We start from the raw sequence: 119134 nt of genomic DNA, 5'->3' as shown, positions 1-119134 counted from the left end.
CCCTGAAAGAGGAACTGAGATACTGACACATGAGGGCATCCCTAAATGTATCTGTGTGGATTTGATGACTAGCTAAAGGGAGGCACATTCTCCATGTGCCATTTATCTGGATAATGTATCTGACTTTCCAAAATAAGTTGCTCCTACCCTTGTACACTCCTCTCTGAGTGCCTAGGATAGTGCTAGTACACACAGGGCAGGGCCCAGTGCTACCAAGGGAAGATATTAATAGGGATTTAGTACCTACAACACTTTGATTGTGCTTCTATGGCTCTGTACACTAAAGTGGAAATCACCAGTTAATTCTTTGTTCACCTGTTAATATCTGTATTGCCAGGATCCATGATGGAGGAGAGCTGGAATGAACATCTTCTATGTGGCCTCACCTACTGAGAATGTGGAGGCACTTTCTATCACTAATCAGCTTATGCATCAAGTGACAGCAGGTACAGAGAATATTATTTGTGCATTGAGAACTCCTTTCTCTGCTCTGTCCTCTGACTTCAGCCTTTCAATATTGAACAATAATACATCTTTCCTTCTTATTAGCAACTCAGTTTTCAGACTACTAACTTGGATTCTCAGTGTATTAAACACTTTAAGAAAAAAACCATGAGGGCTCAGGATGTTTATGAAAAGCAATTTCCTCAATGCCAGGCAGTTTAATAACCTCATGGCCATGGCATTCATTTATTTTAAACTATGTTTCCAAACTGTGACGAGTCAATAATAAATAAGGCAGGGTGGCAGATTTTGCGTACAAAGGAGCTCATCTCAAAGGAAAGGACACAGGCGCGTTCAGTCGGGAGCACAGGGAATAGAGTAGCTCCTAGAGCCACTAAATTAAAGGCTCATTTGAAAAATGAATCTTCAGTAGTCAATGTTTCCCTGCTGAACTATTGGCAGCAAATAAAAATTTGGAGATATGTATGGGAAAAGGTTGAAATTTCTGCTCCTCTCTCATCCAAATAGTTTTCTTGTAACAGTAAATTTTTTCTTCTACATCTCAGTCTGGATTTCTCCTTTAATCGAGTTCATGGTGGAAAGAGACATGTAGCCCTAGGCAGGCTTTTGCACCTGAGACCTCAGATCTACTGAAGCAGTAAATATAAACATTATAGAGTGTTTCAAAGGACTTGTTAAAAATATTGGAAATCAGTACCTTGTAGGAAACAAAGTAAGTTAATAGTATTTGTTGAAAACACCTTTTACAAACCACGTGGGACATTGAGCAGGTCAACTGGAATGTGTAACAACATTCACTCATCTCCTGTTTCCCTCTGTGGATATTCAGGCAGAGATTTTGGTGCATTTCAGTTTCATTATCTCCATTTGAAACATGGAAAATGCTGAAGAACCAAGCTGAGTTGCTCTCTTTGCTCAGGAAGGGCTTCTCTTCTGCATTCCCCATGTTCAGGGCAGCAGATTTAAAATGTAAATAAGCTTCAAAAAAGTGGAATAGCCAGTTTGTTGTTAATATACAGGGACTGGGACATTGGCTTCTGTTGGTCAAAGTTCCTCTCAAATTACTCCTAGTAGAAAGACATCCCCTTCTCTCTGTGGAGTGTGATGGATTTTCCCTTGATAATCAACATACTGAGCTTGATTAAAGTGTTATCTAACTCAACAGACATATCTGTTGAATAACTTCTGTGAGTAATTGAGCAGGAAGGTTGTCCCTGCCATTCCCACCCAGCTGGAGGTTGGGCTCTGGCTAGTCAGGGAGCTGAGCTGCCTCTGCTTTTATTTTGATTAAACAGCACATTTATAAATCAGGTGCCCAGCATGAATGTTTATGTAAGTGTCCTAACTTTTTCCATAGTATTCCTGAGTGCACACTTATTAGAAGTTCACACTGTGAACCCCCAGGAATTAATGAAATGTTTTATGTATCTGGGTACTTTAAATAAATCTCACAAGTGCAGGCTGCAGGACCTGGGTAGATTAGCTGTTTCTGAACAGGCTTCCCATACTGACCTTCCCCTTCTCCAGCTTGTCAGGAAGAGCTGACCAAAATCTTGGGTCTTTTGACTGTTGGTGAACTTACCTGCAGAGTTTATTTGAGACAGGGGCTTCGATGGTGGTTGGGGTGACACTGGAGCTGTGGGTGACATTGTCTCCAGAGGTTTGTGGATAAGCTGTAGTGGGCTAATTTTGGCTGGATGCCAGGTGCCCACCAAAGCCACTCCATCACTCCCCTCCTCAACTGGACAGGGGAGAAAAAACATGGTGAAAGGCTCAGGAATTGAGATAAGAGCAGGGAGACATCACTCGCCAGTTACAGTTGAGGGCAAAACAGGCTTGACTCAGGGGAATTAGTTTAATTTATTACCAATGAAGTTACAGTAGGGTAATGAGAGATACAAACAAATCCTAAAAATACCTTCCGCTAACCTCTCCCTTCTTCCCAGGCTCAACTCTACTCCCAAATTCTCTCCCTCCTCCCCCGAGTGGTACAGGAAATGTGGTCAGTTGAAAACACACTGTCTCTGCTGCTCCTTCCTCTTCAGGGGTACAACTCCTCACACTCCTCCCCTGCTCCAGTACAGCATTCCTCCCACGAGGGACAGTCCTCCACAAATTTCTCCAAGATGGGCCCTTCCCCTGGGCTGCAGTTCTTCATGAACTGCTCCAGTGTGGGGCCCTTCCACGGGGTGCAGTCCTTCAGGTACAGGCTGCTCCAGTATGGGTCCCCTGTGGGGTCACGAGTCCTGCCAGTAAACCTGCTCCTGCATGGGCTCTTCTCTCCATGGGGCCACAGATCTTGCCAGGAGCCTGTTCCAGCATGGAGCTCTCTCTCAGTGCTGCAGCATTGTGGTAAGGCTGCTTCTGAGACCAAGATGTGGATCTTTAAAGAAACAAACCCCGACTCCTGACCTTCTAGGAAAGGTCAGGCATAAAAATATCTTCACCCTTGCCTTTTTCCTCCCCCATGTCCTGAAGCCCACGCTCTCTCTGACCCAATGAATCAGGACTCTGGGCAAGTATCCCTACCGCGAGAGTGCTGCAGCTGGCAGGGTAATGAGACAGAAATGTAATAGATCCTGAGCTCACATCCTCTCCACTGCTCCTGCTCATTGCCCACACACCACTTTGGCCATGGGCATAAGCAAGTGTGAACACCTGCAGCAGGATGCAGATGCAACACATGGGAACACAGATCCCTTCTCTGGTGGTTAAAGGATTTTATTTTTTAAAGTTATCATAATAAATGTGCTTACACTGGCAAGGATTAAGTGGGTAGAATTCCGCAAGGGATATCTCTGCTCTCAAAGCCATTTCCGAGTCATCCCTTGGTGGATTTGGCTGCAGGAGCACTGACTGAGTCCCCAGGACTTCCCAGAGTGCATCACAGTGCGGAGGAGGGATGCCCACTGCTACATCAGGTGACTGGAGTGTGCATTGCTGCCTGCTGCTTGGCTTCTGTTTTTATTCCTTTGATTTAAAGCCATTCTGCCAGAGTGTGGGATTCATTTTGCTTAGATATGCTACTTGCAGCATTGTAGAGAGCAAGAATTATCACCTAAATTGTTAGTAGTATTTCCAGGCAAAGCCTTTGATTGTGGTTGCTTATATCTGTCTTGTCTGTTCATGTTTTGGCTCACAGAGGCTTTGCTTTCTGTCTAGATTTGGAAGTATATGATTTCTTTGATTTTTTTTCCCTCTCAAATATCCTGACTGCTGCATGCTGAAGGCTGAGGAAAACTTCTGACTGAAAAGTAGAGTCCTACCTTATTCAAGGCTTCCCTGCCTTAATCTCTGGTCAGTGTATGTAAAATCATAGAGAAAGGAGATAATCTGCCAGTTTTAACAGTGTTCAGCTCTGGTGGTGGTGTCCCAGCTGTTTCCAATCTTCACCTTGCTAGATAACCCATTTCCATTATGATAATCTTTTGACAGCTTTTAATCTCCCAGTGCAGATGGGACAAAATAGTTTCATAATCCACTTGCGTGCATCAGGCTGCTCACTTCTATTTTGGGAGATCCGGGGCTGACTAATGCACAGCTCTGGCCCATGATATGTGACACCACCATGCCAAAGGCTGACACGTTACAGAAAATGCTTCCAGAAAGGGGGTAAGTGTGGTGATTTTCCAGTATAAGTTGGAAACTTGAGCAAAAAAATCAAAAAACCCATGGAGAGAACCCTTGCAGGAGTAGAAGTAACTGAGTTTGTGTAGTACCAGGGGCAGAGCAGATGGTGACATTCCTTGTGCTGTCCATCTGCAGCCTGGCCCTTCTTCAGTAGTGTTAGAGGGATCTACAGGCTTCAAGCCAAAAGTAGGGTGACTCAGTCCTGCTCTAAAGGGGTGTAGAGCAGCAGGCAATAGTGTGTTTCCTCATCACAAGGGATGCCAGTTACTCCAGAAACCCCCAGAAACGTCTCTGTGAGTCATTAGTGGGAGGCAAAGGTAGAGGGATGATGGGGAACAATTTGAGCAAAACGTCATCTGAGGTGTGCTTTGCTTTGGAACTTTTGGAGAAGGGATAAAGCCTCAAAATTTAACATAGCTGCATCAAGAGGAATCGGGGAGAAAATTTAATTTCTGTGTTTGAATATTTCATCACAACTTGCACATGTGGTCACTTGACTGTGCACGTGTATCTATTTCCACCAACACCATGCCAATTTGATCTTGTAAAAGCTGAGTGAAAGGATGGTCAAACACTTGTTCCTGAATAACCAAGTGTGTTTAATTAAAAAATAATTAAAATTTCAATAAGGCTCAACATGTAGATATAATAAAGACAAAATGTAGTTGAAATATAATCAAATCTTGATCAAGCAAGGAATTTATTTTTGAGAGGCGGCAGTGAGCTCTATGGGTGAAAAATGGCAAAAGACCTTGTTCTCTTGAGATCATATTTGATTAAACCAGAAAGTTAGTAGAAAGAAAAAGCAATTTCCAAGTGTGCCTAATGTATCCACTAACAAGCTTGTGATATGTGTGCATGGAAGTTTCTGACAATGAATCCTGCAGTTGTTTTACTAAGAGTAATAATACTTAGATAGAGGTAAAGATGGGAACTAGTCCAAAGCAGAGTCTAGGCATAAATCCTACCATTTATCATCTGTGTTCTTCTAGAAACAAGAAGTGACTGACATATATGGTTAATTCAAACTAAATAGCCTATAAAACAAGTTCCCCAAGGCTAATAATAATAATATCAGTAGAAATGAGTATAAGGATGATTGAATACAGAATACGCTGAAGAGTGATTATGGAATATAGATACATATCATGTTGGCAAGGATGGGCTGGTGTTTATGGTATGCTAGAAAGTCCAATCCATCATCTGATCAGAGAATGTAATGCAGTTAGAATCAAAAAAGATGCCTCTGTCCGAAGCAATACATGGATGTTATAAACCAGCAAATGCAAATAATCAATCAAAAGCAGCAAGCAGACAAAAGTGGAATATCATTGAGCAATAATTCAGATCACAGCTGTGATTATGAGAAATAACCTTAAATCTGCTATTTAATTAATATTAAGCTCCTGACACCCTCTCGGATGGGGCACAGAAACCTTGTCAGGCTGATATGATAATAACCAAAGAAAATATTATGTTCCTTAGATATTTCAGAAAGTGTGTTAACCATTAACCACTGAAGGCTCTCAGATCTGTGTGTATAAACAGGATTCTCTGCAACCAAATGCTGCTCAGGCAATGTCTGGTTTCCTGGGATCAAGCAGTCCTTGTCAGAGACCCCAGTTCAGGCTGGGGCAGGCTCAGTACTTGGGTCACCTTCGGGGTCCTCTTTGGTGCTGATCCACAGCTGCTGTGCAGCCTCATCCTTTTTGCCTCTCAGGGAAGAAGAGAGATCCCCTGTGAGACTTTCCTGAGCAAGGCTGGCTCCGTGTCCAAGGCTGGTGACCAAAGGCTGGTTGACTTAGTGAAGGATGAGGGTGCCCAACTGAAGCATTGAGCTTCAGAAGGAATCACAGAATGGTTTGGGTTGGAAAGGACCTGAAAGATCTTGTTTCAACCTTCTGCCATGACCGGGGACACCTTCCACTAGACTAGGTTGCTCTAGGCCCTGATGATGGTCTGACATCTCTAGTAGCCCAAGGTACGTGTAGAGAGGAGTCTTGCACCTGCTCCCAGAGCCTGGGTGCTCATACACATGTGAATTCCTGGAATGGAGCTTTTTCTAGGTGAATGCACTGGCTGCAGGTAGAAACATCTTTGTAGTAAGACTGTAGATTTGCATCATTAATAGAGTGACTGATTCCTGTATCTAGGAATCAAGCAGCTTCCATCACCTTCCTCTGCTTTGTGAGAGTGTGTGTGTGTGGTAAATGACCTTTGGAATGAAAATATTAACAGAAAAGGAAAACATGATTGTAATTTATGAAATGTTAGCCCAGATGCCTCTAGGGGGGAATAGACCTTTCAGTCCTGCAAGCTGATACATTGCTGGGTGCCTGCATTGACACAGGTGCATTTAAAGATTCAATTAAGGGGAAACTGTGTATTTACACAGCCTAGATTAATTTCATGTTTTGGCAACTTTCTTTTTAAACAGTTCAGACTACTGGTATTGCTTAAAGAGGCTGCTTGTTCAGAAAGGACTAGAGGAGGTACCAGAGCAAAGAGGTGAAGTCCAGACCTCTGGTAATAAAGCATTTGGGTGGTCACTCCACTCTGAGAGCATCAGATTGAACAGACCCTGCCCACGCTGGAGCAACTCTCGATGGTGGGATTTGGGTTCTTGGATGAAAACAGTGCTGGCAAATGACTGCAAATAACTGCTAAATTTCTGAGGATGTTATCTGAAGGAGAACAAAGGAAGTGGATGCTTTCTAAACAGTTGCTTTGTGCAATTCAATTTTCTGGGTAAAACCCGTGAGTTTCTGTCTTCATTACTAGCCAGGAGCTTCCACACAGGGCTATCAAAACCTTAAAAGGCTGTCTTTGAGGCAGATAAATGCAAAATGAAATGGGGGGAAATTGTTTATTGCTGATGAAAATACAGCACTGTGAATAACAAGGAAGAAAATGCAGCTGAGGGCTCAAATTGAATCTCTATTATGCCTGTGATTAAAGATAATGTGCTAGGAAAGGGCATTACAGTAGGGTTTCTGCGCTAGGTTGGAGGGATAAAAATGTGGTGATTGTGGCTGCTGAGCCTTCATTGGCCTGGGCTTGATATCTAAATTATAGGGCTATTATCCAGAAATGAGCTTGATGTTCTGTCTGAAAGGCAGAGCCCTCCACTGACCAGCTGGCTGGGGAGACTGGTCCTGCTTGAGGCTTGGAAACTCTCTGTCTCTTTATTTTCCTTAACAACTGAGGGTTTCTAATCCTTTACAGAACTACAGAGCTGGTAGTGCCTGTTCCTTTTGGTGAACAGGAGATGAACTTGTTGGATGCAAGCGAGCAGTTACATCCCTGGTGTTGATCCAACCCCATCCTGAGTTCCCTGTCTCTCCTAGTCTGTGGTGCTGAGCTGGTGCCTCAGATTTAGTTAAATTTTATGAACCGTAATAAAATAACATGTACAGCATCCTTGAAATTGAACACAAGAAGTGATAGAGACCTTCACAGTCACCTGGAAACTATTAGCAGTACTCTGCACCCTGCACGGTGATATGAGGCTACAAATAAATTGCTTAATTTTATTTTTAAACTTCACGCTAAAGCTTTTTTTTTTTGTTTGTTTAAAGAGGCTTAAAAAACCAAAGATGTATAGGTCCTTACAGTCAGCCACACTCCCTTATAAGCATCTAAACAGTTCATGAGTGACTGCTTTGTTTCAAAACTCGGTTTTGTTTGTTTATTTTAATGAAACCTATGTCCCTTTATTGATAAAGGTGATGCATTGGTAGGCAGAGCAAGATTTAAGATGTTTTCAAGAAAAATTTGCATATTTGTAAGTAGTTGGGGTTCTAAGTGATGGCTGAGGAGTTATTTGGCAAACTTAATTACATTTGAAAAGTGTCTGGGCTTGAATTTGGGAGGTATTGCTTTCTGTTTAAAACAAAACTGTTCTCTAGGATGAGAAGAATATTTCAGTGACATGTTTGTATTTAATAGGCTCAAGGCACTTTTCACAAACTTCAGAACCATTCAACATCACAAGTTGTTTTCTCTGGGAAGTCTTTCCCGATCTGCATCCTCAGCCCCCCCTCAGCCTTGATCTGGGAATTGCTGTTATCAGCTGCCTGCAGTGTTCTGCTTCCTGCCTATCTACTCCTCTCACAGTAAGGACACTGACGACTGCTAATCAACCTCCAGCCCACAGATCTCCCCGAAACATCAGCATTATCTGCACTGCTTGGTCTTCTTTCTTCCCTTCTCATGTTATTGGACGGAGGGAGGAAACTTTACTGTCTGCAATCTCACTGAGCTTAAAAACTGGAGCACAGTTAATTATGCTTATTGAGTTGCTACATTTAGCTGAACCTTAATGCGAAGCACAGAGCTACTTGAATTTGGAGTTACGTGATTATCCACTTAGTTGTCAGCATTCAGGTCAGCTCTCCCCCTGGCACCAGTAACACCAGTGTTTGTACTGCAGGGCTGGGTGGTGTAGCTCTTCTATCCCCTTTGCTTTAGGGGACCTGCTGCAAATGCTGTTCCCCTGGAGCCGCAGGCTGGTCGTTGGCTGCTTGGTGTCACCCCTGGGTCACTCTCCCTGTTAGTGCCAAGTACTTTTTTAGTGACCTGGGATGCGGGTGCCCCGCAGAGCCCAGTCAGCACCTCTGCAGGTGCCAAGGGGCTGCTGTGACAAACTGCAGCTCCCCAGCAAAGGGCAAGAGGAAAGATGCTGTAGTGAGATCTACATCTTCTGCAGGAGGACAGGCCAAATTGTGATTTGGTCTATCACCCACACAGGTATCTTGAACTGGAGCTGACCTTGCAGTTTCTTGGATTATTTCATTAAAAAGGCACAAAAAATTCAGCTGTTCTTTCAGTATTCCTGTCGCCACTCCTATTTCTCTTGCTGCTGTGGCTGCTTTTGCCTGGGACATTAATATCACAGTTGTTACCACTGTGCCAAAACCTGGCAGTAATAGCAAGTGTTTCTGCAGGAGTGTAGAAACAGAAGAGGATTAGAGGTCCTGGGGACTTCAGGCATCTAGGGAGGATTTGGCTGATGAACCTAAGCCTGCGTTTGCTGTTTCTGTGATTTTACTGAAAAAAATCACATGATATATGCCAGGCAAACCTCCAGCTCAACATCGTGTGATTTTTACTGTCTTTAAAGGAGGAAAACCAATTTGAAATTGGAAGGTGCAGCCTATGGTGATGGGCTGTAAAAGCTCCGGTTACTGGTGAGCACTGGTCCAGCGTGGCTGGAGACCCGTGGCTGGAGACCCATGGCTGGAGTGATGTTCAGCTCCATACTGGACAAGGCAATGACACCTATCGTGTTTTATGGGTCTTGTACAACTGGTTCATGTGAATTTTCCAACATGCCTTTGTGGTTAATGAAGGCCAGCATGTGTCAATGGAGAGGTTCAGCCCGACTGTGTCAGACCCTCCCATGTTTTGTTATTTAATGTGAGTGAACAAGGTCAAAGATACAATAACTCCCCCCTCCCCCTTTCACAATTCTTCTGCTGTAATTTTTTAAGAGCCAGTCATGTGTGAGATCAGGCAAAGGTTAAATTGTCTGGCTGTCTTAGCCAAGGAGAGATTTGACTCCTAGCCTGAGGCAGGGGTATCTAACCTGAGCTGTTACATTGCTTGTTAGATCCTGGGTTTTGCATTGTCAAAACATATTGACAGCATATCCTTGCTATCCTTGTTGGCTATGAGGAGTGATGTGTTTTCATCAGTCTGTGTAAACTTGATCTAACACCTCCTGGTAACGTGTTATCCATAATTCATCCAACTCTGGGCTGCCAAAAAATGGCTGGCATTGCACTTTCGGCTTATACCAGGAAGAAGCATTTTGTTTCTCTGCATCCGGTATCTGATTCAGATTTATGCTGCTGCAGATAAACAAGGCTTGTGTTTCTTGTGTGTGTACACAGGGCACAAAGTCAACTCGTGACACGGCTGTGAGTGCTGGCTGATTGCCTCTGCTTCCTAAGGGAATTGAGAAAAATTAACTCCCATTACCTAAGTTCACCCTCATTTAAATTGAAATGTATATAAAAGTAACCTGAAGGTGTATTGCTGCAAGCACCTGAAGTGGCAGCTCTTCTGGGTGTGCTGCTGGACTGAGGGGGAACCTGTAACTGAATAAAAGCAGACTTTGCTGGTCCTGACAAGCCTTTATATGGCTCTTTTTATATATAAAGAAAATGAAGTTGCAGTGCAGCAAACTGCATTACAGCTGCAGTGTGGGCCCAACCGTATGGACCATCTGGCAGACTCAGCCGAGTCACTGAGCCTGCAGGCTCTGTGTCCTGTGACACACGGACGGAAGCCATGCATGAACAAAAGCATTGCTCATTTTATCAGCAGGAGCAGTGCTTGAATATAAAAGATTTTACAATGACGGTTATTTCTATGAAATCTGTTGTATTTAATTCTTCGTGGAGATGTAGGCAGAGCTCGCCTCTATCACATGCTGTAATTTTCTTGACTCAGCATAAGTGCTGCCACACTCTATTTTCTGGTCCCTGGTCTCATGATGAAGGTGGTGATGTCTCTACCCAATCCTTCCAGGTTTCCTGAATGTAGATTAGGTTTGTAACCAAGGAGGAAAATTGCAAGAAGTGCAGTAATATTGCAGTCTCAAATATTCTTCAGACACAAAGAATGTTCTCTATGAGAGTATTCTCTCAAATATTCAACAGACATGGGTCTGTTTTCTTCCTACCTATTTCTTCTAAGAATCTCTGCCTAACTAGTATACTAATAAAATAAATATTTTGGTTGTCAGTCCCCGCATACTGTCATGGAATAGCTCCAGGCTTCTCTGAAAAGCCATCAGATCCATTTGGGTGCTGAGTGCCTCAGTGGAGAGTGGAGTGGAGTTGAAAGCCCAGCCCTGTTTCAGCTAAGGCTGAAACATGGATAGTCACCCTCCAGATGCCTTACTACTTTCTGGTTGCTAAATTAAAATACCTTGGAGCCCCAAGGAGCCAGAATTTAAGGCATATTAAAGCTGTCAGTGTCTAAGGTGAATTCTGGAAGAAAGTGTACTTGACTTGTACTTGGTTCAAGGCCAGGTTGGATGGGACTTGGAGCAACCTGGTCTAGTGGAAGGTGTCCCTGCCCACAGCAGGGGGGTTGGAACTGGCTGGTCTTTAAAGGTCCCTTCCAACCCAAACCAATCCGTGATTATTTGACCTTTCTTTCCCCGACACTCACTGTTTATCTCTTCAGTGTCTCCACAACACATGCCCCTTCAGACAAAAAACAATCTTTGCTTTCACATCGGGACTCAGATAAACAAAGGCACCATCAGCTGCCCCCAGAGAGGCTGGGCTGTAATTGAGGTTATTAGCTCTGCTGTTTTTCAGAACACAGAGCAGGCTGGCAAGGAGCCAACCCCTCCCTGTGCCGGCAGCGTGTCCGCTGCTCGTGCAACTGCTGTGTTCAACACCTTCTGCATGCTCACTGGCCCCCGCTGCCTCTGCTCGCTCTTCCCCAGACTGGCAATCCCTTGCTCACCAGGGAGCTTTTCAAATGGCAGTGTATCTGGTTAAAAATAAAATGAAAATTTAATGACTGCAAAATAGGCCCCTTTCCACCCAATTGCTCTCTGGAGGAATGGGAGTGTTGGGAAGTCAGGGAATGTCCTAGAGCTGGTACAGGGGTTGATGCCTGCTTTACTGGGGTGTGTGATGGTAGGGAGGAGTAAAGAAATAGAACAGATTAATTAACCATTTTTAAAATTTATTTTATTACCTTTTAGTGTCAGGATTGGAGAAAAAGTGGCTGGGAATGATTTGTGTCTGGGTAATCATTTGTTTGACTCAGTAGTGACATGCACAGGCTCATGGCTTTGTTCATACGGTTGTGATGTAACTGATACCTGAACACAGAATGCATTTTGGGCTCTGACCAGCGCCATCAAATCTGCCCAAGCTTGGGCACTCTGGGAGAGCTAGGCTGTCAGAAACCCCTGAGCACAAAACACTGGCCATCAGACCCTCCTGGTGAAGTCCCATCAGGGCACTGGAGTGGAGCTGCTGCTCTGGCAGCAGAGTGAGCTGGTTGTGACTAGGTTTGTGACTGGTTTTTAGAGGGAACTTGATGCTGCAGTAGCCAGCAGAGTCTGATCAACCAGTCTGCTTGGTGTGATCAGTCTAGATTGAATTTGTCACTTTTCCCCAATTTTTCCCTTGAGAAAACACGGTGTTATAACACTTGGTGTTTGTGTTCGCTTAACCAAAGTGCTGAACCGCTGCATGACTTCCACCGCCCCTCTGAGACTGCTGTGCACTAATACCTCCCCGCTTCTCTTCTGATAGTATTTCACGACCTATTTAATCATTGCAAAAAGAAATTAGATGCAGACATTGGATTAAACTGTAAATCAATAGTAAGGCAACATGTCTTACCAAGATGTGAGTGGGAGGGAAAACAACCAGGGATGTTACTGTCCTCATAGGGTTTGTTGTGGGAAGAAGTGTTCCCTGTGGCAGAGCATTTAATGACCTTCCACATGTGAAATTCTCCTGGGGATTTGCAAACTCCAGCACTTTCTGCTCGGGGCTGATAAAAAGTCGTTCCATGCCAGTATATCCTCCTTTGGAAGGATGTGGAAAGACTTGAATCCGGAGCATTAGAGCTGCTGCAGTCCCACACTGGGACATGGCAGCCAGGGATGAACTGTGATGAGTCACCTCAGGAACTGAATCAGTCACAGGGCATCTCATTGTGATGGCTGCTGGGGAAGTCAGAGGGAATCCCGGAGGTAATCCAGCCTCTGAGGCTGCTACTCTGGCAGGTATGTGCTGGCACGTTTCCAAGGGTGCAGGTCAGCGCAAAGTGCAGCCCTGAGGGGGACAGCAATCACATCACCCTCTGGGATTCCCCTCCTTCCTCCACAAAACCTCCATCATCACAATCCCTTTTTCATCCTGTGTTTGCTCAGTCAGGAAAGATAAAGACACTATCATTATTTTTATGTGCTCTGTGACCTTATAGGTTGATGTGACATTTCTGACTGCTGTAACTTGATGAGGAAAACAAGGTATTGGCATCTAGAAATTAGTGATGGGTGCTTTACAAGTGTCTGGATACCCAAAAATAGCTGTGGAAGACAGTCCTGCTAGTACATTTTAAGACAAAGAACAAGCAATGAAAGCATTCCAAGAAATGCTCAAGGGAATAGCAGACTTTTCATTTAAGGCTGTATTATTTAATTGGATAATCTGATTAAATATATAGGTTATGTGAGGACCTGATGCAATCCCCTTTAGGAACTGCTGCATAGACATGGAAATGGCAGAACAACCAATTGCATGCAAAAGAGAGCTACAATAAATGCTATTTTTGATGAAATTGCTCTGGAAAAATTGGTGGCAGATGCATTATGCTGCTATTTGAATTAAAGGGCTGTTTTCTCCAAAATGAATCAGCTTATGAACTGTAGTGAATTGGCCTTTGCCAGAATAATTGGTTAAGTCCAAATCGTTGATGCTGGGCATTTTGTTTGAATTTCCATGTTTTATTTATCCTGTGCTTGATTTACATATATATATATATATATATATATATATATATATATGCCAAATGTATGTACTCTGTGCCGTGGCTCTGCTGTGTGAATGGATCTCAGTGAAAGCTGCTGGAGCTGCTATTAGATCCCCGTGGTTTTGGTAGCAGTCACATTGGTCCTTTGAGTTAGATAAGCTGAATATATTTACCTCAGTGCTTTTTCTATGCCTGAGCAAGGGATTTGCCATGCCCTGTGGCTGGCTGTTTATTAGCATAACTTAATGGCTGGCTATAAATAAAAATGAAGGGAGGTGCAGACACAGACCTGCCTTCCTAAGCTATCTCTTGGGTCTTTGCCTGTAATATTCCTTTTTTCTATTTTTTCCTCCTTTTCCACAGTGATAAATAGTTAAAAGGCAATTACAATGTTAATTTGTTGTGTTAATGTGCTACAGCAGGAAGCCGAAGGGAACTGCTCTGGCAAACTGGAGAGCCAGTCAGTTCCCATTAACCGTCCGGGCTGCCGGGGGAGTCCCTCTGCCACGGAAAACCGCGGAAACACAATCAGCGTCTTATCAAGTCTGACACTGCAAATGATGCAATCAGGTTCAAGTGTCCCAGAAGGACCACGGCACTGAATAAAGATAAAGCCACTCAGCCCTTCCTTACTTCACTGGGGTCATTGGGAAGAGAAGGATGTCATTAACCGAGCAATAAATCTCACTCCTGAGGCTTCTAGTCTTGGTTTGCTCCCCTGCAGCTCCTCGGTGATGCAAGGAAGGGGATGGCACTGGGCAGACCCCCTTGTCCCTGCACAAAGGGTCCTCACCAGGCAGCACCGTGGCCATGAGACACTGTTGTGTGATGAGCACCGGTGGGAGAGGTGTCACATCATCCCTCTGTGGTCGGGCTCTTCCAGCTTTGCTATTGTCTCTGCCTGTGCTCAGCTATTGCTGCAGCATTGCCCTTTGGGAACACAGAGACAAGAAAGCAAAACTTCTCTCATCCCATTCTTGCTGGCAGTGTACCTGGGAAGGAATGCAAAGCTCTGATGCTTTTCATGGACAGTATTTGTCAAGAGGGGGTTTTAGTGGGGGACAGCCTTGGGGTTTATGTGCTCCAGCATAGGTTGTTGTCCTTCCCTCAAGTCTATCCCTTTTTTTCTGCTTCTGCTGATGTGTTATCAAGCACTTCAGTCTCCCTCACAGTGCTCTTCATGCTCTCCTCTGCCCCAGTAGAAGCTGGAAGCTGTTCAAACCACCAAGCTACATCCCAGTGTCCCTTAACACATTGTTCCTTAAGAGGGACAGCAGGTTTTTCTTCTCTTCCTCATTTATTTGATATTCCAGGTTCTCTTCCAAGGAAAGTGGCAAGAGGCAGAAGTGTCGTCTTTTCTGTTCTTGAAACTGGGAAAATTTCTCATGCCATGGACAGAAATACAAACCTTCATGCAAAGAGCCCAAGTTGTGAATTGAGATCTAAAATTTTATTCTTGGCTTGAGAGTGACAGCAAGATCTAGCTGCTGCTGTTCTCCTTGTAGGTCCTAAAGCAGTCTGTGGATGTTTCAGTGCTCTAAGCATGTGAAAGTTGCTTTATACCGGGGTGCTTGTAGGAATGTTCGGATTTTGCCCTTCAGCTCATATATTTATTCCGTTCTGCCTCTCCTTCCTTATGAATGTTTACAAAGTACAACTTTCTGCAGCAACATTCCTTAGAATTTATTGAATGACAAAACACAGCCTTAATGAAATGTTTTTTGCTCAGGACATACATAAATAAGTAAACCAGTCTCCAAACCAGGCGACTTGCTAGTAATAGAAAAATATCTTTTTATTGCAGTAGCTGGCCTTCCAAGGAATTAAAACTCATTATCCTCTCCCATTTAGGAAAAAAAAAAGGCTTTTAAACATCAATTTAGATTCCATTTGCAAGCTCTCTTGAGGCTCTCTATTACCATTTGGATCCAGGGAGATGTTTCCCTAATAAGCTGATGGGAAGTGCAGAAAAGCAGTAGGGAACTGGAATTTCTAAAATATTTTTCCCTTTTATTGTACTAAAATATGTGTCTAATTACTAAACTAGCATATAAAACAAACAAATAAAATAACCACCCAAACAAAACCAAATCCCAAAACCAAACACCCCCACAAACTTCTAGGATTCTTGTAAAGAGGAGAGAATTAGAAATTCACTGCCAAAATATGCAAGTGATGTAAAGTTCAGAGAGGCCAAATGGCATGTTCCTGCTTATCACAGCCCTGGCCTGGCACAGTGCTGAGTGCTTGCACTGTCTGTTCCCCAGAGAGGATTAACGAAAGGTATTGGCATTAAGGTAATGTTATCAAGCCAAAGAATATTTACTTTTCAAAAACTACTCACTAAAGAATAGGTGCAGAGCTACATTAGTATTTCTCAGCTTGATATTCTGAGACCCGATTTTGGAGTAGTCCAAGTCCTCCAGGCTGCATTTAAAGCCAAGAGGGTCTGGATTTTGAAGATACCAGTTGCTGAAGAATTTCAAATTCCGTTGAAAAAACAGGAGATCCTGTGTATTTCAAGCTGACTGGACAGTCAAGCCCTGTACTTCAAAGATGAGATGGAAATGATGTGTCCTGCTGAATCATTGTGTAGATGTATTTATTAGTGCTTGAAAAATCTGGTTGCTCTATTGGCCATGAAAAATGGCCCGTGGGGAAACACGAGTTCATCCTTCACAACAGTGTCTACCTCTATGCAATGACTGAAACTTGTGGCCAGAGAGTGAACAGTGAAAATAGACGACACTGATCGTCTTTATTCCCTCTGGAGCATTACCTGTTCCATGTGAGATCTGAAGCAGGATCCACGTGTTGGTTGAAACGCTCAATTTTGGATCTGCCTAAAGATGCCAAATGAAGAATGTATGAATAAGTTCAGCTGTGGCACTTCTGATCTCCTGCATGCTCCATTTTGCAGTGGTCACCAGCTTCCGTGGATGTGGTCTGTGTGTCCTCCCTTGAGAGAGGGAATTGTACTGAACCTTCTTTGCCATCCCTTGTGAAAACCAATGGGCTTGTGTTCATGTGTTTATTCAGGAGGCAGCACAGCTACTACTTAATAATCCTAATACTGTATGAGATCTTGGCTGTGTATAACTTAGACATGGTGCAATTGCTTTAAAAGCATTTCTCTTTTTAAAAGTAACATGAATACTATAGGTCTTGGGAGTACATGGTTGCCCCCTAGGACAATTGATGACGATGCTGCAGAGAGGTGTTCAGCTTCCTCACCTACATCCTTCTGGATCCAACAGGAGTAGAGAGGGATGCTATCAGAACCCCAGTACCCCATGCTGGCTGTGTCACCTCTGCTTGTCACGTGCTGTGGGAGGGTGTTGCAGGTGGTGGATGAGGGTTAGCTCTGCTAAAGAAACCCTCACCATGGCTAATACAGGGCATGGGGCAGCTTTCCAGGAGAGATAAAATGAAGTAAAATCTAGACTGAATATTTAAAAGTGGCAGGTAGTGTTTAAAAAATATTACTAAGGACTATCTGTGTCCCACATGTGCAGAAGCAGGGTTTGCTCTGAAAAGCAGGGCAGTGTAAATGCATCAATATATTCCTGATTTACAAAGATGATGCCTTGAGATAGCTCTATGTGCCTACTCTTTCCCCTTTTTACACCTCATTTTGATGCCTTGGGTTCTGTTCGCTTTATTATCATAATCACATTAATAAGATTATGCTGCTCTTACTGGTTCTCTCACAGTGCTCAAAGGCACCTCGTATGCCAGAGTTGAAGACCAGGAGGTTAAAACAATCCATCCCATTAGTGAACTTAGTGAAACTAGTGAGGGCTAACACAGTGTTGGTGTTGTCCTACAAACTAAGGAGTTAACAGTCAGAGTTGTAGCTGAAGTGGTAGTGAAGAGAAGTGGTTGTTGCCTTTGTCTCTTCTTGTATCTGGCACGTGTAACTTAGTAGAACAAATGCAGCCCTAGGTTTGCTGAATTTTTTAGGGTGTATGATGATAAAGAGTTGGCTGAATCCAATATGACCTAACAAACACACCTAATAGATGTGACTTTGTAATTCTGATTCAGTTTGGGACAAAGTAGGGTGTATTTCATACATATCTTTGCCATAAAATGCTTTTTAATGGTAGTATATCAGTATTGGCAATTATTTTCAAAGGGCATTTTTCTTTTTGTGTAGATTTAAATACTTTGCTGTATTTGCCAAGAGAGACCGATTGTTAAAGGCCAGAGAAACCTTCTCCCTCTCTTGGCACTCCACAGGGCCACACAGCTAGTGTGAATATTATCATCTCCAATTTAAAAAAAAATTAAGCCAATTTTAGGAAAAAAATAAACAGTGAGGGTTTTCTGCTAACCCTTGTTCTTCCCTGCCCTTTAAAATGTTATAAATAGAAAAACATCATCAACAAACTCCTTCATTATGCAAGAGCCTAATTTCTTCCTCTCCACTGGAGTCTGGTGTGTTTTTCAGAGTCTGTCATTAATTGTGCTGTATTGTGAGCATTTTCTGCTTCACTAGTTAGTCAGATAGGCAGCAAATGGAGTCAGCTCTAGGTCAGAGAACACAAAAAGCCAACTCCTGCTGCCTCCCAGTCAGGTAGGGATATTGAATTGGGCACCACATAACTGAAAACATTAGCAGGCCGGACAATAAGCCAGTTCTTGAACACACAAGCCTGAAACAGAACAAAGAAACAAGCACTGAAAATTCCTGATGAGCCTGATCTGTCTCCCGATGAAAGCATAGAAATTCCCCCACCTCTTGCAATGGGATCAGAGTAGGAAAGAAATACTGAGAGCACTGTGATTTAAAGGTAGAGGTCAAAATATTTAACTTCCCCAAAAGCTGTAAATAAAATTAAGTTTAGCATTGCCATTTCTTGGACAGGCATACTGAGACATAGAAAAAGATATGGGGTGTTTTGCCATGTTTTTAAATGAGGATGAATAAAGACTTTTTCTATCTGTGAATCAACAAGCACATCTTATTTGCCCAGAGTGTCTCCTTTCCTAATTTCATGTCTAGAAGTTGCTTTTAGCCTATTTCCAACAAAGTAGAGTTTTGAAAGGTAGAAAATACCCTTCTGGTCAATGATGTGCATTTCCCCAGCCATCAGCTTATTTAAATGAGACCTAGACCTCTAGCTTTCCTGAATATTGTGACATTTTCACCCTGGCTAAGAGCACAAAAGCTGAGGGCTATCAGCTGGCACTGCAGACCTCGCCTTTGATACACACATTTGCTGACTGAGGCTTCAGTCCAAGAGGAGCCATGCTTGATAATCAAACATTGGCCATTAGATGAGTAATGGACACTTCTTAGATAATCTCTCTCTTTTCCAGCTGAGGAGATATCATAGGCTGACCTTTTTTCTGCTGGATAGTCTATAGCCAAGTGCTAAGCAGGAACTCCTAGAACTGCAGATCCCAGTTGATGCAAACAGACATTTCCACTGGGTACAGGCACAATTTGCAGTAGCTGAGAGTGTCCCAGTGGGGCACAGCAGATCCCTTGTACCAAGTGGGTATTTGGATGGCTTTAGGTAAGTATTATCCCTGGGTGAGCAGATAAATATTCCCATTCAGTATTGCATATAGGACAAGATTTCCATATGACTATAGTTATTAATACTTGACCTCCCTTTTCTGAGCTTGCTTTTCTGGTTTCATTATCTGAATCACTGGTGATAGAGATCACCTTGGCCACAGAAATGGGCAGGAGGAGACGTTACAGTACCTTAAAATGTTCTGGTTTTTATTTACAGCATAATGCAATTGGAGGAGGAAGGCAGAGGTTCCAGCTCACACTGGCAATGTGCTGCAGGTCAGGCAGGGAAATGGTGCCCTTGGGGGTGGGCTGCTCTGTCTGAAGCATCTCAAGTGCCCCAACTAAGTCTCACCTGTGCTGTTAAAATATGGACAAGGGAGAGAGAGGGAGGGGAACATGCACCACACCTTCTTGTGCAGACAATTTTTCCTGGGACAATTATTATATAGCTTCCCATCGAGTATCGTGGTATTCAGCATAAATTTGCATGGCACACTGTAACATCAGGCATCCAGGTCTGGTCTCCACTGTGAATGTTGTAACATCAGCAGCAAATACATGCATTTTAATTAGAGTTCCTTGTGTGTGCTGTCTTCCATATCTCTTTATACATAAGAAATGCAGAATAACAGTCGTGGCTATGCAAAATATGCAAGGAAAGAAACTGTACAACAAACACGACAGAATTTCCCTTATCAGGTGAACAGCACTGGCAGCTGCATCCTTTGGGACCAGGGATCATGGAGTGGCAGGAATGATGACGTACACTGAGCAGAGGAGATAAAGCAAGGAATAATTCCCCATTGCCTCACACTACTTTGGGCCTCCTAATCTACACAATCACGGCCCCTCGGTTTGTGTACGCTGAGCATTTGGCAACAATACCCACAGTGTATCAGCAGCACAACCAAAATGTCCTAGGCTCAGAGTTCTGAATCTGCCCAGCTCAACCCTCTTGAAAGATGTTGAGCCAGTGCTGGCTGCTCCTCTGTTATTGGCCCCCAAAGAACAAAGTGATTCACTGAGCAAAGGGGCAACTGCAACAAGGATGGATGGATGTTGATGAGTGGCTGTAGCTCCATTATCTGTAACAGTATCTGTATCTCCAGTAACCTACAGAAGAGTGCCCCAGAGAAAATCTGAGGGCATAAAACATGAACCAAATCACACCCTGCTGTAACTCCATGGGGAAAAGGGTGATTTACTGTAGCCACTGTGTTCTATATATAGCAGTTACATCTTTTTCAGCACCAAGACTGCCAGAGCTCAAGAAGCATTTGGATAATGCTCTCTCTCAGGCACGTGGGATTGCTGGGGTGTGCTGTGCAGGGCTAGGGGTTGGACTCGATGATCATCGTGGGCCCCTTCCAGCTCAGGAGATTCTATGTACACTATGTGCACATTTCTCCACCTACACATTTTAAAACAATTAATTTTACTATGGCTCAGGTAATACACTTCCTTCCTTCATAACACAGTACCCCGAGGGTGTGTGCCCATTCAGAAATGCCTCTTTACGACCTAAGGCATTATTTTTTCGCACATCAGAGACAAAGGGCAGCAGCTCTGCGGTCTCACCATGGACACAGGGGAGTGCTCAGGTTGTGCAGGTGGATGCAAATCACAGCTCATGGCACACCTGTTCAAGCGCAGGAATGGTCCAGTGGGCTGTAAATTCAAAGCTGTTAAAGTCTGTGTGAGGTGTTAAATGTTCAAACAGTAAAACACATTTTACCTTTGTATTTTCTTCAGTATCACTCTAGAGAGCCTCTCAGAGCTATGTCCCAGTTTCTGATGCAGGCAGCTGGGGAGGAGAAGGGGGAAGCACAGCTGTCATGCAGGTAAGTGCATTAAGGCTACTGGTGACACAAGCAGAAATCCCTTGGATGCAGTGATGGAAAAGGGAGTTGGGAACACCAGAATGTAGCTTCCTGGGATGCTGTTGCTGCCTGCACACTTTGATGCTGCTGTACCACTGATTGTACAGCCACATGGTTTGTGAGGATCACAGAAAACCAGCTGTTTGTAAATAACAGAAACATAGGTCACCTTCATTAAGTTTTAGAGTAAACACCGTACAGGGTTGAAGAAGGCAGTTCACAAGGCTCAAAGAATAGTGAAAGAAATTACTTTCAGGCTTTGCAACACTTTCAGAAAGGTGCAAATGAATCTCTGCTTTTACCCAGCTGTGTGCTGTAAGCTGACACCTTTAACAATGTGCTTTTACTCCTGCTGTTGTTGCAGCTGGGGTCCCTCTCAGCTCCCTGTGTGTGACGACTGTGCTCAGATCCATGCGAGAGAGCAGTTGCCACCTCAGTGAAATGAGACAGCTCTCCTGGGCATGCTGGCAGGGGACTGAGCCTTGTGCTTTTACAGGCGTTGTACACTGATGATGGACCTGACCAGAAGTGAGAAGAGGATCTCTGCATTGTTTCCACTGACAGGTTTTGCCTTGTAGCCAGTAAACCTCTCTACATCCTTCCTCAGCACACTCCACGTGAGCCCCTGTGCACTCCTTGTGCAGTGCTATGGAGGCTGAACCAGAAATTAGCCCTGATCTGCAGGTGAATGTGTCTTGGGACACAGGTGAGTAGAAGAGGCTGAACTTCCACCAGTGAGTGGACGACAAGGCACAGAAGGAGAAAAGGCTCTTCTATGGTTATCAATGTGAATGTGGGGTCTGGCCCCATGTGGGGACCATCCTGCAGAGACCCCGCTCCCTGGAAATGTTCAAGGCCAGGTTGGACAGGGCTTGGAGAAACCTTCTCTAGAGGAAGGTGTTCCTGCCCATGGGAGGGAGTTGGAACAAGATGGTTTTAAGGTCCCTTCCAACCCAAGTAATTGTGTGATTCTATGAGAACAATGCTTTTTTGTGCTGTCACTAAGACACAGATTTAGAGCCTAGCAAGGTTTTGTGTGTGTATGCTGACAAAATGGCATTAGTACTATCTGAAAATCAAAGGAAACAGTATTAGAGTAACAAGGAACCAAGAAAAAAAAAGAGAGAGAGATACAGTTTGATCATAGAATAAAACTTTAATTCTTATAAAGCCCTGAATGAGACACAGGAAGGGCAAATATTTGTTCTGCTGCTGACCTTCTCAGGCAAATAGCACATCAGGCCCTGCAGGGCTGGAGGCATTGTGCTGAGGGGAAGTGAGAAATCACCAAAAGCCAGAGAGGGCTGTAGAGAACAACTGATTACTCAGGGGAGACATGATGAACTCCCCAAACTCCAGCACAGTGAGAAACCCTTATCTGGCTGAATGTGCCCAAATAACCACCTTGGGTTTTGAGAGAAAGAGCTGTCCCAAGAAGGCCACCTTTCCCTGCTGGTGCTAGCTGCAGGAAAGAAGGTACCACATGGATTCCTGGCATCAGCAGAAGCAGTTTTGGGCAGCCATGAAATACTGGGATGCCCTCAAGTTCTCTGCCCCTGGGTAGAACTTCCTTACCAAATTGCTTTAAATCTGGAGTACGACTATTGGAGAAGTGCTTAAACAGAAACTTAGCAGATAGGGAAGATCAGCTTAGTTGAAAATCACCAGGGAAATAAAAAACCCTTGAAGAATAAGAAGCTATTTTACACAATTAACAAAACAATTGCTCTTAGTCAGACATTCTGTAAACGTTCTAGTGCTTAGAATGGAAGCATCTCCCTGGTTTAATAGTCTTTCTTCCAGTAGGAAAATGGGTTCATTTTACCATTACTTATTGCTGCTGAAAAGAGAGGAAATAATTTCCAGTGTGTGTCTAGAGCTAAAATTCAAACATGTTTTCAGCACATGTGTAATATTCTGCATGTGAGTGGTCCTTATGTCTCAGATAGAGAATAGTGCTTGGTATTTTGAGCTGAAAAATGATCTTGTAAAAAGTTTTGGTAGAATTTTCCATTCCATCACACTAAGAAGCTGATTTTGGTGATGTCTCTGTCTCTGAGGGGACAGCACTGCTGTCAAAAAGGGGAAAGGTGCTCACCTGAGCTTGGCACACTGCACAAGCATAGAATCACAGAGTGGTTTTGGTTGGGAGGGACCTTAAAGACCATCTTGTTCCAGCCTCCTGCCATGGGCAGAGGCACCTTCTACTAGACCAGATTGCTCAAAGCCCTGTCTAACCTGGCATTGAACACTTCCAGGGATGGGACATCAAATCAGTCACTTATTTTACCTACATTTCCAAAAAGTGATTTTTTTTTTTTTTTTTATTCCTACCTGGAATGTGTGGCTGGGGGGTGACACCAGCCACCAAAGCAGTGGTGGCTCTGATCTCAGCCCAGCTTGGAGGTTAGGACAGGTTTAAGATGTAAAGGAGAAAGACCATATGAGAGAGGAGCTACAAATGCCAACACCTGGCTGATGGGTCAACAGGGTGTTTGTTACTCGTGGCTCTCGGTCTCCTCATCCTGAGAGCCCGCCTTAGTTCCTTTATTGGGGGCAGCTGATCACCTCCATAATGATGCCATTTGTGACTAATCTTCCAGGATTAAAGATGAACTGTGGCTGCTGCGGGCTTCTACCTTTGCCGCATAGCAATGAGAGCAGAAAGTCAATTAATTACCTTCTCACTGGAATCCAGGGGCCCTTTCGTCCTTGGCTCAGCCGAGTGTGTAATGGAAAAGGGAGAGAGCCGGCTGCAGCTGGCCAGCTGGGAATTGCATGACAAAGTGAAAAATGAGCTCTGGGGAAAAGGAGAGGGAGGGCACTGGGGGGAAATCCTCATCCTACAGGTTCATTAAAAAAAAAGTAAGATGCTATCTGTTCTCTTTCTGTACTTTACACTAGATGAGAGAAAAAACCCTCTCTGTAGTGGTCTGGTCTTCTGCCTGTGTGGTTGATGCTGAAACCCCCAGGGCTGACTGGACTCCTTAGGTGCCTCTGGACAGGGAACTCACTGCTTGCTTGCTCGTGAGGACAGTAAATATTACCCTGTCCGAGCTTTCCTACTCTGAAGTGCTGACAGGAAAGCTTTCCAGGTCAGAGTATTTGAGAAACTGTATAGAAATGCTACATTTAGACTGTAATTACAAAGTGCTGTCCCTGTGACTGGATCCATAAGTCAGCACAGAGGACTGTCTGCAGTGGGAGGTGATCTGCTGCTCAGTGTATCCAGGGTTGCTATAGACACTCCTGAAAAAGCAGATTAAGACACTGAGATTGGCGGATCTCTCTGAGCCATGTAAGAAACAAACAGATTCTCTATTGCTTGTGTCAGACACAGGTAACTGCATTTCCTTGCACCCCAGCAGTCCTGGAAAGGCTGGTTCTGCCTGATTCTGAGTCCCCTTTGGTTGCAGAGAGCCCTGTGGTCTCCCTCTCCCTGGGCTGCAGTGTGTTCTCCCAGCACTGTTCATTGCATTGCTCACGCTAGTGTTGTGGGATGAAAGGAATCAATGTGTGTGGAGACTTCTTACAAAAAGAGGGATTTTTTTCTCTTTGCCTGCTTTATTTAAGACTTTAGGACTCTGCTTGAACTGCAGAGCAGAGGAAGTTGAGATGAGTGCAGCATCCAGTCCTCCCCCATAAGCACCAGTATTCCCCAGCTCAGAGTGGGCATGCAGGGGACTCAAGAACACCAGCATGAGGTGAGGTTCTCTGCAGATGCCATGGCATGGGAAGTGTTGCTGTGGGCTGAGCTGTCTTTCCCTTTGGATAAAGCAATGACATACCTCACCTTGCCCTTTGGTGTTCCTTAGGACACAGCAATAGCTACGTGTGATGTTTTTCTGGGTTGAGATTTTTACTGTACTCTTAAATGGCTTTTATTTTTGGTCTCTGCAAAAAAATTGACCCAAACTGATTGATGATATCCACATGCAGAGGCTGCACATCCAAATCCTGCTGCTGGAAACAGCAGGCTCCACAAATTCAGGTGGGGTTCTGGTTCAGAGACTCAGCTGCAATTTTCCCAGTAGCAGAAGTCTCAGGGTTAGGAGTACCCAGTTTGTGCCACTCCAAAACATCGAGCAAGATTCTGTTAAAGGAAGATACACAAACTTCTGTATGCTGCCTTCCCCTGTTGGCCTTGGCTGAGCACCAGGAATATCACAAAGCAGGGACCAGGTTTTTCCAGTATGCTGGTCTTGGCTTTTGGATGGGGCTGGGAGACATTTGCAAGAGATGTGAGTGACTGTGTGTGTTGCTGACCTGCTTTTATCAGAAATGGACACAAAAAGGAGAATGAAAATGGACAGATGGGGGATGGAGCTGGCTGAGAGTGAACCCTCCTGACAGGAAACACCCCAAAGGCAAGCTGGCTTCTGGGGCTGTCCCTCTGCTCGGAGAGGCTCTTCCTCACTGCATGCACAGATGGAATAAAATTAAGAAAAAATAACATTTAAAAGAGGAAAAAAATAAAGAAAAAATATAATTATATAAAAGCTTTCCAGTACTGGAGCATCATCTGACCACAGGCTCCTTAGGGAGAAATTTCCTGTACAAACCAGCCATCATTCATTACAGCAGCTTTTATTCTGTGCTTTGAAACATTATGTGTGGTCACCACTGGTTAACTATGGCTAGAGGTAATGCAGACTCCCTGCAACTTGTGCTTTCTTTGCAGGTTGCCCCCAATTTTGCTTAAAATCACCAAAAAAAAAAAAAAAAAAGCAAACCCAAAAATAATGTTATGCTGGAGGAAAACAGCCAATCTAGGACTAGAGATCACAAAAATCTAATTTCAAAAAGCAGCACTTAGGCTCCGCAACTGCAGCAGAAGAGCTTTTTATTTGAAAGTTGACATTAAAAAGCTTGGCACCTATGAAGTATGTGCTTTCCTTTCCCACTCCATAGTCTGAGAAAGACTATGTCATAGTTGAAATACAAGCGCATGTATATATATATGAATATTTAATTTGACATTGATGAAGCTTTATGTATTAAGTCCGTGAAAATGCTGTTAAGCTCATGGGAACAATAAAATTTTTGTAATGAGCTGGGAATTTGGTACTGCAAGTGCCCAATGGTTATCACTTAATTTTGATGTCAACCATAGAGACAAACTACAAGCTAAATTTAATTCCATCTTATTGGGAATGTTGTGGTCAAATTGCAAATAAATGTTTAGCTTATAGATGATAATGGTTTATCGGGGCTCCTCCCTTCTGGGAAATGAAAGTCACAGAAATTCATGTATAAACTGTCTCCCAAACTAGAGATGAGAAGCTGTCTATTTTGTAAATAGTGAGGTTAAATCAAGATGCCTTTATTTAGTTTTTACATATTCTCCTGGCAAATTTTCTTACTGTAAGACATGTTAATCTAAAATGATGATATTCACAGCCCTTTATATGCTCAGTCTTTGTTTTATGTCTCTATAATTTAGGCAGCCATTTTGTGTTCAGTAAAAAAATTAAATAAAGAGGGGACATCCACTGTGGGCTTTCTCCTGGAGACTTTGCCTCTGGATTTTTTATGGTTATTTTATTGCAGTGTCTGTCAGCCTGGCTGCAGCTGTCCTTGTCTTGAACACCAAACTGTGAATTCAGTCTCAACAGCCAGAGCACAAAACAAGCAGCAGCTTGTGTGATTCTGCATCCAGCATTTTTGCCTTGTACCTTCAACATGTCAGTCAGCTCTAAACATGGGCAACAGGGAGAAGGTGGAACCCAAGGCCTGGGGCATTCCAGTGTGCTGGACTGCATCCCACAGCCCATCCTCCCCTCCAAAACCCACTCACCACATCCTGATACCGAGGCCTTTCCCTTCCCTACCTTCCTGAAATTCCCAGAGCTATTAACTAGGTCACAGGAGCTGGTCCCAGTCCAGCAATTTGTCTAATTGCCTTTTTATACTATATTGTGCAACTCTTTATTATCCTGTCAGAGTTCCCAACGTGGTATCAGAGGGGGCACAGGAGGCCAAGCTGGGATGAAGGGCACTGCTGTGCAGCCACTCATGGACAAGAGCTGAGAATAAGCTTGTGCATCACTGATGCTGTGGGGATGGCATCTAGAGGTTCTTTTGGGAGTGGCTGGGGGAAGGAGGACTGCTACCCACTCCTGGGATCACCTCTCTAAGTACCCAGGTACATGTCCAGGGGGGTGGCTACTGCTCTGACAGTGACTGCTTGAGCTGACTGCACGATGTCTGCTCCACGGGCAGAAGTGACCACGGAATCTTCTCAGGTCATTAGGCAGAAGGTGCCCCTCAGCCTTCTTGTTTCTGCAGCTGGCAGCTCTGCTGGAGATGCCCGGCAGCAGATTTTCAGGAATTATTATGGCATGAGTAAGGAAACTGAGCAGGAATCAGAGGGTTACACACCTGCATTCAGTCACCCACACTTTTTGTGAGTATTGCAAAGGAGGGTGAGAATGAACAAGCAGGATTTACAAGTCCCCCTTTTCACATGGTCACAATTTGCAGCCCAGTGTGTTTGTGGCAGTTCACAGCCCACCAAAAGCCCAGGTGAATCAAATCCTTTGGGGGCTGGGAGTCTGACTGAGCAATGAACCTGTCCTGCTCCCAAATAATCACACCTTCATCCAACTGGCACTGTGCTGTGCCACCCAGCAGCATGAAGAGGGACTGGTAGCGAGGGCTGTAGAAAGCCCATCCACCCAGGATTGGCCTTCTCTGCTTCCCTTAAATGATTTTTGAGCACGAATAGGTCTTTTCCCTTAGCTTGTTAATCAGAAGACCCAGCCACAAATCCCACGAGCCTTCTCTGAAGAGATAAGGCAGTCGCTCCTCTGGCTGGAAGTGGCGTTTCCTGGGGAGGATGGGGAGGTCTGGATAAGCTGTTCTCCGCAGAAGCAGGGCTGCACACCCCCAGGGCTGCTCGAGGGGGTACAGGAGACATCCATCCCGCTACGGGGAGCGGCTGCGGAGAAAGCAGCTAGTGCCAGAGCCCCCCGGCGCCAGCTCTGGCAGAGGAGAGGCTGCTGCTCGCTCTTTAGCTTCGTCTGAAACGATTTGCAGCTCAAGCGCCCCTCTGAGAGCCGCTAACCTTTCGATGAGGTTTGGCACCGTTATCCTGCTTGGGTTAATTGGGAGTTAGAGAGAGTTCAGGAGTGACGCGGCTGCCTCCGTCTGTCGGTCCGTCCGTCCGTCCATCGATCCGCCCCTCTAACCTCCCACGCCTCGCTCAGCTCCCGCTCCCCGGCGCGCTGCAGGCAGGGATGGGGAGAGAAGCAGGTAAATGCCCCGACCCTCCTCTCCGTCTCTCCGGGCTCCGCTTTCCTCTCTTCGTCTCCCTCTTTTTCTCTGTATGTCCCGTCCCCCGCTTTCTCCCCGATTTCAGCCGCCGGTAGAAGTCCGGAGTGGATTTTCTTTTTTTTTCCCCAGGTGTACTGCAGAAAGTCTTTTTCTCCCTCTCCTGGAAAAGGGGCAGAAGCGAGCTGCCGTCCCAGGGGCTGGTTAGGGCGGCTCCGAGGTGCGCACCACCAGCGCGGGGGTGGGAGAGGCGTGTGTTGGCTCAGCTCCTAGCATTAAAACCGGGTGGGCACAGCGGCACCGCGGCATCCCCTGCTCCTGTATCCCTCGGACCTCGCCAGAACCTGAACTCCTTACTATCCTCTGCATCCCCCGGCAACTCTGCGCAACGCCCGCACCCCCCCTCTCTCAGTTTCCTACTCATCTCGGTGTCCGACGAGGCTCAGCAGACCCCTGGCGTTCTGTAGGGTGTCAGAGCGAGGGGTTCCCCGAGCAAAGAGGGGGCACAGCTGCGTCCAGCAGCGGGAAAAGAGACTTCCCCAACCCGATGGCATCCCTGGCCGGAGGAACGGCCCGAGCCCCTCGAGGAGGACGAGGGTCCCACGGCCCTCACAGAGGAGTCCCTGCCCGGGGGCAGCCTCTCTGCACTGGCCCCGAGAACCTGGACTTACTTTCGAGATCCCTGTGGGGTTTTTTATTTGGAGTTTTTGGTTGGTTTGTTGCTTTTTGGAGGGTTTTGTTTGGTTTTGGTGGGCTTGGGTTTGGTTGGGGGTTTTTTTGTTGTTGTTGGTTTTTTTATGTTGTTGGTTTGGGGTTTTGTTCGGGTTTAGATATTATTTTAAGTGTAATATTTGTTTACCTATTTATTTATTTATTTATTTATTTGTCTTCGTTTGGGATTTTTTTACCCAGCCCGGCACATCCGTCACACTCTGGATGCTCAACGAGCAACCGAAAGCCCATCTCCTCCACCCTTGGCACGATCATAGATAGACTGGGGTTGGAAGGGACCTTAAAGATCATTGAGATAGCTGAGACTCCCTTCCTCTCCCCGATCGAGGGGTGCTGGCTGGGGGTGCGGCGTCATGTCCGGCGGGGCCGTCTTAGGGCTCCCAGATGAGGTTTGGATGTGCTGGGGCAGGGTCGGAGATGTGTCAAGGCGATTTAAGGAAATATTCACGTACCAGACAGAGGTTTGGATGAATTTTCGTTCCTTCTTCCCTGATGCCCCTTGCAGCCTCCAGAAACAGGTGTTCTTCATGTCTTCTTTCACAAAAAACTCGTTTTAGGATAAATAAAATTAATAATAATAATACAAAGAGAAAGAAATCGTTGGATTAATCCCTCGAGGTGTTCGTCGTAGCAGTCATTTTCCAGTGGTGGGAAGAGGTGAAACAGCAGTTCCAGTGACGGCCCGAGCCCAATGCATCCTCCTCTGGCCGATTTTAATTTTCCCTGCTTAAACCACAGCCCGTCGAGACGATGGTAAACTCGGGGCGAAGCGCTTCCCCGCTCGGCTTTCTCGACCTATTTGTGCACTGACATGTAATAATTCCTCCGCAAAGCCTCCTCTGCTACCATCCAAAAGCCCCATTTTTGCGGAGTTGGCTGTAGCAGCAGCTACCCCATCCTTACACCGGGAGCCGGGAACAGCAGCCGAGACACCTCTTAGGGGTAAAGACCTCATTGGGAATATTTATTTGGGGAGGGGGTTTTAAGCCTTTCAGTCTCTTTGCACACAATTTTCTTTCAGATTCTGCCGGGGGGGGAAACACAAAAAAGAAAAAAAAAGGTATTTCAGGAGGGTATTTAAGGTTTCTTTCCCTAGGAGTCGAGGAGAATTCGTTCCCCACCACTGCTCAGTGCCTCAGCCCACCTGCAACCGCAGCCCGAACGCTCCCTCTCCGCTCCCTCAACAACGATATTGGGAAATAATTTAATGCTGGCTTTTCCACTCATCTGTAGTAAAACAATGCTCTTTTTTTACCTTCCAAAATAGCAAGCGAAACACAGATTCCAACCTCTCTCCCCCCACCTTTCAAAGGACATATATATATGTATAATTTTATTTTTTCAATAAAACAACGATTTAAGTGCTCCCTCGCCGCAGAGGAGACGTGCTCTCCGCACACCGCTCCAAAATGCCATTAGTCTCCCTGCCACCCTGCACCTCTCTGTGTCACAGCACAGCACCGGAATATCCCGTTGCCGTTGTTGGCTGTGTTGAACGCTCATCTCGGAAAATTCAAAATAAAAAAAAAAATCGTAAGGCTTTTGACTGACAAAGGAGTATAAGCGCTTGGAAACAAAACTAAAATATCGGTATTTCATTTAAAGAAAGGAGAATCTCAGCATTAGCTGGGGGGGACGGAGAGCTCTGCACTGAGCATCCTGCCGGGTGCCGGTGCAGTGCTGGTGCGGTGCCGCCCGGCTGAGGGCCCCGACCAGGAGCGGGGCTCCGTGTCCAGCCGGTTTTGGAGCTCATGGATCGCGGGAATCATTACATCCAGCTGAGCTCTCGCTCCCTGTGCTCAAGTGGCCACACACCGCTGTGCTCCCCGCGCAGGGTTCGCTGCCCAGGCCGCCCTCCGCCTCCGAAGGGGCCGCGCATTTTGGGGGGCAGAAAAAAGCAAAAGAAGGGAGTGCGAGGAGGAAAATCCCGTTAAGAACCGGTCAATAGACGCCTGTCCGCCTCTTCAGCGGAGCTCTTTTGTTTCTCTGTGGGGAAGCGACTGGAGGCCAGGGGCCCGCGGGCGGGTGCGGGGCGGGTGCGGGGCGGGTGCGGGGCAGGTGCGGGGCGGGTGCGGGGCAGGTGCGGGACAGGGCGGGCAGCGCAGGGGCTGCGGAGCCCGGCGGAGGTGTGGGGGGGGGTCCGCGCTGCGGCGATGCTGGCGGGGCCCGGCGGGCGTGGGTGGGGCGGGAGAGGAGTGCGGGGGGGCTGGGCTTGGCCGGGGACGCTGGTACCTCCCCCAGAAATGCAGTAATTCTCTCCCCTCTCCTCTTCTCTCCGTGAGGTGGGCGCACTGCGATGGAGACACAGCGCGCTCTACCAGGGGCTTGCGCTGCCCGTCTGGTGACATCCTCCGGCTGCTGACTGCCCCCCATCCTGCCCGGCTCGTCCCCCGACCCCACCGCGGGGCCCGGCGGAGCGGCGCGGAGCAGCGCGGAGCGGGCGGCGGAGCGTGCGGGCCCACTCCCCCCGCAGCGGTGTCATGCCCCTGGGCACCCCGGCCGGGAGCCGCCCGCACTGCGCCGGGACGCGGAGGTAGCGGCTCGGAGCAGCCACTCCCAGCCGCCCAAAGCCGGGCGCCCAGCTCCCGTCCACCGCCCCGCCGCCCGCCCGCCCCGTCGGGATTTTCCCTTCCCTGAGAATCTGCGAGCAGTGGAGTCACCCGAGCCGCAGCCATGGCCACCCTCCTCCGCAGCAAGCTCTCCAACGTGGCCACCTCGGTGTCCCACAAATCGCAGGCGAAGATGAGCGGAATGTTCGCCAGGATGGGCTTCCAGGCAGCCACCGACGAGGAGGCGGTGGGGTTCGCCCACTGCGACGACCTGGACATGGAGCATCGGCAGGGGCTGCAAATGGACATCCTCAAGTCCGAGGGTGGAGAGGAGGGTGCAGAGACGCCCCTGGAAGGGGACATCCACTACCAGCGGGACGGCACCGGGCCCCTGCCGCCCTCCGCCTCCAAGGAGGCCTGCTCCGAGCTCTCTGGGCAGGGCAAGCCCAAGATCACCGCATGGGAGGCGGGATGGAACGTCACCAACGCCATCCAGGTACGGCCACCGCTGCGCCGCCACCGCCGCTGGGCACCGGGCAGTGCTCCCTTATCCTGATCCCAATCCCGCTCCGCGATCCGCGATCCGCGCCCGGCCGGCTGCTGCGGACTGATTGCAAACCTGCTTTAGGAGAAAGGGAAAGAAGGCGGAAAAGGGCATAGAAGGGGGGAAAAAATAGATGAAAGATAGAGATAAAAATGGTGGGGGAAAGAAAAAGAAAGAAATATTAAAAAATAAAAGGAAACTAAAAGCCCCCAGCAGGGTTCTCTCCTTTGGCCCCCCCACCCCAGAGGAGGGCACAGTGCCAGATAGGGGCCTGAGCCCCATCCCCATCCCACTGTGGCTCCCACAGGGCTAGGGCTGGCTGGTGTCCCAATCAGGTTACCCCAGCACATGGGCTAGGGGGACAGGGGGATAGGGAGCCTGGGGGGTGACCAGGCTGGTGGCAGGATTGCACCAGGATGGGCCTGGTCTGGTGCCTCCAGAGGTCCCCGGCTATGAGGGTCTTGGTGCACTGAGAGGGGCTGGCGACAGAGAAGGTAGAGACTGGGGGCAAAGCCCGGGCGCTGAAACCACACTCACTATTTCTGGGTGCTGCGGTGTGAGATCATGCAGATGTGCAGGTGTGACTGTGGGGGTAGCACGTCAGCGAGGGAGGGTGGTGCATCACTGTGTGTGGCTGCGGCTGCGTGGCGTGGTTGTGTGATCAACTGCGTGGGTGTGATGGTGGTGCCAGTGAGGCAGCGAGAGCACATGTGACTGTGATGATGCAGCTGCATGTACTCGGCTGCAGGCGTGGGCCTGGTCCCCTCCACCACTGAGCAACACGGTTTCCATTTTGTCTCTTTCTAGGGGATGTTTGTTTTGGGCCTGCCCTATGCCATCCTTCATGGTGGATACCTAGGACTCTTTTTAATAATTTTTGCCGCAGTGGTTTGCTGCTACACTGGGAAAATCCTTATTGCCTGTCTTTACGAAGAGAATGAGGATGGGGAGATAGTCAGGGTGAGAGACTCCTACGTGGACATCGCAAATGCATGCTGCGCGCCTCGCTTCCCCACCCTTGGGGGCAGAATTGTGAATGTGGCTCAGATCATTGAACTGGTCATGACCTGTATCCTCTATGTGGTGGTCAGTGGGAATCTGATGTACAACAGCTTCCCCAACCTGCCCGTCTCCCAGAAATCATGGTCCATCATTGCCACGGCAGTGCTCCTGCCTTGTGCATTCTTGAAGAACCTCAAGGCAGTCTCCAAGTTCAGCTTGCTCTGCACATTAGCCCACTTTGTCATCAACATCTTGGTGATTGCCTACTGCCTCTCCAGGGCACGTGACTGGGCCTGGGACAAAGTCAAGTTTTACATTGATGTAAAGAAATTTCCCATCTCTATTGGCATCATTGTCTTCAGCTACACCTCTCAGATCTTTCTGCCTTCCTTGGAGGGGAACATGCAGAACCCCAAGGAGTTTCACTGCATGATGAACTGGACTCACATAGCAGCTTGCATCCTTAAGGGACTCTTTGCCTTGGTCGCCTACCTGACGTGGGCTGATGAGACCAAGGAGGTCATTACAGACAACTTGCCATCTACCATTAGGGCAGTAGTCAACATTTTCTTGGTGGCCAAAGCCTTGCTCTCGTATCCCTTGCCATTCTTCGCAGCTGTGGAAGTCCTGGAGCGGTCCCTTTTCCAAGATGGAAACAGGGCTTTCTTCCCCAACTGCTACGGGGGCGATGGGCGGCTCAAATCCTGGGGACTCACCCTCAGGTGTGCTCTGGTAGTTTTCACCCTACTCATGGCTATCTATGTCCCCCATTTTGCCCTCCTGATGGGTCTTACTGGAAGCCTGACAGGCGCAGGGCTCTGTTTCCTCCTCCCCAGTCTTTTCCATCTCAAACTCTTGTGGAGGAAGCTCTTGTGGCACCATGTCTTCTTTGATGTTGCCATTTTTGTTATAGGTGGTATCTGCAGTGTCTCTGGGTTCATCCACTCTTTAGAAGGCCTCATAGAGGCCTTCAGAACCAATGCTGAAGACTAAGGAGGGGCCAGAGTTGGTGCAGTAAGAGAATCGCATCAAACATCCGCATAGCCAAATAATTCTGCATCCCTTTAATGGAAAGAGTCATTATTTTCGTTATGTGCATCCAAAAAATTCTATATCATAGAATCTGCAAATTAAAGGAAATAAGATGAAAGTGCTCACCCTTATGTCTTTTTAAATAAGCTCAGATTTGAATATATTTTTTTTGTTATTTAGATTTTTTTAGAAGGAAATTATCTGGTGCCCCACTCCTATCTCCTCACTCGTTGCCTGAAGCTTGGCCCCCAACAAATGGCCGGTTGGGAAACAGTTGCAGTTTTCAATACTCCTTACAGATATGCAATTCAGTGTTTCAGGAGCTGAAACACAGGTGCCAATCCCATGGGATTGGGTCACTGCGCTCACAAACGGAAGCAAACCCATCGTGGGTGCTGGGAGCAGGGACCTTCATTTTACACTTGGTGAGATGGATGTAGATGAGACCCAGATTGTATGACCAGCCCAACAAGCCCAAGCAGCAGCTGACGACCAGAAATGCCAATTACCTGCAGTGTTTACACCGTTGTCACATAGGTGTCAGGACTGCTTAATTCTTCCATCCAAACCCATACCGAAGAATGGAGTTTCCCATCGACTATAATATGTTGCCTCTGGTTGAAATCGCAGCCCTGGAGTCCACTTCTCAGTGACTTTTGTTTTGTTTTATTTTAACAATCGTTATTTCTAAATTATGAAAAGCTAAAAAAAAAATACATATTGTTGGATTTGACGTCGTTTCAGGATACAGAACAAAACTACGACACAATTCATTCTGTGCAATCTACCAGATCCGTGGAGCTGTTTCCAATGTATGTGTGGTGTCATTGTGGTAAATAAGATGAAAAATGTATATCAGAAAAAAAAAAAATCTATCTTTAACATATAATGTGGTACATAAATATATCGAAAAATAAAGAGAAAACATAGATGATGAGGCTGGCCTGTTTCGTAGGGGGCTTGGAGGAGCGGGGCAGGGACAGAGGGACGTTCATCCTTCCCCCATCGGGAGTACTACACATTCTCGGGGTAAGGTCGGGGCAGCGCCGGGTTGTTATCGACAGTGGGATTAAGCTGTTTGCAAGAGGTAGGACACTTATACTTCGGGAAAGGGTCGACTTACAGCTGGGGGGGGCTGCTTTCACCCCTCAGCCCAGCTTTGCTTTTACCCTGTAGTGGTCAGACTCCAGGGATGGATGGAATTTGCAGATGTACCCCGAGTTTTTTCTCTGAATAAGGGGAAGAAAACCCCGTCGCAAACAAAGGGGGAGAAATAAACGAAATAAAGGGCTGGAGGTACCCCTGGCTTGAACCAAACTCACCGAACCCTGCCCAGGGGTGCGGAGCATGGGGTTGATCCCCCCCGGGGCTGTTTTTCCCGCAGCGGGGATTAGCCCCGCAGTCCACACCTGTGATCGAAAACGCCTCGATTTACAGCGATTTAAAAGCTACAACAACTAATTGTCCGCCCGCTGCCGCTGCACAGCGAGGATGAGGATGGGGGGACCCACCGCCAGCGTTCCCGTAGCACAGGCACAGCTGAGATCCCCGTGGAGCTCCTATTATTGCCCTCAAATCACGCCGAGCGCCGGGAGGGGCTGAGGTGTTCTCCCATTTCCCCCGCCCGATCCGGTAGCAACGGGCAGCTCCGCAATGCGGTACCGGGGGTGGGAGGGGGGTGTTGGCACGAGCCGGGAAAGGGGCTGCGGGCAGGAGGGTGGGATATCCCTGCCTGCCCGGAGGAAAACGCATTTCGGGCGGTTTCCCGGGCAGCCTCCGAAAGCAAAGAACAGGGGAGCTGTGGAGTCTATTCCGTCTGGGGTCAGGGACATGTGGTGCCGTGGCTGGGGGGGGGGGGGGGGGGGGGCATCGTAGTGGGACACCTGCCCCCCGGATTGGCCGCATTTCCCTCCCCGCGGTGCCCATTCCTGGGGATATCCATCTATGTCCTGTCTCCATTCTCAACCTTATCTCCATCCATATCCCCATCATCTGCGTCCTCACCCATCCCAGTCCTCATCATTTTCATCCTCATCACCACTACCCCCATCCCGATGCAGGTGACCCCTGATTACCGCCCCGCCGCGGTAATCGCAGCCCGATCCGACTCCCGCGGCCGCCCCCCGCTCCCCTCCCGCTTCCAGCCCGGGGCCACCGCGGCGACGCAGCGCCCTCGCCCGACGGCGCGCCCGGCCCGGAGCCACCGCATCCACCCGCCGGGATACGGGATGCGCCCGGCCCGAAGCCACCGCATCCACCCGCCCGGGATGAGGAGAGCCAGTCGGGCTGGGGAGCTGGGTGAGGGGCTTCCCTTCAGGTGTGCCAACTGTTTCTTCTTCTGCCCTGAGGTATCTGTTCCAGCTCTTGTTTTCTCCTCAGGGACCAGCGTGGGAGGAGATCCAGCCCACCTCCCTGCCCTGTGCAGGGCTGAGAGTATCAGATCCTGGGAGTAAGTGGAGAGCTGAGGAACCCTGGCAGATTAACACACTCCTCTGCACATCTGTGGTTTGCATTTGTTCTGCACGCAGTGGTTAGAGGGTCTTTTTCTCTCTGTGTTCTGCACTGGGGAAGCAAAGGGACGCAGCCAGGCTGGCTGCCATGCCACGCCACGCCATGCCATGCCATGCCACAGCAGCACGGCAGCTGGCTCTCCTCTCCTGCTGGCAGCTGCTTGTGTCTGAATACAGGATGCTCACAGACTAACCTGTCACGGTCTTTGTGTTTTACAGGGGCCAAATGTTCTCTGGTTCAGGACACATGATGATGGAAACCGTTTTATGAAGCTTTAACTTTTCAGAGGTCTTAAACCTAATTCAGCAACTTCCTTTCCCTGCCCCCCCCCTCCACTCCTTGTGAACAGAAATGGCTCCTGCTTTGACTATATTTGGGGCTGTTAAGAAGATTTGTGCCCTTTTTGTGACAATAGGGAAAAAGTCAGGGCTTCGTGCTCCTGTGCCTCAGGGTGCAGACCAGGGAAGTGCGAGTAGAGTGTGCCCTCAGTCCCTGCAAGGGCACCTCAAATCCCTGAGTCCTTCCTAGACACAGTCCCCAACAAGCCCCGCTTCCAGGGAGTGGAGATACCCCTGGCTGGAGGAACTCAGCGAGGCATTTATGCCTCGCCCGCGATGCCTGGCAGCCGGCTGTGCGGCTCCCAGGGATGACAGAGCAGCTCAGCGGCTGGCTCGCTGCAGTTGTCATCTGTGGTGGAGCCAGTGATTACCCAGAGAGCCCCAATGAGCTTTGTCTCGCTGTCAGCTCTGCTCAAGCTCTTCCCTCTGTGTTCCTGCCGGGTGCCGACGGGCGCTCCCGGCTGACGTGCGACGAGCTTGCGAAACGAGCCCGCTCAGCAAGCCGAGCGATAAGCCGAGGCTTTGTCCTCTAAACTTGTCCGTGGCCGGAGCCAGTGTGGCTGTTGGTGCAACCCTTGTGACTTGGGCTCGGAACATGGGCAACCCCTCCAGCCTGCCGCAGCAGACATTTTGATGCTGTGCTGGTACCAGTGGGAGCGTGCATGGGCGCTGTGGGACATGTACAGCCCTTACAGCAGGGGCTGCAGTGGAGTGAGGAAAATAACCCCCAAAATAGCAGCAGGTTTAACTCGGACAAAGCAGAAATCTTCTGAAAAGCCAGCACGATGGCAAAGTCTGATCTCTGTTCCAAATGGCTTTTGTCTGCAGCTTCATAGCTTCTGGTCATGTGCTGCAGCACTCCTCTAAACCTTCTCACTCTGAAACCCAGACAAACAAAGGCCCTCTCTGCACTAGCAGGGAACAGATTTATTTTTCTCTCTGTCTTTACGGTTCCTCAAATACCATAGGGACCTCTGTTTGGACTTGTTCCCTTGAGACATAAGGGTAATACCAAATCTCTGTTATCCTCATGAACCCACACAGCCGTGCCACCCAAACTGAACTGTCAGTGGGAGCTGGGGCGAGATGAGGGTTGAGCTCACTCCTCCCCACATGCTGCTGCTGGTGCTGGAGCTCACAGGGGGCAGGTATGGCTCTGCCTTCTTCCCACACACATGGGGCCAGAGACATTGGCTGCAGTGGCAACTGGATGTCTCGGCCTTGTGAATTTCGAATGCTTCATATCACATATTCCAGAGTCTTTCAGAAAATGCTGGATGGTGACACCGATGTTCTCCACCGTCTGATTTTATATATCTTTGAAGCTTGTAGGTAAGGAGATGGAGTCTTTGCCAGTGACTCCACCAACATGTTCAACCATCAGACTCTTATTTGGGCCCCCACACAGGGATGTGGTGACCACTGGTGGTGACCACTGGTGCCCACTGGTTCTCTCTTTGCCCCTGCAGAGGGGCAAGGAGAGAACCAGGGAGTAAATGGGGGCGGGCGCAAATGGAGGGCAGTAGATTCTGGCTCCAAGAGGGCTCCTCTGGCCTCAGTTCTGATGTGCCCATGGAGCTCAGTCCTTGACAGCTGCTCAGGTGGTTGTTCCTGTGTACATGTGGCCCAGGATGGGGAGCATGGAGCCAGAGGGGGGTCACACGAGAAGCAGAAGGAGCATTGTAGGACTGCTGCACCTCACAACCCAAGCACGTAAGGCCCTGGATGGCCTGCCCCGGACGCAGTGCTGCTGGAGGACAAGGCTCCACCTCACCCCACTCCTTCCCGGCTGGCAAGCTCCATGGATTGGTGGTGTGTTGGCAACAGGTCATATCCACATCCAGGAGGTCTTGCAGGCATTTGGGAGGTGATACATGTCTCATTACCTCTGCTAGGACCCAGCATGTGACCTGGCACAGCCTCCAGCAAACAGAGCACTTTGTTCTGACCCTTTGCACTTCCCTGCCAGCGAGCTGCCCTCTAATCCCCCCAAGGAGGGATTTTCCTCTCCCCCCCCAGCTCCCTGTGCCTCAATCCCCTTTGAGAGAGGTCCAGGGTAATCATTTACTGCCTGCCACAAGCCACTCCTTCGGACTTTTTCTTCGACCTTCAGGCTGAATTACCAAAATAAAAACAACGGGAAGAAGAGCGGTACATGCTGCTTCCCACAGCGGGAGTGTGGCAGTGCCTGTCTGCCCTGCTGCTGGATCCCAGGAGCCCTGTTCCCCACACCTCGCTCTCTGCAGGTAATGCCCATTTGCTTTCTCTGGGATGACTGAGACTTTTCCTTCCTCTGATGAGTTCTGAACTCTTTTGGGAGAAGCAGAAGTTTTTGTGAAGGACTTCGCCCTTGCTGCCAGGAAACCTGGCTGGCTTGTGGGAGAGCTGCTGCTTGGGGCCAGCAGCTGGAAGTGGTGGAAGGTTGATTTCCAGCAGTGGGGTGGTTTCCCGACTGTGGAGAAATCCAGAGAGAAGACAAGCAGCCTCCTTGCTCCTCCTGCAATATTGTACTAGGTGAAAAGATTTCTGGCATTAACTGTGCCTCCCCAGGAAACTTCCATCGCAAGGAGCTTCCATCACCCTGCTTGTCCATGCAGCCCCACATCAGCTCACCTGGGTGAGGTCCACGGGGAGCACCCATGAGTGTTTCTGACCAAGGTGATTTCAAGAGCTGGCAGATCAGCAGAGGTAGCTGGTGACTGACTGTGTGTCCCCATGTCCCTGAGCCACCTGCACAGGGAAAGGAGCTTTGGGCCTGCACAGGCATTTGCAACCAGCACTAGAAGGGTGAGATTTGCTCCAGATATTTCAGGTTGTGTTGGCTGTGGTGTCCCAGGCTGTGTGAGTCTCTGGGGCTGGGCCTGGTGAAGCTCAGGGGTGCTGTGTCCAGCAGCCTTCTAACAGGGCATTCCCAAACCCCCCGATGGCAGGACAGGGAGGGCTGTTCCTGCTGGATGCCAGAGCAGGGGAGCAGAGACAGGCTCAGCAGATTTCAGCACAGCTTTGCTGCTCTTGTAGAGGGGCTCATGGGCTTGACTTGAACTGGGCTGTCCACCAGATCTAGTATACATAGCTCTGCTGGAGACAGTCTCCAGCAGTTGCTTCCCAGAATTTGCATGCGGATAAAAAGGGGTGAAAATGGGTCCTATGGCGAGGAGACGGAGGTGGCCACTCTCAGGAATGGCAATGGGATTGGGGCAGAGCAGGGGAGAGGGTCTTGAAGGCATTTGGGAGGAATGCTGCACCCACAAGCTTTTCTAATGAACCCATTGATGTGTCAGAGGGGCCTGGTTTTGGGCAGTGCAGCTCCCCGAGCTGTCTCCAAGCTGCTAAGCCCTGCTCAGTCAAGCCAGAAAACTGCCTCTCTGCCCTTGGCCCCCCAGGCTGGTCACACTCAGGGCTTGAGATATGAGTGGTGGCCTTGAGTGTGTGCCCTGCATCAGACTGACCTGTGCTGCAGAGGAAAAGAGATGCTCACCCCAAAAAACAGAATTGAGGGTTTGTGGTTTTTTTTTTAAGAAAGGCTCTAAAGCACAAGCTGTAATGTGTCCTGAAGTGCTGCTGGGGAGGAGAGGAGAGGGCAACAAGCAGGAGTTGCACCTTCCCCAGGGACAAGGCTGGCCAGCAACCTTACAGTCAGGTTGCTTCCAACTGCATATAATTTATTCACTGAGACGGTGCCTACACATAAAAGGCACTTAGGAACGAAAAAGTCCCAGCCAATTAATTTAATGGCAATAATAAACTCCAGAATTTATTCCTCAGAAGACGTAAAGGCTTTACAAGAGATCAGTAATATTCTGATGTGTTAATATTTGTAGAAGCAGAGGGACAGAATGTTGCAAGAGTTGCTCAAACCCACTTTAGCTGTCTTTTGGAATAAAAACCTGATCCCCAGTAGTCTCCTCCTGGTTCCTTTCTCCAAAACATGGGAAACACCCCAGCACCCTTGTGGGATTTGCTAGCAAAATCAAAGGCAAAACATGAGCCTGGGTTTTTGAAGCTGAAAGAAAAACATAGAGAGCAGGAAAAAGAATGAAATAGTTTAAAGATCTGCAGTGGTCACCAATAGTCTATTTAGTCTTTAATGAATCATCCTTAAAATGAAGAAATAGGCTCTGAGCTTTTAAAGAACATCCTATCTCTGTTCTATCCTATCCCATTCCATACTATCCTATGCTAGCCCTTACCCAGCAGAGGTAACTGAGTAGCCAAACATTTTAGGTCACCTTTCACTGCAGGTCCATGGAAACTTGCTTTGTGCACTCTAGACAAATATTTGTTTTAGTTTTACCTGAACCTTCCCTGCAATTCTGATTGCTCAGGACTGTGTGGTTCCTCTTCAGTGATACTTTTATGATTGTGGTTATGGATATTACTAGATAGGGAAATTAGGATTACCTTTCCCTGTAAAATAGCACATAAAATGTTATAAGAGAGAGAGGGAGGTATTTCTCTGTGGGTAGAGACAATGGGCTGGGCCTGTTGTCCACTGGACATGTCCTGCCCTGGAGAAGCTGCAAATGTGGCAGGGTGAGTGGCACCAGCCAGGGATGGCCCCAATGGGAGGACCAAACTCAGCCAGGGAAGGACCATGCAGCCCTTGACCCCTTACAGGGCTTGGAGAAGCATGCCCTGTCAGGAGATGTGCATAGAAGGGGTTAAATTGCCTGAAAGCTGCTCCTCACCTCTGAACTCAGGTCCATCAGAGGTTTTCCTGGCACTACATGTTCTCTGAGGGCAGGGAAAGAGCAGCCTGGCACAGAAGACCAACAACACTCACAAAACCCAGCTCTTACATCAACAGATCTCCAGTTTCATTAGAATTGTTTAATTTTGTTTAGGAGCATGCAGGTTCTGGGCAGGGGAATGGGCCAAGGCCAGTCTTGCTGTAAGGGGGCATGGTCGTGCCAGTAGCACCTGCAGGGACACGTGCCTGTGTGATGTGTGTGACCTGCAAACACTCTCACATCCAGCAGCTCCTTCAGCATGACACTGACATGGGCAAGGGGCAGTGTTGGGTGAGGGGGGAGAGCTGCTGCAGGATGTGGCTGGCTGTGGGCACACAAGGCAGGAAAAGGGGGAAACTTTCATCTCTTAGACACAGGGAGGGCTGCCCAGGTGGGCTGGAATCTGTTCACATCTACCTGTCCCCCTCCTGTCTGCCATCATGGGGACAAATGTTTGCCCAGGACACCACTACAGGGAAAGTCACAGGGCTCTGCAGGGCAAAGCCCTTTGCAGCTTCTCCAGGAATATGGTGGCATCTGATGTTGAATTCCCAGGTGGGGACCTGCACTACACTGGGAATTTCCTGGTTGGCCCCGTGTCCCTGTGCTTCCAGAGAATGTCTTCTCCTGTGACAGGGAACCACCGGTGTCAGGGCAGTCACGCTGGGTACAGGGAGAATTAATTTGGTCTTAACTCCTCATCAAAACCCAAAATCCTTTCCTAAGAGCAGAAATGTGTGAATTTAACAGTTTTAGTGTAGATTTCTTCTGTTGTAAAGAAGCCAAACAGCCAGCCAGTACCACCTAGCTCTCTTCCACTGCTCTCCATCTGCCAGTCCCAAAGCAATTTGCCACTGAAACAGTGGCAGAGCACCCTTGGTGATCTCCACCAGACTGACTGGCGGGTGGATGCTGGCCAGACAAGTGTTGGGGAGCTGTCCCGGTGTCCCAGAGCTGGTGAGCAGCCAGTGCTGCACCTCAGGGCTTGTTTCTGCTCTTACTCCTGTGCCCTTCACATTTGCAGGAGGAGAAACATCTGCGTGCTCTGCTTCCCGAGGACACCCTGTGCTGGCAGCTGAGCTCCTAACCCTGTTCCAGCTGGCTTATGTTCGTGGCCTGGATGGAGCCCTCCTCCACTGCTCTGGGCAAGACAAAGGGTAATGCTTCTGGCTGGTACGGTGTCACTAAGCCCTGGGGATGGATAGGGCATGGAGAAGGCTTCCCCATGGAGGTCTCCTACTAGCGTTGGGCTGCGGAGCAGCTGGCAGAGGGCACAGCCCTGTTGTACATCTTCCTGGTGGACTCCACTTGGGCTCACGTCACAGCCCTTTGCCAGGGCTCACCCTGTCCAGCAAAGACTGTGTGAAGACCAGCTCCCATGGGACATGCAGGGAATCCAGGAGGTGTTTGTGTGCAATGGAGGCAGCTTTGCATCACATGCCTGGCTCTGAGTGACACCCAGTGCATGCACAGCCCTTGAGGGTCAGTGACCCTCACAAACAGCACAGGTAGGATGGACAAAACCAACCCAACATCACTTTGCCTGCCAGTATCTGTCACCAGATTAGGCATTTTATGCATTTTAGCTGTAAAAACTTTTCCTTAGAGGATTCTTCCGCTTCCTCTTCTTTGCATAGAAAACGAGTTTTTAATTAAAGATGCTTTTTTCCATGGAAAAGAAAATCACGTAGATTTTATTGATGACACCAAGATTTTCATGAAAGAAACAGAAGCAGAAGACACTGACTAGAAAATGTAAGTTAGCTGATAAAAGTATTCTCAAACTTGACCATTTCACTTCAAGTGGAGGCAAAACTGGAGAAAAGAAAAACATATTAGGAGATACTCTTGGAAGCTGAAAATGCTGATAGCTTGAGGGTGTTGGCTAAGCAAAAAAATCAGGCTTCAACCTGAGAGAGAACAATATTTCAAGCAACATGCTGCTTCCCCTCCCTCATTACACATGGCAACAAGCACATAACCTATTCCAGATGATTTCTTCCTAGTAGCTGTAGTCTGGCATGAGGGATCTGTCCCAGGGTGGCCAGCCCCTCTGCTTCCCTCAGGGAATTCTGCCCACACCCCTGCCTTTACCTCCTTGCACCCACCACTGAACTCGCTCTATAGGCCACTTTTCTACAGGGAGATTTTACAGGAAACTACAACAGAAGCAAAAAGCGACTGCTTTATTTTTAATGAAGAGAGAGAAGACAGCCCTTCTTCCAGATCTCCTTTTGCTTAGTCTCTGCTGTCTCAAATCACCATGCTTCCCCTCCTCAGGTGTTTATGTTTGCAGTTAATACCGTCCTTGCTGCCCTGGCTGCAGCCACCCAGGACACTGGAAGGAGCAGCATCTTCTGGGTTTGACCTGAGTCAAATGACAGTTTTGACCTTCCTCCAAGCTACAGGACAGTGGACAGATTTCAAGCTTACCAACACGTAAAAAATTATTCAGAATACGTCCTGCCTGCCAGGATGTAATTTGCTCCTGCTCAGCACCTGCACCTCTCCCTCCCCATCCAAAACTATCCCTCCCACCTAAATTCTAACTCCTTGGGTATAGCTGGCAGGTATCTCTTCATCTTTTGCAGCTGGTCAGCTTTTCCTGCTTGCTTTAAAGGGCTGCTGGGAAGCAGCAGTAGTGGTATGGCCATACTGAGGATGACTGTGTCCAGGGGCTAAATGGACTGCTGCAGGAAAAAAAGCCTATTCCCATCTGGGTTTTAAGAAAGAGCCTTGGGCTCCTGGTCTGCCGGGGCAATCTGGGCGGGCTGATACAAAGATGGGAAGTATGGGAAATGAAGGGTCTCAGCACTCACTGGTTGTGAACTGCTTTGCATGCTTCAGGACTCGGCCTCCACTGGTAGATGTGTTCCCAGGTATGTTGGATGCTTTGTTTTTTATTTTCACAGGATTTTTTTTTGCAAAATGCTGCGAGCTTTAGCCACCTGCTATTTTCTTTAAGTTTTGCATGTAGTTTTCCTCAAAAATCTGGAGAGTTGTTTGTCAGTGGGCTCCAGCTTGCCCAGAGCCAGGGCTGCTTGGCTGGCTTCCTACACTGGTTTGCAGTGTCCCTGGGGTGTAGGGTAGAGGATCTGTAAGAGAAAATTGGGCAACCCAGGAGCCTTGCAGAGGATGGCTGAGAGCTTCCTTGAGTGCAGAAAAGTGCTTTCAGGTCTTTCCTAACCTGCTCCTGGACTTGCTGTGTACAACTATAGTGTCTCAATGGGAATGAAAGTGGAGTAAAATGGTGGCTTGCAGCTATCTCTTAGATCTGTGGCAGGGGAAAACTTGAGCCTTTTTTTCTCCCCAGTAAAAGCATGCGTTTGCAGGAATCACCCTTCTGTGCTCCTTCTCTGAGATGAAACTGGGGCATCTCCCCCCTTTAGCTGCAAGCAGCCCCTGTGCTGGGTGGAAGCTGTGGCCTGCCTTAGGTGACTCTCCAAACTCTATGCTTCCTCCAAAACATCACCTGCTGTCCCAGTGACAGCTTGCCACACCTCCTTGCCTCTCCGTGCTGGCAGCCAGCCCTTCCCAGAGCGAGAGGGGATGAGGGACTTGCTTGGAGGGGTTTGCAATCTGGGTTAGGTAGGGAAGGCTGCCGAGAGCAGTGCCATCCGGGAGGAGGGTGGGAGGCAGCTCACAGATGACGAATCTGTGAGGTTGCCTCTCTGTACAAGGTACGTGTTGCATTAGTAATGTGTTTGTAGCAAATAATGCTGGGCTAGCATGGGAATGTGGGTCACCACTGCCAGAACTGTGCAAGGGAGAGGAAGCTGCTTGTGCCGTGCTGGGAAGAAAACGTATGTTGCTGAGGGATGTGTGGTGGGGGGAGACATAGCTGCAGTAACTGCTCCAACTTGTAAGTAGCAGCTCTGTGTTGTGTGAGTGGGTTCCTGCTGCCTGGGGGATTGCTCTGGCCAGGAGTTGGGGGTCTTTGAGGAGGGGAGAGTGGGGTGCAGGAGTTTGTGTTCCTAGTGTGGAATAGTCACATCATATTGGGGGAACTCCTGGACTTGCTTGCTGATGCTCTCTGTGGCCCTGGCTATGCCTGGAGCATTCCTGCTGCGCCAGCAGGCACAAGGAGGAATGCAGCCGGGCATGTATAACCAAAGATTCCAGTGTATTTTCGTGACCTATTTCTGGTTCTGTTGTTCAGTGTGTGTGCGCTCAGGAAATCTTTGTGCTTTAAGGGGAGTAGGGTTTACTAGTGATCAGGAAAAGCCTACTTGACTGCTTCAGAGATTTAGACCACAAACTAACCTGGCATTGAAGGTGAACCGCGGTTGGGAAAGGTGGCTCTGAACTCTCTGAATAGAGAGTGATATGGGATGGGGATATACATAAACTAAAAATGTGCATGGTATTTCAGTGCACAGGCTCTAGTCTCAGAGTAAGTCCATTTAATGAACACGCTTTGTTGGAAAATGCTGCCCTTGGTCAGCAGGGACTTGTTGAGTGGCTTTATTTCCAGCAAAGAAGCAGTGGAGCAGAACGGGGCTGATGGAAGGAAGCATGCGCAGGCTGCCAGGCTGGAAGAGGTTCTTGCCTACTTGCAGGCTATGGAGACCTCGATAGAATTGGCTTGTCCAAGCCCCTTGGAGCAAGTCAGAAACTTGTACTGGTAATAAGTTACCTCCAAGGCAGATTGATTTTTTTTTTTTTTTTTCTGTGGCTTGGCTGTGTGGTCTCCAAGATACCCAAGCTGCGACATCTCCGTCTGTGTCTGAGCCAGTATTTTCCCTGGAGTCTAGGGTAGGAACAGTGGCAGCAAGCTGACCCTGGATCCAAACCCAAGTTTGTGGGGGCCCAGATTAGGAGGAAACGGGCTGTATCATCTGATGAATGGCAGCAATGCATGGAGGGGGAGTGAGGTTATAGGTTGGGTTGCTCTGGTAAGAGGCTCCTGAGCAGGCGATGGGAGCCTTCACTCCTCTACCTATTGCTGCCAGTGCAGCTTGAGGCTTGTCCACACACACCTGTGTACCCCGGCCATTCTCTGTGCCAACCTTCTCCCTGGACCTGAGCCTTGAGTGAGTGTTGCCTGCTCCAAACACAGCAGTGATGATGTCCCATGATATCAGACCAGGCTGGCTCGCAGACTCTGGGAGAGATGCAGCCTGAGGCAGGTGTTTGATGACCTTCAGCAGACCTCGGTAAGTTGGAGGAGAGTCAGACTGTCAGGGAAAGAAGGATTATGCCCAGTGGGAGGAAATGGGCCTTGATCTGTCTGGGTGCTGCCTGCATCTTGTCCCTCCTTGTGGATGCCAGCTGAGACAGGCTCTTGTATCTGCTGCAGGACAAAGTACAGACAAGGTCAGGGGCTCAGACCAGCCTGGTGTTGTAAACTCTCTCACTGCATGATTTGTGGGTTTTGCTTTAAGTTTCTGCTTTTCTTTTCTTATCCATTTGGAAACTCTAAACCCACAGCTTAGTTTTTTGGCTCCTTATCAGAGCTGCACCCAGATCCCAGACCTGCTTTTGGGGTCAGTTCAGTGGCTCTTGGTAGCACACAGGTCCCTCTGCCTAGCAGACCCAAAGATCCATGCAGGAGGGGTTCTGCAATGGGCTTGTGTTTGCCTCAAAACTTGTCCTACAAACTCTTTGCCCAGGGGAAGAGTCTCTGGTGGTTGATGCTGCTGATTCCTCGGTCTGTTGAGGAGCTATTCCAAGATGACAACTTACCTGAGTCTACAAACCCCCTTTTTTTTAGAGGGACAGGGCAATGTATGTTTCTGTGAATATTCTGAGTCTTCCTTTCCCTCCAGTGACAGAACTAAGCAAAACTAGGAAATCCTCTGTACAGGTTGCACTTCTTGGGCTTCTCTCTGGCTCAGCCTGTGCAGCAGGGAGCAGGCTTGGGACTGCCTCTCTGTGAAGGGAGAGGTGATGAAGATAATGAGTGGTGGCAACCACCCACACGGCTGAGGAGCAGGGATGCTCCGTGGTGGGAATCCCCGCTTCTGGCACTGGCTACGTGTCCTTGGGCAGGTCACTCACTGTGATGTGTGTGTGCTGGCTTACCTCCTGCAGGGCTCTGAAAGGTTTCATTCATGTCCCTAATTACTTGCAGAGACCTGAATGAAAGGGACAGTGGATGTGCCAAGGATGTGCCAAGTATGTGACATCATCGTCCTTGTGGGAACTCTCCTTGTTCCCCCCCCCCCTCCACCCCCCCACCCCCCCACTCCCCACCCCCTCCCGGAATCAGGAGTGGCTCAGGAGGGCTTGACAGTGGTGCTCTAGCCTGAGTTCCCTGTGCTGTGGGAGGCGGTGTCCATTTTGTGGCACTTATCCCTGTCCTGTGAGCTATTGAGGGCTCCTGGTGGGGCCGGGAGGGAAGATGTCCTGGTTCCTATAATTTCCTGGTTATTTTGGTATGTGAGTGGAAGGGGGAGGAGGGTGGCTGTGGAGAGAAGAGCAAGGTCAGTGAAGAACAAATGTGCCTCTGTGCACTTGTGATCACACTGCCAGCTAATCGGCTTCGGTGCTCCAACTTTCCTCACAGAACTCATCAAGCACGGCCGGGAGAGGATAGGGCAAACCATCAAGGCCTCCGGCTCCAGGCTCTGCTCGTAGTGAGTATAAAATGCTCTCAGTGGGATGAGAGCCCTTTAACAGCTCAGCCCGATAACCCCTGCGCTGGCTGAGTGGTGAATGGAGCTGGCTGGCACCGGGCAGATATGGGCAGTGCTCAGGGACAGCCGCCAGCATCCACTGCTGCCTGGCATCTCCTGCCATGGGTAGCCTGGCTGCACGGGAGGGGGGCTTGGGGATGATTGGCGGTCTGTGCCTGCTGGCATGTGGGGGTACAGAGAGGGAACGCCCACAGGTGAGATGTGAGGAGGCTGGTGGGTTCTTTGGGCCCCCTCTTTGGGAGTGGTAAGACAGAGGGTGGCTGTGGGGATGAGAGCCTTCAGAGCTTCCCTGCAGTGTTTGAGGGCTTGGTGGGGCTGAGTGGGAGTCGGCTCTCTGGGGCAGGGGAGAAGGGAACAGAGCTGCTTGTTTTGTTCGTTATCTCCTTAATTCTGGCTTTTGAAAGGAGCATGGGGGAATCCTCTAAACCAAAGGGGGAGAATCCCTAGGGTGGGGGGACCCACCCATCCCCAGTGATGCCTGATCAGGGCAGATCTGAACCACCAAGTGTTTGAGTCCAGGTTTTCCAACCCCAGCAGTAGTTGCACTAGGTAGATAAGTCCTGTGCTCACTGAGCCAGCCCTGGCTGCCATGTTGAGCTCCTCTTCCCTGCAGAGTCAATAGCCCCGAGCTGCCCTGTCTGACCTGGCCTAGGGGGAATGGCCTCTGACAGGTGCCATCCTGATGGCATGTGGTGGTTGGACCCAGCTGGACTCTCCTGGCTGCCCTGTGGGGGCACTCACTGGGTTGCAGGGCTGGGTGCTGCAGCATCACTGTGCAGTGGGGTGGGGGCTGCACCTGCCTCAAGAGGGGTCTGGCCACAGCTAGGAGGGCTGTGACTTCACCTGGCCCTGCTGGGCTGTGCTGGTCCTCACATGTTGGTGTTCTGACTGGTTTCTGCTATTTCAAGTCAAGGGCTAACCGTGGTATTTATACGCTTGTGCATCCATGAACCTTTTTTCCCTAATCTGCTCCCAGTGTTCACTGCCTCCCCTGGAGGGTGTACACCCCCATCCCTTGGGGGGTAGCAGTGCTACCAAGGGAGTAGCTGGGGAACTCAGCTGAGCCCTCCTATGATGGAGAGGTGCACATACCAGGGTCTGTGCTGCTCCCTGGCAAGTTAATGATGTGAAGATGTTTCTCTCTTGGATTTTGTTTTGAACACTAGCTTGCTCTTCTTTTTCCAAGTGCTGAACGAGTTGCTTTTTTAATGGATCGTTCCCGGAGCCCAGACAAAAGCACCCAGGTGAGATCAGGGCTCTGAACCAGCAAATCCTCACTTCTGGGACAAAAGGGGCTGGTGTCTTTAGATGAAAAACAAGCAGGAGAGCCTGTGTTAGCCTGCTGGAAGTCTTACTGCTGCTCTGTCCTTGTGGGTGATGCTGGGTGGAAAAAAAGAAGAGCAGAGAGGACATATATAGCCTTTTGGACAAGACATAATGCTCCCAGAGTCTGGGGAGGGGAAGATTCCTGGGGAGGAGGAAGAGTATGTGTGTCTGTACTCCTTGTCATTGGGAAGAGGGAGGAGGTAGTTCCACGGAGCTGGATGTGTATAAGGCCACCTAAAGTGGCCTTAGTTAAAAGTTTGCCAAAACGAGCACTGTGTCTCTTGCTGATGGGTGTTTATCAATGGCTCAGTGTGAGGGGATGCTGTATTGAGGAAGGGAAAGCACAGCCTGCAGCATGGTCCTTGTGACTAACATTATTGTTATCTTCTCTAGCCTTCAACACCAACTGACAACATCAACCTTGGACCTTCTGCTAACCCCAAGTAAGCTCCCTGTAAAGCCAGGTAGGGTGTGGAGTGTGAAGAGGTCTGGCAGGGGAATGCAGATGGTCTCTGTTTCTCACATGTGTGGTGCCTGCAAAAGTCCTAACAACTACATTACTTGGCCTTTAACACCATGTGTGTTACCAGTGCACCAGCTTTCAAGACATTAAGCTGTAGCTGGTCCTTGTTATCATAATCATCCTCTCCTGTCCATATCTGCAGCCCCTTGTCCCATCTCTCTTGAGAGACAGTGAGGGAAGATCTTCTTTGTAACTGCTGGCTCCCTGACTATCTTTCTCTAGAAAAAGTGTCCTCTCTAAAGGTGTCACTTGTTCTTGACAGGTGCTTTCACTTGCTGCTGTGTTCAGCATGTGGGTTGCTGAGGGATTGCTCATGCTGTGCTGGGTCCACTGACATACACAGTGTGAATCCCGAGGTGGCTGGGAGCAAGGGTCACCCATCCAGTGCCCTTTAATCCCTTTCACAAACACTCATCTTTCCAAGCAGGAACTTTGCTTTGATGGTAGTGTTGCTGTTGCCTGTTTCTCTCCCAGAAACATTAACTTATTTCATTCTTGTCTAACAGTGCCAAGCCAACAGACTTTGACTTTCTGAAGGTTATTGGCAAAGGAAGCTTTGGAAAAGTAAGTGGGTTTTTACAGGTGGGCTGTAGCGTGGAAAGCAAATATCTTGCTAAAGGAATTTCTAGCTGTGTCCTTTGCATGTCTCATGAGGTGTTTAGCCTGAGTATGGCTGAGATTAGGTAAGCCCTGAGATAGGGTTTTCATAGTCCATTCTTACTCTGAGCTGTCCTGCCATCTCTTTAAGGACTGAAGTGTGAGGTGCTTTATGCTCAGGGTGCTGATGATAAGGAGCAGTGCTTGATTCAAAATGAGCTTCAGATTTCTTCAGGTAGCAAAAGAACTCCAGACAAACCTGAACCTGGGAGACAGCCTGGATCCCCTTTAAATGGAACTGTCTCCCCAAATGCTCCAAACTGTTTTCTTTTGAGTGTCTAAGTGATGTATGTGGAGGTGTTGCATGCTTTTTTTCTGGCAATGAGAAAGTGATGAGAATTCACAGGTCTGGAACTGTCTTTAAAGCTTTGTACCTGACCCTCTGGAGTAGTGTAATCACGCACAAGACTATTGAGCTAATGAGGAAACACTAACCGAAAGGCAGAAGGTGAGGCTGAAACCCGTAACCAGGACCTTGTGTTGCAGGTTCTCCTGGCCAAACGCAAGTGTGATGGGACTTTTTATGCAGTGAAAGTCTTGCATAAGAAAACCATCCTCAAGAAAAAGGAGGTACGTTTGCTTTCCTTGGCTATTTCTGCAAATAGTGGTCAGTGTATGAGCTATCCTGGTAATGCAATTGGGGTACCTGGTGGCTGTCATTCATGTAGGCAATTTGCATGTTAGACATGGATTTCTCTGTGCTATGGGAACATGAAGAACAGAGATTAAATGGGTCAGATAGCAGGGAGTGATTCCCTTTCCGGGGCTAGAAATGACTCTCTTTGGCTTGCAACCTCCACCCATTTTGAAAACAGCAGTGAGCCCCTATGACAGGCTGGGCTGGACCCTTGCCTGAAACCCTAATGCCTTGTCTGCTTCTTGATAGCAAAATCACATCATGGCGGAGCGCAATGTGTTGCTGAAAAATGTCAAGCACCCCTTCCTTGTGGGACTCCATTACTCCTTCCAGACCTCGGAGAAGCTTTACTTTGTACTTGACTATGTAAATGGAGGAGAGGTGAGTGCACTTAGAGGCTTCCTTTTTGATCCTTCTCAAACATGCTGCTTTATTGCCTAAAACTGTTTCTTGTCAGAAGATAATCATGTTGAGGTATAATGCTGCTTTGACCGCCAGAAAGGAGCAGCCAGGAACACCTGGCATTACCTCATCTGTAAACTGAGTGAAGATCTTGCTGACTAGGACCTGAGCCAGATGATTCCTAAAGCAAGGATGCTGAGAAAATTATGTGTTAGGGGTGTTTTAAAATCCTATGGAGAATATAGGAAATACTGATGCTAGTGAGCTTTAGGCAAAACCCACCTGTGGGCCAGCTCTGGATCTGTGTCACCCAAGTGTGCTTGGGCGATGTCAGCACACTTTTATAGAATTTTTCTGTGCTGTAGAAGCTCACTTTCTTCCAGCTGTCTTTCTGTACTATCTGAAACTGGCTGGGAGATATTGGTAACGTGGATTTATTGCCCAAATAGAGTTTATGCTGGGGATCTTGTGTTCAGATCTAGGCATGTATCACTTCTTGTGGCTAGGCTACCAGTAGTACGTGAGCTGTACTAAGCTAGGAGCTTAACTAGATCAGCAGAAGATGTTTTTCAGAGAATTAATTATTTATTTGGGGGAATGAAGAGTAGAACAAAGGGAGCAATTTATAGGAAGGTGTTTGGGCTGCTTAAAGGGGCTTGGTTTGGGCTCATTTGGTGTTATTTGTGCGCTACTTGCTGCAAAGACGTTTTCACTTGAGTAGCTGGCTTTCAGCCTTGCTCCAGATAGCCTTCAGTTTTTTAGAAAAATGATCAACCCTCTCATCTGGCTGTAGCTCTTCTTCCACTTGCAAAGGGAGCGCTGTTTCCGTGAACCCCGGGCCCGGTTCTATGCTGCAGAAGTTGCCAGTGCAATTGGGTACTTGCATTCCTTAAACATCATTTACAGGTAAGACACGTGTCCTGCTGGGGAGGGCAAGGCCACCAAGTGTGCCCAGCAAGGTTGTGTCAGTGCTGGGGAGGGAAAGGGCTTCCCTGGGGCCCTGCAATATATTCAGGACTGAAATAGCTGAAGAATTTCCTACCCCAGACAAGACTGACTAAAGGTGCTGCTGGCACTTACCCTTTCAAGAAAGATCCTGTCTGCACAGGACCTGGTGGGCAATAAATACTCTCAGACTGATAGTGGGAAGGAGAAAGAATGTTTAAGTGTAAAAATATCAAAACCCCTGGCTCAATAAGAGAGAAATCATTGCTCCATAACAATTTATGCACAGAAATGCAGGCTAACACCTGATCCTGTATGTCAGCAGCCTTTCAATGTTTGCATGCGTGTATGTTGATGGGAATCTGCACTTCAAGAAGGTCTGGACTGGGAGGCTTTGTTAGCTCCTGCTCTTAGCTGATGCTGTTTCAGATTCATGTTTTCTAAGTATCTGGCCAAATCTGCTCAAACAGCACCTTTTGTCTTGCAGAGACTTAAAACCTGAGAACATTCTCCTGGATTGCCAGGTATATTCACAGCTTGGGCTACTTTCCTTCTGTCTTTAAAAGCATCAGGACTATAAACAGAGGGCTGTGGTTCTGCAAGCTGGGCTATAACTCACATCATGGCATGGATTTTGTATGTCTGCCCCACTGCACTTCTGTGCAGATCCTGCAAGGGGGATTGAGCCTGCCCTCTGCAGAACTGCAAACACTGTGGGGCTGGGCTCATTCCCAAAAGCTGGGACCTGACTTCTGGGCAGGGATCAGGGATGTGAAGAACAGGGTCCCTGCTGCTACTCTGGTGGTGAGCACTATTAAACAATCTCTGGGATAAAGCAGCAGCAAAGTACAGATGTGATGGATCTCTTCATAGTTATCCAGTTGTAGACAAATAAAACAAACAAACAAAAAAAAATCCAGACTGTACTTTCTCTATAGGCTCCTGTACTTGTGCTATAGGATGTCCATAGGGGAGGGAGCGGAGAGAGATGACCAGTGGGGAACTAAAACCCCCGTGAGATGCAATGTGAAGGCAAATACTTGGAAACCCTGTCTCCTCTCTAGGAAGAGTGAGCCAGGCTGAAACTCCTCTCTTCTTTAGGGACACATAGTATTGACAGACTTCGGACTGTGCAAAGAAGGAATGGAGCAAGAGGAGACAACTTCTACTTTTTGTGGCACTCCTGAGGTACAGCATATGCTGGGGCTTTGCTGTGATTTGCTGCTCTGAGTCTTCAGCTTATGTAGCATCTCAAAATATGGACTCTAAATTAGACCGCCTTAGGCTCTTTGAGGTTGTTGGCCTGAAACTGGAGTTCAAGTAAGGCCTTCCCTACTCATCAGAGATGGTTTTATCCGTAACAGCTAAACTCTGACATTGCTGTGCTATCAAGGGCAGGGATCCCTGCACTCGGAAATGGCCAGACTTGTGAAACTGCAGCTGTTTCGGGTATCTGTGGAGGCAACTTTGACCCTGGGAGCCTGTGAGCAGGCTGTTTACCTGCTCCAATACCCTGGAGCTGCAAAACAGGGAACCTGCTGCTGCTGACATGCACCTGACCTTGCTGTGCTCTCCTATGTGTACTTGGTATGCATGAGTTGCAAAATGCCCTGTGCAGAGGAGAGGACCAGGCTCCCCTCTGGAATGTGAACATTGCTCAGAAGGGAAAAAATATCTTTTCTCCAATGTCCCCCAACCAGGTTTTGTGAAAACCTGTTTCCAGTTTGGCTTCTTGGAGGTTTTTTTCCTTCTTCTTGCTGAGCTGAGGATTTTGGTAGCACTTCAGCCTAGGTAATACACCTCTCCTGCTGCTCTTCCTAGACAACTTGAAGGAGGGTTTGCGAACAGCACACCTTCCAGTTTTCAAGCTCAGCAGAAGTGGGCAGGAAATTGCCTCTTATGCAATAGCACAGCATGAACCAAGTAGGAATGTTTGAGCTTTGTTTTCTAGTTTTCATGTGTGTTGGTGTCTTCCTGTTCTAGACAGAACCTGATAGTACATAGAGATAATTCTGTGGGAGGCTGTTTATTCTGCAGACTGCTCAAATTCTTGCCTGTTGCCCCTTGGTGGTGGTTATTGGTAGTTTTGCTGTTTTGGACAGTCTTGTTGGGACTGAAAACAGCAGCTTTTTCAAAACCACATGAGCCTCTTAGGGATGTGATGTGTCAGTGCGGGACAGGTTTGCTGGTTGAATTGTGATGGGTGGCAAATCCTTGTACAAGTCCTCTATAGCAAGAAAACCTTCAGTAGCCTGGAAGAACACTGGGGGCTGCACCTCTGTGCTTCCTAATGCATTTACTCAGCTTGAGCCGCAGCCAGATTTGTGACATACAAGGGCAAAGCCCTTCTTTATAGCTTGACTCAAATGTTTGCTTCTGACTTCCCAGTACCTGGCTCCTGAGGTGCTAAAGAAGCAGCCCTATGACAGGACAGTAGACTGGTGGTGTCTAGGAGCTGTCCTCTATGAAATGCTGTTTGGACTGGTAAGTTTAGAAATGGTCTCTTTTACTTTACATGGTAGAGAACTTATTTTCAAAGCTGTGGTGTGAGGTTGGTCTGGTGTTCACATGGTACCTGATAGATGACTAAATCCTGAATTAGATGACCTGGTTTAATCATACCATTGTACTTTTGAGCAGAGACGTGTCAGGTCTCCCTCGTCTACTCACAGCAGGTGTCATTTTTGATCTGCAATGTGTGGTACCTTATGGTAGCTCATGTTTTACCTGGCTGCTTCTCCTCTCTTTCAAATCAGCCTCCTTTTTACAGCCGGGATGTGTCTCAGATGTATGACAACATTCTGCACAAGCCACTCCAGATCCAAGGAACCAAGACGGTAGCAGCTTGTGACATCCTCCAGGGACTCCTCCACAAGGAGCAGAAGAGGAGGCTGGGTGCCAAAACAGACTTTGTAGGTGGCTTCCACTATGATCAGGAGGGAGAATAGATGGGAAAGCTTTCTATTCTGAGCCTTTCTTTTATGATAACGCCACTGCCTTGGATAAAGCTTTCCACACAGTGTGTCCCTCCAGCCTCCTAAAAGGGGCATATGAGGTTGTCTTGGATTTCCAGAGAGAAAGGTGTGGTGGCAAGCTAGGGATACCAATGTGTGATGGGTCATTTCCCTTCAAGGGATTACTGGACTGTGACCCTCATGTATTAAGGATTTGTGGGCATGGGTATGTGGTAGCTCCAAGTCTTGCTTCAACTCTTTAATGCTGTGAGACCAGCTGGCAGGTGCTGGAAAAGGAGGGTTGGCAGAAGTCTAACATTTCCCCCTGCTTTCTATGCAGCTTGAGATAAAGAACCATGTATTCTTCAGCCCAATAAACTGGGATGATTTGTACCACAAGAGGATTACCCCTCCATTCAACCCCAATGTGGTAAGTGGGTGTTTCTGGTTTTTTATATATAGGAGTACAAAAGGGACCCTTCTGTAGATGCCTTATGCTGACACTGAGGGTTCTGAGGTGTGGACTAGGAACTGTAAATGCAGTGCTGATGGTTCTTCTGGAACAGCAGCTGTGTTGGACTGTCTGAACACGAGGGGCTGGGTTCTGTTCACTCAAAATGACAGTGTGTCTCTGCTCCTTGGCTTAGGCTGGTCCAGCTGATCTGCGACACTTTGATCCAGAGTTCACCCAAGAAGCAATCTCTGCCTCCATCACCCACACACCTGACCTAGCAGCCAGCAGCTCCAGTGCCTCAGATGCATTTTTAGGATTTTCTTATGCACCAACTGAAGAGGACATCTAAGTTTTACAAAGGCTTTGAGAAGCCAGATTTTAAATGAATAGGTTTTATGTTTTTTTTTTTGTTTTGTTTTGACTGGGTTTTTGGGTTTTCTGTTTGTTTGCTTGTTTGTTTGTTTTCTGTTGGTTTTTTGAGAGGATTTTGTCCTTTGCTCATGGCTTAAGGAAATTGGGACTAACACACTAACTGGCTGGGATGGAACAGAGCTCAACTTTTGCTGTTTGGTGGATTTCCCCCAAATATTTCCCTGCCAGGACTGTTTCCCTGGCAGAGAAAGTGGGACACTGATTATGGTTTTCCCTCTGAGTGTCTTGTACTACTTGGCAGAATTGTGTTCACCCTGTGGTTGTATTTATGGTTGAGGTATGTGCCATCATTCACATCAACAGCCATGTCCCTGTAACTGGCCACCTTTTTCCCCTTTGTTTTTCCTTTTTGTTTTTGTTGGGGAGCTGTGCCCAGCTCTGTCCAACTGCTTTCCCCACCTACTCAATTGAGAAGGGAATTCTTCACACAACCATGAATATTGGCTTCCTTCCTTTAAGTAGACTGTGTCACTTAAGCCACTCATTCTGGGCTGAGCTGGGCTGAGGGAAAACTGTTCACCAATTGTTGCTCCAAAGGCAGCTGCAGGTCTGCAAATCCTGAACTGCACTGGGGCCTTTGATGCCAGCCAGTCTCTCCCCAAGGTGAGTGGATCATCTCTCTGGGTGAATTAGGATGCTGCTGAAGCACTAAGGAGGCTGTTATGGAGGAGCCAATGTGTGGGAGGAATATCCCAGATCAAAGGGGTGGGGAAGAGGCTGAATTGCTTGGAAAAATAACTCTATGGCTGAACCCTGCTTGGGGTGGGGGGTGTCTTTCACAGCATGTGCTTGACTTGCCCATGACACATCAACACAACTGTGAGGAGCACGTGGAGTACAGGATAGTGCACAGCAAAGGGTGGCCAGCAGTGCCAGGGTCCAGTACTCATCTGAAAACACCCATCACTGATGTTTAACAGTTATTTATTCTGCCTTAATTTAAATGCTGGTGTATTCATTGAATATCGCTTCCCACTTTTTCTTTTTTAAGCTGTTTTATTTCGTTGCTGTGGGGAAAAGAGGGGGATCTTAGAGCTTCCACTGTAACCCAGGGATAAACAAGGGACTTTCTGCAAGTTGTGTGGTGCTCATGCTATGGGGAAGCTTGTGCTGGAACTTTTTTTTTTTTTAATTGGACTTTATCTTATGTATGCTGAAGTCATGGGGAATATGACATGGTTTATATTAAAGTGCAAACACTGATGTGCATCCATATGGCTGTCCTGGAGGTGTGAGGGGGGAGGGAGCAGGGTGGGAGGGTGGTTGGTCTATGCTGTGTGTGAGAGCACTTACCTGCATGCATAAAGTCACTAAAACTGCTGGTTTTAAGTTTAAAGAAGAAATAGGTTAATCATAGAATCATATGATGGTGTGGGTTGGAAGGAGCCTTCAAGCCCCTCTAGACCAGGTTGCTCTAAGTCCTGTCCAGCCTGGCCTTGAACACTCCCAGGGATGGGGCAGCCACAGCTTCTCTGGGTAACCTGTGCTAGGGCCTCACCACCCTTACAGGGAAGAGCCTGCAGGCGTCAGGACCGGGATTTTGATTTTACTGGTGTCTAAGGCCCAGAAAGCTGCGGCGGCTGAAGGGTGGCAGTTTCCTGTGGGGTCACGGGCCTGCCCTGGGCGCTGACAGGGCCGGTGCGGAGGGCTCGGGCAGAAGGAGAGCGGACAGGCAGCTCCCCACCGCAGCTGTCCCGCCCCACCCCTTTCCCAGGCGGGGAAAAGAGGGAAGCCCTGAGGCGACCTTCGCACTCGCGCGGAGGGGGGCGGAGAGATGCGCGCATGCGTCCGCCGGGCGCGTTGCTAGGGGAGGAGCGTGGGTGGTGCCGCCGCGTCCCGCTGGGGACACGGCGGGACAGCTCGGAGGACGCCGGGTGCTGAGGGTTCCCCGCTCCCCCCCGGAGCTGGAGCCCTTCGGTAGCCCCCGGGGAGCCTATGGAGAGCGGCCCGCGCAATGCCATAGTGTTCAACGCGTCTAAGGGGGAGAGCTTCACGCCGGCCGGCGGCTACAAGGCCTTGCGGAAGAGGCTGCGCGGGAACTGGAAGGTGCTGAGGTGAGGGGCGGCTATGAGGGGACAGACAGACCTCCACGGGTGTGTGTGGTCCGCGTTGAGTGCCCGAATAGTCTTTGGGGACCGTAGCATCGTAGAATGGTATGGGTTGGAAGGGACCTTGAAGATCATCTTGTTCCGACCCCCTGCCATGGACAGGGACACCTTCCACTGGACCAGGTTGTTCAGAGCCCTGGCCAATCCCATCCTTCATGGGATGTATCTCATAAGCTAAGGTCGCTCTCTTGCATTAACTGCTCTGTGGTATCAGCTGTTCTGTCGCTGTGGGATGCTGAGCGTGGTTCTTTGGAGCTTCCAGCTGCCTTGCCTGTGGAAGAGATAGAGTGTAAGTTAAAAGGTTGAAACTCGTCATAGAGGTTTTTGAGTCTGTCTGGGTTTGGAGTTTGGGGGGTAAAAGAAAACAGCCTTTATGCAGATGATATTGTTTACTTGTTCGCTACAAAATGGTGTCAAACTGTTTAGGAGGGGGTTAGGCTGGATATCAGGAAAAGGTTCTTCCCCCATAGGGTGGTTGGGCCCTGAACAGGATCCCCTAAACAGTGATCACGGCCCCAAGGCTGCCAGAGCTCAAGGAGTGTTTGGACAACACTCTCAGGGACATAGTGGGATTGTTGGGGTGTCCTATGCGGGGCCAGGAGCTGGACTTGATGATCCTGCTTGGGATATTCTGTGATTGTATGAAATGTACCCAGAGCAAAAAGAAGAAAAAGAATGAAAAGAACAAGAGGAAGCTCCTCAGGTGCAAAGTTTAATAGCAGCTGTGACAGTTTATAGCAGTTCTGGATCTGCCACAGTACCTTGTTAGAGGAGCTTTACTGTTTAGTTGGTTGACAATTGTAAGGATTGTTTTTGCTCATGCTGTCAACTTTAAACCCAGATGAAAGGATATGAAGTGACTGATGTGATTTGCTTTGTGTTTGTTTGCCAGTCCTTTAAGAAACAAAAGAAAAAAGTTGTGTTTCCAAACTGTATCCAAGAATAACATGTGCCTTTATTAATCTATTCATAGCTTAAAAGATGAGATCACATCGGAGAAACTGTTTGGAGTAAAACTGTGGATTACAGCAGGGCCAAGAGAGAAGTTCAGTGCTGATGAGGTAGGACATCAATAACTGTTTTCAAATTAATTTTGGTTTAAGATTTGCTTAAATAGAAAAGAACAACACAGAAGACTGCAGTTGTACTGCTTTAGATGAATTTACACAAGTTGAAATTTGAATATTTTTCTCACAGGATCAAGTTAATTGCAGTCAGAATCCTTTACCTTCCCTTGTCTCACTATAACTTCTTGAAGTCTTGTGTGTATCTTCTTTCATGTGTTTGGTTTTTTTTTTTCCTGGATCTTTGTTGTCTTCTAGTTTTCCGTTCTGAAGAAATTCCTGGAGGATGGTGGAGCCATCCTGGTGATGCTCAGGGAAGGTGGAGAGTCCCGTAATGGCACAAATATTAACTTCTTGCTAGAAGAATATGGGATCATATTCAATAATGGTAATGGGGCTTACCGAGAGCTTTTATTCATCTGTTTTCAGCAAAATCTAAAGAAGAGGTTTAGACTTTGTAGATACAAGCCAAGAAAATCCCTCATACAAAGTATCCCTTGGTCCAAAAGATGTTTTTTCTTTAAATTTACATGTACCTGGCAGGGTGATACTGGAGCATACCGAGAGCTTTCCATGGGCGGAGTACATGGATAACAACTGAGCCATTTCCATTCCCTTGCTGTAGTTGTTAGCGTTAATGGTATTTACTAACAAAAATTAATTCTAGTGATGTTTCTTGATTAAAAAGCCTTTCATTTAAGACATTTTCCACACATTTTAATGAATTGAATCACTTCATCCTCACCCTGAACAAAGAGTGGCACTTTTCTTTAGCAGACCAATAAAATGTCATTCAGTGTGGGAAAAAAAACAAAACCAACCGACCGAAGTCAACTGTATCTCAGTGTATCTGAAATATTTTTAGGGTCTTTGGTGGCTTTTCTAAACGATACCTTTTTTTGTATCAACAGGATTTAATTCATCCTGGTTTGGAAGATACACTAAAAAAATAGAATTTGAAGTTGTAAAACTTGTTAAATGCTGTTTTAACTGGATCATCCTTTTGCCTCTTCTGCTTTGCAGAAGGTGGAGATGGGCTTATTTTCTCATATTATTTATCAGTGAAGGCTGATTTGAATTCTTTTAGGAACCAAATGCCAGCTTTGTGGTGCTGGAAGCAAACACCCAGGGAATCCAAGAGCTAAACTAATTTTTCTGCTATGTCTAGTATACTCATCAGCTCAGATGTAAATTTCTATGTTTTTTCTTTCTTCAAGATGCTGTAGTACGAAATGTATATTATAAGTACCACCACCCAAAAGAAGCACTAATTTCTGATGGAGTTTTGAACAGGTAAATATTTGGAGTATATAAATCTTTACAGTAAACTCTTGTAATCTGTATTCTTTTCAGTAAGTTTTGCTTTTCAACATCTTGCAGGGGAATCTGTGAAGCTGCAAGAAGAACAGTGCTTGAGACAACAGATGAAGATGGAAGCGGGCATGACTCACAGTAAGTGTTTTTCTCTGAGGAAACCGATGTGAAAATATGTAGAATAACTCAGAATTAGCAGGTTCGTGATTAGCAGCAGTTTGTTGTGCTTGTGTTGAGGTTCTCTAATGCATTTCTTATGCCAGCTTCTTAGGTTATATCTGGAAAGGAGAATCTGTTTAGTACTGCTTGATAACCACTGAAGGAGCAGGAGTGACAGTTTTGGACAGAAATTCTCTCATGATCCAATCTTTTTTGCCCCAGTCTGTGAGTTTGAATTTGATTAAGAAATGTAAATATGAATAACCTGTAGATAGCAGGTGGTCTGGCTGCAGGCATAGCAAGGCTTCATCTTTTTAAAGAATCTTAATCCAGGGTAAGATAAAGAAGTAAAAAGGCATTGAGAAGAACACAGCTTTTCCATAAATAACTGTAAATGTTTGTATTCTTCCTTGTGGCTAGTTTTTAAATGACCATGTGGTTGATTACAAGGGAAAGTGGAAGTGTACAAAATTTTATCTAGTTTTGTTCCAAAATATATATCAATCTGTGAGTTAGATACCACTCCTCTTCTCTCAGGTGCAGGAGCGTGCAAACAGAAATCAAGAGTGTTCTTTCTTCCTTATTTAAGACTATTCTTTAACCTGGAGAAACCTAGAGAGAGAGACTGAAATGTGGTTACAAGGATCTGCATGTTGGAAGCAAGACTTTGGCTTTCCACCACCAGTGCACAATTGCAGTTTGCACTTTGAGTTTTATACATATGTCCAGCCTGCCTTATACTTGCAGGTACTTAGGGAGTTTCTGTATTTCCTCCAGTGCTCTCACTTTTGTGTATCCTTTTGGAGCCACACTGAATGTGATGAAACCAGCAGTGGCAATTCTGTCAACAGGATCCATCTGCTTCCCACTCAACAGGCCTATTCTGGCTTTCTATCAGCATGAGGTAGGATTCTGCCTGTGACATGCCCTGCATTCCACCCACAAAAATTGGGAGTGTGTCCTCTGGGAGTACTTACAAACCCACGTCTGTCTTTTGATGCATCTGCAAACTTTAGATGAGCCAATGACTCCTGCCTCTTTTTATGGTAAACTCCCTTGCATGGGGCTCAGAGTAGAATTAATTTGATGGTCAGCAAAGATTACATATTTTTTGATTGACAGATGGATATATTTAGTTCTTCATTGAAGTTTGGGGTTTTTTTCCTACCCTTTTAGTGATAATTTATTAAGACTATCATTAGCTCTGTAAGTACACCATACCGAATTAATTACTGTCACCTTGGAACCAGTAGATTTTTCATATGTTATCTTACTCATCCAGGCCTGTTATTTCATAAAAATAAATTCAGAAATCTAGTAATAGTGGATAAGTACAAACAAAGGATTGATATTGTTAGCGAATGTGAACAAATTAACACATTTCTTACTATGTAGGTGAATTTCTTGTTGTGGTTTTCTGATATCTTTGTTAGGAAGGGGATTTTTTTCTTCCTTGAGGATGCCCAACTTCATCCCCCCCTATTGTGGCTGAAATGAACTGTGTAAATCAAAGCCAATACAGCAGCATGAAGTGAACTTACAAGAACACTTGCCACTTGCATTTTGTCTGCAGCTGTCATAGTAAGATATCCCAAGGGAAAAACTTGGTAGCAGGAAAACAAGATTTCTTAGATTAGAAAAGAGGTGTGATAAAGAATAGCAACAGAAAGTGAAGAAATGGAAAGTAAGAGCAGAGGATCTACCCAGTTGTGGGTGAAGCATGTAGAATTAGCTTAAAACTGCGAATCATGGAGTGTGAAACATCCGAAATTTGTTAAACAAACTGGAGCTTTATTTGATGTATCTTCAAATTCATTACAGCAGTATCTGTAGTTGTATTATGGTATGAGTTTCACAGTTGGTGCAGGGAACATTTCAGGGTTTCTGTTTTGTTGAAAACTTCTTCTAATGTATGTCCTTGTGGGAGTGGTAATCTTAGAGAAGAATTCCAAAGGTGTTTCATGAATGGATTTTCATGCATGTTTACTTTAGCATAATTAAAATATAATGACATGTCTATTTTACATTTTATCTTACAAATAATAGAACTGTCAAACTCTTCTCTCATTAGTTGACATGAAGATGTGCTATATTGACCTGCATGCGTGCCACTGGCCTCTATATTTACATACTGAACACTGAAGGATGGGTTGCGGAAAGTTAATAAAGCAATAACAATTATCTCTAAAACTGTGATTTGGAAGGAGTTTTTGCTAAATTGTCTTCTTTGTTGATAGAGTCAAGGTGGAAAGATGGCAGCATTGGGATCTTCCCACATGTTCAGTGATCAATATTTAGATAAAGAAGAAAATGGTAAGATCATGGTAAGTTGGGTGGGGATTTTGGGTTGGGTTTTTATTTAAAAACACCTTAGCGGATCTTCACAGTACTTCCAAAGCACTCCAGGCTCCGTAGCTTTGTTTTAGAGTAAGACAGCTGTGAAATGGATTCAGTATGGAGATTCTAATCCAATACTAGCAGATATGCTTTGGTTTATTACCTATTTTGTCTTATTTTTCATGGTATGTTATTTAATAGATTTAATATGAATGTTTAAGCCTAGTATGAGATTACTTGGATCCTCCTGAAAATAATTAAGTTTTGCCCTTCTTCAGGATGTGCTTTTCCAGTGGCTCACAACATCAGATATCCACTTAAACCAGATGGATATGGAGGACCCTGAGGTAAGAGAGGTCCACAAGGAGGTAAAGAATAGTGTGATCAGTTTTGGCACACCCTGTATTTAGCACAAAATGGTTAACAGTAAGATGGGTGCTGCTGCTGTTGCAGAACCTTCATTCAGGGTCTAAGTCTGAGTAGACAGATGGCTCCAAAGTAAAAAATATTCATATCTCTTAGACTTAGGTTGCTCTTCATTATCACATTGCATTTGTGAAAATCTCTTTCCAATTTGCCCATCTCTATGAGATCATTTGCTGCTCCAGGGTAATAAGTTTGAAATTTGCTCTGAGCCCTAAGACAGGAGGAATGTGCAGGAAGTGAAGGTAGATTTTCTGTATGTGAGTAGAGATCAAATTGTATGTCAATTTTTAGTTGGTTTTTTAACTGATGTATACAAATGCTATTTTTATTTGGAAATAGCATATGTGATAAAACTGTATACTCTGAGTGCATAAAAGAACAAGTCTTGCACAGCTGACTAGTAAGCTGACTCTTTTAATGTTAAAGAATCAACAGATGAAACATCCGTATAGGGAATAGCTTTACAGCAACAGAATAGAGTTTGGACAGTTCCTGATCTAGTGAGCTGCACTGCAAAGAGCCATACCTGGTAAAGAGTGAAATAATTATTTCTAGATGAGATTTTAGGTGAGATATAAACTAGAAAGAGACTGTGTGAAGAGGTTGCCCAATTTAAATCCCAGGTGTCCATATCTGTGTTCAGATTTCAGACTATACCATGCTCCCAGACACAGCTGCACTGTCTGAGCAACTGCGAGTCTGCCTGCAAGAAGGAGATGAGAACCCAAGAGACTTCACAAAGCTGTTTGATACATCCCTTTATCAGCTGGATACAACCGCCCTCCCTTCAGTTATCAAGTCAGCAGCTGTGATTTTCTTATAACTTATTTATTTATTCCATTCTGTACTCTGCATTTTCTGTTTGTATTTAACTGTGTCTCCTTAAGAGCAGAAGGGGCTGAGCTGTAAGCAGCATTCTGAATACAGATATACCAGAAGATGGACTTGTACAGTGTGACAATGATGTTTTCTCTTGCTTCTTGTCTTAGCTGTAATTTCTGACCTACTTTTCTCCTTTTTTTCTGACTACTTCTGATTCAGTGATCTGATAGTTCCAATAGAACTGGCTGCAGTGATGTTGGACACTTTCTGGAGTGATAACTGAGAGCTGGTCATTTTTCCACTTCTGAATTACTTGGCATTTACTGAAAACTGCGTTTCATTCACTTTTGCATTTCCTAGTAACTGTGTCTTGAGATTTGTCAGCTGCTCAGTTTTACCAGTTTGTGTCACTATCAGCTTTGTCCGTCATAACTCCTCTGTTAGCCAAATCTGAACATGCTGAGTAGTGGCAGCTTAACACAGATTCCATGAAACTGCACTCTGTTGTGGACACTTTCTTCTTACTCTGTATTTCTTGTACTTTCACTAGTTGTGAATTGATAGTGGGATCTCCCTTCTGATCCCATAACAAATATTTTTTTAAAAATAACTTTTAGTTACAGACTTCCTGAAAAATCTTTTTGAAATCACAATTCTGCTTTTTTTGAACTAGATCACTTTTTCTTCATTCATGTTTGCCCCTTTGAAAGTTACTTGAAGAATTGACGTGACTGCCTTCTTTTTCAGTATTTTCTATATCCACCTATCGTCTTCCTCTGTCATAATTTTAGCTAATTTTCTCACTGTAGAAGTCAGTTATTACTGATACGTAGTTCTCTGAGGTGCTTCTAAAATGGACATCCCATTTTTTTATGCTGTTACTGTGCATAGCATTGACCCTAGTGTCTTCATAAAAATCCATCTCTACAGCCTGCAAGTGGAAATGGATGTTATATAATTATTTTTCCCTTCATACTTTGTCTTTTTCTGTGCTGCAGAGCTTATGAAGAGCTGAATGTGAAACATGAACGCCTCCAACTCATTCAGCCTCAGTTTGAGACTCCACTACCTGTCCTCCAGCCAGCTGTGAGTAACCTCCTTGCTCATGCAGCTCAGGGAGAACCCTTTTCCATGAAGGTTGGGGTTGATTGTCTTGGAGGCCTTTTCCAACCTTAATGATTCTGTGGTTCATTTGTTTCATGCAAAACCTCTGTGTGTCATTTCTATAGTTTTTTTGTTGTGTGTTTTTTTTTTTTTTTAAAGTGAGAAATGCTGTAGTAATAATTAATCACTTGGGAGTTGAATACACTTTAGGGACTATCTTTTAGGAAAGAACACTTATTTACACTTATCAACAGAGCTTCAAAATGTAGTATGTGGTGCCATGGCAGAATGCTGTGTGTGTGTAAGCCTTTAGTTGAGAGGCTGCTGGCTCAGCCTTTGCTGTGAAAACAGGACGTGGTATCTCAGAAAGCAGCAGTCTAAGTACTACACTGACTGCTACCAGGGAGGAGCCAGTCTGTCCTGCTCTGCTTCCATCTCCACATCCTCAGGGGAAGTAGAAACTGGAGTCTTTTACAGCAAGAGCTGATCAAACTTTTACCAACAGAGATTTGGGCTGAAAGCAACATGAGCTACGATGGTGCCAAACTATTTTCAAAAAGCAGGAATCTCTGTCTGAGTTTTGCTGTCATGGCTCTATCCTTCTTTACCCTGGCCACTGAAAAAGCAGTACTGGAATCCTTACAGCTGCAGGGGTGCAACTGAATGCACTGCTCTTTGAAAACCTAAGTCCAGCTTATGCCATAGGTAGTGACTGCATGAAAAAGAAAATACTCTCACCAGAATTGACGTGAATATGTTTCCAAGGTGAGCTGTTATGGGGAGCTTAGTTCCTCAGCTGTCTCAGCCAACACCTAGGTCTTATGGAGCAAAACAGAAACTGCAAATGCAGTATGTCTAGTTGTCATGCTGGGTGATAATTCTGACATGCTTGTAATAATAACTGAACATTTCAAAAGAGTTTAGTCACAAAATGTAAATGGAATTTTCAAAAAAGTGTCCCTTTGTGCTGTGGGCTTTGGAGGTGCTTTTATGTAAAAGGTTTCTTCAAGTCCAGTCTAAGTCCAAAACTGTTGTCTTAGAGATCTGTAAAGTGTAAGAAAACATGTGGCAATAAGCCATGCTACTTCTTGTCTTCAAGGTTTTTCCACCTGCTTTCAGAGAATTGCCTCCTCCCCCTCTGGAACTATTTGACTTAGATGAAACCTTTTCCTCTGAGAAAGCTCGTCTTGCAGAGATCACAAACAAATGTAAGTGAAGCAGACTGGTTGTTTACACATTTATATATAAAATCCAAGTTTTTAGGGGAAAATTGTTGTTATATTTAATTTTAAAACATGGGCTTCATTTTTGAAAATCCACTGCTTTCATCTTGATCCAGGAAACTGGAAGCTCATGGCAATTGATAACATGGCTTTATGCACTTGTGACATTTTATTTTGTTTGTTACGTGACATTTTATCATGCTTCTACCTGCTGTTTCCTACACCGTGTATGAATTGCTTTGTGTGCTCTCACTGATTAACTTCACATCTTTTTATGCTTTGAAGTTAAAATGTTAAGATTATTCTAAACATTCTTAAGCCTAAAGAAGACGAGAAGGTGCCAGCTGCAGGAGGACTTCACAGCTAGTCCGCTGAGCTTAGTTATAGGACTGAACTTCACCGAATGCCAACAACAAATGAAGATTTGTAGTAGTTTTTTGCGAACTGATCCAGATGTGTGATACTCACCTGCCTTCTTCCCTGGGTGCCTGTTTAGGTACTGATGATGACCTGGAATTCTATGTACGAAAATGTGGCGATATCCTGGGAGTGACAAGCAAACTCCCGAAGGAGAAGCAAGATGCCAAATATATCCTGGAGCACATCTTCTTCCAAGTGGTTGAGTTTAAGAAACTGAATCAGGTATTTTTAATAACAAAATTAGAAGTGAGTAATTGGTAGTAGCAGCACTGAGGCTGGTGTGTCTTTGTAGCAGCTACACTTGTCGCAGGCAAGATGCCTGAGATGTAAGACATTTGTTGTGCAATAAATTAGACCAGTGAAGTGTCATCCACAGTACTTACAACTGTTAATCTGTATCGAATGTGTAGTGCTCAGTTAATTAAGTTTTTATTTTAATGGGGGGATTAGTACATGCGAAGGTAGTTCTGGTAATTTCAGCTAAATCCAATTCATTAATGATGCCTGAGTAAAAGCAGTGTGCCCTCAGGAGTGTTCACAGCTCTTGCCACTGCTGCAGTGCAGAAGTGAAACCAGCATTGTTACTCAGGAGCGGTTCCGTGCTGAAATAATTCTTCATAGTAAATTTGGTGCTTTGAAGTCTGTTTGGAGCATATTAACAGATCACTTGTTTGTGTTAACAAGTATTCCCTATTTCTCAAATATTCTAGTTAAGCCAAAAAATCTGACAGTTCTACCCTATTGTAAAAATTCTTATTTTTCTTCTCTTTTTTTTTTTCTCCTCTTCCCTTACCTAAGGAACATGATATTGACACAAGTGAAGCTGGATTCCACAATGGCAATTGAGACCTGGCTTTCCCCAGTTTGAGACAGACTTTTTAGTGAAAATACACTTCTCTGTTTTTTTAAAACTCCTCTCCAATATATTGATTGGGACTGTCTCAATAGTTCACTGAATGCTAGGATCGTTTATGTGTGGTAGTTTGGATATTTAATGCCTTTTGAGAAAGTGCTTGTATTTCACAAGGACTTCTCAAATAATTTCTTATTTTTCTACTTCTTTATTGACACTGTAATTTTGTAATACATTTTAAAAATATTATACAAAGAAAATGTGTTTGGGGTCCTTCTTTCTGGCTCTAGCATTTATGTTCTTGTAAGGTTTACTGTGGGTTCTCCTGGTGTACAAAAAGTCCTTAATTGCACTCTGGGAAGGATTTTTATTTTGGTTTGTGAACTGGGAAAAAGAAAACAGAGTCATAAATAAAGGAGCTGCTGAAAACATATATGTCACCCTGAGGCAGCCTATTTTGTCTCTGTGCCAAAGTGAACCAAGGAGAGATAGGTTTGCTACTGTAGAAGGAAAATATTTCTTCCAAGGGAGGGAAGAATTTGAAATTAAGCAATAATGACATTGTTGCACATCACTGCCTTGTGTAAGACTGGAAATACATAATTTTGAAAAGAAAGGGCGGCATGTGGGTGAAAAAGACTTTAGGATTTAATGGATCATTATTAACAAAATGTGATACAGTGCAGAAACTCAGGAATATATTTACTTCCAGTTATTTGATATCTGGCCCATTCCCCAGGGTAATGAGCTAGGTAACGCACAAGGAGGGAAATGCAGATTAAACTCATTGACCATGAAATGTTGAAGCTCAATGCACAACAAAAATAGAGCCAAGGAGATCAGTGGTGAGAAGAAAAAATTTGTCAATATCATCAACACCACGTGCCTTTATTGCAAGGCTTTTTCTTAATATCTGTGTGATGAGATTGCACTTTAAATACAGCATTTTTTTTGGCTATCAATATGACACTCAAATTGTTAGTGAAAATTCTTCCCTCACTCAAGCCTTCCATGACATTTGTGCTTTATCTTGCTCTGCCATGTGTTTTAACATCCATGCTGTTTTTTGCAAAAGATCTGTTCATCTTTTACCCCTGCAAAAATCTTTTTATTTTATATTTCTTCATGCTTCACATGCCATCTTGGCACAGGGTTTTTTAAAGGAGGTGCCCTAAAGCCCCTGCCAAGTTCCTGCCCAGTTGAGATGTGCTAATATAATGTTAAAAGTTGTCTCTCTTCCTATGCTGCAGACATTCCCTTTTCACAGCGGCATGTTTGAAATTTTTCATTTCTTCCTGTATTTTCCTTATAGGCTGTGGTTTTGTTTGTCACACAGAGCACTTTGCACATTCCAGCTACAGATTTACACAACAAGCTTAATCTCTCCTGTGCAGTATCAATACCAATCAGTCAGGCTGCACAGGGTGCAGCTGAACTAACCCCTTAGGGATCCTCTTGCTAGTTATAGCTCTGGTTTATGCTGTTCTGGGGTGTTTATACTTAAAACTGTAAATAGTTTCTGTTTCCCGGCCCTTTTTCAGAGTTGTTTTGTCACCTGTTTTTGCTGTTGTAACATGGTTTAGAAAAAGGCCATGTAAGCAGCCAGGGAATACAAGCAGCTCCCTGTTTGCCATATGCCTATGGGGCCTCTCTGACAACTGAAGCACAAATTTTTCACCGAACGCATGTTTTTTTTGGCTAGCGTGGAATACAGGTGGATGCAGTAGCTAGCTTGCATCTCTCTTTCAAAGCTTGTCCCTTTGGCTCTGTGGAAGTATTTAAGCTTTTATTTTGTAATCAGACAGAAATACTTACTTTGGTCATGGGAGTGTGATACATAAAAAGTTTATGGCTGACTGACAGAATTTTGAATTAGTACAGGTAGGTGACTGCTTTCAAGAGGTGAGGCAAGGCCACTGGCAGGCACACAGCCATGGAGTTTAGATATTAATGGAATTATTGCTAGATTTCACAAAGGTTGGTTCCAAGCATCTGTTGCTGTTTTCCCTTTTTTTGTCTCTGTCCTCTCATGCAACATGACTCATCATCCCTTAATCTGTCCCTAAAAGAAGGAGCGGGATATATTGTTTCTTCAGCAAACCCTGAATGTCCTGAGAAGTGGTTTTAGCAAGTCCTTCTCCCTGTCTTTGCTTTAAGCAGTGACAGGAGAGGAAAAACAGGAGGGAGAGCAAAAACAGGAAGGAGAGCAAGTGGTTGTGTGAATGGGGTGAGATCTAACAGGAGCACGTGAAAATCTGTAACAGGTGGGGGATGCCATGGGGTAGGTTCGTTTCATTCACTCGGAGCAGAGAGCGAACATCACAGAGGAAACCTTCGCAGCGTGTGGGCAAGTGATGCGGATTAACATACTGCATAAGGCAAGTGGGTGACAGGGCGGGGGTGTCCGGGCCGGTCCCGCCCGTTCCGCGCTCCTAGGCTGTGCTTTCCTGGTACGCCAGGAGAGGGATCCCCAGCCCCGGCCGCGTCTCCGGCCGCGTCTCCGGCCGCTCTCCCGGCGGCCCAGCAGCTATGGCCCAGCCGCCGGAGCCGTGTCCCGGAGCCTCTTCTCCACCAGGACCTGCCCGAGCCCCTCTGCCAGGTAACGGGGGCGGGTGAGGCGGGGGTGGATGATCCCTCTCCCCCGGGCCGCGGGAGCGTCTCCAGAGAGTGCCGCGCTCGCTAAGGTTGTACCAGCAGCCGGCCCTGGGAGTTGAGCGGGGTTCAGCCACAAGCCGGGTGGGCAGTGAGCGCCAAAGGCCAACCACACAGAACATTTGTATCTTTATTGCGTTAGTACAAAAGACAGGGATCCGGGAGGACGGGGAGCCAGCGGCGCTGCTGCCATCAACCACCCAAGCGTCTCTCAACAGCAGTGCCTCAAAGCCCCTCACCCCAGGTGGGCAGATTTAACCTTTCACCAGGTGCTGCCATCAGCACAAGAGCCGCTGGCTCTGGACAGGGCAGGAGGGCTCCGTCTCCTGTGCTGCAGTGTGGATCCGTGCCCCTCTGCAGGCACCCCGCGGTCCACCGTGCTCCAGGCACAGAGCCAGGGCAGCAGCATCACTAAGCCTGGTGCAGAAACACAGGGACAAGGTCAGGATCGCTCAGCAGGGTCTCGGGGGCGGCAGACCTGCGCATCAGCACAGAGTTGCTTCTTGAAGGCACCAGGCCAGGCCAGGGGAATCACTACAGATGTCTGACATCCAGGGGTGGCGTGTCCAGTTTGGAGCATCCCAGTAACCTTAACTCCTCAGTGCTCACATCAAGGGACAGGCTGATGTCCAGAGGGGATTTTATTGATGAGATCTCCCACCTGGGTGCTGGCACATTCCCAAGGACAGAGAGGTCTCTGAGGAGCTCGGAGCTCCTGTAGAGCAGACTCTCTAGTGGTTTGGGGTGCTTGTCTTTCTTGTGAGGTGTTGAGGTGTTCTGCGATGCTATGTCCATGAGGCAGCCAGGTCTGCTGGAGTCTTCACAAGGCAAACCAGACAGCTCCAAGGTGGCCTGGCCCTGGTGGGCCTTGCAGAGGCAGACAAGACTAAGGTCAGAGATGCCTTGAGTCAGGCTGTGAAGGTCAGTCTTCACACAGCTGCTCAGAGACTCTGACTGCTTGACAACACAGAGAGAACTGCTTTTTGCTGTGCTGTCCAAGTCCATGAGAAGCTCCCAGGTGTCTGATTTAGAGGCACTGCTAGAGTCCATGCAATAATTCTGGACAGGAGAAGAATGGGTATGGCTGAAGGCCCTGGCCACAAAGCCATTTTCTAGGATTTCCTTTATGGTCAAGATGCTGGAACCATGCCTCTGTGTGGACAGCATGGTGCAGAATCCCACCACTGCCAGGTTTATGGAGACCAGGTTTTCCTATCAGAACAAACATGTTACTGTTCAATATTGTTCACTAGTGAATTGCAGACTTAGAGTAGCGAGACAGCTCTCGACAAAATCCTGTCTCAGTCTTGCAAGGAGCTGTGTGGGATCCAGGACAGGTAGGAGAGCATCCAGCCTGTCACTGTCTTCTAGAGCAAAACAGTTGCACCATAGCCTGTTTGTTGCCCAGAGGTCACCGTGAAGCCTCCTTAGAGTTGTGTTCATTTGGCCTCAGCCTGTCTATCACTCTTAGCTTTGTGTAGGGCATAGAGGGACTCAGGAAACCTCTCCGTCTGTTAGCTGTACTAAGATGGATCTGGTTTTCCTGAGAAATAAGATATTTTATCCTCATTCCTTAAGTCAGTGAGCCATTAAACCACTAGATTTGAGCCTCTTGGAGAGGGAGGCACTAAAGCCAGGCTCTGGTTAGGATTGAAGAAGTTGAGGAGCACCTCTCATCTTGTCTTTAGTCCCACATGCAGTAACCCTCACCACCAGCTCAGCCAGCAGTTGACTTCCAGCCACCCCCAGAGGGAACAGGGCAGGTCAGGGAAGGAGAAGGCACTTACTATGGTCTGAAACCATTTTTATACTGAAAACATTAAAAACAGAGCTAAAAAGCTCCTGAATTTACTGTAAAATGGAACTGTATCGTCGGTCTAGAAGGAAAGTCTTCTTTAAGAGACTAAAAAAACTTTTTCCTTAAAGATGATTTCAACAAATTAGTATGTAAGAAATAAAGGAGACAATAAGAGGATAGACTAAAAAAACACTACTTACCTTCAGCTTCTACAGAGATCCCTTAAAAGGCTTGAGCCTTTTTTACCAGTATTACTTATAGCGGTTTTATAGTTCTGGTAGTTAATTAACAGGCTAATTTTCTAATTAAGCCAGTTTGGGAGAGGGAGGGGTTTTTGTTTCCCTCTTTTTAAACACAGGGCTAGTGATGCTGGGTCATGGCTGACTGCTGGAGGTACATTGGGGTCTGTAAGGGCTGGATACCTTGTCAGTGGGTAACTCTAGAGAGCAAAGGGGTGTTTGCAGGACACATGGAGCCTTCCTACTTGGACCCAGTGCAGGGTCCCCAATAAGGTGACAGCTCTTTCAACTTTTGCCTTGTTTGTTGTGATATCATGGCTAGGCTTTGCGAATGAAGATTTGGGAAGGGGTCTACCCACATTTGCTACAAGCATGCTGGTGGCTAAAGAGGCCAATGCGAGATAGACAAGATCGGTTGCAAAAGGCACAGCAGAAAGGCTCTTTCGATGGTACCGGCAGGATACGATTCTTTCCGCATTGTCTTTTCAACAGTGATCCTGAGTGCGTTCTCAAAGGAAGCAGCGGCGTTACAGATGGTGTGTCTCCAGACCTCCCGATTGGAGGCCAGGGTAGACCAGCGATGAAGATCAATGTGGCCAAGGTTGAGATGTTGCTTCAGGGAGTCCTTGTATCTCCTCTTCAGGGCTCCTCTCTTGCGGCAGCCGGTGGCAAGTTCACCATAGAGCACGATCTTAGGGAGGCGGTGGTTGGTCCTTCATCCTGGAGACGTGCCCTGCCCAGCACAGCTGTGTTCTCAGCAACATGGCCTCAATACTCGTAACTGCTGCCTGTTCTAGAACAGACGTATTAGTCACATAACCTGACCAGTGGATGTTTGGGATTGTACGGAGGCAGCGCTGATGGAAGCGTTCGAGGAGTCGCAGGTGGTGGCGGTAGATGACCCATGATTCGGATCCATATAAAAGAGTAGACAGCATAATGGCTCTGTAAACACTGATCTTTGTACTTTTCTTCAGGTGTTTATTTCGCCAAACTCTTTTATAGAGTCTTCCAAAAGCTCTATATGCCTTTGCTAATCTGTTGTCTGTCTCTCTGTCAATCTTACTGTCTGAGGAGATGAGGCTACCTAGGGAATTAAACTGCTGAACTGATTTGAGCTCTGATTCGCCAATGGCAATATGGGGATGATGGTGGGGATATGGTGGAGGCTGATAGAGAACTTCTGTCTTCTTCAAGCTGACTTCCAGCCCAAAAAGCTCGGCAGCCTCAGTAAAGCAGGATGTTAAACGCTGCAGAGCTACTTCTGTGTGAGCGACGAGGGCGGCGGCATCAGCATAAAGCAGCTCCCTTAAACCATCTTGTTGTGATATACTGGTCAGGAATATCCATGTGCACAGACTCAGCACAGATGCTATAAATAGTATATGTTGCAGCATTTGTTCAAGGCCCTCAGGAACATGGTGGGATTACTGGTGCTGTTCTGTGCAGGGCCAGGAGTTGGACTTGGATGGTGGTGGGTCCTTTCCAGCTTAAAATGTTCCATGATTCTGTAACGTGTGGGCACTGGCTGTGGGTGTGCTCTGTGTGCACAGCTGTGAGAGCAGCAGGAATCTGGTATGCAGGTGTAGAGCCCTAATGTGTTCATGCCCTGCTGTCCCCAGGGCAGGAATCTGGGATGCAGTGTGACAGTGCTGCTGCCTGGCCAGGGAGCAAATCCGGGTGTTGCATGCCAGCCCCTCTGTTACCTCCTGGGAAGCATCAGACCTGCACTCCCCAGGTGACCCCACAGCACACCCCGGAGCCAGACAGGCTGCAAGGGCAGCATGGTGATTGAATTGAATTTTGTGAGTTTTTTGCCCAGCTGCGAGGGTCCCATGTCCCAGGGTTGGTGAGGTATGAGGTGAGCATGGCAGGACTCTGGCAGCAGCCAGTTCCTTCCTGGAGCCAAGCACAGTCCTAAGGGCTCTTGGGGCACCCCCAACCACACATAGCCACATCCTGTGGGAGTGTGTAGAATGTTAAGGGGTTAAAGATCATCTAGTCCCAACCCCTCCTGCCATGGGCAGGGACACCTCCCACTAGATCAAATTGCTCAAGGCCTTATCCAACCTGGCCTTCATCACTTGCAGTAATGGGGCAGCCACAGTTTCTCTGAGAAACCTGTGCCAGGGCCTCACCCCCCCTCACAGGGAAGAATTTCTTCCTAATATCTAACCTAAATTTCTCCTCTGTCAATTTGTACCCACTCCTCCTTGTCCTGTCACTAGGTTCCTGATGAAGGGTCCCTCTCCAGCCTCCCTGTAGGCCCCTTCACACACGGGAAGATTGCTCTGAGGTCTCCACACAACCTTCCCTCCTCCAGGCTGAACAGCCCCAACTTTCTCAGCCTGTTTCAGGGAGAGGTGATCCGGGGGCGGGTGTCTGTGTGTGATCCTCTTGCCCCGCGCTCAGAGCTGCTGCTGCAGTGTGTGGGGGGGTGGATGCGGGGAGTCTCAGTGGTCCCGGGTCAGTGCGGTGTTGGATGCGGAGGGGCCCGGGTGGGTGCGGTGACGGGTATACGGGGTCCCGGGGGTCCCAGATCGGTGCGGGGTCGGTGCAGCGGTTGATGCCGGTGGTGCCGGGTCGGTCCCGGGGGCGGATGCCAGCGTTCCCGGGTGGATGCAGGTCCCGGGGGAGGGGCGGACGGGCGCCCTCCCGCGCGCGCCTCTTTGTGCGGGCGGGAGGCGCGGGGCGCATGCGCGGCCCGGCCCCGGGCGGGGGGGCACCGTTGGCGCGAGATAGGAAAGTGCCGCCGGTGCCGCGCTCCGGCCCCGCTCCCGACCTCGGCCCGGCCCCGCCATGGCCCGCCGCACCCGCGGGTGAGTGAGCGCGGCCCCCGACGTGCCTGGGCTCCTCGTGCCGGCTCCGCGGAACATCCCGCAGGCTCCTGCTGGCCGCCCGTTCCCGCTCTCAGGCCGGACAGCGGGATGCGCGCAGGGCGGCGGCCCCGGGATCCCCGCGCTGAACGGTCCCAGGGGCTCCACCTGGGCCTGGGTTTGCTCTCTTGGAGCCCTTGGGCTGCTCCCCCGCACCGCCCGGCCGGCGCTGCCCACTCCCTTCGTTCCAGCGATCCCGGAGGTGGGGAACTGGAATGGGGGAATGGTGCTAGCCCCCTCAGATGCAAAGTCCTCCCCGAGGGACAGAGGGAGCAGAAATGAAGAGAAACGCTCCTTGCCCTGCTCTGGGCAGCATGAAAGTTACTAGCAGCCGCCAGAGCCCAAAGCTGAGGGTCTCCTTTAAACCTGGGGTCTCTGGACGGATGTTGAGGCTCAGTGCTGAAAGGGACAGATCTGGAGTTCCGCTCTGCATGGTGGGGCTTGCTCCCTCTCCTGCGTTTTCGTCAGAGCTGGAAGTTATAATCTTCATTTTTTTATTTCTAGTGAGGACCAAGATGAGCTGCGCTACCAGGATACCGAATCGGATGTGCCAGAGCAGCGGGATGGCAGGTGCAAAGTCAAGTGGACCCAAGAAGAGGTGAGTGAGAGCCCAGAATTTGCCGAGAGAGGTGTTTTGGGGTGGGCATCTGGCCTGGCACCCTGGGCTTCGGTGACTCCACCCTAGTTCTTACCTGCTGACTATGACCCCACCTCCTGCTGTCTTGCTACTGGAGAAGACCATGTGTCTTTTATTCTGATCTGAGGTCTGAATGAGGCTCAGAGTTCAGGGGAGTTTAAAGTGCAGCCTGAAGAGCAAGAGCTCTAACCTCTTTAGCTTAAGCACGTGAGTCCTCAGCGAGGCATCCTCTGCCTGCAGCACTCATGTGAGCAAAGAGGGATTCCAGAGGATGGATGAGGCCTCCAACAAGCTGAATTGTGCAATGTTCTCCTTTTTCTCTAGCAAAAGCAGGGAGTACTGAAACTGTTGGAATCATGGCTTAGTCATCCTGGCTAAGAGCATGAAATTAGTTGGGATATTCACTTCCCTCCTCCCAGTTCCTCCATCATTTTTGTTCTCTATGAAAACTACAAGATGTCCTATCTCCCTGGGGTTTGGACACTGAGTAAGGTGGTCTTTGTGGAGAGTTCAAAGCCCTGGGCTCATGCTGGGCAGGGAATAATGTCATGCCTGTTTGCCCATCCAGAGCTCACAGACAAGGACCCCTATAACAGGCTTTTTCTGAGCTGTATGAGTACACACATTCAGGCTATAAGCAGGGATCGTGGAAGAGATGCTGTAGAGCCCTGTAGCACCGAAAGACAGAAGACCACCAGGCTAGTGATGATACACTTCAACCAGTCAGCTTTCCTGGCCAGGCAAAACCAGTGGCTGAGCTGGGAGATGGACTATCTGATCAGGGGTGCACTGGGGCTGGATAAGCAGGCCCTTGGCCACAGGGTTAGAACCAGACTGTACTGGAACAGAGCTGAGCTCTTGTTTTGTATTCAGTGTATTAGCTTGTCCTAGTACAGAGCCCAGAACCAAAGTCTGTTCCAGTTGGCTCTGTATGCTGGAATGCTGTTAAAGGCTTGTGTGAGCTACTTTCCTCCCCTGAACACAGAATGCCAACAAAACCTTCTTGGCTGTTCAAAATATCTAGCTTGTTCTCTTGATGCCATCAGCCATGGGGTGCCTCTGGCATCTGTTCCCTCAGTATATCTGAAAGCGGGTGTCTTTGTTCTTTGCAGGATGAGCAGCTGAAGATGTTAGTAAGCCACTATGGGCAGAATGACTGGAAATTCCTGGCCAGTCACTTTCCTGTAAGTGACCCCTTGCCCAGCTGGGAATCACAGAGTTTGCATGTTGCTTCTTCTCCTTGTGCTGGTTCTCTGTGTCTGTGCAGTGGGACTGTTCTGTGACAGCAGCTCCAGGCTGTGAAATGGGGCTGCTTCAGGGCAGGGAGACATTGTACAGAGGGCTTTCCAGGGTGAGTCTGTTGGAGCTGGGGTGAGAAATTGAGGTTCCTGTCCCTGTGCCCAGTGCCCTGGGTCTAGGGTCTTAGTATGTATTTTCCATGTGCTTCTGCAGGTTTTCTGTGGGACAGCCTCTGTGTATGGGGACTGCTACTGCCTTTGGAGATTTTTGGGCTTTTGGAGCCTCCAGTCTAACACAAGGCTGTTCTCCTTCCTTTTCCCAGAACCGCAGTGATCAGCAGTGTCAGTACAGGTGGCTGAGAGTGTTGAATCCAGACCTGGTTAAGGGCCCTTGGACCAAAGAAGAGGACCAAAAGGTAAGTCAGGGCCAAGAGGACCAGAGTGTTTGGACTGTCTCTGTCTGCAGAGAGGGTGGAGGAGTTAGACCCTCAGATCTTGTGGTAAACTATGTGTAATTCTTCTCACTGAGGGATACCTGTGAGAGCAGCACTGTCTGACCTGCTCTGAGCAGCCTGGGCAGCCATGGTTGTGATGTGCAGGAGCAGCTCTAGGCCTCTTCAGGTAAACACCTTCTCCCTTTCACACAGGGAATTAATTCATCTCTGTGCTGGCAGGTCTCCACCTGGCCTGGCCAGGTTGGATTCAAGAGAAAATAAAACTGGCATTTCCGCTGCCACAGTAGGCAGGCTGGAGTGGATGTCTGGGGTTGGCTGGGTAAATCATGACTTTTGTGAGCCTGTTTCTCTGCTATTTGCAGAGTGAGCTAAGAGGGGCCAACTCAGACTCGTCGTCTTGATGTACTTAAGAAAAGTTGGAATAAATTCCAACTTCTACCAAGGTTTTCTGCTACAAAATATCATAGCCTGGCAGATTCTCTGTAACACTTTTGCTCCCTCATTTCTTTTGGTCCCATTACTTTATGTCAAGCATGTCCCAAGGGAACTTCTTGTTATGTCCTCCCACCTTACAGCAGAGCAGTTGTTGCCTGATTTCCCCTTCCCTTTGTATTGTCCAGACTCTACCAGCCTACCCATCCTGGCCAAGCTGGGCTCCAGCTCTCTCCTCCCAACCCTGCGCATTGCTTTGCCCCAGCTCCTTGGCCTGTGCCTCAGTTTGGCACCTTTGGCCCATTTGTCTGTGCTTGACAGACAAGGGTCTGCAGTAGGGACATTTGTGCTATGCCAAGAGCACTGAGCATCACCTCTCTACCTGCACCTTTCAGCTGAGCACAGCTGGCCAGGGTGGAAATGTACTTTGAAAACTCTTCAGCTAGGATTTTGGTAGGCTGAACATTGCAGGAAGTAGATGGTTTCATCCTGACTGTGCCCTGGACGTTGTAGGGGCTCGGAACAGTTTCTGTGCCCAGAAGCATTTGCATTGAGGCTCAGGCAGAAGTGACAAAGCCCTGGGTGAAGGGGAAGAGGCAAAGTGGATGGCTTTTAAGTGAACGTGGCTTATTTAGGCTTTGAAGGTCTCCCTGAGTGTGTGCTGGTGCTAGCAGAGCATGGACCTGCAGCCCTGGCATGTCCTGGCTGTAGCACACTGGGAAAGGGAGTAGCAGACCAGTGCAGAGCTGATGGGGACTGTTGTCATGCAGGCAGGTCTTCAGAAGCAGGGAGGGCAGAGGAGCCTTCGAGCAGGTGGGACTTGGCCCTTTCTCAGAAATGGGCATGTTTCTCAGTCTGGGCCCCTTTGCCTCTGGTGCACCTGCCAGTCTCCACCTCATCTTCTTGAAGTGGTCATCTGCATTCACAGGTGCCCTGTGTCTGCATGGAAACAGCCTCTTACAGAAATTTGGCAGAATCATTGCTCTCGTGAGGGTTGGTACACCTGACTGTCCATGCTGGATCCCTCCAGCTTTTCCTCCTAAGGGGCCCTTGTCTGTCCTTAACTAGTCCCAAGAGAGCTGAAGAGCAAAGCCTGAAGATGAGTGTATTGACCTTCCTCTCCTTTCTTCCATGTCTTTATTTCCCTCCCTCTCTCTTCAAAGGTAATTGAACTGGTTAAAAAATATGGCACCAAACAGTGGACCCTGATAGCCAAGCACCTGAAAGGGCGGTTAGGGAAGCAGTGCCGGGAACGCTGGCATAACCACCTGAACCCTGAGGTGAAGAAGTCCTCCTGGACAGAGGAGGAGGATCGTATAATTTTTGAGGCCCACAAGGTCCTGGGGAATCGCTGGGCGGAGATTGCCAAGCTGCTGCCTGGGAGGTAGGACCTCTTTGCTCACTGCTGCCTTCCCAGCTGGGTGGCCCATGGAGATCCATGTGTTAGGCTCCCGGGAGGGGCTGGGGAGTGTGTTGGAACTGTTAGCTGTGCTTTAGAGCTGCTATAAATGGTGATTTGTTTTCTTCTGCTTTTTCTGCAGGACCGACAATGCTGTGAAGAATCACTGGAACTCCACCATCAAGCGGAAGGTGGACACGGGAGGCTTTCTCAATGAAACTAAGGAGTCCAAGTCACTGTACTTGCTCGTGGAGGTGGATAACAAGGAGAGACAAAGTCAAATGACACCTGAGAGCCAGGTACTGCACCAGCACTTGCAGCAGGCAAGTGGGTCAGTCCCCTGCTCTGCTAATGTGTTTTGGAGCTGTTCATCCACCCTCTGCTGCCTCATGCTACCTTTGCTGTAGCCTAGTGTCTGTCTAGACTGACTGTGCCTTCTCCAGCCTTTTCCAAGAGACTGACTCTTGGGAGATCTCTCCCTCCGGGAGCTAGAGGTGTGATGGGAGCCCAAGTGTGTCATATGCTAGAGCTGTTATCTTGCCAGTCTGAGCATCAGGTCTGTCTTGGACGCTGAAGGTTCTTTTGGCTTTGTTGTGCTGTTGCTGGTAGGAAAAGGAGGCTGCTCTAGACAGTGTGTGTGGGGGAGCATGGTGAAGAGATACTGTGTTTCTTTCCTCTAAAAAAGGAAGCAGGGAAGGACACCAAATTATTGTGTTCACGAAGAAAGCATGTGGTTTTTGAAGGCAGGCTCTTGGAAAATAGGAAATGCAGAACTTGTGCTACCTGTTCAGCCTATGTTCAGTTTTCTCCTGGGGTACTGTTAAGAGAAATCTTCAATTAAATAGTCCTGTGCTTGTTATGTTGCATGGACTCCTGCTCAGGTAGTGTATGGGACAGAGCAGTGAGGGAGAATGGGGATGTGAAATTGAATGGCAGATAGGAAACCTGAATGTGTACAGGGACTCTTGCTCTTTGTACCCAAGACTTGCCGTTGTTCCTTTGTTTTCTACTAATATCTGGACTTTCTTTGCTTGTATGTGTGAAGAATGTCCTGCCGAACTGGCCAGTGGATATCTCTGAGATAAAAGAAGAAGATGTCAGTGACGAGGAGGTGACGGGTGTACAGGAGTTGCCCTCGGAGCTGCCAGTGGCAGAACTGGCAGAGCAGAACATGGAGGGAACTCCAGAAGAGGCAGCAGTGCCTGAGGATGCCACTTCGTTCGTCGAATCACCCTACAAGTGGGTTGTCGAAGCTGCCAACTATTTGTACCCAAGTTGTGTGCCAGCCTTCAATGAAGCTCTGGACATGATTGAATCTGTAAGTAACAGTCCCTTGCTCCCCCAAGGGAGACTGACTTTATCCTTCATCCTTGAATGAACTTACCAAGTCCCCTTGCTCATCACCATGGGTGGCCTGAGGAGGGCTGGGTCTTAGGTGAGTGTCCTTGTGCATGGGCTCTGCTGGTGTGGGAGGCTGTAGGTGCTGGCAAATCTGATTTCAAATCCTTCTTTATTGGCCAGAGTGTCCCCAGCACTCATTTTCATAATGGTTCAGCTCATGCTTATTGGCTTTTCTTTCCTCCTGTCATGGGATGGGATGGGACAGGACTGACTGGGAATAAGCCAAGCCCATTTGTACTACGGAGGACAGACCCTTTCATGCCGGCATATGGTCACCGTTTGTTTTCAGTGGAAGTAGCTTCACTGAAACTAGCAATTTTGGGCCAGTCAAGCACTGCTGATGTCTGCTGGGTGACAGAGGCACACCAGGGTGGGAGGCTGGCTAGAATCAACAGGGCACTTTGCTGCCACCAGAGGAAAGTGCCTCTGCAGCCCCCAGCCTGCCTGAGGAGCTTATGAGCTGATTATCCATGAAGGATCCACTTTGCCTGTGTATAGGAAGACAGTCTGTGCCCGAGGCTTAGCAGCCCATATGTGGGTCCTTGTATGGTACTGGGTGTTGGTGGGATGGAGCTGTGAAGCAACTCATCTCTGAACTGGTTTGGTTCTGCTTTCAGCAGTGCAGAGCCCTGTGTCCAGCTCTATCGATGTGCCCAAGACTGTGGTTTGCTGTTGGGTGACAGTCACTTCATTCAGCCCCTGTCTCCAGACCTCTCCCCAGCTGCTTTTTTTGTTCCCTCTCTGGAGGGGTGCAGCTGTTTGTGCGGCTGTGCTGTGAACCAAGCTGGGAAACCAATCTTGCAGAAACAGAAAAACCTGCCTGTGCACAAACAGCAGCTTTCAGCTGGGTCAGTGCCCTGGTCTGGCTTCCAGCTGTGCCTACAGCAGAGGGGAGGAGGGCTGGAGCTCTCCTAGCCAGGCTCCTTCCAAAGCTTGGTGCCATCACACACTTACTTCACCTCCTAGTTCAAATTTGCGTCTTCACCCGTTGGCTGCTCAACTTCGCTGCTGGGCTGCCGCTGATGGTTTCCCTTGTGTGCAGGACCCAGACGGTGGGTGGTGTGACCTGACCCAGTTTGACCTGCCTGAGGAACCTTCTGCCAGTGGCAGCAGCAGCAACAACAGTCCCATGAGGCCAACGCTGAGTGAGGCTGCGCCATCCCTGCCCAGCATGACCGAGTACCGCCTGGATGGCCACACCATCTCCGACCTGAGCAGGAGCAGCAAGGGAGAGCTCATCCCCATCTCCCCTCATGCTGAGGGGAGCTTTGGCACCCCACCCTCAGTGCTGATGAGGCAGAAGAAGAGGAAGATCTCCCTCTCCCCTGTCACGGAGAACGTCACCAGCACCAGTCTGTCCTTCCTTGACTCCTGCAACAGCATGACCCCCAAGGGCACCCCTGTAAAGACACTGCCCTTCTCTCCATCTCAGGTATAGGGAAACAGCAGGGCCCAGTCTGTGCTCCTCTGCCTGGGCTTGGGCCTGAGCTAATAAGCGTGTTCATGCTCTGTCTTCTTGTCCTAATGCCATGTATTCCCATCAGCTCTGCCAGCTTTGAATGTCTCTCCTGCCTTGAATGAGACAGTGCCAGTGTGCAGGGTGTATCCCTTTGCTAAAGCAAGCCACAGAACTGGGTTCTGGCACTGCTTGTCTTCAGTGCTGCCCTTCCTTTGGGAGCAGCAGACCGCGTTTGCCTTTGGGAGTGCTTGCAGCCTCAGAAAAGCCCAGCTACACTGTGTGAGAGGCAGGTCACTGTGGAGAAGCACCACTGTGTGGATGGATCTCCATGCCTGCCCATGCTGTAGAGTACACTGCTTCTGTCCCCAGGGCATTGCTGCCCCAGCTGTGGGTAGCAGAGTGGCAGCAGTGAAAATTTGCTTTCCCCGTTTGTTTGCAGTTCAGTCACTCAGGCAGGCTGGGCAGCAAACACCTTGACCAGACCTCGGCGTTTCTGTGCTTGGGAAAATGCTCCTGGGCTTGTCTTTGTTGCAAAAGGGCCTTGGGGTCTTTTGACCTGTGTCGTGACTCTTACGGTGTCCACATGCTTGCGCACACGTAGTCTCCAACATACATCACCTTAGGGCACTGCGATAGTCAAACCCAGTAGTCTCTCATATCTGAAAGTGATGGAGTCCTGCTTATAAAACAGAATAAAGTCTGCTGTGTTTTCCAGCACAGTTCCCACAGCAACTTTGCTCAGATTCTTTGTCTACCTGTGCCCTCCAGGCCTTTATTCCTGCAGCCCTGGATGCACATGAGAGAGCACCACAGGACAGTCCAACATGCAGGTTCAGGTTGGCCTTGAATGCAAGGCTAACAAGGACTGGGAAATCAGATCAGGATCTGAAATATTTAACTTCGCTCAGTGTAAATGACAGGAAGGTCTGGAGTGAATTTGAGAAGGCAATGGCCATGTCCTGCCTCTTGGGCTGAGCTTCAGCCATCAGTGAATGTCACGAACACAGCTCTTCTGTCCTGATAGATTCTTGGGCACAAACCTCATTCCTTTTTTGAGTAAAGCTGTCACTTATTAGCTGTTATGAAGTAAAATCCTAGCAGAGATGAGAGAGTGTGTAGTCTTCTTGCAGTTTAGGCTGAAAGCAGCTCAATGCAAAACTTGTTAACTTGTACACTTTGTGTTACATGGTCTTCCCTCATGTTTGCTAACCTGAGGTTGGAATAGACCTTTGGTGAGCTGGAATTACTGGTGCAAGGAGAGACTTCTCTCCCACACTGTAACTGGTAGTTGTAGTAGTTGTATCAGCTCATCCCTTACGGGAAGTAAATAACCTTTATAGGTGTGAGGCACCTTCTGGCAACTTTCACATGTGTGTCCATGTACAGAACTGTATGAGTCCATAAGTCATCCTGGTTTACACTGGGACAGCTGCTCAGAATGGGAGTGTTGTCCATACTTCAGATTTTCTCTCCCTACTGAGGAAAAAGTAGTGCCTTGTGATGTGATGCTGGGATGCTTGAGACTGACTGTGTTCATTTTTTCTTTCCTGTGCTGTTCAGTTCTTAAACTTTTGGACCAAACAGGATACACTAGAACTGGAGAACCCATCCCTGACCTCCACACCTGTGTGCAGCCAGAAAGTGATTGTCACCACCCCACTGCACAGGGACAAGACCCCTCTGCCCCAGAAGAACTTAGCGTAAGTCCTTTCTTCCTCCTCTTCCCTGAGCAGAGTCCTTTTCCAGACAGGAAACTGGTTCAATTCAAACATACCTCTCAGTACTTGACACTACTAAGAGAGGGGCAAGGCAGGCTGGGGATTTCCTTAAATTAGTGGTTCTCTCCCAAAACAGCTCCACTCTGAGCTGCAGGGAGCAAGTGCCCAGGCTGACTGGGGCCACAGCCAAGTGTTGTGCTCAGCTGCTGGGTGGATTGTTGCCTTCTGTGGGTTACAGCAGGTCTGATCCCTTCTCTTTCTCCCTCTCTGCTTTCAGGTTTGTCACACCAGATCAGACGTATGTGGTGGACAACACGCCTCATACTCCCACGCCTTTCAAAAATGCCCTGGAGAAATATGGACCAATTAGACCTCTGGTAATCATTGGGCAGGGCTGTGGCTTGCAGGTGGCAGAAGCATGATAGGGCATGGGGCAGGTTGCAGCAGAGCCATGAACCAGCTCTTATCTGTGCCAGAACAAAGTGCAGTTTGGTAGTGCCAGGCTGAGATGGGAGGGGACCTTGTCATGATGATCATTTCATTGTAAGTAGCCACAGGACTGTTAGTTCCTCTGGAAACCAGCTAAAAATGCCAAAACCTGCCCTTGAATCAGGCTGCAGTGCTTGGCTATGATGACCTTGAGGAAAAGCAAGGAAATGCTCTGCCTAGGCTTCTCTGAGGAACTGCATCTCTGAATGTGGGTGTTGTGGGGATGGTGGTTTCCAGTATCCCAGGCCTTGTGTGCATACTGATCTGCTGATGCCACACTTGGGGTTCAGATGATAAGAGTCTCTCATGCCTAGAGATCCTGGAAATCTGTTAGGCTAGCAGAAAACTTGTCATATCTTTTCCAGCTGGGAAGTAAATTGGAAGTCATCTTTGTGTTTGTCCTCCCACTGTGGTCTCTCCTGACCCCGTTATCCCTTGAGAGAAATACTCGTGAGCCTGCCCAGAATACAGACTTTGACTGCCTTGTGCTCTCTCTGCCTTTTTCACACCAGCCCCAGACTCCTCACCTGGAAGAAGACTTGAAAGAGGTGCTCCGAAGTGAAGCTGGCATCGAACTCATCATAGAGGATGAGGTGAAGCCTGAGAAACAGAAAAGGAAACAAGGGGTGAGCTGATTTTGCATCCAGTACCTGCTGCTGAGCTGCCCTCTGCTGTTAGGGGGTGTTTTGGTTGGTTTTATTCATCTTGTTGTTGATGTCAAAATGTTTTTGGCCCCTTGACCGCTGTCTTTGAATCAGCAAGAGGCACTTGAGGTTAAGGCCTGCTGAAAATACTGCCAGCCATGTCCTGGTTTATACTGAATTCAGGGCTTGCTAGGAGATGCTGTGTTGCTATCCTACTGGAGAGACCCATGGCACGCTTGGAGCTTCTGGGGCACATTGGGCTCCCAGAAGGCTGTGGGCTGGTACGAAGGGTCTGTTGGCTCAGTTTCTTGGTAACCTTCCTACTGAAAGGGTCTTTGTCTTCTAAATTGGTGGCTGCAGGTGCCAGGAAGAGAGCACTGGAAGCTGCTGTGCCCTGTGGTGGGGAAGGCTGCAGCAATCCTTCTTTCTGAGATGCTGGGGCCATGCAGACCCAGGATGACATGGGCTTGGTGTGTACCCTGGGCCCTAAGGATGGCAGTCTTCTGGGTGGATTCATGCTAACACTGTTTTTTCCATGTCCTCCAGTTGCGCAGGAGTCCCATCAGGAAGGTCCGGAAGTCTCTAGCCTTGGATATTGTGGATGAAGATATGACACAAAATCTGCCTGCCCTCCCCAAGACTGTGTGTTTCAAAAGAGCCCAGGTGAGGAGTTCTGCATTCAGAGCAGGGACAGAGCTATGCAGCTGCCTTTGAACAGTCCATGTGAATGTGGATGAAAGTCTGTATTTCTTCTTTCCTTATAGTTTTCCTTTTTTTTTTTTTTGTCTTTTCAGCCTGTGAATTTCCTGTCAAGGTCCCTGAACCTTTCCTCCTCGAGCAGGAAGAACGACAGTCATTTGCTCAACAGAGCTTTCATGCAAGTGCAGCCAGAGAAAATGTCCTACAGGAAAATGCCAAGCCATTTCAGGCCACCAGCACCAGTAAGCCCTGCAACCTCTGCTCTCTCAGCCAAGAGTTCAGCTGCCAGTGCAGCCCTTGTCCCTCCTTGGGAGGAGGAGTGAGGGATGAAGCTCTGAACTACTGCATAGGCACCACTACACATTCAGGGCTGTCCCTGCACCAAGCTTGGGAGATAACAACCAGTACTGTCAAACTACAGCCTCCTTCTGTTTCTTTGCAAACCCACTTTCCTGCTGGGGCTCAAAGCCCTGCAGTTGATCAGAGCTGTGACTCGCTTAGCATGTTTGGCCCTGGATTTCCTCATGGGAATTTGCACCCTACCCCAATCCGTCAGGGAATTTGGATGATTGATCTGGCTCTGAAGTAAACTTTCCTTTTCCCAGTGAGCACTCCTTGGGTGGACAGCAGTAAGCTCATCTTTTTTGTTTCTCAGGGTATGCGACTCTGAAGTGCTATATAAAGCTTAAGCACAAAGGTATTTCTCACCCCTCTGATTTTTAGGGTGTTTCTGGGTGGTGGGGAAGGCTGTGTGCCTTAGCCAGCTTAGGCTGACTTCATCCTACGTTATCCTGAACCCATTGCAGTATGGAGCTCCATCTGACAGGCTACCCTTGTAGCTTGTGCTGAGGTTGGTGCTGTTACAGCAACCCTTTTCCTCAGCTCTGCACAGTTGGATCCAGGTTGTGCTGGAGTCACAGCAGCCTAAAAATGCCCTCTGGGACATAAGCAGATCTCTTTAAAATCTTCACCACTTGCAGGCAGGGTGCATTAGTACAGGGATATCCCTGCTTTGCTGAAAAGTGTGGCTTAGAGAAGGGGATTTGGATCATGATTTTGCAGGTGTTTGCTTGGACCAAGTAATTGGAGCTCTCTAGTAGCTTGAATGAGGATGGAAATACCTGCTGTCCTTAGTGGGGGGGGTGAAACTGCAGCTGGGGGCTCCTGCGGGGATGGTTTCCCACCCCAGAAGAGTCCAGCTGCTATGTTGTCCTCACTGAGCACCATAGCTCAGTCTTCAGGAAGCACTGCAGTGAGCGGGGTTGCACCTGTCCCTGCATTAGAGCTGTCTTGTGGAAACTCTTTCTTCTGAAAGATGAATACTGCTCAGCCAGAATAATTCCTTCTCCTTCCCAAAATAAACCCTTCTTAAAGACTTCCATTTCTCCTCCTGTCCTCAGCAGGGTCAAGTTGTTCCAAGAGCTAATAGATCCATATAAATAAAGCTTTGGGAGTGACTTGAAGGTGGCAGTGCAGCCATTTGTGTGGTAACAGAGTACAGATGTGCAGTGAAATCCCATTGCCCAGAGACAGCAGAGCTGTCTGAGCTGCTCCTGGGCTCTGGGGATTTATTGTGCTGGGCTGGTGGTGCTTGCAGTCAGTTACTTATGAAGGGAGCTCATCCAGCTGTGGGCTGAACCTTCATCAGCCCAAAGCCATGCTGGGGCTGTGTGGAACATTCTCGCTATGAGCAAACACTGAAGCTCAAGCTCTGGTTCTCTGCAGTGCATGTAAACAGGTATTTCCAGTTTAGGGTGTTGAGTGTCTCCTGGCTGCATTTATCAGGAGATTCACAGGGGCTTTCCTGAAGTGCAGAAACACCTTGTGGGTGCCCTTTCTGCATGCAGAGACTGAAGCACACCTTATTTTTGGTTATTCCTCTGTGCTGTGGGACTCTGCCGAAACTGAAGACACCTAATTGCTGTTAAGACTCGTCTTCGATCAGCTAGACCTGGGGTTGAGCAGCTCCTGTAGAAATGGTACTGGTTGGGAATAAACCCCAAAGCTATGCTTGAATTTCTTCCATCGCTGGAATCCCTTCAGGGCTTGTGCTTTGGGGTTTTTGTCTTGAGGCAAGTAAGGAAAAGCCCTGAAAAGGTACGTGAGTTGTCCTGAAATGGAGCACTCACCTGGAAAACTGCTGAACCTTACCCTTAGAAATTACTGCCTGACCCTGTGATGAGTAACTGGTGATGTGCAAGTTCCTCCTGGTTGCAAGATGGGTGCTGAAGTTTGATTTCCCCTAGGTGGTAGCAGATGGTTGATAGGTCTGTTTATTTTTGCAATCTTTTTGAACACGATGTTGACAAGATGTTTGTCCTCTCCCTTAACTCTCTTGCACACATCCTTTCTTTTCCCTCTGCAGATGACCAGGGCTTGGAAAGCAGTGGCCTGTGGTGGAACCCGAGACCAACTCTTCATGCAGGAGAAAGCTCGACAGTTTTTGGGCACGTTGAAACAGAGTCACACATCAAGGACCTTAATCTTATCATGAAGGATTGTTCTGCTTCTTGATTTTATTTTTTAAAACTTTAAATAAGTGGAGGGGGAACTGCAGGAAAAAATATCCTCTGCCAGACCTTAGTGTGTGGGAGTGGATTTTTCTTTTCCTTCTGTTCCCAGATAGATTTATATTGTAACAAACTGGGCTAACTGCTGGCTAGTGTGTGGAATGCAAGCTTTGGGATCATTATCGAAAGGCAAACAAAGGTTGGAGAGATGACAGCAAGACGTCTCCCTGCAAGGCCTGAGTTCTGCAAAAATAGAAGGAGGCAGCTGTGGTCCACCTTGGAGCAGCATGTGCACACTGGCCTCACAGCATCCCTGGATTTCCTCTTGACTGCTCTAGTTCCTCAGGAATGGCTTTTGTGAAGGTTTCTGCGTGCCTTGTGCCTCCCTCCCAGATTTCCCCAGGGGATAGAATTGTCCTCCTTTGTTCAAGGAGGAGGGAGGGCATGGTGCTTTGGGGTGAACTGTGCTGGGAGCTGGCCCCTTGCTCCCGGGGGAGTGCTTTTTTACTGCCATGGCTCCAACTGGGAGTGGCGGGTGCCTCTTCCCAGGACGACTCCTTCAAATAAACAATGGTGCTCACATCCCCCTGTTCCTCAGACTCTGACTCTGCTCAGGGGAGGCTGTGCTGGGGTGGGGAGACGCAAAGTGCTGGTTTTCGTGTGGAATCTTTGCTCTCCTGGCAAGTTGCTGAATTCCTGTTGACTTCTCAGCATAGAAGAGAAAGGACGTTTTCCTCCCCACTCTTAGTAGTTTCATCAGCTGTTTAGAAATTTTAGCTGCTGTCACAGTGTGTTTGAGCTCTGTGTGACTGGGATCTCTGCAGAGCTGCAGGAGTGGATGGAGGCTAGAGAGAGCAGGGGGCTGGGAAAGAGCAACAGGAGTGTGTGATGCCTTCTCTGTTCCCCTTCCTTTTGAGGCCAAAGCTGTATCCATGTAACTATTGTGTGGAAACAGTAGCAGTGTCCTGTTTTAAGATGTAGCCAAGGATGAAATGTGGCCATTTGCAATTGAAAAGGTGCTGAAGAAACAGAACAACACACCAGTTACACCAGAACAGGAAGAGGTTTTGGGGCTGTCCTTGGCCTCTGGCTGGGGTGGCTGAACAGCAAAGATGTGTGGAGGGTCTGTTCACCCCAGTGCTTTTTACCAGGGTCCCTGTCCCCAGTCATTTATTAAACATAATAAATGTCAAAAATATTTATGTGGATTAGTGAGAATAACTTGGATTAAAAAACAATTTTTAAAGTTTGTAATTTATCTTGGAAGTTGTACATATGATCAGCCTGGTTTTAAGTTGTTCCGTAAAAACATTCCTGGTAAGCTACCTTCTTGTTTTTATTGGATTAGTGGGACTCCTTCTAATAAAATATTTGACCATACTAACACCAGGTACTTTCAACTGACACTTTGCAATACAAAGTAAATTTTAAAAAGAAATCTTGAACACAGTATTCATCACTGTACCAAGTGGTGACAACTCCAAGTAGCGTGCTGATTTAGAGTAGTTCCCAAGCATATTTGCAGATTCAATATGCATATGGGTCTTTGGGATGAGTAAGAGATCTAGTGTGTTCCAAAAGTGCCTGAAAGAATCACAGAATCAACCAGGTGGAAAAGACCTCTGAGATCATCAAGTCCAACCCTTGATCCAACCCCGCCGTGGTTCCCAGGCCATGGCACTGATGCCACATCCAGTCTCTTCTTAAAAACCTCCAGGGATGGTGAATCCACCACCTCCCTGGGTTATGGGCTGGTTATGTATTCTTAGATTTCATCCCAAACAAGTGGCAAAAGACACAAAAAAACCTTGATAAAACTCATCAAAAGGGAAGACTTAACAATTACTGTGGAGCCTAAATAGAAGAGAGGATTTTGCAAATGAATTAGATTCTGCAGTGGTCCCTTTCCTTCAAAATGATCTATTTTACTTTTACATTATGGAGCCCCCTCATTTATTTCCAGAGTCCATTTCTCCCCCTCTTTCCCTAAGGTGTGGCTATGTTGTGAATAATTGATGCTTCTGCGTAGAAAAATATTTTCTTTATCATGTTGCAGAGTTTGGACTTCCACCAACCCATTAACTCAAAATAAACTCATAAGCATTCTCCTGTCTGATCAGTGTCTGCATAGTGACATTTATCAGGAGAGAGAGAGAGACAAGAAATAGTCAGCGACTGGAGATTCTTACAGATTGCAATAGTGACACTGTAATCTTGCTCGTTCCCTCCCTATACCTATCACCCCCTTTTCCAATCTCTATATTGTGTGTGTGTCTATATTGTGTCTATATTTAGACACAGCTAAAACGACTGTTAGAAGTGTCCCTTGACATGTGTTCAAATACAAACCACAGGTATTAAAATTCACTTGAAAAAACAACAACAACAACAAAAAACAATTTAAGCATTTTCTGGTTCCAGGACATACAACAGAAAAGACATCACCATTACTAAGCTCATTTCTGAGGTCAACAGATAGTCTTGCTACATTTAGAGTCCTTGGAAGTTGTTTGCTCTGTTCTTTGTTACAGAAAACACCTTGGAAGTAGATTCAAAAGACTGTATCCAGTAGACATGATCCAGTAGACATGATCTGAATTAGAAATAATAAAGGAGAGTCTGATGTTATCACACAGTATATTTCATGCATCCAGTCGGTGGCAGCAGCCCACAGATGCTTAGGCTAGAGATGCTTTAGTAAATAGAACAATTTGCAGCATTGTGTGAGCCATCAGCACAGCATAATAAAACCTCACGGAGGTATGTGGTTATACCTTTTTCTGAAAAAAGAAAAAAAATTTGAAAAGCACAAAATAACTTCTTATCTGCAAGAGTTCATTAACAACTGCCAGCTATGTATCATACAAGTGAAAGGAAGAGTTCTTTAAATGGGAACTTACAGAGGTACCATGGCACTTGAGTAATTAATACTGTACCCTTGTATCAACTATCTCTGCGTCTTGTTTAAGGGAAAAAATACCACACACTTTTTTCTTGTCATGGTTTTACACTGCCATCCAACACCTGACACACAAATGATCGATATTTAGCATCGCTCCCCACTCTGGTCACATCCATTGATGATCCATTCAGAGTTAACTCCTTGCAATTATCATAACAAAGACTGGGGATAGACATGCATACGTGGTACTAAAACTGAATAACCACAAAGTATTTCGCACAGGCATTCTCCAATTTTCTCTTCCATTTATGGATAACAACACTATTTGCAGAAAGGGCAGCAAAACTTTTCTCCGGGGATTTATTTATAACACATAGTCTTGCTTACTCAAATGTAAATAACAGGCACCGCGACCCGTCTGTAGCCAGGGTCTGGGCGTGTGCCCGCGTTGGAGACCCCTGTAAGCAGGGCGGCAGCCTGTTTGGCTGTTGAATGGTTTAGGATACAGGAATCTCTTCCCTGAGGTTAAAAAGCCTTTTAATACATGGTATGTTCTCCGTGTGTTAGTACTTCTCTGCTACAATCAAGTTACTTTTCAAACTCTTTTTTCATAAGCTTAGCGAATTGCATTCATTCTGTCCTTCACAGTAGGGCTTTTTTTCAAGCATTCAGACAATCTTTGTGGCTTTCTTCTTACACCGCCTTCATTTCTTCCACTGTTAGAAACACTTGACACCTGACTTGTAAGCAATATTCTAGTACTGGCTTCATTAAAAAAATTGCCTTCCTATTCCTACACACTGCCTTCCTGAATAGATTTTAAAAGTCTTCTTAATCCTGTTTACCTCACACACACAACAGTGTGTTGACTCAGTTGTTCAACATGACTTATAAGCACTTTTCAAAGTTGCTGTTTTCAACGATACTGTCCTCCCCTCCATACTTAAAAATTTTATTTTTTAGACATGTGAATATATTAAAACAGCAGCTAACTGCACGGGTTTATTCTCTTTACCAAACTATCCATGTTACTCTGTGTGACTTCAGCATCATTATCTGTCATGCTGTCAAATTTCTGTGTCATCTGCATATTTTGTCCATGGTGATTTTATATTTAAATCCAGGGGATGCATAAAACTGGCATCACTTTTCTTTGAGTGCTTTCCTTTGGAAGACACAATTTTAAACAGCCTCACTGGATGATTATTTCTCACTGGCAATATTTTTCTAACCCATCAGTTCCAGACTGTATGTGCTACAGTGCCAGCTATTTTAAATGAGCAGTAGCATATTGAGCTCGCTAGATTAACAAGCTAACAGTTAAAGCATATGATATCTCCACAGTAGGATTACACCTGTAATCTCTCAAAGAGTTAAATTAGGCCTATTTTCTATAAATTACTTGTATTAATTTAATTCTTCATCACTGAAATCCTTTGCCTTTTTCCTCTATTGCACCTGGATCATGTCAGGTTAACAGGCCCTTTAACTACAAGTCCTTCATAAATACTCCTAAATTATTCACAGGCTTCATGCTTCTGTAATTTCCTGAGCATTCCAAAATTCATCTCAAAAATCTGGTTAGTGGGTGTGAAGTGCCTCAGCCAAAGGCCGAAAAGGGTGCTCCGGAGGGTCACCAAGGCCCCCTGAGGGTGCCCTGAGGGAGACGGGACGGGGCGGGGCGGGGCGGTCGCCATTGGCTGCTTTTCCCGCCCTCCCCCCAGCCCCCTCAGCCGCCTCAGCCCCCTCAGGCGCAGTGTCCCGGCACTCCCCGGTCCGTGAGGCGCGCGCAGGTAAAAGGCGCTTTGGAGAAGCTCAATAGAAGGTTGTGGAGTCGCTCTAGAGAAGATTTTGGGCTGTTACAGGCGTAATACAGTGTTCAGCAGCAGCGTCAGAAGGGCAGCACGGTCTTTCAGAGGAGTTATTGAGGAAAATACTTCTTGAACTTCGTCACCCTTGGTAAGGTAAGACAAAGGGGACTAAGAGTTTCAGAGAGGTAAAGCTGAGGGAACTTGGAAAGCACATGCAGGGGATGTTTTGAGGGAAGATCTCAGGTAAAGTGTGAGGGACAGACTGAAAATCTTGGAGGGAAAAGCTGAGTAGGGGACATTTTGGGGGTCAAAATATGTGGTGTCCCGAATGTCACTGAGGGGTTTTGAGGGTCACAAGAGGAGGAGGCTGGTGCCCCCGGTTTCACTGAGGGGAAGGAGGATGTGCTATGTGTCAGAGGGGCAGGCAGGTTTCCCGCATGTTCCTGAGGGGAGAGGCAGGTGCCCGATGCGTCCCTGAGGATCTCTGAGGGGGAAGAGGGTGCCCCGAGGGCTAAGCGGGTGTCTCCTGTGTCCCTTTAGGGGCTGTGAGGGACACAGGGCGAAAAGGGTGCTTTGAAGGGTTACCGAGGATCCCTGAGGGTGCCCTGAGGGAGACGAGACGGGGCGGGGGGGGCGGTCGCCATTGCGCTGATTTTCCCGCCCTCCCCTCAGCCCCGTCAGCCCCCCCCGCCCCCTCAGGCGCAGTCTCCCGCCGCTCCCCGGTCCGTGAGGCGGGCGCAGGTGAAAGGCGCTTTAGCGAAACTCGATAAAAGGTTGTGGAGTCGCACTAAGGCAGATTTTGAGCTGTTACAGAGGTAATACAGAGTGTTGGGCAGCAGGGTGTTTCAGTAGAGTTATTGAGGGAAAAGCTTCTTGAACTCCGTCACCCTTGGTGAGGTAACACAGAGGGGACTGAGAGTTTCAGAGAGGTAAAGCTGAGGGAACTTGGAAAGCCCATGCAGGGGATGTTTTGAGGGAAGATCTCAGGTAAAGTGTGAGTGAGGTGAAGTGTGAGTAAGGTGGTGAATAAGGCACAAACGCCGCCGGTGACACAATCAAGTGCCAGGGCAGAATTAAGGTTTATTACAAAACAGTTTGGTTTAAATACAGCGCTTAAGCATGTCACATGATCTTCCAAACAATGACAATCAAGTATTGACTGAGCATGTGTGAGAACGTGGAAAACTACAACTCCCATAATTCCTTGCCACATCTCCCCTTCTCTAAATAATTAACAAATTGTAAAACAATACATTTTTTAAACATCCTTAATGTAACCAATCTTATCTTAACTGTTTATAAAAACCAGGACCTATCATCACAAGGCCTTTATTGAGCTGTTTACAACTTTATTGGTTCGTGCAATATTCAAGCAACCTTGAATTACTCAGGGTTTGTAGATGTGTAGAATCTTTTATCTGAGGGTAATTTTGTGTGATTGGGTAAAGGCATCGTCTTTATTTGAAAGGGAAATGTGTTGGGTTGTAGATGTTGTGTTTGAAGTAGTGTTGTTTGAGGTAGTGTTGTTGAATGAGTGTTTAAGATATCTTGCTGTAAAGTGTATTTGCATTCACACACATACATATCTCCACTCAACTTTCTCATTCACATTCCGGTGGCCACTGTTTCATTCTCTCCTAACACATGCATTCTTAAACCCTTTATTGTGTTTGAATCATGGAGTTTTGGGTTTGTATTGGTTACTGTTTGTGTGTTTCTTTTGCTTCTGTTTATTTATTGCTTCTTTGTGATTGTTCCTGTTTTGAAGAAGTATTAATGTAGATTTACACATATAGGGACCAGACCCATATCTCTTTCCCTCCCCTTTTTGTGTTTTTACAGCATGTTTCTCAATGTGTGGTGTGTTCCTTTTACTATTGTTGGTTATGTTTCTTCAAATCCAATTTCTTCACTCATTTTCTCTGATGATTGTTTCAGTTGTGAGGGAGGGCTAATATAAGGCCTGACACATTTAGAAGAGATCCTTTGTAATTTGGTACCCTTGGATACACAGGCATATATCCTCCCTCAAGTTCTGAGATGTACTGGTCCTGACCATTGCCTAGATATTAGATTTTTAATCATAACTGGTGCTTTGGAAGATGAAAGTATTTGAGTTTTATGTTGGTATTCATACCTGCTATGGTTTGTATCATCACGGTTTAAGAAATTTAGAACATATGATGCTTTCCATAAGCGTTCCTGGGGGCTATATACCAACTCCCCTCTTTTTTGCCTTTGAAGCATTTCTTTTAGTGTGCAGTGTGCTCTTTTTACAATTGTTCTGTGGGTGTGGAATGGAATATCCTCTGATTTGTGAGATCTGTTTTAGCTTTTGTTGAATAACATACAGGATCATTGTTTCTGTTTATGGTTTTTGGAATGTTTGAAATTGCAAAACAAATTAGTATTTGGTAGTATCTTTTGCCTTTTTCTAGTGTGTTGTATTATTCTATCTGGAATGTGTGTGAATGGATGTGTCTTATGTAAGAGTTAGATTTTGTGTGATTAACAAGGAATTATGTGGTGTGTATTTTTCTAGGTAAATGAGGGTTAGTGAAATCTCGAAGGAAGGAGGCTTCGAGATGTGAAAGTAGCATAGCATGAATCAATTATAACCATTCATAGGTTAATTACAAAACAATTTAAATGTCTTGCATATATGAGTAAGTTGTAAAACTTATACAGAGTCCCGGTCCACGGTTTGTACCTTATTGTTCCGTTGTCTTCTTTAGTTTGTCCAGATGTAGATGGTCTTAGTGTCCCATTTCCTTACTACATCTTTCGTTGTGTAGTTTTCTTTGTATTGGAGATTCCATTGTTGGTCCTGTTAAATTTTTTTTTGGAATGTTTTACAGTCCCCATTTCTTAATAATATCAGTTAGAGCAACTGTAACCAGGTTTAATTCAGTCTCTCAGGTATTGCAATTTACAAGCAGCTATTTTGCACTCTTGTTGACATTATGTATGTTGTTCTGTGATAGCAAAATGTTTTGAGAATGTTTGAATGTAACAAATATGGGGATGTTTAAGATTCTATACTTATTATTTGAATAACATTGTTATGATAATTGCACGTATGTGGATGTATTTGAGAATTTAATAACTTCTAATAACTTTTATTTTTAATAATTCAAATAAAGCTACTGAGAAATTAATGAAAAAATAGGGAAAAAAATTTTAAAGCTGTAGTGTTCTGGTTTTGTGGAAATAAATGTTTTTGGTTAAAATGACACCAATTTACATAGTGAAGGGCAATAGCAAGAGCTTGTAGGCAACAAAGAGAATTTTTCTCTCTCTTTACACTAAGAAGGTTTCAAATCTTCTTTTTCATCTTGAGTCCAGCAATTGATTGGTAATCAGCATGCAATCTATGCTGAAACAATCTGTGGGTAAATTTATTTAATTCAAATTTATCTCCCTAGTAAATTGCTTATGTTGCTCCAGTTTTTATAATATGTGTAGCAATTTTGTTTGCTGATTGATAAAAGGTTTATCTTGCATTCTTTAGCATAGCTAGAAGAATATGAAACTGCTAAACCTAATGAAAGTTTTGTATCAGCCAGTTTTATATTTAAAAAATATGAATTAATGAATATATTGGGCTTTAAAATGGTGAGATGCTAAATTTTATTCCATGTGTAAATGTTTTTAAACTATTTTCTACCCTTTATTTCTATTGTTAAGAAAACAATTTACAGTACTTTTAAGAAAACTGATTTGAAAACAATAAAGAAAAAACCACAAATGTTAGAAGTAAAATTTATATTTTCTTGAAAATGTAAAATGCAGTGCTATGAGTGAATAGTTAACAAAGTTTTAGTTCGCTATGTTTTGCTTTCTTTTTCCCATACTATGTAAGAAAGGAGATTTTGAGTGAGAGATGAGAGGGGTTTGCTTGTTGTTTTCCTCACCAAAAGGCAAGTCACTTGTTTGTTTAGCCAAAGAGTTAGTAGGAAAGTTTTTATAGGAACAGGAATAGTGGTAGAAGATGACAAAATCTAATTCCACCCAGTTGTTAAGCAGTAAACCATTGTTATGTTTGAGGGGCAACACATTATTTCTTGTTTTGCAAAGGCAATTATGCAAGAAGTGGTTTTTATCCTTTTCTTTAACTCAAAAAAGTCATTTGTAAAATCTTGGTTTTCAAAAATTCTAATCTTTTTGCACTCTGAGACAGGGGTAAAAAATATGAAAATCCATTTTTCTCTACTTTGAGAGATTGATAGATTAGTGCAAGGGTTTTTGTACGTAGCAAGGCTGTGTTTATATGGTTTTCTAGTGTTGTGGAAATGCATCACCTCTTTTTTAAGGAAAGGCCACTGTATCATGGATTTAGGGCTATTTGTTTCTTGGGCCACTTGTGGGTTTAGCTGCAATGAAACTGCCTTTGGGAAAAATCCACTGTTAATTGACTTCCTCTTTGACTGAGGCAGCCTCTGTTCTACAGAATGGGTGATTTCAGTGGGTCCAATGAAAACAGGGTTAATGTCTGGGCTATTGCTGGTTACGATGTCTCTGTTTTGTTTTGGGGGTGCTAGTTTAAGAAAACTTGTTAAACAGGTTTGGATGTTTTTTAAGAGCCATTGTGAGGTTACATCTGTTCTGTTGTTAAAAATGTTTGATACTTCTGTCTTTGCCTCCCATTCTAATTGTTTAATTTGAGTATAGGCCAATTTATGCACGTTTGTGTTTTGAATGGATTTGGAGGTGTGTATTGCTGTATGTTGCAGCCTTGTGAGGCATCTTTGGGCTTGTGTTGTATGAGGGATTTGTTTGTTTTGCTTTATCAAGGCTTTTGCAGTGACTGTGTGTAAAGGGTTATGTGTTTCTGCAGTTGAAATTGTAATTGGTTGTTTCTTTGCTACTTGTTTAGGTTTGGCTTTCCATGTTGTGTATGGCATACTGTCTAACAGCATTTTAAAATAGTGAGAAGTAAATACTCGATTTAGGGTCCCTCCTAGTATTTCTATTCTTCCCCCCTGTAACACAAAAGAACCTTTTATAATAGTAGATAATTTGTCAATTAGTAAAGTTGTCCTTTTGTGACTTAGTAAGTTAAATATGGTAGCTGATAGTTGTATGTCTGCTGTGTTTTGCAATGTTACCCTTAGATTGTTGGTTGTGTCAGTAGGTGGATTGTGTTGTTCCAGCTGAAATTCTCGCAGCATAAAACCAGCAGCTGCTATTGTTAGCAACGTAGCCAATATATATATTGTCCATTTTAACATTGGTAGCTTTGACTTCACTGATGGTCTCGGCTTGGGCCGAGGAATATGTTTTGTGTTTTGTGTGCTTTCCCAGTCTGTATTCTCTTCTTCGAGCTGAAGTAGTAGCTGTAGCCATGTTTGCTGTTCTTCCTCTTCTGCAGGATCCAAAACTGCTTGTCTTCTATCTGGTTCTCTCATCTTGCTGAGTTCGGTTTGCCACAGCTCGGCTAAGATTTCTAGGGTGTCAATTTCTAATCTTCCTCTTCCATCAGGCCGTCTTCGGCATAGAAGCTGTTCTGAGGCTGGCAAGGGCTGTGGGTTGGTTTCTTGGTAGGAGTGCCACGGTGGTGTTTTAACTGTTGTGCATTTGTTGGCTGTTGGTTGAACTGGTGGTGACGGAAGAGGCACTTTAACTTGCGCCTCATGACAGGAGTAAGCTGGCTGTGTCCATTGTTCTGCAGAAGTCTCATGGCAACTGCGCGGCCAAAGAGAGTTACTGGACCCCCCTGACCCCGCAACAGCAGTCCATCCGTTGCCCCCTCGTCGCAGCCCCTGCAGCTGATGCTACTGCTGGTGCCCTAACCCAAGTGAAGTTTGGAGGGATTTGTGGAGGTGGGGGGACCTGTGGGAGGGTGGGTGGGTGGGTAGTGGCTTGGAGATCTCCCTCTGGGGGTGTAGGGATGTTTCCCTTCTTGGGGAGGAGCTGCTGTTTCTCAGGCTCAACCGTGTCCTCCTGCCTTGGCAGAAGCTGTCGGAGAAGAAAGAAGAGACTGGAGTGCAACTTCGAGGCAAGAGCGAACAAGAAGAGCAGCAGCGTCAAGCTGAAGAGGGGGCAAAACAGAGACCCTCTGGGCAAAGGCCCCTCCCTTGGCATCCCCGGGGCAGGGATCCCAAAGAGTCCGGCGGGCAGCTTCTGGCTGCGCCGGCCGGCTTGGCGCTGGGCGGACCTCCCTGTAAGCAGGGCTGGGTCCTTTGCTTTGCTTGGCGTTGGCCTTTTGCCATCGTGCTCCTGTGGCTGCCCGGAGAGAGGGGCAACCGCCCTGTAAGGAGGGCGAGAGTGCCCGCCTCCGCGCCCGAGGGGGGACACGGAGCTCTCCCGACCCCCGGCCCGCCCGCCCCGTAAGCGGGGCAGGGCTTTTTCCCTTGGCACCTTTGGTGCCTGCTGGCGGCCCCTGGCCAGAGTGACCCCCCGTAGTCAGGGTGTGTCACGGCCTGTGTCCCTTGCCCCTCAGCACGCCGAGGCCCTTCTGGCCCGTGCGCAGCCCGGGGCCACTAACGGGCTTCTCTCCGTCCTCGGGAACAGGGGGCGAGCCCGAGGCTCTCCTCCCCTGCTCGGCGGCAGGGCCGGCTCCCCACGGCTTGGCGCACAGAGCTTGCTCCCTCTTCTGGGACGTTCCCCCTTTGTGTCCTTGTCCCGTCGGTGTGAGTGAGCGAGCGAGCGAGCTGGTCCCTCCTGTAGCCCCCGTAGAGATGTAGGCAGCGTAGCTTAGACTTCCCAGGAGGGAAAGAGGGGCTCTGTGTGCCAACCCGTGGGGAGTCAGCCCCGCTGCCGAGCAGGAGAGGAGAGCCTCGGGCTCGCCCCCTGTTCCCGAGGACGGAGCGAAGCCCGTTAGTGGCGCTGCGGGGCCGCCGGTCCTGCTGGCGATGTGCCAGCGTGGGCCCCCCCCCGTCCTCGGGGCTGGGGCCCTGTCCCTGCCGGCCTTAGGCCGCGAGGCCGTTGCTGGGAGTGCCGGGCCTCGGGGGGGGCGGCCCCCTAAGTGGGGCTTTGTGCGTCCCCCCTGCTCGGCGGGCGGTTGGAGGGACCCCCTGTAATCAGGCGGGTGTCCCGCGGGGTCCCCCGGCCTCTCACGGGCGTGGGGCTGGGCGTGTGCCCTCCCTGCCCTCGGGGCCCAGCTCAGGGCCTTAGGCCACGAGCCCCAGTGCCTGGCCCTTGAGCCAGGTACTTGATGCCGCGGGGGAAGGCCGAGCTCCGTGGCTCCCTGGGTGTGGACCCGCCTGTAAGCAGGGTCCGGGTCTGGGAGCCTTTGCGCTCCCTCAGCTGGCAGCCTGTGCGGGGCGACCGCCCCGTTAGCGGGGAGCGGGTCAGGTGCCCCCCGAAGCGGAGAGAAGGAGCCTCCGTAGGCCTTTGGGCCCAGGGCCCCCCTGTAAGTCGGGGTCAGTGCCCTGGTGTCCCAGGCCCTTTGTGGTCCAGGCAGCGGCCGGAGCCCCCTGTAAGCAGGGCGGCAGCCTCTTTGGCCGCTGCTTCGCGTGCCCAGCTGCCTTTGCCCAGAGGGCCCGGCTCCCCGCAGCGGGTGGGACTGCGCCGTGCGTCGCCGTGGTGAGTCCAAGTGAAGCTTGGAGAGTTTTGTGGGGGGAAGTGGGGGGGCCTGTGGGTGGGCGGGGAGGGTCTTGGAGATGTGCCTCCGGGGGCGTGGGGTCCGGGTTGCCTTGGTAGGGAGGAGCTGGTGTTTCTCGGGCCCACCTGCCTCCTCCCGCCCTGGCAGAAGCCGTCGGAGAAGAGAGCGGAAGAGGCGTCGCGCGGGACGGCAGCACCGGCGCGGGAAGACGCCGCGGTGAGAGCGGCTGAAGTTGGGGGGTGGTGTGGAGGTGTGGGGGTCCTGCGAGTGGGCGGGCGGGTGGTGGCTGGGGCAGCTGCCCCTGGGTCCTGCTTTCCTTCGGTGCAAGGACTCGGAGCTTCTGAGTCCGAGCTGCGTCCTCCTGCCTTGGCAGGAGCCCTCCGAGAAGAAAGCAGAGCCGTGGAGCGGGACGGCGAGGCAAGAGCGAGGAAGAAGAGCGTCGGCTTCGCGCTCAAGAGGGGGCGGGAGAAAGGCCCTCTGGGCAAAGGCCCCTCCCTTGGCATCCCCGGGGCAGGGATCCCAAAGAGTCCGGCGGGCAGCTTCCGGCTGCGCCGGCCGGCTTGGCGCTGGGCGGACCTCCCTGTAAGCAGGGCTGGGTCCTTTGCTTTGCTTGGCGTTGGCCTTTTGCCATCGCGCTCCTGTGGCTGCCCGGAGAGAGGGGCAACCGCCCTGTAAGGAGGGCGAGAGTGCCCGCCTCCGCGCCCGAGGGGGGACACGGAGCTCTCCCGACCCCCGGCCCGCCCGCCCCGTAAGCGGGGCAGGGCTTTTTCCCTTGGCACCTTTGGTGCCTGCTGGCGGCCCCTGGCCAGAGTGACCCCCCGTAGTCGGGGTGTGTCACGGCCTGTGTCCCTTGCCCCTCAGCACGCCGAGGCCCTTCTGGCCCGCGCGCAGCCCGGGGCCACTAACGGGCTTCTCTCCGTCCTCGGGAACAGGGGGCGAGCCCGAGGCTCTCCTCCCCTGCTCGGCGGCAGGGCCGGCTCCCCACGGCTTGGCGCACAGAGCTTGCTCCCTCTTCTGGGACGTTCCCCCTTTGTGTCCTTGTCCCGTCGGTGTGAGTGAGCGAGCGAGCGAGCTGGTCCCTCCTGTAGCCCCCGTAGAGATGTAGGCAGCGTAGCTTAGACTTCCCAGGAGGGAAAGAGGGGCTCTGTGTGCCAACCCGTGGGGAGTCAGCCCCGCTGCCGAGCAGGAGAGGAGAGCCTCGGGCTCGCCCCCTGTTCCCGAGGACGGAGCGAAGCCCGTTAGTGGCGCCGCGGGGCCGCCGGTCCTGCTGGCGATGTGCCAGCGTGGGCCCCCCCCCGTCCTCGGGGCTGGGGCCCTGTCCCTGCCGGCCTTAGGCCGCGAGGCCGTTGCTGGGAGTGCCGGGCCTCGGGGGGGCGGCCCCCTAAGTGGGGCTTTGTGCGTCCCCCCTGCTCGGCGGGCGGTTGGAGGGACCCCCTGTAATCAGGCGGGTGTCCCGCGGGGTCCCCCGGCCTCTCACGGGCGTGGGGCTGGGCGTGTGCCCTCCCTGCCCTCGGGGCCCAGCTCAGGGCCTTAGGCCACGAGCCCCAGTGCCTGGCCCTTGAGCCAGGTACTTGATGCCGCGGGGGAAGGCCGAGCTCCGTGGCTCCCTGGGTGTGGACCCGCCTGTAAGCAGGGTCCGGGTCTGGGAGCCTTTGCGCTCCCTCAGCTGGCAGCCTGTGCGGGGCGACCGCCCCGTTAGCGGGGAGCGGGTCAGGTGCCCCCCGAAGCGGAGAGAAGGAGCCTCCGTAGGCCTTTGGGCCCAGGGCCCCCCTGTAAGTCGGGGTCAGTGCCCTGGTGTCCCAGGCCCTTTGTGGTCCAGGCAGCGGCCGGAGCCCCCTGTAAGCAGGGCGGCAGCCTCTTTGGCCGCTGCTTCGCGTGCCCAGCTGCCTTTGCCCAGAGGGCCCGGCTCCCCGCAGCGGGTGGGACTGCGCCGTGCGTCGCCGTGGTGAGTCCAAGTGAAGCTTGGAGAGTTTTGTGGGGGGAAGTGGGGGGGCCTGTGGGTGGGCGGGGAGGGTCTTGGAGATGTGCCTCCGGGGGCGTGGGGTCCGGGTTGCCTTGGTAGGGAGGGGCTGGTGTTTCTCGGGCCCACCTGCCTCCTCCCGCCCTGGCAGAAGCCGTCGGAGAAGAGAGCGGAAGAGGCGTCGCGCGGGACGGCAGCGCCGGCGCGGGAAGACGCCGCGGTGAGAGCGGCTGAAGTTGGGGGGTGGTGTGGAGGTGTGGGGGTCCTGCGAGTGGGCCGGCGGGTGGTGGCTGGGGCAGCTGCCCCTGGGTCCTGCTTTCCTTCGGTGCAAGGACTCGGAGCTTCTGAGTCCGAGCTGCGTCCTCCTGCCTTGGCAGGAGCCCTCCGAGAAGAAAGCAGAGCCGTGGAGCGGGACGGCGAGGCAAGAGCGAGGAAGAAGAGCGTCGGCTTCGCGCTCAAGAGGGGGCGGGAGAAAGGCCCTCTGGGCAAAGGCCCCTCCCTTGGCATCCCCGGGGCAGGGATCCCAAAGAGTCCGGCGGGCAGCTTCCGGCTGCGCCGGCCGGCTTGGCGCTGGGCGGACCTCCCTGTAAGCAGGGCTGGGTCCTTTGCTTTGCTTGGCGTTGGCCTTTTGCCATCGCGCTCCTGTGGCTGCCCGGAGAGAGGGGCAACCGCCCTGTAAGGAGGGCGAGAGTGCCCGCCTCCGCGCCCGAGGGGGGACACGGAGCTCTCCCGACCCCCGGCCCGCCCGCCCCGTAAGCGGGGCAGGGCTTTTTCCCTTGGCACCTTTGGTGCCTGCTGGCGGCCCCTGGCCAGAGTGACCCCCCGTAGTCGGGGTGTGTCACGGCCTGTGTCCCTTGCCCCTCAGCACGCCGAGGCCCTTCTGGCCCGCGCGCAGCCCGGGGCCACTAACGGGCTTCTCTCCGTCCTCGGGAACAGGGGGCGAGCCCGAGGCTCTCCTCCCCTGCTCGGCGGCAGGGCCGGCTCCCCACGGCTTGGCGCACAGAGCTTGCTCCCTCTTCTGGGACGTTCCCCCTTTGTGTCCTTGTCCCGTCGGTGTGAGTGAGCGAGCGAGCGAGCTGGTCCCTCCTGTAGCCCCCGTAGAGATGTAGGCAGCGTAGCTTAGACTTCCCAGGAGGGAAAGAGGGGCTCTGTGTGCCAACCCGTGGGGAGTCAGCCCCGCTGCCGAGCAGGAGAGGAGAGCCTCGGGCTCGCCCCCTGTTCCCGAGGACGGAGCGAAGCCCGTTAGTGGCGCCGCGGGGCCGCCGGTCCTGCTGGCGATGTGCCAGCGTGGGCCCCCCCCCGTCCTCGGGGCTGGGGCCCTGTCCCTGCCGGCCTTAGGCCGCGAGGCCGTTGCTGGGAGTGCCGGGCCTCGGGGGGGGCGGCCCCCTAAGTGGGGCTTTGTGCGTCCCCCCTGCTCGGCGGGCGGTTGGAGGGACCCCCTGTAATCAGGCGGGTGTCCCGCGGGGTCCCCCGGCCTCTCACGGGCGTGGGGCTGGGCGTGTGCCCTCCCTGCCCTCGGGGCCCAGCTCAGGGCCTTAGGCCACGAGCCCCAGTGCCTGGCCCTTGAGCCAGGTACTTGATGCCGCGGGGGAAGGCCGAGCTCCGTGGCTCCCTGGGTGTGGACCCGCCTGTAAGCAGGGTCCGGGTCTGGGAGCCTTTGCGCTCCCTCAGCTGGCAGCCTGTGCGGGGCGACCGCCCCGTTAGCGGGGAGCGGGTCAGGTGCCCCCCGAAGCGGAGAGAAGGAGCCTCCGTAGGCCTTTGGGCCCAGGGCCCCCCTGTAAGTCGGGGTCAGTGCCCTGGTGTCCCAGGCCCTTTGTGGTCCAGGCAGCGGCCGGAGCCCCCTGTAAGCAGGGCGGCAGCCTCTTTGGCCGCTGCTTCGCGTGCCCAGCTGCCTTTGCCCAGAGGGCCCGGCTCCCCGCAGCGGGTGGGACTGCGCCGTGCGTCGCCGTGGTGAGTCCAAGTGAAGCTTGGAGAGTTTTGTGGGGGGAAGTGGGGGGGCCTGTGGGTGGGCGGGGAGGGTCTTGGAGATGTGCCTCCGGGGGCGTGGGGTCCGGGTTGCCTTGGTAGGGAGGAGCTGGTGTTTCTCGGGCCCACCTGCCTCCTCCCGCCCTGGCAGAAGCCGTCGGAGAAGAGAGCGGAAGAGGCGTCGCGCGGGACGGCAGCGCCGGCGCGGGAAGACGCCGCGGTGAGAGCGGCTGAAGTTGGGGGGTGGTGTGGAGGTGTGGGGGTCCTGCGAGTGGGCGGGCGGGTGGTGGCTGGGGCAGCTGCCCCTGGGTCCTGCTTTCCTTCGGTGCAAGGACTCGGAGCTTCTGAGTCCGAGCTGCGTCCTCCTGCCTTGGCAGGAGCCCTCCGAGAAGAAAGCAGAGCCGTGGAGCGGGACGGCGAGGCAAGAGCGAGGAAGAAGAGCGTCGGCTTCGCGCTCAAGAGGGGGCGGGAGAAAGGCCCTCTGGGCAAAGGCCCCTCCCTTGGCATCCCCGGGGCAGGGATCCCAAAGAGTCCGGCGGGCAGCTTCCGGCTGCGCCGGCCGGCTTGGCGCTGGGCGGACCTCCCTGTAAGCAGGGCTGGGTCCTTTGCTTTGCTTGGCGTTGGCCTTTTGCCATCGCGCTCCTGTGGCTGCCCGGAGAGAGGGGCAACCGCCCTGTAAGGAGGGCGAGAGTGCCCGCCTCCGCGCCCGAGGGGGGACACGGAGCTCTCCCGACCCCCGGCCCGCCCGCCCCGTAAGCGGGGCAGGGCTTTTTCCCTTGGCACCTTTGGTGCCTGCTGGCGGCCCCTGGCCAGAGTGACCCCCCGTAGTCGGGGTGTGTCACGGCCTGTGTCCCTTGCCCCTCAGCACGCCGAGGCCCTTCTGGCCCGCGCGCAGCCCGGGGCCACTAACGGGCTTCTCTCCGTCCTCGGGAACAGGGGGCGAGCCCGAGGCTCTCCTCCCCTGCTCGGCGGCAGGGCCGGCTCCCCACGGCTTGGCGCACAGAGCTTGCTCCCTCTTCTGGGACGTTCCCCCTTTGTGTCCTTGTCCCGTCGGTGTGAGTGAGCGAGCGAGCGAGCTGGTCCCTCCTGTAGCCCCCGTAGAGATGTAGGCAGCGTAGCTTAGACTTCCCAGGAGGGAAAGAGGGGCTCTGTGTGCCAACCCGTGGGGAGTCAGCCCCGCTGCCGAGCAGGAGAGGAGAGCCTCGGGCTCGCCCCCTGTTCCCGAGGACGGAGCGAAGCCCGTTAGTGGCGCCGCGGGGCCGCCGGTCCTGCTGGCGATGTGCCAGCGTGGGCCCCCCCCCCGTCCTCGGGGCTGGGGCCCTGTCCCTGCCGGCCTTAGGCCGCGAGGCCGTTGCTGGGAGTGCCGGGCCTCGGGGGGGGCGGCCCCCTAAGTGGGGCTTTGTGCGTCCCCCCTGCTCGGCGGGCGGTTGGAGGGACCCCCTGTAATCAGGCGGGTGTCCCGCGGGGTCCCCCGGCCTCTCACGGGCGTGGGGCTGGGCGTGTGCCCTCCCTGCCCTCGGGGCCCAGCTCAGGGCCTTAGGCCACGAGCCCCAGTGCCTGGCCCTTGAGCCAGGTACTTGATGCCGCGGGGGAAGGCCGAGCTCCGTGGCTCCCTGGGTGTGGACCCGCCTGTAAGCAGGGTCCGGGTCTGGGAGCCTTTGCGCTCCCTCAGCTGGCAGCCTGTGCGGGGCGACCGCCCCGTTAGCGGGGAGCGGGTCAGGTGCCCCCCGAAGCGGAGAGAAGGAGCCTCCGTAGGCCTTTGGGCCCAGGGCCCCCCTGTAAGTCGGGGTCAGTGCCCTGGTGTCCCAGGCCCTTTGTGGTCCAGGCAGCGGCCGGAGCCCCCTGTAAGCAGGGCGGCAGCCTCTTTGGCCGCTGCTTCGCGTGCCCAGCTGCCTTTGCCCAGAGGGCCCGGCTCCCCGCAGCGGGTGGGACTGCGCCGTGCGTCGCCGTGGTGAGTCCAAGTGAAGCTTGGAGAGTTTTGTGGGGGGAAGTGGGGGGGCCTGTGGGTGGGCGGGGAGGGTCTTGGAGATGTGCCTCCGGGGGCGTGGGGTCCGGGTTGCCTTGGTAGGGAGGAGCTGGTGTTTCTCGGGCCCACCTGCCTCCTCCCGCCCTGGCAGAAGCCGTCGGAGAAGAGAGCGGAAGAGGCGTCGCGCGGGACGGCAGCGCCGGCGCGGGAAGACGCCGCGGTGAGAGCGGCTGAAGTTGGGGGGTGGTGTGGAGGTGTGGGGGTCCTGCGAGTGGGCGGGCGGGTGGTGGCTGGGGCAGCTGCCCCTGGGTCCTGCTTTCCTTCGGTGCAAGGACTCGGAGCTTCTGAGTCCGAGCTGCGTCCTCCTGCCTTGGCAGGAGCCCTCCGAGAAGAAAGCAGAGCCGTGGAGCGGGACGGCGAGGCAAGAGCGAGGAAGAAGAGCGTCGGCTTCGCGCTCAAGAGGGGGCGGGAGAAAGGCCCTCTGGGCAAAGGCCCCTCCCTTGGCATCCCCGGGGCAGGGATCCCAAAGAGTCCGGCGGGCAGCTTCCGGCTGCGCCGGCCGGCTTGGCGCTGGGCGGACCTCCCTGTAAGCAGGGCTGGGTCCTTTGCTTTGCTTGGCGTTGGCCTTTTGCCATCGCGCTCCTGTGGCTGCCCGGAGAGAGGGGCAACCGCCCTGTAAGGAGGGCGAGAGTGCCCGCCTCCGCGCCCGAGGGGGGACACGGAGCTCTCCCGACCCCCGGCCCGCCCGCCCCGTAAGCGGGGCAGGGCTTTTTCCCTTGGCACCTTTGGTGCCTGCTGGCGGCCCCTGGCCAGAGTGACCCCCCGTAGTCGGGGTGTGTCACGGCCTGTGTCCCTTGCCCCTCAGCACGCCGAGGCCCTTCTGGCCCGCGCGCAGCCCGGGGCCACTAACGGGCTTCTCTCCGTCCTCGGGAACAGGGGGCGAGCCCGAGGCTCTCCTCCCCTGCTCGGCGGCAGGGCCGGCTCCCCACGGCTTGGCGCACAGAGCTTGCTCCCTCTTCTGGGACGTTCCCCCTTTGTGTCCTTGTCCCGTCGGTGTGAGTGAGCGAGCGAGCGAGCTGGTCCCTCCTGTAGCCCCCGTAGAGATGTAGGCAGCGTAGCTTAGACTTCCCAGGAGGGAAAGAGGGGCTCTGTGTGCCAACCCGTGGGGAGTCAGCCCCGCTGCCGAGCAGGAGAGGAGAGCCTCGGGCTCGCCCCCTGTTCCCGAGGACGGAGCGAAGCCCGTTAGTGGCGCCGCGGGGCCGCCGGTCCTGCTGGCGATGTGCCAGCGTGGGCCCCCCCCCGTCCTCGGGGCTGGGGCCCTGTCCCTGCCGGCCTTAGGCCGCGAGGCCGTTGCTGGGAGTGCCGGGCCTCGGGGGGGGCGGCCCCCTAAGTGGGGCTTTGTGCGTCCCCCCTGCTCGGCGGGCGGTTGGAGGGACCCCCTGTAATCAGGCGGGTGTCCCGCGGGGTCCCCCGGCCTCTCACGGGCGTGGGGCTGGGCGTGTGCCCTCCCTGCCCTCGGGGCCCAGCTCAGGGCCTTAGGCCACGAGCCCCAGTGCCTGGCCCTTGAGCCAGGTACTTGATGCCGCGGGGGAAGGCCGAGCTCCGTGGCTCCCTGGGTGTGGACCCGCCTGTAAGCAGGGTCCGGGTCTGGGAGCCTTTGCGCTCCCTCAGCTGGCAGCCTGTGCGGGGCGACCGCCCCGTTAGCGGGGAGCGGGTCAGGTGCCCCCCGAAGCGGAGAGAAGGAGCCTCCGTAGGCCTTTGGGCCCAGGGCCCCCCTGTAAGTCGGGGTCAGTGCCCTGGTGTCCCAGGCCCTTTGTGGTCCAGGCAGCGGCCGGAGCCCCCTGTAAGCAGGGCGGCAGCCTCTTTGGCCGCTGCTTCGCGTGCCCAGCTGCCTTTGCCCAGAGGGCCCGGCTCCCCGCAGCGGGTGGGACTGCGCCGTGCGTCGCCGTGGTGAGTCCAAGTGAAGCTTGGAGAGTTTTGTGGGGGGAAGTGGGGGGGCCTGTGGGTGGGCGGGGAGGGTCTTGGAGATGTGCCTCCGGGGGCGTGGGGTCCGGGTTGCCTTGGTAGGGAGGAGCTGGTGTTTCTCGGGCCCACCTGCCTCCTCCCGCCCTGGCAGAAGCCGTCGGAGAAGAGAGCGGAAGAGGCGTCGCGCGGGACGGCAGCGCCGGCGCGGGAAGACGCCGCGGTGAGAGCGGCTGAAGTTGGGGGGTGGTGTGGAGGTGTGGGGGTCCTGCGAGTGGGCCGGCGGGTGGTGGCTGGGGCAGCTGCCCCTGGGTCCTGCTTTCCTTCGGTGCAAGGACTCGGAGCTTCTGAGTCCGAGCTGCGTCCTCCTGCCTTGGCAGGAGCCCTCCGAGAAGAAAGCAGAGCCGTGGAGCGGGACGGCGAGGCAAGAGCGAGGAAGAAGAGCGTCGGCTTCGCGCTCAAGAGGGGGCGGGAGAAAGGCCCTCTGGGCAAAGGCCCCTCCCTTGGCATCCCCGGGGCAGGGATCCCAAAGAGTCCGGCGGGCAGCTTCCGGCTGCGCCGGCCGGCTTGGCGCTGGGCGGACCTCCCTGTAAGCAGGGCTGGGTCCTTTGCTTTGCTTGGCGTTGGCCTTTTGCCATCGCGCTCCTGTGGCTGCCCGGAGAGAGGGGCAACCGCCCTGTAAGGAGGGCGAGAGTGCCCGCCTCCGCGCCCGAGGGGGGACACGGAGCTCTCCCGACCCCCGGCCCGCCCGCCCCGTAAGCGGGGCAGGGCTTTTTCCCTTGGCACCTTTGGTGCCTGCTGGCGGCCCCTGGCCAGAGTGACCCCCCGTAGTCGGGGTGTGTCACGGCCTGTGTCCCTTGCCCCTCAGCACGCCGAGGCCCTTCTGGCCCGCGCGCAGCCCGGGGCCACTAACGGGCTTCTCTCCGTCCTCGGGAACAGGGGGCGAGCCCAAGGCTCTCCTCCCCTGCTCGGCGGCAGGGCCGGCTCCCCACGGCTTGGCGCACAGAGCTTGCTCCCTCTTCTGGGACGTTCCCCCTTTGTGTCCTTGTCCCGTCGGTGTGAGTGAGCGAGCGAGCGAGCTGGTCCCTCCTGTAGCCCCCGTAGAGATGTAGGCAGCGTAGCTTAGACTTCCCAGGAGGGAAAGAGGGGCTCTGTGTGCCAACCCGTGGGGAGTCAGCCCCGCTGCCGAGCAGGAGAGGAGAGCCTCGGGCTCGCCCCCTGTTCCCGAGGACGGAGCGAAGCCCGTTAGTGGCGCCGCGGGGCCGCCGGTCCTGCTGGCGATGTGCCAGCGTGGGCCCCCCCCCGTCCTCGGGGCTGGGGCCCTGTCCCTGCCGGCCTTAGGCCGCGAGGCCGTTGCTGGGAGTGCCGGGCCTCGGGGGGGGCGGCCCCCTAAGTGGGGCTTTGTGCGTCCCCCCTGCTCGGCGAGCGGTTGGAGGGACCCCCTGTAATCAGGCGGGTGTCCCGCGGGGTCCCCCGGCCTCTCACGGGCGTGGGGCTGGGCGTGTGCCCTCCCTGCCCTCGGGGCCCAGCTCAGGGCCTTAGGCCACGAGCCCCAGTGCCTGGCCCTTGAGCCAGGTACTTGATGCCGCGGGGGAAGGCCGAGCTCCGTGGCTCCCTGGGTGTGGACCCGCCTGTAAGCAGGGTCCGGGTCTGGGAGCCTTTGCGCTCCCTCAGCTGGCAGCCTGTGCGGGGCGACCGCCCCGTTAGCGGGGAGCGGGTCAGGTGCCCCCCGAAGCGGAGAGAAGGAGCCTCCGTAGGCCTTTGGGCCCAGGGCCCCCCTGTAAGTCGGGGTCAGTGCCCTGGTGTCCCAGGCCCTTTGTGGTCCAGGCAGCGGCCGGAGCCCCCTGTAAGCAGGGCGGCAGCCTCTTTGGCCGCTGCTTCGCGTGCCCAGCTGCCTTTGCCCAGAGGGCCCGGCTCCCCGCAGCGGGTGGGACTGCGCCGTGCGTCGCCGTGGTGAGTCCAAGTGAAGCTTGGAGAGTTTTGTGGGGGGAAGTGGGGGGGCCTGTGGGTGGGGCGGGGAGGGTCTTGGAGATGTGCCTCCGGGGGCGTGGGGTCCGGGTTGCCTTGGTAGGGAGGAGCTGGTGTTTCTCGGGCCCACCTGCCTCCTCCCGCCCTGGCAGAAGCCGTCGGAGAAGAGAGCGGAAGAGGCGTCGCGCGGGACGGCAGCGCCGGCGCGGGAAGACGCCGCGGTGAGAGCGGCTGAAGTTGGGGGGTGGTGTGGAGGTGTGGGGGTCCTGCGAGTGGGCCGGCGGGTGGTGGCTGGGGCAGCTGCCCCTGGGTCCTGCTTTCCTTCGGTGCAAGGACTCGGAGCTTCTGAGTCCGAGCTGCGTCCTCCTGCCTTGGCAGGAGCCCTCCGAGAAGAAAGCAGAGCCGTGGAGCGGGACGGCGAGGCAAGAGCGAGGAAGAAGAGCGTCGGCTTCGCGCTCAAGAGGGGGCGGGAGAAAGGCCCTCTGGGCAAAGGCCCCTCCCTTGGCATCCCCGGGGCAGGGATCCCAAAGAGTCCGGCGGGCAGCTTCCGGCTGCGCCGGCCGGCTTGGCGCTGGGCGGACCTCCCTGTAAGCAGGGCTGGGTCCTTTGCTTTGCTTGGCGTTGGCCTTTTGCCATCGCGCTCCTGTGGCTGCCCGGAGAGAGGGGCAACCGCCCTGTAAGGAGGGCGAGAGTGCCCGCCTCCGCGCCCGAGGGGGGACACGGAGCTCTCCCGACCCCCGGCCCGCCCGCCCCGTAAGCGGGGCAGGGCTTTTTCCCTTGGCACCTTTGGTGCCTGCTGGCGGCCCCTGGCCAGAGTGACCCCCCGTAGTCGGGGTGTGTCACGGCCTGTGTCCCTTGCCCCTCAGCACGCCGAGGCCCTTCTGGCCCGCGCGCAGCCCGGGGCCACTAACGGGCTTCTCTCCGTCCTCGGGAACAGGGGGCGAGCCCAAGGCTCTCCTCCCCTGCTCGGCGGCAGGGCCGGCTCCCCACGGCTTGGCGCACAGAGCTTGCTCCCTCTTCTGGGACGTTCCCCCTTTGTGTCCTTGTCCCGTCGGTGTGAGTGAGCGAGCGAGCGAGCTGGTCCCTCCTGTAGCCCCCGTAGAGATGTAGGCAGCGTAGCTTAGACTTCCCAGGAGGGAAAGAGGGGCTCTGTGTGCCAACCCGTGGGGAGTCAGCCCCGCTGCCGAGCAGGAGAGGAGAGCCTCGGGCTCGCCCCCTGTTCCCGAGGACGGAGCGAAGCCCGTTAGTGGCGCCGCGGGGCCGCCGGTCCTGCTGGCGATGTGCCAGCGTGGGCCCCCCCCCCGTCCTCGGGGCTGGGGCCCTGTCCCTGCCGGCCTTAGGCCGCGAGGCCGTTGCTGGGAGTGCCGGGCCTCGGGGGGGGCGGCCCCCTAAGTGGGGCTTTGTGCGTCCCCCCTGCTCGGCGAGCGGTTGGAGGGACCCCCTGTAATCAGGCGGGTGTCCCGCGGGGTCCCCCGGCCTCTCACGGGCGTGGGGCTGGGCGTGTGCCCTCCCTGCCCTCGGGGCCCAGCTCAGGGCCTTAGGCCACGAGCCCCAGTGCCTGGCCCTTGAGCCAGGTACTTGATGCCGCGGGGGAAGGCCGAGCTCCGTGGCTCCCTGGGTGTGGACCCGCCTGTAAGCAGGGTCCGGGTCTGGGAGCCTTTGCGCTCCCTCAGCTGGCAGCCTGTGCGGGGCGACCGCCCCGTTAGCGGGGAGCGGGTCAGGTGCCCCCCGAAGCGGAGAGAAGGAGCCTCCGTAGGCCTTTGGGCCCAGGGCCCCCCTGTAAGTCGGGGTCAGTGCCCTGGTGTCCCAGGCCCTTTGTGGTCCAGGCAGCGGCCGGAGCCCCCTGTAAGCAGGGCGGCAGCCTCTTTGGCCGCTGCTTCGCGTGCCCAGCTGCCTTTGCCCAGAGGGCCCGGCTCCCCGCAGCGGGTGGGACTGCGCCGTGCGTCGCCGTGGTGAGTCCAAGTGAAGCTTGGAGAGTTTTGTGGGGGGAAGTGGGGGGGCCTGTGGGTGGGCGGGGAGGGTCTTGGAGATGTGCCTCCGGGGGCGTGGGGTCCGGGTTGCCTTGGTAGGGAGGAGCTGGTGTTTCTCGGGCCCACCTGCCTCCTCCCGCCCTGGCAGAAGCCGTCGGAGAAGAGAGCGGAAGAGGCGTCGCGCGGGACGGCAGCGCCGGCGCGGGAAGACGCCGCGGTGAGAGCGGCTGAAGTTGGGGGGTGGTGTGGAGGTGTGGGGGTCCTGCGAGTGGGCGGGACCACTCTATCTTGTTGCCTGACCTCCGCCGCCACCTGGAAATATAAAAAACAAAAGAAAATAAAAGAAAGAGGCAAAAAAACTAAAAAGGAATTAAAATGATTATGAAATAAAAGAGAAAAGAAAAAAAAAAACCACCCTTTTTGGGCACCCCATTTCCTCTTCTCCCTCCCCCCCGGAACCGTAAATTGCGGGGTCATCACCTCTCAAATGTGAGAAGGGGACCCCAAAATGTGGGTGAGGGAACCCCAGGGAGCCGAAAAAGTGGAGGGGGAGCCGTAGTAAGAAAGCGAAGCCGGGCGGTCGGGCGGCGGGGTGGGGGGGGGGGGAGCCAAGGTGGCGACGCCGGCGCGTGCGCAGTCGTTGGAAAGACGCCGGCGATCACGTGGTAACTGAGGGCAGCCAGGAGAGGGACCGGCGACGCATGCGCGGTGGTTCTCGGCCTGTGCAGCGCTCCCTGGTCGAGTTAAGGGCCGGTTCCGGCGGCAGGGCGGGACTCGCGGTCTCCCGTCCCTCCCGGGGTGTGTGTGGGGGAATAACATGAAGATTTTTCGGGGTGAAAGCGCAGAAATTAGCGAGGAGGGACGCTAATTTGGGTAAACCCGGTCCCCGGAAGTAGAGAGCGACCGGAAGTCCTCCAAAGCCCCGGCCCGGAAGTCCGCCAAGCCCACAGTAAAGATGGCGCCGCCAGGACCGGAACGACCACACTAAAGATGGCGGCCCCGGCCCGGAAGTCCGCCAAGCCCACAGTAAAGATGGCGCCACCAGGACCGGAACGACCACACTAAAGATGGCGGCCCCGGCCCGGAAGTCCGCCCCGAGGCCACACTCAAGATGGCGCCGCCAAAACCGGAACTTAGCCGAGGCCACTCTAAAGATGGCGGCGAGAGGCCCCCTCGCTTTAGAGAGGCGTTTATCCTGTTGCCTGACCTCCGCCGCCACCCGGACCCCCGCCCCGCGCCCGCAGCGCCGTCTCGCCGCGCCGCTTCCCGCTGTGGGGACAAGGCGGGGCGCTCGGCGGCGCCGGGCGCGGGCGGCAGGTTCGTGGGCGGCGGCAGGCACCGGCGACGGCAGCCCCCTCTCGGCGCCGCGGAGCGCGGCGGTCGCCGCGAGAAGCCCAGGCACCGCCCCCCTTCCGCTCCGCTCCGCTCCCGCTCCCGCCCCCGTCCCCGCCCCGCTCGGTCCCGCCGTGGCCTGGAGATGCTGTCGGGGCTGCGCCGCCGCCTTCCCCCCCTGGAAGCGACCCACGGCGGCAGATCCGACGGAGATCGTCCCCGGGGTAACCTGGGCGCTGTGGGGGGGCGCGGCGGTGGGGGGGCGCGGCGGGGGGGCGCGGCCGCTCTTCTGCCTCTCCCGCGGCCATCGGCGACCGCAGGCAGGGGAAGCGACAGGCAAGTTTCTCGCCTCTGCGGAGAAACTTGCACCTGCGTGCCGCCGCAGGGCCGGGTTCGGATGTGCCCTGGCATTGCGCCCCCCCCCTCCCCCGCGGGGAGGGTCTGCGCTGCCTCGGGGCCCCTGTCTGTGCTGCCGGGAGAGAGAAATCCTTTGGGAAGCTGGGCTGGAAACAGCAACTCTGTGAATTGCTCAGCTTTTCCTAGGCAAGGGCAGGTTTTAGGGAACAAAGGCCCGTACTCGCGAAAGGCGCCGCGGGTCTCGCCAAGGGGTGGGGGGGGGCGCGCGGCTGCGGCGCCGCGCGCGGCTGCAGTGCCGCTCCCGGCCGTGTCCGCCAGGCGGCGACTGTGAGGCGGGGCCCGGCGCTCGGGGGCGCTCTCGCAAGCGACGCCCCCGGGAAAGCGGCGGGGTTTGGGCGCTGCCGGCCTTCCCCCGGAGCGCCCGGGCTGGCCCGGCGCCTGGCAAAACCTCTGAGGGAAAAGGCAAGCAACAGCTGCGCTTGTTCTGCCGTTTCTTTAGCCAGGGACTGGAACACAGACAAAATCAAGGGGCTCTTTGACCTGTGCAGGCTCCGAGCATTTTTCAGCCTTCCCTAGCAGGGCATTCTCACCCTCTGAAAAGCTGAAAGGCTTTAACAGCTGGAGACGCGCCTGCAGCTGTGCAGATTAATGTAGTTTCTTTGAGGAAACGAAGGGGAAGTTTTCCTGTTGTGAGCCTAAATACCGAGTCTACTCTGCTTTTTCAATCAGGTGACGAAGCTTATGGAAAAAAAGACCAAAGGCCTCGAGGTGAGTACATTCTACCGAGTTCTGCTTTTCTGGGATCGGTTTGGGAAAATCACGTGAAATTCTAAAAAGCTTCTCTCCGTGTTTTCTAGTTGTTTTTTCAGCCTTGGTCTAAGTTTCCTGTAGAAAAGGGCATAGAATTATTAGAACAGACAAACTAGACCTTCTCGGGAGAGATGGAAGAAAAGGCTGCTGATTGCAGTTCTGCTTTTCTTGTCTTCCCTTCGACTGTCATTTTCTCTCCCCTGCTGTTCAAATAGGCAGCAATTAATTGCTCTGCTGAAGAGTTTGCTGTGCTAAGTGTCTGTCAAATTGACGCCTTCAACTCAAGACAGCACCTGCTCCTTAGTTACAAAAAGTTCCTCCCAGGAAATTTCCAGGCGTGCCCATAAATCTCCTCGCTGTTTGTTTGGGAGAACAGGGTTTTCTCGTCTGTAACAGAATAGTCGTGGCATTTGCTATTGAATGCTGGTGGCAATCTAGTCAGAAGAGGACCCCGTGCTTCACTAATTTTGCCTTTTTGTTGTTGGGGGTGACTTCTTCCCAGGGATGTTCTTCTTGATCCCCCGGGGCAAAGGGAGGTGTCAGCGTCAGGAGCCATCCTAACTGGGGCCCTGGTAGGTCAGTGCTTTTTGTGTGACTGGACGGTGAAGCTGTCTGTGGGAATGACCTGGCTAGTGCTCAGTGTAGTCCTAATTAAGGTGTCTTTTACTCCGTGTTCCCAGGCTCCCTGTTTTCCTTCGGTCGCCGTGGGTGTGCCGGACGCCTCTGGCAGGACTAACCCTGTGGCTTTTATGTCCAACGTGCTGTGCTGTGTGTGCCTGCAGGTAAGAAAAGCTGGGAGTGCAGTCCCTCTGCTTTGATTGCTGTGTCTCTTGGGTAGCGATTTTGGAAGCGGCGCCCGCGCAGAGCGAGGCGTTGGCCGGGCCGGCGCCTGAAGCGCTCGGGGCCGCCGGGCAGGGCAGTGCCCGGCTGGTGGGTGCCTCGCAGAGAGAAGAGCCTGGCCCTGGGAAGGCAGGAGCCTGGTCTCGAGCTGCTCTGGACCGCTGTGGGGATGAGTTTGAAGTTTTGGGATCGCTTGTTTCTGTCCCTACCTTCCCACTGAAAACAATAACTTAAGAAGTTCTCCTCTGGACTGGTCCAGAGAAATTGTGGAGTCTCCATCCCTGGAGATGCTTAAAACACTTTTGCTCAGGCAAAGTTGTGAGCAACCTCTTCTGCCTAATCCCGCTTTTTGAGCAGGAGAGACTGGACTAGATGATCTCCAGAGGTATTGTCCAACCCCCACCATTCTGTCCTTCTGTAAAGGGGCTTTGCACTGCCCTTTGGAACTGTAATCTGTTGATGACCTGTGTTGAGGTCACGCTGCAGCTTGTTACACTGCAGCTTGTCACACTGAATGGCAGCCTGAATAATTTAATATTGAACTGTGATTAATCACAAGATGAAAGCTCAGATAGGCTGGTAAGAGGCAGTGTTCTTTGCTGCAGCATTTCCCACCTGAGGTAATTTTCCTTGTTCTGAAAGTGTCAAGTACAGTTGGGCAATGTACTGCATAGGAAGAAGGGAAAGAATCTCCAAAGCAAATAAATGAACAAAAAAACCCTTTATATTTGCTTGTGCAAGAAGAAGATTGTTATTCCACTCAACCAGGTTTTGAGAGGACAAATTAATTGTTTCTCTGACAACAGTATACACTGGAGGCTGTTAATGATCCCATAGTCTGTGCTAAAGGTTTTAGCTGATTGTGTTTGTCATCAGCTTTTACTAAAGAAAAAGCAAGCCTTCTCGGCTGTGTGGATATTACAGGAACGAAATGATTCCATTCATGTAGATAATGATAACAGAGCCAAACCAAAACTATTGTGAGTGTCCTATGTGGAACAATATACAGAATTTCAAAAGGGATTGTAGTGGTCCCATATACAGAACTAACATACTTCCTGTTCCTTATTTGCTGATCAGGTCATGTTTATCTGCCTGTCAGGACTGTTGGAGCACTGGATGGAGAGCAGGTCATATGAGGAGGATTACGGAGTAAAAGGCAGCTTGTACTGAAGTGCAGGGAAAGTATAAATATTTATATATATTGGCACAGCGCCTGGCCTTAATGCTTAAAATCCTTTGGAGAGCTGTCTGCATATTTACTGTATTAATGATCAAATGCAAGGCTGTGTTGGGAAAGGTCTTCCATTTGGAAGTCAGTAGTTGAGACTGTCTTGCCTATGAAAAAGAGGGAGAATTTTCGTTAGAGGGTGTAGGATTCTGGCTGGTAATAGTCTTAATTCAAGGTATTTTTAGAGAATTGATTTAATACAAGCAGAACAAATGGCCAGAAGTGTAATGAGAGACAAGTTGAAATTAGAAAGTAGATGTGCATTTTGAATGTATTGTCATAGCAACTGATTAAATTCTCCCTCTCTTGCTGTTCTGGGGACCTTTTAAATGTGCTTTGGCTAAATAAAAAGTTAGACTATTAGACTATTTCAGAGCCAAAAGGTCAGTTCTTGTTGTCTCTTTTGCACTTTAATTCTAGTACACTGATACTTGCTAACCACGTATAACCCTAGATGCAGAATGAGAACTTGGGTTATTAACAATAAACAAGTAAACAGCAGAAAGACTTGACCTTTCTTTTGAATTGCCCTACAGTGTTACAAAATACCAAACAAACCTCCTTCCCCAAAGAAACGCCCCCCAAAATGCCCTAACAACTCACCAAACACAAAATCACCGACAACCAAAAAGCAGAAGTAACAAACATGAACAGCAAGTGGAGGAAGAGTTTGAAAGCGGGCTGGACAGAAGCAGAAGTGTTACTGCCCACTCTTAGGCCACTGTGCTGATTAAATGGGTGTTGTTAGGTTTAGATTAGTAGTTTGTTGTTGTTGGGTTTTTCGGTGGTGTTGATTTTTTTTGTTGTCGTTGTGGGGGATTGTTTGTTTGTTTGTTTTTATTTTGGTTTTTTTTCTGTATTAAAAATCTGGCTCAGTTACTCTCTAGTTCTGGTGTGTTCTCTTTTCCAGGTGGTTGGTGTTTCTGCAGTGTTTGGCACAGGACTGGGGGAGATTTTTACCCAGCTTTCTAAAGCTGTAGATGAATAGGAGAGGTAAGGGGATAACTTCTGGTCCGCGACCCAGTGACCACTTCCTGAAGGTCCTGATTCATGAGTCTGCTCCTTTGATTTGAAGGAGTGTACAGTTGCCATAGCCAAGGTAGCTTAGGGTGTCCAGTATCAGCATAAAAAGCAGCAGTAAAAAGGAACTATTCAGAGATGAATTTTTGTGCTGTTCCGTGAAAAAGTAAAAGCTATCTGTGCCAGCAAGTCTGTGAAGTAATTTTTTTCTTGTAGTTCCATACCAAGTTTTGAATTGTTGCTGTTTTAATGAAGTATGTTCATTGATTTTGCATCCATTGGTTTCAGAATCCAAATCTGGGGAAAAAAGTACTGTCTT

General features: G+C 50.0%; 5 protein-coding genes and 9 long non-coding RNA genes across 23 annotated transcripts; 12 read left to right on the top strand and 2 right to left on the bottom strand.

The window, feature by feature from the left end:
- The first annotated feature begins 20865 nt into the window (after nucleotides 1-20865).
- On the top strand, nucleotides 20866-26547 carry LOC135423401 (uncharacterized). The gene is made up of 2 exons (XR_010434811.1): nucleotides 20866-20982; nucleotides 21518-26547. It is a non-coding gene; the product is annotated as an uncharacterized LOC135423401 (long non-coding RNA).
- Nucleotides 26321-31073, bottom strand: LOC135423400 (uncharacterized). Its single transcript, XR_010434809.1, has 2 exons — nucleotides 29478-31073; nucleotides 26321-28247 (listed from the first exon to the last, which is right to left on the bottom strand). It is a non-coding gene; the product is annotated as an uncharacterized LOC135423400 (long non-coding RNA).
- Nucleotides 31074-31288: 215 nt separating this feature from the next.
- SLC32A1 (solute carrier family 32 member 1) lies at nucleotides 31289-35086 on the top strand. The gene is made up of 2 exons (XM_064673582.1): nucleotides 31289-32070; nucleotides 32926-35086. Exons 1-2 carry the CDS (start codon nucleotides 31699-31701, stop codon nucleotides 34111-34113), a joined length of 1560 nt encoding a protein of 519 aa, XP_064529652.1. The 5' UTR covers nucleotides 31289-31698; the 3' UTR covers nucleotides 34114-35086.
- A 1683-nt stretch (nucleotides 35087-36769) lies between these two features.
- On the top strand, nucleotides 36770-57912 carry SGK2 (serum/glucocorticoid regulated kinase 2). Of its 5 annotated transcripts, none has more exons than XM_064673583.1 (15): nucleotides 36770-39247; nucleotides 42756-42888; nucleotides 48240-48309; nucleotides 49536-49613; nucleotides 50089-50138; nucleotides 50725-50782; nucleotides 51362-51445; nucleotides 51762-51893; nucleotides 52708-52820; nucleotides 53347-53383; nucleotides 53961-54047; nucleotides 55248-55343; nucleotides 55616-55771; nucleotides 56154-56243; nucleotides 56461-57912. In XM_064673583.1, the coding sequence occupies exons 1-15, from the start codon at nucleotides 39157-39159 to the stop codon at nucleotides 56614-56616; spliced, it is 1431 nt and encodes a 476-aa protein (XP_064529653.1). In that variant the 5' UTR covers nucleotides 36770-39156; the 3' UTR covers nucleotides 56617-57912. The 5 variants fall into 5 exon arrangements, with proteins under 5 accessions (XP_064529653.1, XP_064529655.1, XP_064529656.1 ...); XM_064673586.1 differs by having other exon boundaries at nucleotides 36773-39247; nucleotides 49556-49613; XM_064673585.1 differs by lacking the exon at nucleotides 48240-48309 and having other exon boundaries at nucleotides 36771-39247; nucleotides 49556-49613.
- Nucleotides 57913-58486: 574 nt separating this feature from the next.
- Nucleotides 58487-68962, top strand: IFT52 (intraflagellar transport 52). 4 transcript variants are annotated; one of them, XM_064673590.1, is made up of 13 exons: nucleotides 58487-58753; nucleotides 59781-59868; nucleotides 60130-60259; nucleotides 61089-61164; nucleotides 61252-61323; nucleotides 62122-62248; nucleotides 63582-63668; nucleotides 63960-64028; nucleotides 64751-64905; nucleotides 65928-66015; nucleotides 67133-67241; nucleotides 67753-67898; nucleotides 68475-68962. In XM_064673590.1, exons 1-13 carry the CDS (start codon nucleotides 58635-58637, stop codon nucleotides 68520-68522), a joined length of 1314 nt encoding a protein of 437 aa, XP_064529660.1. In that variant the 5' UTR covers nucleotides 58487-58634; the 3' UTR covers nucleotides 68523-68962. The 4 variants fall into 4 exon arrangements, with proteins under 4 accessions (XP_064529660.1, XP_064529659.1, XP_064529662.1 ...); XM_064673589.1 differs by having other exon boundaries at nucleotides 58496-58753; nucleotides 61225-61323; XM_064673591.1 differs by lacking the exon at nucleotides 58487-58753 and adding an exon at nucleotides 58792-59096 and having other exon boundaries at nucleotides 61225-61323.
- A 2342-nt stretch (nucleotides 68963-71304) lies between these two features.
- Nucleotides 71305-74176, bottom strand: LOC135423823 (uncharacterized). The gene has a single exon (XM_064674470.1). It carries the CDS (start codon nucleotides 72346-72348, stop codon nucleotides 71716-71718), a length of 633 nt encoding a protein of 210 aa, XP_064530540.1. The 5' UTR covers nucleotides 72349-74176; the 3' UTR covers nucleotides 71305-71715.
- A 1763-nt stretch (nucleotides 74177-75939) lies between these two features.
- On the top strand, nucleotides 75940-89757 carry MYBL2 (MYB proto-oncogene like 2). Its single transcript, XM_064673581.1, has 14 exons — nucleotides 75940-76037; nucleotides 76599-76692; nucleotides 77844-77915; nucleotides 78293-78385; nucleotides 80020-80240; nucleotides 80398-80554; nucleotides 81301-81573; nucleotides 82699-83088; nucleotides 84676-84815; nucleotides 85111-85210; nucleotides 85835-85948; nucleotides 86513-86629; nucleotides 86761-86907; nucleotides 89031-89757. The coding sequence occupies exons 1-14, from the start codon at nucleotides 76018-76020 to the stop codon at nucleotides 89157-89159; spliced, it is 2067 nt and encodes a 688-aa protein (XP_064529651.1). The 5' UTR covers nucleotides 75940-76017; the 3' UTR covers nucleotides 89160-89757.
- Nucleotides 89758-93808: 4051 nt separating this feature from the next.
- Nucleotides 93809-112441, top strand: LOC135423394 (uncharacterized). 3 transcript variants are annotated; one of them, XR_010434803.1, is made up of 8 exons: nucleotides 93809-94041; nucleotides 99844-100615; nucleotides 102406-102580; nucleotides 104370-104544; nucleotides 106335-106509; nucleotides 108301-108475; nucleotides 110266-110440; nucleotides 112232-112441. It is a non-coding gene; the product is annotated as an uncharacterized LOC135423394 (long non-coding RNA). The 3 variants fall into 3 exon arrangements; XR_010434802.1 differs by lacking the exon at nucleotides 93809-94041 and adding an exon at nucleotides 94598-94703; XR_010434804.1 differs by lacking the exon at nucleotides 93809-94041 and adding an exon at nucleotides 94719-94785.
- On the top strand, nucleotides 102692-104317 carry LOC135423822 (uncharacterized). The gene is made up of 3 exons (XR_010434970.1): nucleotides 102692-103379; nucleotides 103546-103614; nucleotides 103772-104317. It is a non-coding gene; the product is annotated as an uncharacterized LOC135423822 (long non-coding RNA).
- On the top strand, nucleotides 104656-106282 carry LOC135423821 (uncharacterized). Its single transcript, XR_010434969.1, has 3 exons — nucleotides 104656-105344; nucleotides 105511-105579; nucleotides 105737-106282. It is a non-coding gene; the product is annotated as an uncharacterized LOC135423821 (long non-coding RNA).
- LOC135423395 (uncharacterized) lies at nucleotides 106575-108248 on the top strand. Its single transcript, XR_010434806.1, has 3 exons — nucleotides 106575-107310; nucleotides 107477-107545; nucleotides 107703-108248. It is a non-coding gene; the product is annotated as an uncharacterized LOC135423395 (long non-coding RNA).
- LOC135423820 (uncharacterized) lies at nucleotides 108587-110213 on the top strand. The gene is made up of 3 exons (XR_010434968.1): nucleotides 108587-109275; nucleotides 109442-109510; nucleotides 109668-110213. It is a non-coding gene; the product is annotated as an uncharacterized LOC135423820 (long non-coding RNA).
- Nucleotides 110718-112179, top strand: LOC135423819 (uncharacterized). Its single transcript, XR_010434967.1, has 3 exons — nucleotides 110718-111240; nucleotides 111408-111476; nucleotides 111634-112179. It is a non-coding gene; the product is annotated as an uncharacterized LOC135423819 (long non-coding RNA).
- A 3787-nt stretch (nucleotides 112442-116228) lies between the features above and the next one.
- On the top strand, nucleotides 116229-118806 carry LOC135423818 (uncharacterized). Its single transcript, XR_010434966.1, has 3 exons — nucleotides 116229-116296; nucleotides 116405-116506; nucleotides 118706-118806. It is a non-coding gene; the product is annotated as an uncharacterized LOC135423818 (long non-coding RNA).
- The last annotated feature ends 328 nt before the right edge of the window (nucleotides 118807-119134 follow it).

The sequence above is a fragment of the Pseudopipra pipra genome, chromosome 17 (genome assembly GCF_036250125.1).
Source record: "Pseudopipra pipra isolate bDixPip1 chromosome 17, bDixPip1.hap1, whole genome shotgun sequence".
Lineage (NCBI taxonomy): Eukaryota > Metazoa > Chordata > Aves > Passeriformes > Pipridae > Pseudopipra > Pseudopipra pipra.
This window is presented reverse-complemented; position numbering and strand designations above follow the sequence as displayed.

Excerpts from the sequence above, each read along its gene's own strand:
- SLC32A1 (XM_064673582.1), top strand. The coding sequence starts at position 31,699 with ATGGCCACCCTCCTCCGCAGCAAGCTCTCCAACGTGGCCACCTCGGTG. Across the intron at positions 32,071-32,925 it reads ACGTCACCAACGCCATCCAG|GGGATGTTTGTTTTGGGCCT; the intron begins GTACGGCCACCG and ends GTCTCTTTCTAG.
- SGK2 (XM_064673583.1), top strand. The coding sequence starts at position 39,157 with ATGCTGCTTCCCACAGCGGGAGTGTGGCAGTGCCTGTCTGCCCTGCTG. Across the intron at positions 49,614-50,088 it reads GCCCAGACAAAAGCACCCAG|CCTTCAACACCAACTGACAA; the intron begins GTGAGATCAGGG and ends TATCTTCTCTAG. Across the intron at positions 50,139-50,724 it reads GGACCTTCTGCTAACCCCAA|TGCCAAGCCAACAGACTTTG; the intron begins GTAAGCTCCCTG and ends CTTGTCTAACAG.
- IFT52 (XM_064673589.1), top strand. The coding sequence starts at position 58,635 with ATGGAGAGCGGCCCGCGCAATGCCATAGTGTTCAACGCGTCTAAGGGG. Across the intron at positions 62,249-63,581 it reads TGGCTTTCTATCAGCATGAG|AGTCAAGGTGGAAAGATGGC; the intron begins GTAGGATTCTGC and ends CTTTGTTGATAG. Across the intron at positions 64,906-65,927 it reads GCCCTCCCTTCAGTTATCAA|AGCTTATGAAGAGCTGAATG; the intron begins GTCAGCAGCTGT and ends TCTGTGCTGCAG.
- LOC135423823 (XM_064674470.1), bottom strand. The coding sequence starts at position 72,348 with ATGCTGTCCACACAGAGGCATGGTTCCAGCATCTTGACCATAAAGGAA.
- MYBL2 (XM_064673581.1), top strand. The coding sequence starts at position 76,018 with ATGGCCCGCCGCACCCGCGG. Across the intron at positions 80,555-81,300 it reads AAATGACACCTGAGAGCCAG|AATGTCCTGCCGAACTGGCC; the intron begins GTACTGCACCAG and ends GTATGTGTGAAG. Across the intron at positions 83,089-84,675 it reads TGCCCTTCTCTCCATCTCAG|TTCTTAAACTTTTGGACCAA; the intron begins GTATAGGGAAAC and ends TGTGCTGTTCAG.